A 144,179-nucleotide genomic window follows, 5' to 3' on the forward strand; every position below is an offset into this window, starting at 1 on the left:
AGAGCAGCGAAACTGTGAGGAGTTCTACACCAAAACGGTACGACGTAATTCAGATGGTCGATTGGAAGTACAATCGATATGGTTTGAGGGACCTGAGTTCCTAGGCCAAGATCATCAACATTGGCCAAAGGACAGTCGAGACAACAGTGACATTGATATGGAAACTGTCCAACTGGAGAAGAGAAAATCAGCCTTTGCCGTACACACGACTAGTAAGTAACTGCTTGAAGGAATCTACAAGATCAGTTCGCATCATCGCTGCCTACTAGTTATCGCTTGGATGTACAGATTTACTCAGCGCTGCCGTAAACTAACGCCATTCCAATCACCTTCGCCGACGCCAGCAGAACTGATGCGGGCGCTACATTGCATCGTCTGGAATATTCAAACTATTCACTTCGCTCAAGAGATGTCCTCGGTCCTGAAGGGCCATCCGATTCGCACTAACCTTAAAAATCTTAGTCTCTTCCTCCAGGTTACAGATGGCTTCCAAATGCTAAAGGTCGGAGGGCGCCTGGAGCTAGCAGACTACCCAGAAACCCAAAAGCATCCTGTGCTGCTCCCAGCTAAGGATCCATTTGTGTCACAGTTCGCTCGCCATCTTCATCTATAGAACTATCAGCCGGGCCACAGACGCTCGTCGCTTTAACTAGAAAACAGTTCTGGATAGTGAATGCAAGGGACTTGGCGCGACAAGTCGCTAGCTCATGTATACATTGTCGCCGCTTTCGACCAACTCTCGAAAGGCAGCTAATGGGCCAACTGCCTAAAGAGTGGATCACACCATCTAGACCATTTTCAAGATGCGGAATAGACTTTTGCGGACCAATCAACGTCTATTTGCGCATCCGGGGTAAGCCGCCTACCAAGGCCTACCTAGCCGTCTTCGTTTGCTTTGCCACGAAGGCGATACATGTCGAAGTGGTATCGGATCTCACGACGGATAGCTTCATTGCATCACTAAAGCGTTTTATTGCCCGACGCGGACTTCCCTCGGACATATTCTGTGACAACGCTACAAATTTCGCAGGAGCTAACAACAAGTTTGAATCGTTGAAGCAGTTTCTGTTTAAAGACGAAACAACAAGAACAATCCACTATTTCTGTCGCTCAGAGTTCATTAACTTCCACTTTATTCCACCCAGGGCTCCACACTTCGGGGGCATATGGGAAGCTGCAGTAAAAAGTGTCAAGGGACTACTCAATCGCACTCTTCGAGACACCAGGTTAACCTTCGAGGAGTTAGCCACTGCAGCTGCTGACGTCGAGGCGATCCTGAACTCTCGCCCGTTAACGCCGCTCTCATCAGACCCAAACGACCTGGCCGCTCTCACGCCTGGCCACTTCTAGTGGGTGACGCACTCCGAGCACTACCGGAACTTCCGCCAATCGACGACAACCTGGACAAGTTGGATCGATGGAAAAGTTTCAGCGCACTCAAACATCACATCTGGAGTCGCTGGAGCCACGAGTACATCAACGAGCTCCAAGTTCGCACAACCTGGACGAAGACTTCACCAAATTTGGCTGTCAACGACATGGTCATCGTTCACGAGGATAATCTTCCCACACAACGGTGGCTTCTTGGGCGCATAGTCAGCACGATCGCAGGAGCGGACAACATCGTGCGTGTAGCCGACGTGCCGTGCCAAGGGAATCATCCGCCGCCCTATACGGAAACTCGCCTTATTACCTGTCTCTTGAAAGTCAATCGCATACTTTCAAGGGGGCCGGTATGTTGGGTCAAAACCCAATTAGAATAATCTTGTATATTTGAATTCCGCGCTTTTTGAATGATGTTAACATAACAGCTGTTGCGCTAGGCTGCCAACTCGTACTAGCGAACGAGTGGCAGATAGGAATTAGAAAAAAGAGAGAATAGAACAAAAAACAGATGAAAAATTGAAGTTGAAGATATAGCCACGAGGAGTTTAAGTGAGGAGAAATAATCAAGAATTGTCATTAAAATTTAACTATTAAACTAGCACCATCCGACTTATCATTTATACTCAAGAAAAAGCTCTTGTTTTTACAGTAAGTCAGCGAGAAGCTGCTTTTAGTCTACTCTTTGCGCCAGGTGATCTGTGCTCCTGCCACTCCCTTCGAAGTCGTCGTTTTTCAAGCACAAGGAGTTCGGTATCTCGACTTGTCATGTTGAACTTTTTACTGCATCCGTGGGTATCTTGTGGAGTTGACGCTTTTTCTGCTGCAACTAGTGTTGATTCTAGGCTACCAGCAAACTGATCGATGTCTTGCTCGGTTTCCAATGAGCTAGAGAAGTCGGTATGTAAACAAACATATTTTTTGTACCTCTCCCAGTCGGTCCTGTTGCTAGTGAGTCTATACGGCCGCTCGATGTGTTGCAGTTGGTACAAAAGATTAAAGAGCACCGGGCAGTGATCAGATGAAAGTTCTGAAAGTGCCTCAGCTGTAATCATTGATTGGGATATCCTTTTGGTGATGGCAAAGTCAATCAAGTCTGGAAGCTTTTTAGGATCTGCTGGCCAGGATCTGCTGGTATGTAGGCGTACCCGGAGAAACATAATTAAGCTTGTTTTGCGGTTTAATAATTGCGTTGTATAGCTGTTTTCCTTTAGGGGTCGCTATCCGAGATCCCCAGTACATGTGCTTGGCATTCCAATCACCAGCTGCAACAAACCTTTCACCGAGCGAGTCGAAGAGTGTTGTGAATTTGTCCTCTGATATTGTGAAGCGGGGTGGGCAATAGACAGCAGCCAGAGTGAGAGCACCGTTATAGCATTGGAGGCTTATAGAGGTAGATTGTAGGCAGTCTTCTTGCCAATTACTAACAAAGTGGTGTTTGATTCGCGATCGTATTAGTATGCCAGTGCCTCCATGGGCCTCGCCATCCGGGTGATTCGTAAAGTAAAATTTGTATCCTGGTATTTGAAAATTGTACTTTTCAGTAAGGTGAGTCTCTGAGAGTAGCATAACATCTATGTTTCTGTCGGCTAAGAACTGAGCAAGTTCTAGCTTGTGCCGCGAAACGCCATTAGCGTTCCAGGTTGCTATTATTAGGGGAGTCATTATACTGTTTTAGAAGAAACGAGTCTTTCATGCTTTGCTGCATCGAAAGCATAATCGCTTCAACGCCAATTGGCTGCTGTTGCATGCTATCGTGGGTGTTTGTTTGATGAATGAGGGTGTCCGCTGCTTGTGTTTGGATCCCTGATTTTAGTGCACTTGCAAAGGAAATATTTGGCGCTGTTCGGTAGCTGGTAGACAGAGGGATGTTAGTTGTACTCGGTTCCATTGCTTTGTGAATTGCTGGTGTGGTACGATCACGAACTGAAGTCACTCGTTTGTTTAGGCGACACTTAAGTTCCTTGTAAACAATGCATCCTCGCCAGTTGGCAGTGTGGTTTTCGCCACAGTTGCTGCATAATTTAATTGAGCTGTCGTTCTTGTTCTTGGGACAGTTTGCGGTACTGTGAGCATCGCTGCAAACAACGCAGATAGATTTTAGGGTGCAGTACGCTTTGGTGTGGCCATATTATTGGCAGTTAGTGCACTGCACAGGCTGCTTGCGCTTGTGTGGCTCTTCGACGGTTATTCTCCGGTGCAGTAGAAACTGGAGTTTATAAATAGGATGTACTTCATTTTTGCTGATTTTTTGACTCGATGGCTTCAGTTCGACTTTGAAGAGTGGCTGCGGCTCTTTCTTCCTGTTAAGAATGTTGATCACCGTTTTTGCCTTAAAGTTTTTCTCCTTTAGAGCCTCGATAATTTCGGATGGGGTCACTGATGATTCAATTCCTTTAATGACAACCTGCAATCCTTTGGCACTTTTAAGCTGGTAGGTATAGTAACTCTTTCCAGCTTCATCCAGGTACTTGGTCTCTGATCGATGGCTAGACTCATCCGGAGTCTGCACTTTCGTTTCATGTATGTTTCCCTTGGTAAGAGGTATAACGTGGAACTTGTTTTCTCCGATGATCGTAGCTAGTTTGTTAACCAGTGCACTTGAGGTTTTCTCTCGGATAAATATTGGTGGCGGCTTAATCTTCTTCTGCTACTGTTCTTTGATTGGATGCACTTCGCCGTCATCCAGTAGTGCAAACCTATTTGAAGTTGAGTTTTCAACGTTGGTGCGATTTATTTTCGGCTGATAGCCAAACTGTTTGTGTTGTTGGCTTAGCTTTCACTTTATTTGAATGTAGCGATCCAGCCCTGTTTGAAACAGTTTTGTGTATTGTTTTGGTTCTTGTCCGCTTTTGTTTTCTAGAGTCGGAGAGAGTGCACTTGCTTTGGTTGTTGTTGATTCAGCAGAAATGTACACAGCTCTCGGTACTGAGCATAGTGTTGATGTTGTTGTTGTTGTTGCTATAGGTGCAGTTGCAGTAGATATCGAAGTTACTGTGCTGGTAGCTACAGAGCTTGACACCGTTTGCAATGAGGAGAGCGCGAGAGAGACGCTCTCAATGCGCTCGGGTTCACATCGTGCAGTCATAAGCATTGGTGAGAAAGACCGCGATCGTTTGCTTTCTGCAGGTGCTAGGTCATTGACCCGATGGATTGTTTGGCACGCGCGGGCGTCAGACACGACGGTGAAGTAAGCATTGTTTCGTTGGAGAGAGAGCCGGCGATCGTCTTGCTCTTTTTGCCGATGAGCGCGCAAATCGCGTTGGCTCATTTTGGAACTGTCGATTGGTTTGTTGTCTATTTAAATTAGCTTTTGTTTTAACTTAATGTTTCCACACACAACTAATATTATAGATTAGCAATTTAAAATTGCTAATAGCGTCTTTTCGCTGATATTTGTAATTTATTTTGTTTTATTTATTAACTTCACTTAAATAAATTGATTTTGTACAGAGCTCGATGAAAATACGTCTTACCCCGACGCGAGTCGATATTGCATATTCGGCAATTTTTTTTTATTTTTCTTTTACGCGCGAGTCCAACGGCCACACCTTCCGCCAACCGACAGAGGGGCGCTGCCGTGTATCGTTCTGCTCGAATCGCGGGAAGATAGACGCGATATAGAAGACAGTAAAGGACGAGGAACTATATATATCCAAGCATCGTTCTACGGTTAGCTAAGGAGGGTAAGTTAATTAACATTAGTCTACTAAAATATGGGAGCAATCTAAGGTTTTCATCCCAATTAAGGCGCCGTAAGGCAAGCAGTAAGAAGTTCTTTTGAACCTTTTGAAACTACGTATTGTGGACTCCAAACAATCTATACATACTCAGAAGATCGTTAATAAATAAGGTAAAACTGAGCGGACCTAGGTGGCTCCCTTGTGGGACACCGGATGTGACTTGGAGAATACAAGAAAGAGAATTTTTAAAGGGTTTGGGTTTAAGGGTTGGTGTAGGATTGAGTCCTCGCTCTTCTCAGCAAATTAAATATTATAAAATTTAGATTTCAAAATTTAGACTTCAAGATACGCCGACACCACAGTAAGAGCAAGAGCCAACCGGTTAAGGGTGCACAGACGAACGGAAACACTGCAACATAGACCTTGAAGCTGAGACGAGTCACCAGTCTCACTCCGAACTATACCCGAGTCTAAGATAGCGGTATGATTGCTGCACGATTTCTATACCGCGTATAGAGACTGCAAGTATTATATGAAATAAATCGACCAAATCCCGACGTCACATATCGTTTTTGTCACAGATTTGGAAATTGAGATGACGGTTTTTGCGATCCAGCTAGACTGGGGAGACCAGCCAGACCGGGAACATGTCATTTCCGTAAATGTTTTTAAGCCCTCAAAAGAATCTAGAACAACGAGAGTGGAAGAATGTACTAGACCGAGAGAAGAAACAGATAACATAACACGGTACACCAGGGTGATGCTAAAGCTCAAACATAAATTCGTGGACACAGGGGTAAGCGTACAAAATGACAACCGTTTCTGTGCAAAAACTTAAATTAACAGGTGCTACCGTGAATCGTATTGACAAATCGCACCACCAGCGGCAGCGAAACCATAGCAACGGGGGCCTTCATACAACACTAGTACACTAGGCAAAACCAAAGACTTGGAGTTCCTAATCATGCCCAGTCTGGCGCAGAAATTTTATTTTCAATCGATTTATGGGAAACGTTTGGCCTAAAATACCTCAAGAAAGGAGGACACGAATTTGTGGCTTTAGAAACTCAAACAACAATAAATTTAAGTGAAGACTTTGACATGGCTAACACCAATAAGCTCATCAGTTCACAACAGAACCAAATCTGAAACAGATGCAAGTGATCGCTACATTTCCAACGTGTCAGAAAAATGGGTTCGATAAAATTTGCCTTGAGCAGAATTTAAATGAGGTAAAAAAAGAAAATATACCGATAACGCAACATCATTATCCAATAGCACAAGCTATACATTTATTGGATTTGCTGAGCTTTTTCGCATGCTAGGTGTTGCCGTTATCAAAAATAGCAAGTTAGAAGTTGTTTACATCAGCAAAAGTAAGTTTTGCTATAGTCAGGCCAAATATCTGAAATACGTTGTAGGAGGAGGATGCATACGCTCAGACGATGTTGAAATTCAAGCTATAAGAGCTTTTTCCTCGGTCAAGGGAAAATATTTGCGAAGGTTTTTAGTCATGACTGGGTGGTACCGAAGACTTATTTAGTCTTACGCCTAGACATCAGTCGCTCTCCATGATGGTCTTAGGAAAGATCGTAAAAAGAAATTTAAATAATCGGAAAAAGAAGTTCAGACGTTTGAGACATTAGTGCTTACTACCCCAAAATTTAAGAGGCCGTTTTCCATTCAACGAGATTCATTGAGATTGAGATTCATTGTAGTGAGAGCAGTCTGACTGATCACGCTAGCTTGGAATGGCTTATGGGCCAGAAAGATCTGTCGCAGGCCAATGCCGCTAAAAGGGTAAAACGATCAGTGCTGCGAATTCTCCTAGCTACAATTGCAACTAATCAGCGAAGTTGTGATCCTTCACTACGCTGCAGAGACTGTAGCAAATATAACGCCCGATGCGTGCCCATAGACAGAAGAGAGAAAAATCGGTTAAACCTCAATTTAAGCAACTTATAATTTCTCGTTGATAACAACATAAAAACAAAATTGATTGATAATAAATAAGACTAAATTAAAAAAAAAAACTCGGAATCAAAATTTTTGTTATGTTTTTTTTTCTACTACCAGGCATATGCAGCGCTTTGAAATTGTTATAGCTAAGGATAAAATATGTATGTATGTTTCAGCAAAGTTTTTACCATCACCACCATCTATATAAACATCTATAGCTCGGCTAGCGCAAGGAATACACATCAGACTCGTCACTGCAGGACTGGATTTAAGTCACACGTAAATAAAAAATAAAACGATATTAGGTTATAAACACGGATGGGGTACGCATGATCTTTTGCAAAGTCAGTTCATTTCGTATCCGCATCGATGGCTTCTTACCTGCTACGTCGTCCTCTTTCAGACTTTGGAGGTTCACACACAAAGAGCCAAGAATCTGAAGCAGGGAGGGGTGCTCAAATAGCTCGTTGAGTCAGACTGGTAGCAACTAAGAAAATGCAGTTCAACAATAAACCAGTCTCAGATAACCCGTCCAACGGCCAATCGTGCACATAAAAATTCTACTCCAATAGTTGGCAAAGGTCATCAGTCAGGCATTGACTCCCAAAATAGGGCAAAATGTAATCCTAGTTGGGAACACTTTACCCATAGAACCGATTACGGGAGTTGACAAAAGAAAGCTCTAGATTTGCCCTGGAGAAAATCGTATCCAGCATCCCCTGATCCACAATAAATGTAGATGTTCTCCAGGCAATGTAATATCACTGATCATAATTAAATATTGGGGCAGTAAGGGGTGATGACTGACAAACGGTACGAATCCAATTATTTTACAGGCACTTTTCCTCGTTATGTCGGAGCCTTAGCAAGATCCCTCTGCCCATGTTCTTTTCCAGGACAAGGGCACTAATATGCCGACGTAACACAGCTTTAAAAATGTCTTGTGTCAAAACTCTGGAGATTCTAACAAAGGTATCGGCTTGTATTTCGTGGGCTGTTTTCTATGTTGTATACAAAAATGTAGCCACTGCACTATGCCGACGACCGTGTGATATATGGCTGGCGTATAATGTGATTACTTTAAACGTGTGTCCATTGATGAAAAACACAAGTACCACCATTGGACGGTGAGTGGACGGTGGTAGTTTGGTTATTGAAAGAAGTGTTATTTCGTAGACAGTATCTGTCCATTCAAAAGATTTACTAGAGAGAGCAGTAGTCACTGATATGTAGTTCTCTGGTACCAGCGTTGTTTGGAAACGCGAGAGCTCAGTGTGCTACAGTGTGTTGTGCCACTACATCCTTCTTGTTCAAAACATTATAAATGTATGTTAATTTAAACCGAAAGCTTTCAACAACACCTAATTCATGTGAATGCCATTTGTTTTCTTGGTTGCATCATAACAGCACTTAAGTATACAGATGATTATTATTGTTGGCTGAAGTTCTAGGATGGATTATTATTATTATAAATTGTTTTTGTTTTGTATGGAGTAAATATGAAGTCTTTTGTAAGTTAGTTTAAGGCGCAGACGGAAGCATATTAAATATTTCGCTCGCTCTTTGCGAATTCACCCAACCTTTGCAAAGCGTCGTTAAGCTAGGCTCTCAGTATGACCATGTGGAAATATAGGTTAATTCGAATATTGAAATTATTCTTCTTCTTCGCGGCCGAATAAATTTATTATTTTTGCCACCAAAGTTATCGGTTGTTTTAATAAACTAATTAAGAATTTCATTCATTCATTCTCTGACGAATGAGAGGTTTGCTTCGGCGTGGAAAGCGCTTCAAGATCGGTTCCAAAACAAACGACTTTTAGCCAACACCCAAGTCAAGCTGCAGGTCATTCTCTAAAAAAGCTGCAGTCCACGAGTCAGGGGTGTTCAATAGCGCTAGCTCACTCTCACATATCCACTGACAACTGGGATTGTCAGTTGGTTTTCCTCTGCTCGAGCAAACAGCCGAAGCTGACTCTCTTCTTTTGGGAACAGTCCTTAACGTCCCAATCCGAAATCCCAGGCTGGAAAGAAATGAACACCTTCCTAAGAGAAATGTATCGGACATTGGAGGCCATCGAAGATATGAAACCGACTTAGGCAGATGGATTCTAATCCTTCGTGACACAGATCAATACTAATCAGAATAAGTGTGACTTATGCTCCATAGAGAACCATCTGGTAACGCGCGTTCCGTCTACATCAAAAAGAAGCAGCTATGTCTAAATTGTTTCGCGAGAAGCCATAAGCTACGCGACTGCACGAGCACACACAGTTGTTTTACCTGTAAGGGGAGGCACAATACGTTGCAGAATCGCAGCCCCCCAAATTCCGAGAATGCGAGTTCCTCAACCTAATCGCCCCCTACACAGCAATCTCGTCCTTCGAGACCCTCAACAGAAATGCATCGGCAAGAACGGTGCAAACCTATTTTGCTTTCGGCACTTTAGCCGGGTTGCATGGCAATCATTGACGTGTGTCATTTAAGGACGAACTAACGAGCACGAGCTTTAATCGAATCGGAATCCGAGTCCCAACCATTCTGTCCCCGTGAAGTCCCTGAAGCTTTAATGATATCCTTCATGCTGGTCCAGTCCTACAATCCGATCTAACGATCCTGAAGTGGTGGTATTTTCAATAGGTCTTTAGTGCGGAAATTACAAATATGTATCGTCATATCTGGGCCGATTCAAAGCATACCCCCTTTCAAAGAATTCTATTCCGAAACAAGGAAGTAGATATCCGAGATTTGTAAACAGTTACCTTCGGGGTCAACTGCGCCCCGTTCCTTGCCCTTCAAGTACTGCAACATCTGGCAAAGGACGTCCAAGTGTCATTTCTAAAAGCCACCCGCATCATTAAGCAGCACATGTACGTAGACGACGTTCTGGCAGGGGCGAGTTCCGTGAACAAAGCCCAAAGCTCCATTCGAGAGTTGCAAGCAGCCCTAAGTTCTTCCGGGTTTCCGTTGAGAAAGTAGACATCAAACCACAAGGGCGAACTGAAAGAAGTCCCGGCCGAGCACCTCCTTCACAGTGAGTTCCTCGACGTCGATGCCGAAAGCCTGGCCAAGAGCTCGGTATTCGGTGGAGGGCAGAGTCCGAGGAATTCTATTTCGTCCCTCCTAAAATAGTTGTGACGATCTGTCAGTGCTCGGATGGCTCAAGGATGGCCAGGAGTCGTCTCAGATATTTATTTGATTCAGGTGGGGTTGCTGGAAGAGAATCCGACCCGGGTCCCAGAGGAGAGGACGAGAGAATGATACAATAAATGGGGGTTTATTCTTGAATAAAACGCTTCAGATGGGCTGCAATCCTCGTGTCGAGATCGGCGGCTGGTTGGCTCGAACGCGTCTGGTCTCGTCCCGAGGGTGGTACAGCTCTGCGATGGAAACGGGGGGTGCCGGACTCCCGAGATGGCCGCTAACTCGGTCGTCGAGTCACGTCGCCGTTAGTTTCCCCACTGCCTGTGCACGAGAGATAGTTGGAAGAGACCGCTCCGGTCTGCCAGTTAACAGTTTAGAGGCCGGTTAGGTCTGCCAACGGTGAGAACAGTTTTGAGACCGATTACGTCTGCTAATGGTGAGAATGGTTTAGAGGCCGATCAGGTCTGGTATTGATGAGAACAGTTTAGAGTCCGATTAGGTCTGTTAAGTATGAGAAGAGTTGTAGAGGCCGATCAGGTCTGCTAAGAATGAGAAGAGTTGTAGAGGCCGATTAGGACTGCTAAGTATGAGAAGAGTTGTAGAGGCCGATTAGGCCTGCTAAGGAAAGGAACAGTTTAGAGGCCGATGAGGTCTGCTAAGGATGAGGAGAGTTTAGAGGCCGATGAGGTCTGCTAAGGATGGGAACAGTTTAGAGGCCGATGAGGTCTGCTAAGGATGAGGAGAGTTTAGAGGCCGATGAGGTCTGCTAAGGATGGGAACAGTTTAGAGGCCGATAAGGTCTGCTATGTATGAGAAGAGCTTAGAGGCCGATGAGGTCTGCTACTGGTACAGGCGGATCGGTGAACCGAGCCGGAGAATGAGACGTAATATGCAAAGACTACTATGGTTAGTTAGTTACCACCTCCTTGCCAGCCTCCTGTGTGTCTGTCGATTCCTTACCGCTGATCCTGCTGCTGGTAGCTCCTCCTCCTGGAGGTCTTGTCGCCGATCGCCGGCCGAACTGAATGAATTCTAGCGGTTTGGCAGCGGATAGTATGCCCGCATATCCCACCTGATTTAATGCTGTATTAGTGTGGCCGATCTATGTCGGGCCAGTGTGACCCTTTGCGCGTGATCTTGGCGTGCGCGCGCATTGTGTTTGAATTCGAATGCGGGTTGTGCGTTTTACTTCATTTATTGATTCCATGCTTATATGTTTTAACTAAATATATTTACTTCATGTTTTTTTCTTTCAAATATAATATATGTTCTAACTAAATATGTTCACTTCATGGCGCGTTTCGGAGCGTCACACCCCCACCTTTAGGAAAAGGTGTGCTTCTTAATCCGGACGACGTTGGCCCGGGAGATGGTTACTCTCCATGTCTTTCCCTTTTTTTGATAAGGGACGAATATCAGGCACGACATTTCGTTTCCGTAACGCTTGTCCTCTACTCTTTGCCGGACCTCTTCGATGGCCTTCGCCGATAGCTGCGTCCCCGGCTGCACGTGCCAATTCCAATTTTCCTGTTCTGTCCCTATCTCTATGATGTAGCGATCCGGTGACGCCGTGATACGTTGGCGTGTTGGCGTGGGGTCGGTGCGATTGGAGCTGGCTGCTTTGGCTTTGTTGGGATCTGCGATCCCGACTGCCGTTGGGATGTGGCTGCCACCCGGTTGTCGTGGCGTGGTGTCGGCGTGATCGGAGCTGGCTGCGGTGGTTTCGTTGGAACCTGCGATTTTGGTTTCGACTGCGGCTGGGGTGTGACTGCCACCCGGTTGTCTAGCTGGGGCATCTTGGGACTCGTGGTTGTCCGCAGCGTGTGCGCCACTCGTAGTCTTCCGGTGGCCGGTCTCGCCGTTGTGGTCTGAGCGGATGGTCCCGGCGTGTCCCCATTTGGTTTTTGTTCACCCATTTTGGCCGGCGCTGTCTTCTTCCGGCCCCGCCTGGTATTGTTGTTGTCTCCACCAGCTGGGTTTTGCCCGAAGCGGCTTAAATTTTCCGGTGCGTTTCCCGAAACTTCCTTAAGCTTTCTTCGAATCGCTGCATCATGTCTGCGTGTGCGCTGTAAATGAATTTAATTGCGTCGTTATTCTTCTTGTTGTGTTGTGGGTGCAATGTTTTAGTGTTGTGTATTGTATTGAAGCTTTAGTGTTGTCTACTGCGTGTCGTAGTGTTGTAATGCGTTCTGGCTATCGATATATGGTTTCGTATCCCCGATATATGCCCGTTTCGTTTTCCGTGTTTTCGGATCTTTAGCCTGGATGATTACTGGTGATACAAATTTATCCACTTTCCATGGTCCATCGTATTTCAGTGCCAATTTCGCGTTGAATTTGTCCACTGCCTTCGACAAGAGATGAGTCTTGCACCAGATAAGATCCCCGAAGGCCGGTTTCCACTCTCTTTTCCGCAAGGCCGTTCTGGTTTTCCGCCCCGTGAACTGTACCCCGTTGTCCGAAATCAGAATCTTTGGTGCTCCAATCCTCGATATTATCCTTTCTGTTGTAAAACTTTGTATCTTTGGCAGCACAGGCACCCTTTTACGAATTTCTTGATGTCTCTCGCGAGCCGTGGCCAGAAGTATCAGTCTCTCACACTTTTCAACGTCTTAAAGGTTCCCAAGTGTCCTGCTTCCCCGTGTTATGGTTCTCCTCGAGCACCTGTTATACCTCGTTCTAATTCACGCACAGCTTCCAAGGCTGCTGGTCTCCTCGGTCCGCGTTTAGATTATATAGCCTCCCCTCTTCTATCCGGAACTCCTTGGTGTCCTGGTTATTGTCCACTTCCCTGAACTTTTGTTCCCACCAGCTCTTCGTCTCAATTGTCTTTAACTGGGGATTGGGGATCCTGGACAGCGCATCCGCTACTGCGTTCAACTTTCCTTTTCTGTACTGAATGGAATGGTTGCAGTCCGAGTGCCCATCGTGCCACTCTTCCTAAGGGACTTTCTATTAAGTTCAACCACTTTAGAGTCATGTGGTCTGTCACTACTATGAACCGATAGCCTTCCAAATACATCTTGTACTTGTTTATCCCCCAATATATCGCAAGACACTCCTTTTCTGTTGCGCTGTAGTTTCGTTCCACCGGGCTCAGCTTTCTGCTTGCGTAGGATATGACGTGTTCCCCGTCTGACCCGTCGTGTGTCAGGACGGCTCCTATTCCCAGGTCGCTGGCATCTGTCTGGGGTTTAATCTGACGTGAAAAGTCTGGACATGCCAGCACAGGTGCGCTCGTCAGACTCTGCTTCAGGATGGTGAAGGATGCTTGGTGTTCCGGATTCCACTCGAACTTTTGCCCTTTCCTAGTCAGGTTCTGAAGTGTCACGGCCTTTTCCGTAAAGTTGGGTATGAATCGTCTATACCACGACGCCATCCCCAGAAAGCTGTGCACCTCCTTTGTCGTAGTCGGAGTCGGTATATCCTAGATCGCCGATATCTTCTCTGGATCTGTTCTAAATCCACGGTCGCTTACCACGTGCCCAAGGTATTTAAGTTCCTTTTGGAAAAAGTGGCATTTATCCGGGTTGATCCGTAAGTTGGCCCGTTGCAACCTTTTGAACACTTCCTGCAGTTTTTCCAAGTGCTCTTTCTTACTCTGCCCGATCTCAACGATATCGTCCAAGTATGCGAACGCGAACGGTACCATTTCGGGTCCGATGATGGTATCCAGCGCTCTTTGGAATGTGGCCGGTGCTGTGGCTAGCCCAAATGTCATAATCTTCCACTGAAAGAGACCCCGTCCGGGTACCGTGAAGGCTGTGTATTGCCGACTGTCCTCTTCCATGGGAATCTGCCAATACCCTGACATCAGGTCGATCATGCTTATGAATTTCGCCTCTCTTAGCTGGTCCAGGATATAGTTCATACTGGGCACTGTATAGGCGTCCTTTTCCGTTATATCGTTCAACAACCGGTAGTCTATGCACATCCTCCACTCGTTGTTTTTCTTCCTCACCAGCACCGCCGGTGCACTATACGGACTTCGGGACGGTTTTATCAGCCGTAACGCTAGCAGCTCATCCTCGGGTAATACCGTTGTTTGATCGGTTGTTTGATCGGTTTCTCGTCTTTTAAGTATATCTTGTGTTTTGTAATGTTACTCACACCCTTCATCCCTTCGAATACTTGCCTGTGTGTTTCCAGAAACGCTTGTACTCCTCCATCCGTAGGTTCTTCCACTTCCTCGTCGGTCGGACTTCTCTTCGGGTCTCCCGGTGCCGTTATATCCAGCTCCAGTTCGCCACACCGTCACGCACTACCGGCTCCTGCCAGGGAGTCCATCCCGAGAAGTACCCCTCCTAATACGTGTGCCAGTACCATGAATGATATTTGGAAAGATCTCCCTCCGAAATTGATTCCGGCTGTAAACTTTCCCACCTCCTTCCCACCATTGGCCAGCGTTATCTCGGACCGTTCTCCGTTCCATTTGCCTTGTTTCCTCAGGTCTCTGTACCTGCCCATACTTATCGCACTCCGTGACGCTCCCGTGTCCACGACTCCCTTCGATATCTTGCTCCCTATCCGTATCTTGGCCACTATCTGGAATCCGTCGCAGCTCAACTGGGCTCCCGCTGCTGGCTCTTTTGTCGCCGCCTGAGCTGACAGCTTCACCCGCTCAGGCCTCCGGCGTTTCCCGGCCCCGCTCTGCAGCTCTCCGTTGTTCTGACCCCGTTTCTTCCGCAGACCCAGCAGAACAGCAGAACTTCTGACCACTGTATGCGCTCAAACTTATTCTGAGGCATTTTAAATTTTACAAAATGCCACTTTATTAAATTTTAGATTTTTAATTTATATTATAACCATTGTAAAAACATTTAGACTCTTAAACAAAAATTTTTTTTTGTTTTATTTTAATTGAAAGGTGTATTGCCTAAGAAATTGTGAAAGATATGTCTTCCGAAAGTGACTGACGCCAGCCATGTCTTTCCTTGACCGCAAACTTTAAACGACATTTTCTCGAAACCATGTGTCAAGTCTGGCAGCCACCAGCAGAACCTAAATATAGTCCAGTTTTGTCAACATTGGATAAAACATCTTTATCTTTACCTCATCTTTATCTATGCGGATCAGCTGCAGATCGCGCTCTCTTGTTACTTACTCAATATACTCACTCTCGTATTTGTACCCCATGCATGCGCATCGCTGCCAAATTTCTCGAAGAAAAAAAAAAAAAATCGTTTGAATTCGCTAGATAAAAATCGTCTTTAATTTTCAAAGAAGGCTTATAAAAATTCTTATTAAACAATATTAATATATATAAGCAATATTAGTGCAAATTATACAAAACTAATTAAAGCTTCAACTTTAATTCGCTGTTACTACAAAGTGTTTTGTGCATATGCAATAAATAGTGCAATCATACAAATCTGTTTAAAGCTTAAACTTCGTTGTTACTGCTTATTGATTTGTGCATAAACAATATTTGTCTACAATAATTTCACATTAAAGCCAAATAATGGAAGCTGCCGCTGACTCTTCTTTGTGCTCTTCCTCCCGCTTGAACCGAAGTTGTTCTTTTTGCCAAGGCTGCTCTTTGCTGACGGCATTTCTCTGTGCGATCACTCCAGCGTTCACTCCGGAATAGGGCACCCTCGCTGCCCCTCTTAAGCTTCCAAAATTCGGTGGAGGCTATACTAACTGGCCGGGCTTTTATTCTATGTTTACGATGTTTACAGATTTGCTAATGGGCGTTCAGTTTTTTAGGCGCATGTCACTGAGATTTTGGAGCTAAGGGCAGTGCATAGTGGTTACGTTTCAATGCCTCGTGAGCTGTCCGATAAATTCAACGCTCATATTCGTGCCCTTTATAAAATCGTCTTAATGGAACCAATCACTGGATGCATTATCGCCCAAGTTCTTGTCCAGATGCTGGATCTGGCGAGTCAAAGAAATGGGAATCCAGTCTTAAAAAATTCAGTTACTATTTAGGAATCAATGGCATCTGGAGCAGCGATGCAGGATGCTGGAAAACATTGAGCAACAAAGCATCTGATTTGCATCAACTGAGGACGTGAAATTCTATCTATCTCCAGCTGCTCTTCTTGCTCTTCTTGCACAGGATCTTGGTAAGGATGTTGCCCTCCTAGCCACTGCCACCGTATTAGTGAGTAATCGTTCAGGAATCTTCGTTTCTGGTGTGCTCTTCTCGACTCCGGATCTCAAGTGCACCTTGTAACATTTCGTCAGCTATATGGACAACTGGACAAGTCTTCGTTGGAGTCAGTGACCGAAATCCTGTCAGCTTACCGATGTGCTGAATCGATACAAACATCGGGCCACCCGAAACCTCTTGACAACAGAAAATAGCATCCGCTCCACTGCCACTTTTCTGTCGATCAGCACATTAGAGTAAGCACAATGTATCAACCCAAGTTGTAGAGTATGAGAGAGGAAATATAAAGATTCATTCAGATTTTGAACCTAAACTCCAGCAGACGTTTAATTTTGGAAACCACCACCAAGTCATTCTTTCAATACTCCACTCTCGAACCTACGTGGGAGTTAACTGGCGCAGTCGATAGTCGAAGGCCTAAGGACGGGTCAACTATTCGTGACGACCAAGGATATGCAGATTTTACTAATAATAGCGATGTAAGGAATAATAGTGAATAGAGTGCTGTGTGTAAAATGGAGTTGAAGATTATAAAAACCCGGAGGTTATTAATTAGAAATGCAAGCGCAAATCAAATAGAAAATTAAAGAAAAAACAAGAGAGAACGCTATAGTCGAGTTCCCCGACTATCTGATACCCGTTACTCAGCTAGTGGAAGGGAGAAGGAGAGTCTTAAACACAGTTTTTGGCGGTTTGTAGGCGTTATAGTGGGCGTGGCAGAAAGTTTTTTGGCAAATCGATAGAATTTTACAAGACTAATACAAAAATGAAAACATATCAAAACATTTTTCAAAAGTGTGGGAGTAGCAGCTTTGGGCGGTTTGTGGGCGTTAGAGTGGGCGTGGCAAAAAGTTTTTTGGCAAATCGATAGAAATTTACAAGACGAATACAAAAATTAAAAATTTTCAAAACATTTTTCAAAAGTGTGGGAGTGGCAGTCTTGGGCGGTTTGTGGGCGTTAGAGTGGGCGTGGCAACATGATTCGACAAACTTGCGCTGCGTCTATTTCCCTGGAGTCTGTATACTGAATCTCAACTTTCTAGCTTTTGTAGTTCCTTAGATCTGACGAGCCGCGGCCCGCCGATCGAGGAGTTGGAATTAGACCGCCGAGCTAAATGGATGCCCCCGTGGGACTCTACAATTTGTAAATACCAGTGGTCACGTGAACAGGAGTGGTACACCGACCGCCCCGACTGGACGATTACCGGAGGATCAGGACGAAGGACACCTGAGACTGGCGGCCATCATGTATAGGCTGGTCATCATCCCGGAGGAGTAAATTTGGGGTGAGCCGGGCCTCGGGCCGACTAGCCCCGCTCGGGAAATGTCCTCGCGTACCGCAGCCGTTTTCTCGGACGAGATTCTCTCTTCTAGCCCCGTTCGGGGAACGGCCCCGCGTACCGCAGCAGTTCTCCAGGGTGGGAAAACGCCCCAGCGGCGACCCTCATCTTATTACAAAGTTATGACACTAAAGAAGGCCTTGGTGAGTCTAACCAAGACCATTGAGAACACTTTACTGGTGAGGAGCGAAAAAATTAGATGGTATGAGAAGAAGCACCAGGAAAACAGCCATTTGGTCGCAGTACCTGTGGGGAGGAAACAATTCTCCTCCGTTTCCAATGCCGTTTGCCATACCAAACATGAATGGATGGTCGGACTTCGGAGTTGCATACCCAATTATGGGATGCAAGCTATCAAAGACCATATAGCAATTACCAAACTCCAGATGGAATCAGAACCAAATAAACCGGGATGACAGTGAAACGGTTATAATAGTAGCAATTATAACACAACTATAATAATGGATATGACAACAACAATGGCAGGGGACAGCTAGCGATTGAACCAACAAACGCAGAAGGCAGATGTCCAAGAATTCAAACAATTCGGGACCGTCCAGGCAGTCGTACAATTAAAACAATTTTAAGAGATCGTTTAATTCGAGCGGCACCGCGGATAGGAACGGCGGTAGTGCCTCCGTCAGCATCCAAGAATCCACAGGATATTTAAGAACGAGGAATAGTCATTCGACGTTGCCCTATTTGTTGATAAAGATTACGCCGGAAAGATCAATAAAATTAGTAATCAAATTTTATTAACCTTTCCATTTATTCGACCGCAGTTAGCACATTAGCAGTATATAAGTAAATTAAAAGAACCAATAGCTATTGCAACCATCCCACAGTCGCATGAGGTTGAGAGGGAAGCATTTTTACCAATGTTCCCAGAGTTAGGAGGAGTTGGTAAAATAAATATGTTTCTCTTTAAATTTAATTAGTTCTTCGAAGGGTTTATCGGAATAGATATGCTGCAGCAATTGAAGACGGTTATTGGCATACAGATAGTATGGTTTGAGGTATCAAATGTGAAACAAAAGATTAATTTTGAGGTCTATAGACCATCAGAATTGTATACAATAGAAGCAGAATCGAAAAGGGTTATATCTTTTCCGGTGCGATTGAAGGATGGGGACTTCTTAATAAACAGAACCATATTTAAAGAGGACATCGAGATTTCGGAAGGTATCTATAGGACAGTGTCAAGACAAAGCTTGATAGAGGTGACGAATTATGCGGAATAGGACCAGGAGTTATTTTTGGAGGAACCGATAAATGTTTTTGAATTTAGGATCGCAAAACATTTCGAACTAAAAACTATAGAAGAGGAAAGGAACGGAAATAGTAGCGTTCTGTTTGACAAGATCAAAACAGACCATTTGAGCAAGGAGGAGCTCGGAGAGCTTCACAGAATTTGTAGGAAGTACCCAGGAATATTTCACAAAGAAGGGGACAACTTGCCTGGACAGCATTAAATAAGGCCGATATTCCCATATATGCTAGACCTTATAGATATGCGTTTAAGGAAAGACAAGAAGTGAGAAGACAGTTGGAAAAGCTACTATACCAAAAGATAATTAGATATAGCCAGTCACCGTGGAGTGCTCCAGTCTGGCTGGTGCCTAAAAAAAAGGATGCGTGAAAGAAGGAAGGTGAAAGAAAATGGCGAATGGTAGTGGATTATAGAAAGTTGATTGAGAAGGTGATTAAGGATAGATCTTCAAAGAGGTATTGGATAGCCTAGGTAGAGCTAAGTACTTCTCGACGTTGGAAGTGGATATCATTAGGAACATTTAGGACATTCCGAAAACGGCCTTCTCCCCAGAGGGAGGTCATTTCGAGTACGTCCGAATGCCTTTCGGTTTGAACAATGCTCCTGCAACCTTTTATCTCCTGATGAATAAACTTTTTGGAGAGTTGTTAGGTATATGTTGTCGCATTTATATGGACGACATCATGGTGTTCTCAGCATCCTTGAAGGAGCACATTACGGACACAAATCTACGCCCACTCCATCTTTGCTGACGGCATTTCTCTGTGCGATCACTCCAGCGTTCACTCCGGAATAGGGCACCCTCGCTGCCCCCTCTTGAGCTTCCAAAATTCGCTGGAGGCTATACTAACTGGCCGGGCTTTTATTCTATGTTTACGATGTTTACAGATTTGCTAATGGGCGTTCAGTTTTTTAGGCGCATGTCACTGAGATTTTGGAGCTAAGGGCAGTGCATAGTGGTTACGTTTCAATGCCTCGTGAGCTGTCCGATAAATTCAACGCTCATATTCGTGCCCTTTATAAAATCGTCTTAATGGAACCAATCACTGGATGCATTATCGCCCAAGTTCTTGTCCAGATGCTGGATCTGGCGAGTCAAAGAAATGGGAATCCAGTCTTAAAAAATTCAGTTACTATTTAGACATCAATGGCATCTGGAGCAGCGATGCAGGATGCTGGAAAACATTGAGCAACAAAGCATCTGATTTGCATCAACTGAGGACGTGAAATTCTATCTATCTCCAGCTGCTCTTCTTGCTCTTCTTGCACAGGATCTTGGTAAGGATGTTGCCCTCCTAGCCACTGCCACCGTATTAGTGAGTAATCGTTCAGGAATCTTCGTTTCTGGTGTGCTCTTCTCGACTCCGGATCTCAAGTGCACCTTGTAACATTTCGTCAGCTATATGGACAACTGGACAAGTCTTCGTTGGAGTCAGTGACCGAAATCCTGTCAGCTTACCGATGTGCTGAATCGATACAAACATCGGGCCACCCGAAACCTCTTGACAACAGAAAATAGCATCCGCTCCACTGCCACTTTTCTGTCGATCAGCACATTAGAGTAAGCACAATGTATCAACCCAAGTTGTAGAGTATGAGAGAGGAAATATAAAGATTCATTCAGATTTTGAACCTAAACTCCAGCAGACGTTTAATTTTGGAAACCACCACCAAGTCATTCTTTCAATACTCCACTCTCGAACCTACGTGGGAGTTAACTGGCGCAGTCGATAGTCGAAGGCCTAAGGACGGGTCAACTAAATTCGTGACGACCAAGGATATGCAGATTTTACTAACAATAGCGATGTAAGGAATAATAGTGAATAGAATGCTGTGTGTAAAATGGAAATGAAGATAATAAAAACCCGGAGGTTATTAATTAGAAATGCAAGCGCAAATCAAATAGAAAACAAGAGAGAACGCTATAGTCGAGTTCCCCGACTATCTGATACCCGTTACTCAGCTAGTGGAAGGGAAAAGGAGAGTCTTAAACACAGTTTTTGGCGGTGGCGTTATAGTGGGCGTGGCAAAAAGTTTTTTGGCAAATCGATAGAATTGTACTAGACTAATACAAAAATGAAAACATATCAAAACATTTTTCAAAAGTGTGGGAGTAGCAGCTTTGGGCGGTTTGTGTGCGTTAGAGTGGGCGTGGCAAAAAGTTTTTTGGCAAATCGATAGAAATTTACAAGACGAATACAACAATGAAAAATTTTCAAAACATTTTTCAAAAGTGTGGGCGTAGCAGCTTTGGGCGGTTTGTGGGCGTTAGAGTGGGCGTGGCAAAAAGTTTTTTGACAAATCGATAGAAATTTACAAAACCAATACAAAAATGAAAAAATATAAAAAACATTTTTCAAACGTGTGGGCGTGGCAGTTTTGGATGGTTTGTGGGCGTTAGAGTGGGCGTGGCAACATGAATCGACAAACTTGCGCTGCGTCTATGTCTTGGGAGTCTATATGCTTAATCTCAACTTTCTAGCTTTTGTAGTTCCTGAGATCTCGACGTTCATACGGACAGACAGACGGACGGACAGACGGACGGACGGACAGACGGACGGACAGACGGACATGGCCAGATCGACTCGGCTACTGATCCTGATCAAGAATATATATACTTTATATAGTCGGAAACGCTTCCTTCTGCCTGTTACATACTTTTCAACGAATCTAGTATACCCTTTTACTCTACGAGTAACGGGTATAATTAAAGAAAAAAAAAGAGAGAACGCTATAGTCGAGTTCCCCGACTATCTGATACCCGTTACTCAGCTGGTGGATGTTGGAAGGGGAGTCTTAAACACTAACAGTTTTTGGCAATTTGTGGGCGTTAGAGTGGGCGTGGAAAAAAGTTTTTTTGCAAATCGATAGAATTTTACAAGACTAATACAAAAATGAAAAAACATCAAAACATTTTTTAAAAGTGTGGGCGTGGCAGCTTTGGGCGGTTTGTGGGCGTTAGAGTGGGCGTGGCAAAAAGTTTTTTGGCAAGTCGATAAAAATTTACAAGACCAATACAAAAATGAAAAAATATAAAAAACATTTTTCAAACGTGTGGGCGTGGCAGTTTTGGATGGTTTGTGGGCGTTAGAGTGGGCGTGGCAACATGAATCGACAAACTTGCGCTGCGTCTATGTCTTGGGAGTCTATATGCTTAATCTCAACTTTCTAGCTTTTGTAGTTCCTGAGATCTCGACGTTCATACGGACAGACAGACGGACGGACAGACGGACGGACGGACAGACGGACGGACAGACGGACATGGCCAGATCGACTCGGCTATTGATCCTGATCAAGAATATATATATATTTTATATGGTCGGAAACGCTTTCTTCTGCCTGTTACATACTTTTCAACGAATCCCTTTTACTCTACGAGTAACGGGTACAATAATAATAATATAAGGAAAGCTGGATTAAGTCAAGCTGAAATTATATAAAGTAAAATGCTAATTAATTAAGACAATAAACTATGGAAGCCAAATAGCTAACCTTCTTATGTAATAGCAGAAGAAGCAGCACTGTAACACACAGGGCAGCTGCCTAGCATGAGGACGAGTCTAGTTGAGCCGGGCCTCGGGCCGACTAGCCCCGCTCGGGAAATGTCCTCGCGTACCGCAGCCGCTTTCTCGGACGAGATTCTCTCTTCTAGCCCCGTTCGGGGAACGGCCCCGCGTACCGCAGCAGTTCTCCAGGGTGGGAAAACGCCCCAGCGGCGACCCTCATCTTATTACAAAGTTATGACACTTAAGAAGGCCTTGGTGAGTCTAACCAAGACCATTGAGAACAGTTTACTGGTGAGGAGCGAAAAAATTAGATGGTATGAGAAGAAGCATCAGGAAAACAGGCATTTGGTCGCAGTACCTGTGGGGAGTAAACAATTCTCCTCCGTTTCCAAAGCCGTTTGCCATACCAAACATGAATTGATGGTCGGACTTCGGAGTTGCATACCCAATTATGGGATGCAAGCTATCAAAGACCATATAGCAATAACCAAACTCCAGATGGAATCAGAACCAAATAAACCGGGATGACAGTGAAACGGTTATAATAGTAGCAATTATAACACAACTATAATAATGGATATGACAACAACAATGGCAGGGGACAGCTAGCGATTGAACCAACAAACGCAGAAGGCAGATGTCCAAGAATTCAAACAATTCGGGGCCGTCCAGGCAGTCGTACAATTAAAACAATTTTAAGAGATCGTTTAATTCGAGCGGCACCGCGGATAGGAACGGCGGTAGTGCCTCCGTCAGCATCCAAGAATCCACAGGATATTTAAGAACGAGTAATAGTCATTCGACGTTGCCCTATTTGTTGATAAAGATTACGCCGGAAGGATCAATAAAATTAGTAATCAAATTTTATTAACCTTTCCATTTATTCGACCGCAGTTAGCACATTAGCAGTATATAAGTAAATTAAAAGACCCAATAGCTATTGCAACCATCCCACAGTCGCATGAGGTTGAGAGGGAAGCATTTTTACCAATGTTCCCAGAGTTAGGAGGAGTTGGTAAAATAAATATGTTTCTCTTTAAATTTAATCAGTTCTTCGAAGGGTTTATCGGAATAGATATGCTGCAGCAATTGAAGACGGTTATTGGCATACAGATCGTATGGTTTGAGGTATCAAATGTGAAACAAAAGATTAATTTTGAGGTCTATAGATAATAATATTTTAGAGTCGGTTTGTGAAGAACTCACAGAAACCTAAAGACTCCATCACCGTCAATTATGCCACTACGAAGTCCCTCTAGCACCTGGTTTCGCAGTGATGAGGAAAGAGCCTCATTCTCATATACAAAATGTATTCCGACCAAATCTCGCTACCAACTCATAAATTTTCCCTCCTTTAATAGCAGCAAATATAGAACCTCAAGAACCCATTGAATTCCGACCATGTGAATTAGAAAAGGTTATCAAAGAGCAACTGATACCAAAAAAATCACCTGGCTTCGACTTAATAACTCCAAAAATGCTCAAAAATGCACTCCCAAAGTGTGCTATTCTGCACATCTGCTTGGTGTTCAACGCAATTGCCAAGCTTGGATACTTCCCGCAAAAATGGAAAAAGTCACGCGGGCATTTGACAGAGTGTGGCTGGAAAGACTATTGTTTAAAATAATCAAGATGTTGCCCCAAAACACACATAAGATACTGAAGTCGTACCTATACAACAGAGTGTTTGCATAAAATGAAATACAAGGACCTCATGTGATTGCCTAATCGAAGCTGAAGTGCCACAAGGCAGCGTCTGGGTCCAATCCTATACACCCTGTATACGGCGAATTTCCCCACAGACTACAATCTAACATCCTCCACGTTCTCTGATGATACGGCGATACTCAGTCACTCCAAATGCCCACAAAACCCACGGCACTCCAATCCCGACACTTAACATCTCTAGAACGATGGCTTGCCGACTGGAGAATTACAATAAATGTAAAAAATGAATTGTATACAATAGAAGCAGAATCGAAAAGAGTTATATCTTTTCCGGTGCGATTGAAGGATGGGGACTTCTTAATAAACAGAACCATATTAAAAGAGGACATCGAGATTTCGGAAGGTATCTATAATACAGTGTCAGGACAAAGCTTGATAGAGGTGACGAATTATGCGGAATAGGACCAGGAGTTATTTTTGGAGGAACCGATAAATGTTTTTGAATTTAGGATCACAAAACATTTCGAACTAAAAACTATAGAAGAGGAAAGGAACGGAAATAGTAGCGTTCTGTTTGACAAGATCAAAACAGAACATTTGAGCAAGGAGGAGCTCGGAGAGCTTCACAGAATTTGTAGGAAGTACCCAGGAATATTTCACAAAGAAGGGGACAACTTGCCTGGACAGCATTAAATAAGGACGATATTCCCATATATGCTAGACCTTATAGATATGCGTTTAAGGAAAGACAAGAGCTGAGAAGACAGTTGGAAAAGCTACTATACCAGAAGATAATTAGATATAGCCAGTCACCGTGGAGTGCTCCAGTCTGGCTGGTGCCTAAAAAAAAGGATGCGTTAAAGAAGGAAGGTGAAAGAAAATGGCGAATGGTAGTGGATTATAGGAAGTTGATTGAGAAGGTGATTAAGGATAGATCTTCAAAGAGGTATTGGATAGCCTAGGTAGAGCTAAGTACTTCTCGACGTTGGAAGTGGATATCATTAGGAACATTTAGGACATTCCGAAAACGGCCTTCTCCCCAGAGGGAGGTCATTGCGAGTACGTCCGAATGCCTTTCGGGTTGAACAATGCTCCCCTTTCATCTCCTGATGAATAAAATTTTTGGAGAGTTTTTAGGTATATGTTGTCGCATTTATATGGACGACATCATGGTGTTCTCAGCATCCTTGAAGGAGCACATTACGGACACAAATCTACGCCCACTCCATCTTTGCTGACGGCATTTCTCTGTGCGATGACTCCAGCGTTCACTCCGGAATAGGGCACCCTCGCTGCCCCCTCTTGAGCTTCCAAAATTCGCTGGAGGCTATACTAACTGGCCGGGCTTTTATTCTATGTTTACGATGTTTACAGATTTGCTAATGGGCGTTCAGTTTTTTAGGCGCATGTCACTGAGATTTTGGAGCTAAGGGCAGTGCATAGTGGTTACGTTTCAATGCCTCGTGAGCTGTCGGATAAATTCAACGCTCATATTCGTGCCCTTTATAAAATCGTCTTAATGGAACCAATCACTGGATGCATTATCGCCCAAGTTCTTGTCCAGATGCTGGATCTGGCGAGTCAAAGAAATGGGAATCCAGTCTTAAAAAATTCAGTTACTATTTAGGAATCAATGGCATCTGGAGCAGCGATGCAGGATGCTGGAAAACATTGAGCAAGAAAGCATCTGATTTGCATCAAGTGAGGACGTGAAATTCTATCTATCTCCAGCTGCTCTTCTTGCTCTTCTTGCACAGGATCTTGGTAAGGATGTTGCGCTCCTAGCCACTGCCACCGAATTAGTGAGTAATCGTTCAGGAATCTTCGTTTCTGGTGTGCTCTTCTCGACTCTGGATCTCAAGTGCACCTTGTAACATTTCGTCAGGTATATGGACAACTGGACAAGTCTTCGTTGGAGTCAGTGACCGAAATCCTGTCAGCTTACCGATGTGCTGAATCGCTCCACTTCCACTTTTCTGTCGATCAGCACATTAGAGTAAGCACAATGTATCAACCCAAGTTGTAGAGTATGAGAGAGGAAATATAAAGATTCATTCAGATTTTGAACCTAAACTCCAGCAGACGTTTAATTTTGGAAACCACCACCAAGTCATTCTTTCAATACTCCACTCTCGAACCTACGTGGAAGTTAACTGGCGCAGTCGATAGTCGAAGGCCTAAGGACGGGTCAACTAAATTCGTGACGACCAAGGATATGAAGATTTTACTAATAATAGCGATGTAAGGAATAATAGTGAATAGAGTGCTGTGTGTAAAATGGAGTTGAAGATTATAAAAACCCGGAGGTTATTAATTAGAAATGCAAGCGCAAATCAAATAGAAAATTAAAGAAAAAAAAGAGAGAACGCTATAGTAGAGTTCCCCGACTATCTGATACCCGTTACTCAGCTGGTGGAAGTGCGAAGGAGAGTCTTAAACACTGACAGTTTTTGGCAATTTGTGGGCGTTAGAGTGGGCGTGGAAAAAAGTTTTTTTGCAAATCGATAGAATTTTACAAGACTAATACAAAAATGAAAAAACATCGATAAAAATTTACAAGACCAATACAAAAATGAAAAAATATAAAAAACATTTTTCAAACGTGTGGGCGTGGCAGTTTTGGGTGGTTTGTGGGCGTTAGAGTGGGCGTGGCAACATGAATCGACAAACTTGCGCTGCGTCTATGTCTTGGGAGTCTATATGCTTAATCTCAACTTTCTAGCTTTTGTAGTTCCTGAGATCTCGACGTTCATACGGACAGACAGACGGACGGACAACGGACGGACAGACGGACGTACAGACGGACATGGCCAGATCGACTCGGCTATTGATCCTGATCAAGAATATATATACTTTATATGGTCGGAAACGCTTCCTTCTGCCTGTTACATACTTTTCAACGAATCCCTTTTACTCTACGAGTAACGGGTATAATAATAATAATATAAGGAAAGCTGGATCAAGTCAAGCTGAAATGATATAAAGTAAAATGCTAATTAATTAAGGCAATAAACTCTGGAAGCCAAATAGCTAACCTTTTTATATAATAGCAGAAGAAGCAGCACTGTAACACACAGGGCAGCTGCCTAGCATGAGGACGAGTCTAGTTGATTATAAGGATAGTGTGGTATATGTATTAGGCGGCGCACTGTAACGCACAGGGCTGATGCCTAGCGTAGGGATGGTTATACAGAGATATATTGGTTGGTAGGGTTAATTGGTAGGATTAAGGCTTAGGGCTAATTGGTAGGATAATTGTTATGATAATTAGAATAGTGTTTGGGATTTAGGGTAATATATAAGTTAGCATAATAAACTAGGAAAAGACCCAAAAAGGGCACATAAACAAAGCATCCCGCCCCACACACACACCCACCAGCAGCACCGCAACATCAGGCCCGCAACACCGGCGGCCAAGCTCCGCAACACGGGCTCAGCAACACCGCAACATCAGGCCCGCAACACCGGCGGCCAAGCCACGCAACACGGGCTCGGCAATACGCAACATAGGGTCGGCCAAAGGCGACAACACTTGTGCGGGCGAGCCGCGGGCCGCCGATCGAGGAGTTGGAATTAGACCGCCGAGCTAAATGGATGCCCCCGTGGGACTCTACAATTTGTAAATACCAGTGGTCACGTGAACAGGAGTGGTACACCGACCTCCCCGACTGGACGATTACCGGAGGATTAGGACGAAGGACACCTGAGACTGGCGGCCATCATGTATAGGCTGGTCATCATCCCGGAGGAGTAAATTTGGGGTGAGTAAATTTGGGGAAACTTGTGTGTGTGTGTGTAGAGAAATTAACAGCGACTAGTTCTAGGGATTAATATAGAAATAAAGAACTGTGAATATATGAGACCCCCCCTTCGAGCCTCGTTCGCAAGCGGCCCCTCGCATCGCAGCCGTTTTCCCGGATGAGACATTTCCCACTCTAGCCCCGCTCGGGAAATGGCCTCGCGTACCGCAGCCGTTTTCCCGGACGAGACTCTCACTTCTATCCCCGTTCGGGGAACGGCCCCGCGTACCGCAGCAGTTCTTCAGGGTGGGAAAACGCCCCAGCGGCGACCCTCATCTTCTTACAAAGTTATGACACTTAAGAAGGCCTTGGTGAGTCTAACCAAGACCATTGAGAACAGTTTACTGGTGAGGAGCGAAAAAATTAGATGGTATGAGAAGAAGCACCAGGAAAACAGGCATTTGGTCGCAGTACCTGTGGGGAGTAAACAATTCTCCTCCGTTTCCAATGCCGTTTGCCATACTAAACATGAATGGATGGTCGGACTTCGGAGTTGCATACCCAATTATGGGATGCAAGCTATCAAAGACCATATAGCAATTACCAAACTACAGATGGAATCAGAACCAAATAAACCGGGATGACAGTGAAACGGTTATAATAGTAGCAATTATAACACAACTATAATAACGGATATGACAACAACAATGGCAGGGGACAGCTAGCGATTGAACCAACAAACGCAGAAGGCAGATGTCCAAGAATTCAAACAATTCGGGACCGTCCAGGCAGTCGTACAATTAAAACAATTTTAAGAGATCGTTTAATTCGAGCGGCACCGCGGATAGGAACGGCGGTAGTGCCTCCGTCAGCATCCAAGAATCCACAGGATATTTAAGAACGAGGAATAGTCATTCGACGTTGCCCTATTTGTTGATAAAGATTACGCCGGAAAGATCAATAAAATTAGTAATCAAATTTTATTAACCTTTCCATTTATTCGACCGCAGTTAGCACAGCAGTATATAAGTAAATTAAAAGAACCAATAGCTATTGCAACCATCCCACAGTCGCATGAGGTTGAGAGGGAAGCATTTTTACCAATGTTCCCAGAGTTAGGAGGAGTTGGTAAAATAAACATGTTTCTCTTAAAATTTAATCAGTTCTTCGAAGGGTTTATCGGAATAGATATGCTGCAGCAATTGAAGACGGTTATTGGCATACAGATCGTATGGTTTGAGGTATCAAATGTGAAACAAAAGATTAATTTTGAGGTCTATAGACCATCAGAATTGTATACAATAGAAGCATAATCGAAAAGGGTTATATCTTTTCCGGTGCGATTGAAGGATGGGGACTTCTTAAAAAACAGAACCATATTTAAAGAGGACATCGAGATTTCGGAAGGTATCTATAGGACAGTGTCAGGACAAAGCTTGATAGAGGTGACGAATTATGCGAAATAGGACCAGGAGTTATTTTTGGAGGAACCGATAAATATTTTTGAATTTAGGATCACAAAACATTTCGAACTAAAAACTATAGAAGAGGAAAGGAACGGAAATAGTAGCGTTCTGTTTGACAAGATCAAAACAGAACATTTGAGCAAGGAGGAGCTCGGAGAGCTTCACAGAATTTGTAGGAAGTACCCAGGAATATTTCACAAAGAAGGGGACAACTTGCCTGGACAGCATTTAATAAGGACGATATTCCCATATATGCTAGACCTTATAGATATGCGTTTAAGGAAAGACAAGAGCTGAGAAGACAGTTGGAAAAGCTACTATACCAGAAGATAATTAGATATAGCCAGTCACCGTGGAGTGCTCCAGTCTGGCTGGTGCCTAAAAAAAAGGATGCGTTAAAGAAGGAAGGTGAAAGAAAATGGCGAATGGTAGTGGATTATAGGAAGTTGATTGAGAAGGTGATTAAGGATAGATCTTCAAAGAGGTATTGGATAGCCTAGGTAGAGCTAAGTACTTCTCGACGTTGGAAGTGGATATCATTAGGAACATTTAGGACATTCCGAAAACGGCCTTCTCCCCAGAGGGAGGTCATTTCGAGTACGTCCGAATGCCTTTCGGGTTGAACAATGCTCCCCTTTCATCTCCTGAGGAATAAAATTTTTGGAGAGTTTTTAGGTATATGTTGTCGCATTTATATGGACGACATCATGGTGTTCTCAGCATCCTTGAAGGAGCACATTACGGACACAAATCTACGCCCACTCCATCTTTGCTGACGGCATTTCTCTGTGCGATCACTGCAGAGTTCACTCCGGAATAGGGCACCCTCGCTGCCCCCTCTTGAGCTTCCAAAATTCGCTGGAGGCTATACTAACTGGCCGGGCTTTTATTCTATGTTTACGATGTTTACAGATTTGCTAATGGTTTTTTAGTTTTTTAGGCGCATGTCACTGAGATTTTGGAGCTAAGGGCAGTGCATAGTGGTTACGTTTCAATGCCTCGTGAGCTGTCGGATAAATTCAACGCTCATATTCGTGCCCTTTATAAAATCGTCTTAATGGAACCAATCACTGGATGCATTATCGCCCAAGTTCTTGTCCAGATGCTGGATCTGGCGAGTCAAAGAAATGGGAATCCAGTCTTAAAAAATTCAGTTACTATTTAGGAATCAATGGCATCTGGAGCAGCGATGCAGGATGCTGGAAAACATTGAGCAAGAAAGCATCTGATTTGCATCAAGTGAGGACGTGAAATTCTATCTATCTCCAGCTGCTCTTCTTGCTCTTCTTGCACAGGATCTTGGTAAGGATGTTGCGCTCCTAGCCACTGCCACCGAATTAGTGAGTAATCGTTCAGGAATCTTCGTTTCTGGTGTGCTCTTCTCGACTCTGGATCTCAAGTGCACCTTGTAACATTTCGTCAGGTATATGGACAACTGGACAAGTCTTCGTTGGAGTCAGTGACCGAAATCCTGTCAGCTTACCGATGTGCTGAATCGCTCCACTTCCACTTTTCTGTCGATCAGCACATTAGAGTAAGCACAATGTATCAACCCAAGTTGTAGAGTATGAGAGAGGAAATATAAAGATTCATTCAGATTTTGAACCTAAACTCCAGCAGACGTTTAATTTTGGAAACCACCACCAAGTCATTCTTTCAATACTCCACTCTCGAACCTACGTGGAAGTTAACTGGCGCAGTCGATAGTCGAAGGCCTAAGGACGGGTCAACTAAATTCGTGACGACCAAGGATATGAAGATTTTACTAATAATAGCGATGTAAGGAATAATAGTGAATAGAGTGCTGTGTGTAAAATGGAGTTGAAGATTATAAAAACCCGGAGGTTATTAATTAGAAATGCAAGCGCAAATCAAATAGAAAATTAAAGAAAAAAAAAGAGAGAACGCTATAGTAGAGTTCCCCGACTATCTGATACCCGTTACTCAGCTGGTGGAAGTGCGAAGGAGAGTCTTAAACACTGACAGTTTTTGGCAATTTGTGGGCGTTAGAGTGGGCGTGGAAAAAAGTTTTTTTGCAAATCGATAGAATTTTACAAGACTAATACAAAAATGAAAAAACATCGATAAAAATTTACAAGACCAATACAAAAATGAAAAAATATAAAAAACATTTTTCAAACGTGTGGGCGTGGCAGTTTTGGGTGGTTTGTGGGCGTTAGAGTGGGCGTGGCAACATGAATCGACAAACTTGCGCTGCGTCTATGTCTTGGGAGTCTATATGCTTAATCTCAACTTTCTAGCTTTTGTAGTTCCTGAGATCTCGACGTTCATACGGACAGACAGACGGACGGACAACGGACGGACAGACGGACGTACAGACGGACATGGCCAGATCGACTCGGCTATTGATCCTGATCAAGAATATATATACTTTATATGGTCGGAAACGCTTCCTTCTGCCTGTTACATACTTTTCAACGAATCCCTTTTACTCTACGAGTAACGGGTATAATAATAATAATATAAGGAAAGCTGGATCAAGTCAAGCTGAAATGATATAAAGTAAAATGCTAATTAATTAAGGCAATAAACTCTGGAAGCCAAATAGCGAACCTTTTTATATAATAGCAGAAGAAGCAGCACTGTAACACACAGGGCAGCTGCCTAGCATGAGGACGAGTCTAGTTGATTATAAGGATAGTGTGGTATATGTATTAGGCGGCGCACTGTAACGCACAGGGCTGATGCCTAGCGTAGGGATGGTTATACAGAGATATATTGGTTGGTAGGGTTAATTGGTAGGATTAAGGCTTAGGGCTAATTGGTAGGATAATTGTTATGATAATTAGAATAGTGTTTGGGATTTAGGGTAATATATAAGTTAGCATAATAAACTAGGAAAAGACCCAAAAAGGGCACATAAACAAAGCATCCCGCCCCACACACACACCCACCAGCAGCACCGCAACATCAGGCCCGCAACACCGGCGGCCAAGCTCCGCAACACGGGCTCAGCAACACCGCAACATCAGGCCCGCAACACCGGCGGCCAAGCCACGCAACACGGGCTCGGCAATACGCAACATAGGGTCGGCCAAAGGCGACAACACTTGTGCGGGCGAGCCGCGGGCCGCCGATCGAGGAGTTGGAATTAGACCGCCGAGCTAAATGGATGCCCCCGTGGGACTCTACAATTTGTAAATACCAGTGGTCACGTGAACAGGAGTGGTACACCGACCGCCCCGACTGGACGATTACCGGAGGATCAGGACGAAGGACACCTGAGACTGGCGGCCATCATGTATAGGCTGGTCATCATCCCGGAGGAGTAAATTTGGGGTGAGCCGGGCCTCGGGCCGACTAGACCCGCTCGGGAAATGTCCTCGCGTACCGCAGCCGTTTACTCGGACGAGATTCTCTCTTCTAGCCCCGTTCGGGGAACGGCCCCGCGTACCGCAGCAGTTCTCCAGGGTGGGAAAACGCCCCAGCGGCGACCCTCATCTTATTACAAAGTTATGACACTAAAGAAGGCCTTGGTGAGTCTAACCAAGACCATTGAGAACACTTTACTGGTGAGGAGCGAAAAAATTAGATGGTATGAGAAGAAGCACCAGGAAAACAGCCATTTGGTCGCAGTACCTGTGGGGAGGAAACAATTCTCCTCCGTTTCCAATGCCGTTTGCCATGGTCGGACTTCGGAGTTGCATACCCAATTATGGGATGCAAGCTATCAAAGACCATATAGCAATTACCAAACTCCAGATGGAATCAGAACCAAATAAACCGGGATGACAGTGAAACGGTTATAATAGTAGCAATTATAACACAACTATAATAATGGATATGACAACAACAATGGCAGGGGACAGCTAGCGATTGAACCAACAAACGCAGAAGGCAGATGTCCAAGAATTCAAACAATTCGGGACCGTCCAGGCAGTCGTACAATTAAAACAATTTTAAGAGATCGTTTAATTCGAGCGGCACCGCGGATAGGAACGGCGGTAGTGCCTCCGTCAGCATCCAAGAATCCACAGGATATTTAAGAACGAGGAATAGTCATTCGACGTTGCCCTATTTGTTGATAAAGATTACGCCGGAAGGATCAATAAAATTAGTAATCAAATTTTATTAACCTTTCCATTTATTCGACCGCAGTTAGCACATTAGCAGTATATAAGTAAATTAAAAGAACCAATAGCTATTGCAACCATCCCACAGTCGCATGAGGTTGAGAGGGAAGCATTTTTACCAATGTTCCCAGAGTTAGGAGGAGTTGGTAAAATAAATATGTTTCTCTTTAAATTTAATCAGTTCTTCGAAGGGCTTATCGAAATAGATATGCTGCAGCAATTGAAGACGGTTATTGGCATACAGATCGTATGGTTTGAGGTATCAAATGTGAAACAAAAGATTAATTTTGAGGTCTATAGACCATCAGAATTGTATACAATAGAAGCAGAATCGAAAAGGGTTATATCTTTTCCGGTGCGATTGAAGGATGGGGACTTCTTAATAAACAGAACCATATTTAAAGAGGACATCGAGATTTCGGAAGGTATCTATAGGACAGTGTCAAGACAAAGCTTGATAGAGGTGACGAATTATGCGGAATAGGACCAGGAGTTATTTTTGGAGGAACCGATAAATGTTTTTGAATTTAGGATCGCAAAACATTTCGAACTAAAAACTATAGAAGAGGAAAGGAACGGAAATAGTAGCGTTCTGTTTGACAAGATCAAAACAGACCATTTGAGCAAGGAGGAGCTCGGAGAGCTTCACAGAATTTGTAGGAAGTACCCAGGAATATTTCACAAAGAAGGGGACAACTTGCCTGGACAGCATTAAATAAGGCCGATATTCCCATATATGCTAGACCTTATAGATATGCGTTTAAGGAAAGACAAGAAGTGAGAAGACAGTTGGAAAAGCTACTATACCAAAAGATAATTAGATATAGCCAGTCACCGTGGAGTGCTCCAGTCTGGCTGGTGCCTAAAAAAAAGGATGCGTGAAAGAAGGAAGGTGAAAGAAAATGGCGAATGGTAGTGGATTATAGAAAGTTGATTGAGAAGGTGATTAAGGATAGATCTTCAAAGAGGTATTGGATAGCCTAGGTAGAGCTAAGTACTTCTCGACGTTGGAAGTGGATATCATTAGGAACATTTAGGACATTCCGAAAACGGCCTTCTCCCCAGAGGGAGGTCATTTCGAGTACGTCCGAATGCCTTTCGGTTTGAACAATGCTCCTGTAACCTTTTATCTCCTGATGAATAAACTTTTTGGAGAGTTGTTAGGTATATGTTGTCGCATTTATATGGACGACATCATGGTGTTCTCAGCATCCTTGAAGGAGCACATTACGGACATGTCTCTTGTCTAAGAGCTATAATGAACAACGCAGACATAATTGTGAGGAGTCTTAAAACTCCCCATAAATCCGGGTGCAGGAGATCGGCATATCAACAGCGAAGACGGCCGGAATGCGAGAAGAGTCAAGGTCGGTCAGGTCAAACGGTAAACAATGGACCTTGGAGTGAACTAACGGTACCGCGCTGTACCTTGGACTCGAATCGGCCAAGGGCACAAAGGCCGAACGGTAACGGTGCGGACTTTGGACAAGCACAAAGAGGACGCACCGTAAACTAACGGGACATGTGTTGGGCCTTGCACCCAAGTGAGCGAGGGCTATTAAAGAAACGGCACAGGCGCGAATAGCCCTACAGCCACACAGTTCGCGGAGTACACGGACATTCAATAAGAAAGTACGCGGAGTGCCACACGGGCAGACAGCCGATCCGGAACAGTGCGTGGAGAGCTACCCAGCTACGCGAACAAGTGAAAGTACAAGTGCGTCGAAGCGAGCATCCAAAGAGGATCTCCGCAAGGAAGGACCAGCGAAGGACAAGCAAACACCAGGACCTGGCGTGGTCAGAAAGGGACGGTGGATTCAGTGGACGCAAAGGTGGTTTGGGGAGAAGCTCTAGCTGATCTTACGGACGATACACCCTGCCCCATAACATCCTCAGCCACGGCCAAGCCCGCAGGTTAGTCCTTTGGCAAGGGCAACGAGTGCCTGGCGTACGCAAGAAGGGACGGTGTGTGACGTTCAGCCTTGCCTCGGGTAGTCAGGGCTGGCCAGGGTCGTCCAGGAATTTTCTTTGTTTCAGGACAATGGTGCTAGAGAGGAATCCCCGACCCGAGTCCCAGTGATAATGCGCAGAGTTAACCTTAACTAGGCTTAAATATAGACGCAGAGTTTATTCATTCCTTTTGCCCGGTTACAATAATTACATAGAACTGTACGGGGCTCCCTCGGCCTAGTTTCCGTCTTCCACAGCGAGGCTCTTCGTACCTCGCGACTTCGTCCGGGGACGCGGTCTTCCGTACGCGGCCGCTCCGAATTCCGTCGAGTACCCTGGAATCAACGTAAGCAGATGTTGTTGGACCCTGAAGTCGGCGTAGAGAATTATACGGGACCCTGAAGTCAGCGTAGAGAATTATACGGGACCCTGAAGTCAGCTTAGAGAATTATATGGGACCCTGAAGTCAGCGTAGAGAATTATATAGGACCCTGAAGTCAGCGTAGAGAATTATATGTAGGACCCTGAAGTCAGCGTTGAGAAGTATGTAGGACCCTGAAGTCAGCGTATAGATACGTAATTAGGACCCTGAAGTCAACGTATAGACATAAGCAGGACCCTGAAGTCAGCTAGGGTGGGGTATATACGTAGGGGTTGATCTTACTCTCCAATAGTTACCACTTGTTGATCCCGGTCCTGATCTTGCTGCTTTCCCGCTCGCTGGTGACGTCCACTTCGGTCGACTCCGACCACCGACTCCCCATTCTGAGGCCAGCCGCCCGCTTTATATAGCGCTTGGCTTAGTGTGCCCGTATGTCCGTATGTCCGAATTGCCCGACTTAGTGTGGCCGGGTTTCGGGGTTAGTGTGCCCCTCTAGTTATTTGGGCGCGCGTGCGCGCCTTCTTTGAATTTGAACTTCTTTATGATGATTATTTATTATGTTTTGGTTTTATCTATTATTATGTATTATATCTTATTTATTATTTATTATGTATTATTTATTATGAATTATTTATTATTTATTATTGTGCGCGCCCGCGTCACAGGTGGAGTCAGTAGTCGCAAAGGTGGTTCGGGGAGAAGCTGACCTTACGAGCGACGACCTTAGGAGCGACGACGCGCGTCCGAAGGCGAGGATCACAGGATTCTCTTTATCAAGTCACTGAATAAAGGTGGTTTAAATCTGAAACTCTGTCTTCTCTTTGGTCGGGCAATCACACACATCATAAATTTGGTGGGACGAACAAACAAACTCTCTGAGCTAGCCGTTGCAATTCGTAGCGAGCAGAAACTAAGAAACCGTGATTGTCCTGGCCAAAAGAACAGAGAGGAAGATGGGGAAATCTTGGCTATACAGCCTGAAAAAGGATGACTTCCCGGCGATAGCGAGCGCCCTAGGGATCAAGCTGGAGGGGTTGGTCGAGGATATGCGGAAGACGCTGACCGTTGAAGGCGTTGGAGAGAAAGTATGCAAGGAGACCGGCCGTGGAAGTCAAAGTCACCGGCGTGGAAGGCCTGATGAGGAGCCTCGATGTCAACAGCAAGATAGAGGCCAGCGGGATCAGACCCGAAAGGCTGGAAGTCGGGAGAGAAGGGCGGGAAAGCAGCCGCGAGAGGAGGGAGAGCCGGGAGTCCAGCCGCAAGAGTAGCCCCTCAATTCCATTGGAGTTCCTGGAGCAGATGGAAAGTGGTTCATCGCCAACAACAGATTTTTCCGCCCGTTCGAGTGCCGGCACCTAGATGCCCTGATGGCCCTGGCCGATGAGTTCGAAGAACTGGACATCCAAAGAGAACATGGACATCCAAAGAGGTTTGAGTCAGAGCAGACTCACAGGGCCCGCCACCAGAGGGATTTCCCAAGAGGGGAACAAAACGCGGTGTGCAGAAGGTGCCAAGAAGACTCCATGGGACCGTCGAGGCGCGAGGCGAGGGCCAGACCCTTTGCGGCGGGGGTTTGTGTTGAACCCAGCAGAAGCCTGCCATAGAACCAGGTAGCCAGGACCACTGGATGCGGGAGTGCCGGAACCGCCCGATCACCTTCTGCTGGACGTGCGGGAGAATCGGCCAGAGGACCGTAGAGTGCTGCCCGAGATCGGGAGACGCTACGCGACCCCAGCCTCAGAGGGGCAACCAGGGTTCGAAAGGTGCTGCCCCTCAAAATTAATGGGCCAGCTGAAGGCGGAAGAAAGGCAACTGTCCGCCACAGTGCTCATAGATGGAGTGGAAATTAAGGCCACGATGGACACCGAAGCCTCAGCGAGTTTTATTAGCGAAGAGTTGGCGGACAAGTTGCGGGCGGCGGGAGAGGTCGTATCCACAAGGAGAGAAGTGCGAATGGCTGATGGACGATATGAGGAGGTCACATCGCTGCTCGAAGGCGACATAGGACTGGGAGAGAGGACCGTCAGAATGCAACTTCTAATCCTCCATAACATCATCGACGCTCTAGTACTGGGTTGGGATTTCCTAACGAAAGTTGGAGCCAGGATAGAGTGCGCGGGACTAAGCGTAACAATACCGGTGGGACAGGCAGTTCGAAGCAGTCAACGCGAGAAGCTGTCATTGGCAATCGTGAAGGGGACGACAGACTTCGCGGAGGAGGATATTGACGGCTTCCTGAAGTCAGAGTTAGCAGAGTTGGGAAGAGTGCAAGGGACGTCAACGGTGGCGGTACACAGAATCACGATGAAGGAAGATCAACTGGTCAAACAGCGCTACAACCCAAGAACCCGAAGATGCAGGTGGAGATCAACGCCGAGTTGTTAGAGAAAGGGTGCATCGAGCCGTCTAGGAGCCCGTACAGCTCTCCCATAGTGATGGTGAAAAAGAAGACGTGGCAATGGCGGTTGTGCGTGGATTTCCGCCAAATAAACGCGAAGTCCGTGAAGGACGCCTACCCAATCCCAATGATTAACTACATCCTGGATCAATTAAGGGAGGCGAAGTACATAAGCAGCCTGGATTTGAAGGACGGGACGGGCAGATTCCGTTGGCAGCGGCAAGTCGGCAATATACGGCATTTACGGTGCCGAGAAAGGGCCTATTTCAGTGGAAAGTAATGCCATTCGGACTGCACTCCGCATCGGCAAAGTTCCAGCGGGCGTTGGACCAGGTGATAGGACCCGAGATGATGCCACACGCCTTTGCGTACCAGGATGACATAATTGTAATCGGACGGACACAACAAGAACACAAGCGCAACCTGAAAGAGGTTTTCCGGAGGCTAAGGGCGGCAAACCTGAAAGTTAACGCGGATAAGTGCAAGTTCTTCCGAAAGGATACTTGTGTCACCGCGTGACGGATCAAGGCATCGAAACGGATCCGGAGAAAGTAGCGACAATAGCACAGCTGAAGCCCCCGAGAAACGTGAAGGAGCTGCGAAAGTACCTAGGAGTGGCATCGTGGTACAGGCGTTTTGTACCTAATTTTGCGTCGCTAGTGCAACCGCTGAACGCGCTCCAACAATACGATTTTGAAAGGGCCAGCTGAACATCGTCGCTGACGCCCTGTCGAGACAGCCGCTGCAGGAAACAAACCGCAGGATAACGGCGAGGGAAGAAAGGACAGAAGACATGCGGAAAAAAATGAGGCAGGATCCCCAAAAGTACCCAGACTACCTAGAGGCGACCGCCAAGACGCAGTTCACAGGGGCCGATCAGAGGACATGGGGCGAGAATTGGCCGGAGCTACAGCTTGCGATAAACACGAGGGTTCGCGGAGACCACCGGATACTCGCCGGCATTTATAACGCAGGGAAGAGAACCGGAGGGTGTACACAGACGCCCGCAGAAAACGCGGAAAAACTGAAGGAGATCTTCGAACTGGTGCGGAGAAATATGGAAAAGGCAGCGCCACTACAATCTCCGAAGGAGGCCGTGGAAACCCAAAGTGGGGGAAACTGTATGGGCCAAAGAGCACCACCTGTCGAAAGCAGTCGAGGGCTTCGCGGCGAAACTGGCACCAAGGTTCGTCGGGCCGTTCAAAATTAATTCACGTCACCAGTAATTTGTGTATTGGAGCACGCGACAACCAAAAAAACAAAAACGGCTCATACTAGCGACCTAAAGCCGGGAAGCGCGGGCCCCGGCGGCCAGAGGACACCGAAAAACAATAATAAAACCCTTTAGTGAAGAAGGGGGAAGACGCAACCGCAACCGCCATTGCTGAAGCCACCGTTGCCGCCGACACCACTGCCGCCACCGACGCCGCAGCAACAGCCACAGCCGAAGCCGGAGCCACAACAACAAGGGTTGCCGCAGCCACAGACGTCGTTACCTCCGACGTCGCCGCCGACGCAGCCGCATACCCCACCACCGCCACCGCAGCCAGCACCGCCAACGCAACCGCATCCAACACCACCACGCGCACCGACACCGCAGCCAGCACCACCCATGCCGCCGCCAGCAGACGCTGCGCACGATCGGCATGGGCGGCCGCCGGTGGCACCAGCAGACCGGGTGGTCGAGGAGACAGAGACCCAGGCAGGCAGACGGCATAAGGACCGCTGGGCCAAACTGTTCATGCTGAACGGCCAGCGGTTCCGCCTAAAGGTGCGTCGCGGCGTTGAAATAAGGGTGTACGTACCCCAATAAAAGATGTAAATGAGGGAATCAGCGAGTTGATTGGGACAGGGGAGGGCGATGGGCACAACATTGCTCACTTAAAAAAAAAAAGGTGCGAAGACATCCGCAGCAGCCCGGAGCATGCAGGGGCATTCATCGTTGGATTCTCGCAGAAGGGCCTCCAGGGCGCTTGGGTCCAGGACCAGCAACCCCGGAGCATAAAGAGGCATTTCATCAAGTGTCTGGAGCTAGAAACGGAAGAGACGTTAAGTAAATATGGCGATTTATACGCAAAAAGCCGCAAACTTACCATTGACCTGCAACACCGAAATCCACGTGCGTAAGGAAAATCGGTATAAGGGCGCTACGATAATAGCGGTCGATCGATAGTAAGATCGATAGGGAACAAAAATACTGGATTTTATATTGATTTTCAACACGCTGTCACACTATTGAGAACAATCGGCACGACACCGAAATATCGATAGGAAAATGAAGTGGCAACGCCGGTCGCCAATATCGATAGCTCGATCGCGCAATCGGCGACGGGACAACATCGATGAGAATAGGAAGTGGCAACGCCGGTCGCCAACATCGATAACTCGATCGTGGTGAGTATCGGTGGAGTTGCCAGAGATGAAAAGCGAAGAGAAGGCGGGAAGTTTGAATACCGAGCTTGTGACCATAAGCAGACGGCAACAGATGCAGGAAGCTGGAGAAGGGCGCGAGGATCGAGATGCCGAGCCGAGACGTCGAACGACAGGGTCTACTATGCTAAGGCTGCCGGGCTGAGATCAAGGAGGCGCAGGTCGAAGAGAGTAGGAAGGATCGACATAGTTCGAGGATCAAGATGCCACGTCGAGATGCTGAAAGACAGGGTCAAATAGGCTGAGACGGAAAGGCTGCGATCAGGAAGGCGCAACGCTGTTCAAGATGCCAATTCAAGACTTTGAACGACGGGGTCTAAAAGGCTGCGACTGCCAGGCTGAGAACGAAGGGCGCGGGGTCGACGAGAGGAGAGCGTGCAAGCTGCCTATGCAGGAGATCGGCATAGCAACAGCGAAGACGGCCGGAATGCAGGAAGAGTCATGGTCGGTCAGGTCAAACGGTAAACAATGGACCTTGGACCCCGGCAAAGCGGAGAGACCGTGAACTAACGGTACCGCGCTGGACCTTGGACTCGAACCGGTCAAGGGCACAAAGGTCGAACGGTAACGGTGCGGACTTTGGACAAGCACATAGAGGACGCACCGTGAACTAACGGGACATGTGTCGGACCTTGTACCCGAGTGAGACGTGCGCAAAAAGGGAAATAACGGGATTCCCGCGGGATATAAATGAGACCCTGCGCAGGCGCAGCTCGGGACAGTCAATGAGAAGTGCGCGGAGAGCCATACAGCCACACAGTGCGCGGAGTACACAGACATTCAATAAGAATGTACGCGGAGTGCCACACGGGCAGACAGCCGATCCGGAACAGTGCGTGGAGAGCTACCCAGCAACGCGAACAAGTGAAAGTACAAGTGCGTCGAAGCGAGCATCCAAAGAGGAACTCCGCAAGGAAGGACCAGCGAAGGACAAGCAAACATCAGGACCTGGCGTGGTCAGATAGGGACGGTGGAGTCAGTGGACGCAAAGGTGGTTCGGGGAGAAGCTCTAGCTCTTACGGACGATACACCCTGCCCCATAACATCCTAAGCCCCGGCCAAGCCCGCAGGTTGGTCCTTTGGCAAGGGCAACGAGTGCCTGGCTTACGCAAGAAGGGACGGTGGAGTCAGTGGACGCAAAGGTGGTTCGGGGAGACGCTCTAGCTGATCTTACGGACGATACACCCTGCCCCATGACATCCTAAGTCCAGCCGAACCGGCACGGATACGCCGGGACCAGCGAAGAACGACGACGAAGGAGCGACGACGCGCATCCGAAGGCGAGGACCACAAGATTCGTTTTATCAAGCGACACTGAATAAAGGTGTTTTAAATCTGAACTTCTGTCTTCTCTTTGGTCGGGCAATCACACAAATCATAAATATGGTGGGACGAACAAACAAACTCTCTGAGCAAGCCTTGCAATTCGTGGCGAGCAGAAACTAAGAAATCAGTTCGTTACATAATATTCTCTATCAGGTTGCCGATATTAAAAAGGAATCATTTTCGTACTACTGATGGTAATATTCTTCGTGGCCTGTTTCCCAAAGAAGACAACCATTTTCACACCAGAGGCTACACCACGTGTCACCTTCACACTCACCATCGCTTCACCTGCTACGGTAGCCGCAACTATATCCCCGCTATGGTCATGGATCAGTCTGAGGGGGGAGGAGTTACCGCCTCAGCATTCAAACTCGACGGTCCCCCGCCAAATCCGCTTCGACAACCAGAAATCTAGAGGGCACCAAGAAATACTTAGATGCGACCCACTCGAACGCTGAGACATAGTATCAACAAACACCGAAACGCTGCATCGGCGACCACTTGAAACGCTGAGTTGTTGCAGAATGGTGCAAAAGATACATATGCTGTACTAAAATCAAATTTTTGATGACAACGGACCGTTGGATTGCATTCGACAGGTAATAGTTCAAAAGGGTTGAATCCAAAAAATGATTCAAATCGGTTCAGTATTTTAGAAGTTACACGTGTTCAAAGTTGAACCTTTTTTAGGTGGCAAAAAAAAGCAGGTATTTTTTGTAGATAATTCCGACTTTGCGGTTGATTTTTAGGTAAAATATGTAACCGGTTATGGTCTCCCATCAAATCTCGGTAAAAACAAGGTAGAATAAATGTATAATATTTTCAACTTTGATGGAGTATATACATCGATTCCCTACCATTCCCGGGGTTTGGAGTATGAGGTGTTGTTCTTGAATATGTTCTTTATTAGAATCAAAAGAGAACGGGTCCCACCACGTCCGACCCCGAATTTTCCAGGCAAAAGATACTTTCAACTCAGCGTAAAAAACGCGCGGCTTGGTGCAAATTCTGCTAAAAGCGCAGTCGCTACGAAATTGTATGGCGGGCATTGATTTTTTCCTGTATTGGCGACTTGTTTTTCAATACCTGACTTTGTAACGATTTTACGTGAATGTATAATGATTAACTATGATTATTTTTTGTATTATTTGTAAAAAAAAGTAAAAATATATGAAATAAAAAATATATAAATTTTATTCTTTAACATTTATTTATTTTTTGTTCTTAAAACATTAAATATGTACCATATTAGCATTTGCAGAGAAAACAATGATAATGAAATTGGATAAAAATGGAGAAAACTGCCTCCAAAAACATTAATTTTCGAGTATAAAATCTACTATTTATCACACCATATTGTATGAATCAAAAGGTACTAAAATTAACTTTCATTAAAAAATATGAAAATATCTCAACTGGTTCAAAAGTTATGATTTTTGTAACCCAAAAGTATCTAAGGCGTCACTATGTGTTGTATCGATTAGCACGTGAGATGCTGAATCAATACAAACATTGGGCCAACCGGAATCTCTTGACGACACAGAATCGCATCCGCTCCACTTCTGTCGATCAGCACATTAGAGTAAGCATAATGTATCAACCCAAGTTGTAGAGTATGAGAAAAGAAATATAAATATTTAGTCAGATTTTAAGCCTTTGGGAACCACCACCACTCAAACCTAAGTGGGAGTTAACTAGCGCGTTTCGTTAAAGACTTTGATCGCTTGCCAGCTGGGGATTATTCTTTTTGATTGCCAGGAGGGAGTCCTACCAGCAAGCTCTGCAAAGATTCTTATCTCTTGAGAGAAAACTAGAGCATCGTCCAGTTGCCAAGGCTCAATACAAGGCTTTCATTAAAAAGTACTTGCAGATGGGACGTATGTCAAAAGTTTTAACAGACGACTCCAATTCCTGTCTGTATTTTTGTCCTCATCATTTCATGAAAGAGGACATCGCCACCACAAAGCATCCCGTCGTTTTTGATAGATCGGCGTCAACTTCTTCAGGATACTCCTTAAACGATGATCTGATAGCTGGTCCAGTGATTGAGCCAAAACGATTCCAGATTCTTCTTCGTTTTCGCTCGCATCCAGTTGCAATTACAGGAGACATCTGTAAAATGTACCGGTGTGTCAGGGTATCGCCCGAAGATAGCTACTTCCAGTGCATTGTGTGGAGAGATTCTCCTCAAGATGCTCTGTGCGTGTTTAGGCTGGACATTGTTACGTATGGCACGAAGCCTTCTTCTTACCTACCTGTGGGGTCGATGCATCAGTTGTCTATTGATGAGAAGTGTGGGTGCTGAGATTCTTCGCCGTGACTTTAATGTTGAAGATTTGATATCTGGTGCCAGCTCCAAGGAAGAAGCCATCAACATTTTGCAGCAGACGGCTTTTATGGAAGGAGTTTCGGAAGATGAGTTTCCTTCTTAAAGTTTGGCGGTGGAAGCGACTTAACAACCGCTAGGCCTCGCCTGGAACGCGGAGTCTGATCAGCAGTTGTTTTCATTTTAACGCTTCAAGCAACTTGAAGCAATCTCTCGACTCTTATATCCTCTTGGTTTGGTTGGCCCAGTTATCACAAGGTCCTAGATTTTTCTTTAGGTGCTGTTCAAGAAAAAGTGGCTCTGGGACCAAAGCCTTCCTTTGGAACAAAACACAGAATGGCAAGATATATGCTGTAGTTCGGAATGCCTCATTCCCACGATTAACCCTTTCTTCAAGCTCTCAATTAAAGATTCATGGATTTTGCGATGGCAGCATTGAAGCTCCTTCAAGATTAAATGCTGCGTCTGGTTCAGCGTGCTCAGTTATGGAATGATATTAAATCCTTGCAAGGCAAAGGGGTGGTACGAGCAGCAGGTTTTCTGGACCCGATTGAAGGAAGAGTATTTAACCCTACTGCAGCGGTAAACGAAGTGACGCACTCCCAAGCCTGTGTTAGTTGTGGATGACGTGGTCCTCGATAAGGATGAATGTTTGCCGCCCTGAAGTGTCCTTTAGCCGTTGAGCTGCTACCTGGAAGAAATGCATGCGGTTGAAGGCCACGTTTCCAGCGGAGGGAGAATGTCGGGTCTTTCAGCAGCCAACAGCACCTAAACTTCTGTTCCGATGTTGTCAACAAAGAAGAAAACAATTAGTCCATGGGACCTCACCTTTATCTATGCGGAATAGCTGCAGATCGCGCTATCTTGTACTCTTGCCTGCATCATTGTCGTTGCGATATGCTGTTCGCTTTGTAATACACTCACTCTCGTTTTCGTACCCAAAAAATAATTAAATTTGTTTCTATTCGCTAAAATCATCTTTCATTTGCAAAAAAGGCTAATACAAATTCTTAATAGCTCAACACCATGTTTTTCACAATTGTGTAAGCTATAACAAAAAAAAACTACTGAACCGATCATCTAGCATTCATTTTAAGGAGCATAAAAATACATTTTTGAACCTCTTTGACAAAAATGACGAAATTTTTTTTGAAAAATGTTTTCGAATTTTGAAAGGATTTTAGATAGATGACAAAAAAACATTTTTGAGTACAAAAAAAAGGGCCCAGTGTAAGTGACACAATCTACGATGTCAACAACGGTATGGCTTACAAAATTCTTAAAAAATTTGTTAAATTACAATTTGTACTTTTGAAAAAAATGTTTTATTTATTACCTCAGGCATCACTCTATGGATATATGGATTTTAAAAGTACTGCCTTCATTTCCATACAAAGCAACTGCAAAAAAGACCTTTCTTGCAACCTCTAAAGGGAGTTCTCCCCTTAATATGATAATTTTTCTAATTCAGCACATTAATAGCATTATAATACATATATATAAATAGGTATGTATTTATACCCGTTACTCGTAGAGTAAAAGGGTATACTAGATTCGTTGAAAAGTATGTAACAGGCAGAAGGAAGCGTTTCCGACCATATAAAGTATATATATTCTTGATCAGGATCAATAGCCGAGTCGATCTGGCCATGTCCGTCTGTCCGTCCGTCTGTCCGTCCGTCTGTCCGTCCGTCTGTCCGTCCGTATGAACGTCGAGATCTCAGGAACTACTAAAGCTAGAAAGTTGAGATTAAGCATACAAGCTCCAGGGACATAGAAGCAACGCAAGTTTATCGATTCATGTTGCCACGCCCACTCTAACGCCCACAAACCGCCCAAAACTGCCACGCCCACACTTTTGAAAAATAATTTGAAATTTTTTCATTTTTGTATTAGTATTGTAATTTTCTATCTATTTACCAAAAAACTTTTTGCCACGCTCACTCTAACGCCCACAAACCGCCCAAAACTGCCACGCCCACACTTTTGAAAAATGTTTTGATATTTTTTCATTTGTATATTGGTCTTGTGAATTTCTATCGATTTGCCAAGAAACGTTCTGCCACGCCCACTATAACGCCTACAAACCGCCAAAAACTGTGTTTAAGACTCTCCTTTTCCTTTCCACTAGCTGAGTAACGGGTATCAGATAGTCGGGGAACTCGACTATAGCGTTCTCTCTTGTTTTATAGTACAATAATTGTAATCATAATATTCAGCTAGCGACGTGCAAAAAATATGCGTAGACAATGATTTTTAGTTGCTTATGTCCGCACGACGAGCCTTAAGATAGCACTTTTGCACTTTTTTTATAAATATTAATTGAAATTTGTATTATTTTTATAAAACATGAAACAATTTTTTTTGTTTTCACAAAAGTTTATGTATTAGGTTTCTATTAATAAAATAATATGTATTTGTACATAAAGTGTTTTAGTTATTTAGAATATTTATAAAGACAAATTACTAGCACACAATTATACAGCTTTGGGAGGGAAAACAAGGGCGCCAACTTGTTCCTTCTTTTGGTTTCTCTTACATACGCATAGAACAGTATATATGTAATTACATATTCTTAATAATAAACTTATAAGTACTCAAATTGCTCAAAACTCTAAAGGAATTCGTCTCTGAGATCAAAAATGTTTTCGGTTCGAAAAACGACTTCAAGCACATATACACACTTTATTGTTTATCGCAGTCGGAAGTTTAATTATTTGGGAACACGTCCATTTTTCCTGAACAAGCATTCCAGAATATTAATATTACTATACATTTCTTAACTTTACACACGATTGTTTCCAGACGCGAATTTTAGGAAAATTTCTATTGAATGCTGAATGTATTATTCCTACAAACGACGAAGTGTTCCCAAAGAATATAACAAATCAAGTCCCGACTTAATAAATAATTCATTTCTGTAGATATTTCCATATCAATAGCCGGGCTGTGTCCTGGTACCGGAAAAGCAAACATCTGTAATTATGCTGTTAATCAAGATAAAAGAAAATAAAATGGAAACAAAAATAAAACGCATATTTAAATTCAAATTAAAATTCAAACAAAAATCTGAAAGCCGTCGTTAAATTTCTAAGGCACCAGAAAACACTGACGATCTTGACGATTTAAAATTGAAAATGCAACTGAATAGACAACTGAATACTTGCACTGGGATAGATGTAAAAGTAGGGGTAATGGAGCTTCTACCATTTCGATTTATTGTGTTTGTTTCAATTTTTTTTTTTTAATTCCTTCTTATTCCTCTCGGGAACTTAGGAATTCTACGAGAGCCTGCGGCTTATCCCAGTGGTGCGGCTTGCCACCTAACGTCATAGGGGAGTGGCGTCTACGGTGATGTTGCTAGTCGTAGAAAAGCAAACAGTCTGGTAACGCGCGTCATGCCCTGCTGGATGTTGTTGCTGTTCGCATAACACAGGGTGCACTTGGTAACTATGTGGGGGACCCCGTTTTACTCCATATTGTGTGGAGAGGGGGGTGAGGCGGTTGGGCAACAGTAAGCTGCCGAAGTTTGTTGCATTAGGTATTATGGATGGAACAATACTTTCTAAAAGCTAGGAAAGTATCTTTTTGAAAGGAAGGTTTGTGTGGCCATGCTCTCGTCATGGGTGGGGCTTGAACCCACGACCTCGTGTTTACCAGGTAGTTGCGCTATCCACTACACTACGAGGCCCCACTGTTTCGATTTGGATTCTTGCTTAATTTTAATTGCGATTATTTGCAAAAAATAAATTTTATTGCTTACCGCAAGTTACCTTATATTTATTGCGGGTCAACATTTTTTAAAATTAAAATCAACCAAAACCAGCAAAAGCGGGGCTGACAAAGACATTCCAAACATAATTTATTGAGGTTAAACAACAGGTTCAGCAACATCTACAACTAGCAACATCAACGTAGACGCCACTCCCCGATGACGTTGATGGCAGCCTTACCACTGGCATAAGCCGCATCTGGCCAATCACCAGATCGGTCGAAAAACTTAAACCGATTACCGAAACAGAAACAAGAGAATTAAACATAAATGGCCCCCCAAATTCGATGACGACCATAGGCATATCAAAATGGACACGAATTGGTTAATGGAATGTTAGAACTATGAGAGAACTATCTAGATTAGCACAGTTCGAGGCGGAGATGGAGAGACTCCATATTGCAATAGCTGGAATCAGTGAGATGAGGTGGTCTGGCAATGGGGAAACAACATCAAATAGCAATCTAGTCCTACACAGTGGCAACGATGACGGCAGCAGATACGGGGTGGGGATATATGTGTCGAAGCGCATAAAAAAGAAACTGCACTCCTGGGAACCCATTTCTGATAGGCTCATGACAGCCAGATTCAGATGTAGAGCTAGACATATAGACATCATACAATGCTATGCCCCGACGGAAGACGCCAAAGATGACACCAAGGACGACTTCTACACTGCCCTCACAGCAACCCTCAGCAAGACGCGGCAAGGTGACATTAACATCCTCATGGGCGACTTTAATTCGAAAGTAGGCCTCAACAACACCGGACTAAGATCTGTCATGGACCAACATGGAACTGGGACTCGCAATGACAACGGAGAGAGATTAGTGGAACTCTGCCAGCTATTCCAACTGGTCATCGGCGGCACAATATTCCCACACAAAGATGTCCACAAATACTCCTGGACATCTCCTAGTGGTAATACGCGCAACCAGATCGACCACATTTGCATTGGCAGGAAATGGAGACACTCACTACTGGACGTTCGGAAAAGAAGGGGAGCATCTATAGACAGTGATCATGAGTTGGTCATTGGAGAACTTGAAATAAAGTTGAACCGCAACTACTCAAGGAACACTGATAACAGCCAACACCGTCGAGGGCCCCCCTGAACCTGCACCTCCTTAGCGACTCCACTCTGAGGACGAGAATGACGTCCACATTGCGGGAACAACTGATCCCCCTAGAAGACCACCCATGGGAGCGCACCTTCAGACAGCTAAGGACCGCAGCTGAGCAAATAATTGGGCTGCAACAACGTGGAAGAGCAGACTGGATGTCTGAAAGGACCTGGGACCTGATTAGAAGGAGGAACAATCTGATACCTCTGGCGGACCAGCTCACACAGAATCGTGATGAATATCGCGAACTGTGCAGAGCTGTGAAAAGAGCGGGCAGAAAGGACAAACGAGCGCTACTGGATAGACTTGCGACAGACGCAGAACGAGCAGCCGGCGGGAACAACATGTGCTCGTTATACCAGCAGATTGCACGGATTGCCGGAACAAACCACAGACGGAACAAGCCAGTCAGAGACCTAGAAGGCAACCTCTTGTCCAATGATGATGCACAAATCCGGAGATGGCGCCAACACTTCATGGGAATTAGCCACACCACATCACCAAACGTGGCTACGGAATATAGAAGCATTGCGCCACCAAGTGGGAATACCAGGATACCCTCTACACCCCCGCATGTAAGAGAGATTGTGAATGCAATAAAGAAGCTAAAGCGCAAAAGGGCAGCCGGCGAGGACAACATACCAGCCAAACTGCTTCAAGTTGACACTAAGATGATGGCTGATACGCTGCATCCACATTTCGCACGCATATGGGAAGGCGAGACTGTACCCGACTCCTGGAAAAGCGGAATCATCGTGAAGCTCCCCAAGAAAGGCGACCTTAGCGACTGAAACAAATGGAGAGGGATAACACTGCTCAACACTAGCTATAAAATCCTAGCTACCATGCTGAACGAACGCCTCCAGGAAAAAATCGAGCCAACAATCCGAGATGAGAAGGCAGGCTTCAGACCACACAGGAGTTGCGTAGATCAGGCAAACACATAGGCATAGGCATCAGGCATAATTACCGAGCAAGCTGTGTAATGGAGGCTCTCCATTTACCTCCTGTTCATCGACTTTAAGAAGGCGTTCGACTCAGTTGAAAGGGCAGCAATATGGCGGTCACTTGCAAGGAAAGGAGTACCTGCGAACCTCATCGCTATCATCAAATCGATGTATGACGATGCCATCTTGGCGGTACTGCACAACGGGAAAACAAATCAACCTTTCCACACGAACACCGGAATTCGGCAAGGATGCCCTCTATCACCTCTACTCTTCAACATCCTGGTCGACGAGTTAATGAGCAAAGTATGCTCGTCCAAGCGCGGAATTTCGTGGAGCCTCACCAGACACCTTGAGGACTTGGACTATGCAGACGACATCTGTATTATCTCTCACAGACTCGGCATACAGAGGAAAAGTGATAACCTCGTCAGGATACCCAGAAGCGTCGGACTCGAGATAAACGTAGCAAAAACAAAAGCTATGCGATTCAACCACTCCAACCAAGGAAACATCATCATAAATGGGATCCCAATCGAGTTCGTCAACAGTTTCCCATACCTTGGCACCATAATATCCAACAATGGTGGAGTGGATGATGATGTCTTGAGTCGCCTTGGCAAAGCCCGCTCAGCTTTTGGGAGACTATACCGCACTTGGAAAAACAGAGAAATAAGCCGGCGAACAAAGCTCCGGATCTACAATGCGTGTTCTATATAGCCAACACAGAGCTGTGGCGCGTTACGAGCGAGCCCCCGATACACACCCAAATAAGGAAGAAGAAATCGATGTGGATAGGGCACGCTCTCAGGAGAAACCCTAGTAGCATAGTATGGATGGCACTGGACTGGAACCCCTAAGGAAGCAGGAGGGTAGGAAAGCCAAGAGCAACATGGAGAAGAACCGCTCAGCAAGAACTTGCCCAAATAAACCTCACATGGGAAAATGCTAAACAGACAGCACAAAACAGAGTTAGATGGAAAGCTCTTGTAGAAGTCCTAAGTTCCCGAAAAGAATAAGAAGGAATTAAAAAAAAAAAAAAACAGATGCAAAGCTTGTGTGTGGAAGCACCACTAGCTTACAAAAAAAAAATGTAGTCCCAAGCATTCGATGTGAAGTCAAGCTTGACATAGTAAAGCCCATGCCAGATTTTTTGGGAGACTAAGATTACAATGTGTCGGGGCGACAGTCAGCCGTAGAGGCATATGAAATGTTCAACCCATATCAAGGCACACTACCAAGCCGTTTCTATTATACACAAGAGAGAACGCTATAGTCGAGTTCCCCGACTATCTGATACCCGTTACTCAGCTAGTGTAAGTGCGAAGGACAGTTTTTGGCGGTTTGTGGGCGTTAGAGTGGGCGTGGCCAAAAGTTTTTTGGCAAATCGATAGATATTTTCAAGACCAATACAAAAATTAAAAAATATTAAAACATTTTTCAAAAATGTGGGCGTGGCAGTTTTGGGCGGTTTGTGGGCGTTAGAGTGGGCGAAACAACCTGAATCGACAAACTTGCGCTGCGTCTATGTCCATGGAGTCTGTATACTTAATCTCAACTTTCTAGCTTTTGTAGTTCCTGAGATCTCGACGTTCATACGGACAGACAGACGGACGGACAGACGGACGGACAGACGGACATGGCCAGATCGACTCGGCTACTGATCCTGATCAAGAATATATATACTTTATATGGTCGGAAACGCTTCCTTCTGCCTGTTACATACTTTTCAACGAATCTAGTATACCCTTTTACTCTACGAGTAACGGGTATAAAAACAAGAGAGAACGCTATAGTCGAGTTCCCCGATATCTGATACCCGTTACTCAGCTAGTGGAAGTGTGAAAGAGAGTCTTCAACACTGACAGTTTTTGGCGGTTTGTGCGTTAGAGTGGGCGTGGCAAAAAGTTTTTTGACAAATCGATAGAAATTTACAAGTCTAATACAAAAATGAAAAAATATCATTACACTTTTCAAAAGTGTCTATGTCCCTGGAGTCTGTATGCTTAATCTCAACTTTGTAGCTTTTGTAGTTCCTGAAATCTCTGCGTTCATACGGACGGACAGACAGACGGACATGGCCAGATCGACTCGGCTGTTGATCCTGATCAAGAATATATATAGTGACATATCCATAAGTCCCTAAGACTTAAGCACATGCCTACACACTAATACACATACAACATGTACACCGAAACACACCCACACACCCTACCCTACTCTGGATGTACCCAGCAGATACCAGATACCTGATAATTCACCCACTGGTAGACTAAACATCCGTTGTCTAATTTAAACATTCCTAATACACATATATAAATAGGTATGTATTTTTATAGTACAATAATTGTAATCATAATATTCAGCTAGCGACGTGCAAAAAATATGCGTAGACAATGATTTTTAGTTGCTTATGTCCGCACGACGAGCCTTAAGATAGCACTTTTGCACTTTTTTTATAAATTTTAATTGAAATTTGTATTATTTTTATAAAACATGAAACCATTTTTTTTGTTTTCACAAAAGTTTATGTATTAGGTTTCTATTAATGAAATAATATGTATTTGTACATAAAGTGTTTTAGTTATTTAGAATATTTATAAAGACAAATTACTAGCACACAATTATACAACTTTGGGAGGGAAAACAAGGGCGCCACTTGTTCCTTCTTTTGGTTTCTCTTACATACGCATAGAACAGTATATATGTAATTACATATTCTTAATAATAAACTTATAAGTACTCAAATTGCTCAAAACTCTAAAGGAATTCGTCTCTGAGATCAAAAATGTTTTCGGTTCGAAAAACGACTTCAAGCACATATACACACTTTATTGTTTATCGCAGTCGGATGTTTAATTATTTGGGAACACGTCCATTTTTCCTGAACAAGCATTCCAGAATATTAATATTACTATACATTTCTTAACTTTACACACGATTGTTTCTGTATAAGTTCCAGACGCGATTTTTAGGAAAATTTCTTTTGAATGCTGAATGTATTATTCCTACAAACGACGAAGTGTTCCCAAAGAATATAACAAATCAAGTCCCGGCTTAATAAATATTTCATTTCTGTAGATATTTCCATATCAATAGCCGGGCTGTGTCCTGGTACCGGAAAAGCAAACATCTGTAATTATGCTGTTAATCAAGATAAAAGAAAATAAAATGGAAACAAAAATAAAACGCATATTTAAATTCAAATTAAAATTCAAACCAAAATCTGAAAGCCGTCGCTAAATTTCTAAGGCACCAGAAAACACTGACGATCTTGACGATTTAAAATTGAAAATGCAACTGAATAGTCAACTGAATACTTGCACTGGGATAGATGGATAAGTAGGGGTAATGGAGCTTCTACCATTTTGATTTATTGTGTTTGTTTCAATTTTTTTTTTAATTCCTTCTTATTCCTCTCGGGAACTTAGGACTTCTACGAGAGCCTGCGGCTTATCCCAGTGGTGCGGCTTGCCACCTAACGTCATAGGGGAGTGGCGTCTACGGTGATGTTGCTAGTCGTAGAAAAGCAAACAGTCTGGTAACGCGCGTCATGCCCTGCTGGATGTTGTTGCTGTTCGCATAACACAGGGTGCACTTGGTAACTATGTGGGGGACCCCGTTTTACTCCATATTGTGTGGAGAGGGGGGTGAGGCGGTTGGGCAACAGTAAGCTGCCGAAGTTTGTTGCATTAGGTATTATGGATGGAACAATACTTTCTAAAAGCTAGGAAAGTATCTTTTTGAAAGGAAGGTTTGTGTGGCCATGCTCTCGTCATGGGTGGGGCTTGAACCCACGACCTCGTGTTTACCAGGTAGTTGCGCTATCCACTACACTACGAGGCCCCACTGTTTCGATTTGGATTCTTGCTTAATTTTAATTGCGATTATTTGCAAAAAATAAATTTTATTGCTTACCGCAAGTTACCTTATATTTATTGCGGGTCAACATTTTTTAAAATTAAAATCAACCAAAACCAGCAAAAGCGGGGCTGACAAAGACATTCCAAACATAATTTATTGAGGTTAAACAACAGGTTCAGCAACATCTACAACTAGCAACATCAACGTAGACGCCACTCCCCGATGACGTTGATGGCAGCCTTACCACTGGCATAAGCCGCATCTGGCCAATCACCAGATCGGTCGAAAAACTTAAACCGATTACCGAAACAGAAACGAGAGAATTAAACATAAACGGCCCCCCAAATTCGATGACGACCATAGGCATATCAAAATGGACACGAATTGGTTAATGGAATGTTAGAACTATGAGAGAACTATCTAGATTAGCACAGTTCGAGGCGGAGATGGAGAGACTCCATATTGCAATAGCTGGAATCAGTGAGATGAGGTGGTCTGGCAATGGGGAACAACAACATCAAATAGCAATCTAGTCCTACACAGTGGCAACGATGACGGCAGCAGATACGGGGTGGGGATATATGTGTCGAAGCGCATAAAAAAGAAACTGCACTCCTGGGAACCCATTTCTGATAGGCTCATGACAGCCAGATTCAGATGTAGAGCTAGACATATAGACATCATACAATGCTATGCCCCGACGGAAGACGCCAAAGATGACACCAAGGACGACTTCTACACTGCCCTCACAGCAACCCTCAGCAAGACGCGGCAAGGTGACATTAACATCCTCATGGGCGACTTTAATTCGAAAGTAGGCCTCAACAACACCGGACTAAGATCTGTCATGGACCAACATGGAACTGGGACTCGCAATGACAACGGAGAGAGATTAGTGGAACTCTGCCAGCTATTCCAACTGGTCATCGGCGGCACAATATTCCCACACAAAGATGTCCACAAATACTCCTGGACATCTCCTAGTGGTAATACGCGCAACCAGATCGACCACATTTGCATTGGCAGGAAATGGAGACACTCACTACTGGACGTTCGGAAAAGAAGGGGAGCATCTATAGACAGTGATCATGAGTTGGTCATTGGAGAACTTGAAATAAAGTTGAACCGCAACTACTCAAGGAACACTGATAACAGCCAACACCGTCGAGGGCCCCCCTGAACCTGCACCTCCTTAGCGTCTCCACTCTGAGGACGAGAATGACGTCCACATTGCGGGAACAACTGATCCCCCTAGAAGACCACCCATGGGAGCGCACCTTCAGACAGCTAAGGACCGCAGCTGAGCAAATAATTGGGCTGCAACAACGTGGAAGAGCAGACTGGATGTCTGAAAGGACCAGGGACCTGATTAGAAGGAGGAACAATCTGATACCTCTGGCGGACCAGCTCACACAGAATCGTGATGAATATCGCGAACTGTGCAGAGCTGTGAAAAGAGCGGGCAGAAAGGACAAACGAGCGCTACTGGATAGACTTGCGACAGACGCAGAACGAGCAGCCGGCGGGAACAACATGTGCTCGTTATACCAGCAGATTGCACGGATTGCCGGAACAAACCACAGACGGAACAAGCCAGTCAGAGACCTAGAAGGCAACCTCTTGTCCAATGATGATGCACAAATCCGGAGATGGCGCCAACACTTCATGGGAATTAGCCACACCACATCACCAAACGTGGCTACGGAATATAGAAGCATTGCGCCACCAAGTGGGAATACCAGGATACCCTCTACACCCCCGCATGTAAGAGAGATTGTGAATGCAATAAAGAAGCTAAAGCGCAAAAGGGCAGCCGGCGAGGACAACATACCAGCCAAACTGCTTCAAGTTGACACTAAGATGATGGCTGATACGCTGCATCCACATTTCGCACGCATATGGGAAGGCGAGACTGTACCCGACTCCTGGAAAAGCGGAATCATCGTGAAGCTCCCCAAGAAAGGCGACCTTAGCGACTGAAACAAATGGAGAGGGATAACACTGCTCAACACTAGCTATAAAATCCTAGCTACCATGCTGAACGAACGCCTCCAGGAAAAAATCGAGCCAACAATCCGAGACGAGAAGGCAGGCTTCAGACCACACAGGAGTTGCGTAGATCAGGCAAACACATAGGCATCAGGCATAATTACCGAGCAAGCTGTGTAATGGAGAGCCCCGCTTTACCTCCTGTTCATCGACTTTAAGAAGGCGTTCGAAAGTTGAAAGGGCAGCAATATGGCGGTCACTTGCAAGGAAAGGAGTACCTGCGAACCTCATCGCTATCATCAAATCGATGTATAATATGACGATGCCATCTTGGCGGTACTGCACAACGGGAAAACAAATCAACCTTTCCACACGAACACCGGAATTCGGCAAGGATGCCCTCTATCACCTCTACTCTTCAACATCCTGGTCGACGAGTTAATGAGCAAAGTATGCTCGTCCAAGCGCGGAATTTCGTGGAGCCTCACCAGACACCTTGAGCACTTGGACTATGCAGACGACATCTGTATTATCTCTCACAGACTCGGCATACAGAGGAAAAGTGATAACCTCGTCAGGATACCCAGAAGCGTCGGACTCGAGATAAACGTAGCAAAAACAAAAGCTATGCGATTAAACCACTCCAACCAAGGAAACATCATCATAAATGGGATCCCAATCGAGTTCGTCAACAGTCCCATACCTTGGCACCATAATATCCAACAATGGTGGAGTGGATGATGATGTCTTGAGTCGCCTTGGCAAAGCCCGCTCAGCTTTTGGGAGACTATACCGCACTTGGAAAAACAGAGAAATAAGCCGGCGAACACAGCTCCGGATCTACAATGCGTGTTCTATACGGAAGTGAGACATGGCTCGCAACGAAGAAAGTAACGCAGAAACTGCAGGTTTTCAGCAACAAATGCCTGAGAATCATATGTGGGATATTCTGGCCAAACAGAATAGCCAACACAGAGCTGTGGCGCGTTACGAGCGAGCCCCCGATACACACCCAAATAAGGAAGAAGAAATCGATGTGGATAGGGCATGCTCTCAGGAGAAACCCTAGTAGCATAGTATGGATGGCACTGGACTGGAACCCCTAAGGAAGCAGAAGGGTAGGAAAGCCAAGAGCAACATGGAGAAGAACCGCTCAGCAAGAACTTGCCCAAATAAACCTCACATGGGAAAATGCTAAACAGACAGCACAAAACAGAGTTAGATGGAAGGCTCTTGTAGAAGTCCTAAGTTCCCGAAAAGAATAAGAAGGAATTAAAAAAAAAAAAAAAACAGATGCAAAGCTTGTGTGTGGAAGCACCACTAGCTTACAAAATAACTTCAAATAATACTAAAGGTCAGTTGCCCGTAAAAAGGCAACGCGAGAGTCAAAGTGGCCAAAGCAGAATGGATGTAAATTTTCATCAAACTGCCTCGAACACTCAAGTGATACAGGAGGACGTACCAGACCCCATGTGCGAATAGGTTATCATAACAAAATTTACGACACAGGCTCATCAATCAATGTCATAGGGTTAAATTTTAAAAATTTAGAAGAAAAAGTAGAAGATTTAACAGTGTATGCCATTAAAGGGGAAATAAAATTCAAGAAAAGCTTAATAATAAAGCCCACTTCACTATGTCCGTCTGTTCAGAAATTCTATATCCACAAATTTTCCGAAAATTATGATTTCCTTTTAGGTCGAAAGTATCTAGAGGATACGAAAGCTAAGATAGATTATGATAACGAGACGGTAACTTTAGGTTCAAGAACCTTTAAGATTGTGTATAGAGAAAAGGAGGGCGAGACCGCATCTAAATGCCTCGACCCACAGCAAAAGGATGATTCTGCTCCAGTGGAGAAAATCAATCCAAAAATGGAAAAGGTTAAGACCACACCTAAGTTCCTTAAACCAAAGCATCAACAACAGAAGAAGGAGACCGCATTACCAAAATGCCTCACTTCAAAAGTTGTTAGTGACACAGTGGACACTTATGTAACACATCTCGATCCCATGTCCTTTGACAACGATATAGTCAACTTCGCGATCAACAATGAGTTATGCGAATGTAACGAGTACAGACTCGAACATCTAAATGTAGAGGAAATTGAATGTTTAAAGAATGTTCTATACGAATATAGAGACATTCAGTACAAGCCGAAAATTTAGGTTGGTAGTTGATTACAGGAATCTAAACAAGATAACTGTTAATGACAAATTTCCCATTCCTCGAATGGATGAGATATTGGATAAATTGGGTAGTTGCCAATATTTTACCACCATTGATCTAGGTAAGGGTTTTCACCAAATCCATATGGACGAGAATTTAATTGCAAAAACTGCTTTTTCAACTAAGCATGGGCATTACGAATATACACGTAAGCCTTTTGGCCTAAAGAATGCTCCAGTTACTTTTCAGAGATGTATGAATCTTTTGGAAGATTTGATCTACAAAGATTGTTTAGTCTTTTTGGACGATAATATTGTTTACTCCACTTCATTGGAGGAACATATTTTCTCTCTAAAGAAAGTCTTTGAGAAACTGAGAGCCGCCAACTTAAAGTTGCAGCTAGACAAATGTGAATTCATGAAAAAAGAAGCTGAATTCCTGGGACATATTGTCACAACAAATGGCATTAAACCAAACCCCAACAAAACTAATGCAATCACAAATATTCCGTTACATAAGACACCTTAACAGATAAAATCATATTTGGGATTATGTGGGTTCTATCCACTCATTCCTAACTTTGCAAAAATAGTTAAGCCCATGACCCTCAAACTAAAGAAAGGTGCTGCAATAGATATCAAATGTAAAGACTACATCGAATCATTTGAAAGACTAAAAGTTTTGATAACTTCAGATCCGATATTAATCTACCCCGATTTTTCAAAGCCCTTTTCTCTAACAACTGACGCAAGTAATGTATATTGGTGCAGTGCTATCACAGAACCATAAGCCCGTTTGTTATGCCAGCAGAACGCTGAACGAACACGAAATCAACTATGCTACTATTGAAAAAGAATTGTTAGCTATAGTTTGGGCGACAAAATATTTCAAGTCATACTTATTCGGCAGGCCATTTGAAATAATGAGTGATTACAATCCATTGGTATGGCTCAATAATATCAAAGAGCCGAACATGAAATTACAAAGGTGGAAAATCAAACTTAACGAATTCGATTATAAAATAAAATATCTTCCAGGCAAAGAAAACTATGTCGCGGATGCTCTTTCCCGCACAAAGATAGATGAAGTCATGGTTGGCGAAGTCGCAAACAGCGCAGACGCAACTATACATAGTGCTAATGAAGATAATTTAATTTATATATCCATAACAGAGAGACCAATCAATTTTTTCTCCAGACAAATAGAAATTGAAAAAGGCGACAGTGACACAACAAGTGTAAGTCACTACTTTCAAAAACTAAAGATTAAAATAATTTATAAAGAAATGACACTTGAACTCGCCAAAACCTTCATTAAGGAATATCTGATCTTCCAGAGGGCATTTGCCGAAATCATAAGCCCTAACAATTTCACAAAACTACGAAGCTAATTGATATACTAACTTATGCGGAATTTAAGGATTTAATCCTAAAGAAACATAAGAAACTTTTACATCCAGGTATAGACAAAACCATCAATTGGTTTAAAGAAAAATACTATTACCCGGTTAGTCAAAAGCTAATTCAAAATATTATTAATGAATGTGAAATCTGTAATCTGGCAAAAACAGAACATCGAGACACAAAATTGACATTTGAAACACCAGAAATAGATAGATTTTTATTTCAAGGGTAACCAGATCTTCCTATCTTATATTGATATTTATTCAAAATTTGCCTCACTAGTTGAAGTAAAAAGTAGAGATTGGCTAGAAGCGAAAAGATCTTTTACTAAAATATTCAATGATATGGGAAAGCCACAGGAAATTAAAGCGGACAATGATTCAGCTTTTATGTGCATAGCTTTGCAAAACTGGTTAAATTCCAAAGCGATTAAATTTCTGTAACAACCAGCAAAAATGGTGTATCTGATATTGAAAGATTTCACAAGACCGTAAATGAAAAACTGAGAATCATCGGTAGTGAACATAATATGGAAGATAGGTTTATAAGGTTCGAAACAATCTTATACGTCTATAATCATAAAACTAAACATAATAGTACCAAACGATCTCCGGCAGACATTTTTCTATATGCAGGCAGGCCAGACTTTAATGTACAACAAAACAACATCGATAAGATCGAATATCTTAATAAGAATAGGCATGATTTTGAAGTTGATATAAAATATAGACAGGTGTTTACGCCAAAAGGGCGCAAACAGTTGAGCGGCAGTGTAAGCGGCCAATGCTTGTACTCAAAGCTCCTCCACGGCTCGCAAGCACCGCTGCTCGCGCTCTCCTTCTCTCCTCTCGCTCTCCTTCCTTCCCGCAAGGTATTCACCACTCCGCGGTCCCGCGGTATTTCCAATGTTAGTTTTAAGTTAGTCTTAATTTACATGTGCGATAATAAAGTGCAAAAATTGAAGTCGATCCCGGGCGTTTAACTTCTGGAGGATTTCGCAGCAGCAGCCGCAGCAACAACAACTAATACCGCCCACTCCAACTCATGGTCCTTCGAGTCCGCGACACATCCTGATCCTGCCAGCGCTCCTTGCGGAAAAATCAAGATAAGTACGGCTTTAAATCCTATTCCGTCCGTGGTCGCCATTTTCGTTTTTCGAACGGCGTTTATTCTTTCCGTCCATCCGTATCAAGTGAAAATATATAAGTACATGCGCCCAGCCACCGTGATTACTTCTTTTTTTTAAGTGCATAAACAAGCACTTTGCCAATACCGGCCCCCTAATTCGTCTCACGGTGATCCGCTGGTATCCAAGCGCATATACATATATATATATACATTTTTTTAAAACACTGTCCAAAATTCACTATTATCGTCCGCTGCTAAACTGGTGTTTATAGCCTCAATAAAATACAAACCACAAATTCAACTAAATTAAATCAAATATAGATATACATATATTCAGCAAAATTTTACATACACATAAAATTATACATACCCATACATATCCATTGACATACATATATTCCAATAAAATTTACATCTACATACATATATAAGAATCACTCCATAGATTTAACCAATTTAATACACAAATAAAATATATTACCAAAAATAATAAATAATATCGAACCCGAACTGAGAACAAATTTTATCTCTTGGCTCAAAATAAAACACAAATCTCGACATACAGAATAAAATAAAACCTGACTTTTTTCTTCCGAGATTACATTACATATATATGTTTCTCCATGCATAAATACATATTGCAAGTCCCCTATTAAACTCCAAATAATACATACATAGATACACACAGTCGCGACTTACATAGGCTTGCCAAGTGCAAGTTCTTTCGTCTCCTCTTTGTTCTTTATTGCCCTGACAAAAAACCGGCGCATAGCGACGAGAGAATACCCTAGAATCGAAACATAAAATAAAATAAATAAGTCAAACGACAAAATTTAAGAAAAAACTGACCCGATTATTTAATAATTATTTAAGCCAAATAATAATTTTTTACAAGCTATTTCTGGCTCCTATTTCTGGTTCCTAAATGAAAATAATTATTTATCAGTTCCACCCAAATTTATCAGCCTCCCAAATTGGCTTTTTGGCGTGCTTGTTGGTTTTTTTTTGGTGTTTATGTTTCGCATCCGTTTGTCGCGATTTTTCGTTGTGGTCCTAAATCCGGTAGCTATTTTTCTATAAATTATTAGCTATCATCCGAACTCTACTGGTAGCTATTTTTTAGCTATTTTTCCATAAATTCAAATTTATAGCTATTTTCTATATATTAGCTATATTTTTCGGGATTTCCAGTCGGTAGCGATTTTTTATAAATTATTAGCTATCATCCAAACTCTACTGGTAGCTATTTTTCCATAAATTTAAATTTATAGCTATTAGCTATTTTTTTCGGGATTTCCAATCGGTATCGATTTTTTATAAATCATTGGCTATTACCCAGACTCCATCTGGTAGCTATTCTTTAGCTATTTTTCCATAAATTCAAATTTATAGCTTTTTTCTATATATTAGCTATTTTTTTTTCGGGATTTCCAGTCGGTAGCGATTTTTTATAAATTATTGGCTATTACCCAGACTCCATCTGGTAGCTATTTTTTAGCTATTTTTCCGTAAATTCAAATTTATAGCTATTTTCTATATATTAGCTATTTTGTTTTTTTCGGTTTCCAGTCGGTAGCGATTTTTTATAAATCATTGGCTATTATCCAGACTCCAGCTGGTAGCTTTTTTAGCTATTTTTTCTAGAAATTGCAATTCATAGTTTTTTTTATAAATTTGAGCTATTGTTTCCAGATCCCAATTGCTACTTTCTCCCGAATTCCGACGGGATTCTTTGTCCATCCAGATTTGGGTGCTCTCTGTGTCTGGTTCTTTTTCGATTCCACATTTTTTGCGGCGGGCAGGCCTTCTTGACTTCCTTCTCCTAGGGCACAGCTGAGCATGCCCCTAGAGGGAGACAAGAAAAAGACACCCGCACCTGGAAAAGAACAAAAGTTCAACCCGCAATCTCCGCTATCCACTCGCGGTAAGCCAGCACCCAAGTCCGTTAGTCCCAGGGTCAAAACCGCGACTCCCACTCCGAAAGCAAAGGTTTTGCCATCGACTAGTTCGAAGACAACTCCTAGGATTGTCATATTCCGACCAGTGCCGCGAGCGTCTAGTGAGTCTTCTCTATCGAGAAAATCCGAGAGTCCCTCCGCTGTCGGGACTGATTTCCTCCGCGTCACACGCTCTACCACAAAGAAAATGGCATCCTCTGAGCAGCTAACGCCCGCAACCGCAGCGTTGCATAAATTCATCGCCGTCAGCGATCGCGTAAGCCTTTTCGAAGCGAAGATCAACACTCCTGATCAAGCCTCTCCGTCCCTACACACGTTACAAGTCCGTCTGCAACAGGTGCGAGCCTTATGGGACAAAGTGGAAAGAGAGTACGAAACATGCTCTGACCTAATGGCCCAAGAAGGATCCCTCGACACAGTGCCTATTCTCCAGGCCAAATATGACTACTGCTACTCAGTATACGAGTCATGTGCAGCACAAATTGGCGAAACAATCGACAGAGCAACGCCTCAAGTCGCGCAAGCACCCTCTCAGCCGCTAATTTCGTCCGGCTGCCGCTTACCTCCATGTGACACGGAAGTCTTCGATGGCGACTACCTCCGATGGCCCACTTTCCGGGACCTATTCACGGCAATTTACTTAAACAACCCCAGGCTGACTCCAGTCGAGAAGCTATTCCATCTCCTTACGAAAACAAGTGGCGAAGCAAAAGCCATCGTGGCGAAATCTCCTCTCACGAATGATGGTTTTGCTTCGGCGTGGGAGGCGCTTCGAGATCGGTTCCAAAACAAGCGACTTTTAGTCAACAGCCAGCTCAAGCTCCTTTTTAACTTGAGTTCAATTTCGCAAGAATCTGGTCATGCTCTAAAAGAGCTGCAATCCACGATTCAGGGGTGTTTAACAGCACTAGCGCATTCGCAGGTATCCACAGAAAACTGGGATTGTCTCTTGGTTTTCCTTTGCGCGAGCAAACTGCCCAAGCAGACCCTGTCCTTATGGGAACAGTCGCTAACTGCCAAATCCGAGATCCCAGCTTGGGAAGAAATGAATTCCTTCCTGAGCGAAAGGTATCGGACATTGGAAGCCATCGAAGATATGAAACCGACTCAGGCAGTTCCAAAAAGGCTTCAATCCTTCGAGACAAAGGTCAGCACCAAACAGAAAGGGTGTGACTTATGTTCTAAGGAGAACCATCCGGTAAGATTGTGCCCGCGTTTTCTTCAAATGTCTGTTGACTCGCGCTACGGCTATATAACAAAGAAGCAGCTATGTCTGAATTGTTTTGCCAGAGGTCACCAGCTACATGACTGCACAAGCACACACAGCTGCTTTACATGTAAGGGCACGCACCATACGCTGCTGCATCGCAGCCCCCCAAGTTCCTCAACCTCGCCCCCTACACAGCATCCTCCGAGACCCTCCAGCAGAAATGCATCGGCAAGCACCTCAGCGGTGCAAACTTTTTTCGCGTCCGGCACTTCAGCCGTCCTACTGAGCACAGCGATCATTGACGTGTGCCATTTGGGGACGAACTACCAAGCCCGAGCCTTAATCGACTCGGGATCCGAGGCGACGTTCATTTCAGAACGCCTGTTCAACCTCATCAAGTTGCCATTCCGCAACACCCAGACCCAAGTCTCCGGGTTAAATCATTCGGTCTCCGCGAAATCCTCGAAGCTGTGTCACTTCGGGATTCGCTCTCCTACGAAGCCAGGTCTACAGTTAGACACTGAAGCGTACGTCCTTCCGGAGCTCTCAGGCCCTCCTTTCCGATCCCTCGGAATTCTTTGAAGGACCTGCCCGCACTCCGCTGGGCAGATCCTACCTTTTTTGAGAGCTCTCAAATTGATGTACTGATCGGGGCTGACATTCTACCATCCATAATGATGGATGGCACCCGACAAAATATTTGCGGCTCGCTCCTGGGCCAAGAAACTATTTTCGGGTGGGTGCTAACGGGGCCGATTTCCAAGGGTAAGCCGAAACGGGTCGCATCCTTCACGACCCAGGTGCACCAAATAGGCGACCCTGATTCGCTCGACACGCTTCTCAGCAAGTTCTGGGAGGTGGAGGATCTACCAGTAAAGATGATAAAAGAGACGGACTCCTATTGTGAAAGGAACTTCCTCCAAACAACAACAAAAGACGCAAGCGGGAGGTACGTGGTGACGCTCCCGTTCCGGGACCCCGAGAATACCGGATCCGATTTAGGATATTCAAGGTCCATTGCGTTGGCTCAGTTTCTTAGAAACGAAAATCGTTTAAAAAGAGACATTCCCTTAAAAGAGCAATATGACAGCGTGATCCAGGAGTACCTGGATCTGGGTCATATGAAAGAAGTTCCGCCGACTCACAATTCTCCCTCGTATCATCTTCCTCATCACGCGGTAGTTAAGCCCGAAAGCACCACTACAAAGCTTCGCGTTGTATTCAACGCTTCAAGTCCGTCGGCAAATGGGACCAGCTTAAATGATATCCTTCATGCTGGTCCAGTCCTACAATCCGATCTAACGATCCAGGTCCTGAAATGGCGTTATTTTCAATACGTCTTCAGTGCAGACATTACGAAAATGTATCGTCAGATCTGGGTCGATCCAAAACATACCCCGTTTCAAAGAATTCTGTTCCGAAACAAGGAAGGAGATATCCGAGACTTTGAACTAAAAACAGTTACCTTCGGGGTCAACTGCGCCCCCTTCCTCGCCATTCGAGTCTTGCAACAGCTGGCAGAGGATATCCAAGTGGCATTTCCAAATGCCAGCCTCACATGTACGTCGACGACGTTCTGGCAGGGGCGAATTCCGTAAACGAAGCCCAAAGTTCGATTCGAGAGTTGCAAGCAGCCCTAAGTGCCTCCGGGTTTCCGCTAAGAAAGTGGACCTCGAACAACAAAAGCGTCCTTAAAGACGTCCCGGCCGAACACCTCCTTCATAGCGAGTTCCTCGACATCGATGCCGAAAGCACGGCCAAGACGCTCGGTATTCGGTGGAGGGCAAAGTCCGACGAATTCTATTTCGTTCCCCCCGAAATAGTTGTGGAACCCTCCTATACAAAGCGAGAAGTTTTGTCCCAAATCGCTAGGTTGTTCGATCCTGCCGGGTGGCTCGCGCCGTTCATAATCCGTTCAAAAATGTTCATGCAGGAGATTTGGTTGCAGAACTTAGGCTGGGACGATAAGCTTCCAACTGAAATGAGTCAGCGGTGGCAATCGTTTTTAGACGAGTATTCCGACCTCAACCAGATCCGCGTTCCGAGATGGATCTGGTACCAGCCTGAGGTAATCATAGAGCACCACGGTTTCTGTGACGCGTCTCAGAGAGCCTATGGAGCGGCTATATACATCCGCGTCGAGATGGGGCAAAAGATCCTGACTCGCCTGCGTACAGCCAAAACACGAGTGGCCCCGGTAAAAACCGTCTCCCTTCCTCGGCTAGAGCTCTGTGGTGCCGTGCTGTTAACCGAAATGGTGACAGCAATCCTTCCGCACATGCCCTCCGCCAGTTCAGATATCCGCTGCTAGACAGATTCCACAATCGTCTTAGCCTGGCTACGAAAGCCTGCGTGCAACTGGACCACATTTGTGGCCAACAGAGTTGCCAAGATCACGCAGGCGACGCCAGTCGACTGTTGGGCACACGTTCGCTCAGAACAAAACTCCGCCGATCTAGCCAGTCGAGGCGTATCCCTACATGAATTGGCAGAAAACCATCTCTGGTGGCACGGACCAGAGTGGCTGCAAGGGCCACGAGAGCTATGGCCAGCACAAAGCGACACTCTTCCAGTGACAGAGCTAGAGCAGCGCGCGATCAAAGTGCATTTTGTCAAGGCCCCGCCTATCGACTTTCTCGAACGTTTCTCCAAATTGGACAAGGCCCTGCGAGTTCTGGTCTATGTTCAACGCTTCCTTAAACGCTGCCGCAAAGGTTCGTTCTTGCCCAATTCACGCCCTACAAGTGAAGAGATCCGAGAGGCAGAACGAACTCTGACCTCCATTGCGCAGCGCAGAGCATATGGCCAAGAGCTTCAGCATTTGACCGAGAAAAGGCCTCTTCCAGTGTCAAGTCCTTTGGTGAATTTGTTCCCGTTCATTGACCAACACGGCCTTTTAAGGGCGTGCGGCCGTCTCACTGCCTCCAAAACCCTGCAATATGATGAACGTCATCCGATTATTCTCCCCTATGACTGTAGACTGTCGCGCCTCATCGTCCAATTTACTCACCAGATTACTCTTCATGGCGGTAGTCAATTGATCGTACGCCTGATCCGATCGAAGTATTGGATTCCTAAAATCAAGAATCTGGTGAAGGCTGTGGTCAATCCGTGTAAGATTTGCACGATTTACAAAAAGAGACTTCAAACACAGCTGATGGGCGATTTCCCGACAGATAGAGTCTCCTTCTCGAGGGCGTTCACTTACACGGGTATCGACTATGCCGGCCCTTTCGAAATAAAAAATTATACAGGGAGATCGTGTCTCATAACGAATGGATATGTTTGTGTGTTTGTGTGCTTTTCCACGAAGGCTATCCATTTGGAACCCACTTCCGATCTAACAACCGAGAAATTTCTAGCGGCCTTTGCTCGTTTCGAAGCGAGGCGCGGTTGTCCTCAGCGGGTCCATTCGGATAATGGTAAGACCTTTGTGTGGGCCGCAACTTTGATTTCCAGGGACTTTCTCCAAGCTATCATCCCACCAGGGGCTCCACATATGGGGGGTTTGTGGGAAGCAGGGGTGAAAAGCTTCAAAACCCTGTTCCTTAAATCGACGTCAGCCCGCAAATATACATTTGAGGAGCTGGCGACGATTCTCGCTAAGATCGAGGCTTGCCTCAACTCTAGACCCCTCTCCCCTATGTCCGAAGATCCCTCAGATTTGCTGGCCCTCACACAAGGCCATTTCCTTATTGGAGGGCCGTTGCTTTTCACGACGGAACCCGAGATAAAGGGCGAAGCCAAGTCGATAATAAATCGATGGCAACACCTCAAGGCACAACATCAGCAGTTTAGTGCACGGTGGAAAGAGGAGTATCTTAAAGAACTCCATAAACGAAACAAATGGCAATTTCCGACCAGGAACCTCCAAGCCGACGATATGGTAGTTGTCAAGGAGGACAATCTACCACCGAACGAATGGCGGCTCGGCAGAATCGTTTCTGCCTTTCCAGGAGCCGACGACCGCATTCGAGTCGTTGAGATCCGTACGTCTCGCGGCACCATAAAACGCCCTGTCCACAAAGTTATTCTTCTACCGATGGAGGACAAAGAGTCCTCCGTTCCTAGGGATTAGGGCACTTCCCCCATTCCGGGGCCCAAATAGTAGTCGGCTCATACTAAGCTTTTTCATTTCTTTTATTGGCAGACTTACTCACTTCCTCCAATAATGGCTCCTCGTCCTCGTGCCACCCAGTCGTTGGAGAGCAGACGTACTTGAGGTATTAAATCCTACCGCTGCCGCGTCTGCTCTGGAATCCATCCTCTTCGGAAGAGGTTCCACAAACTGAGCGCTGAAAAGCGCCTTCGGGCAGTACTTATTAATAAGTACAGCTCGAACTGCCTCGCCCATCAGCACTCAGGAGGAGACTGCCGCAGCCAAGAGGGATGCAAGAAGTGTGGAGGAGACCACCACACTCTACTCCACATGCACGAGGTCCTCCCCGCTCCGACCCCGGCAGCGCTACCAGCTCCGACGTGCAGAGAGCGCCATCCCGCTGCACCTCGTCCGGTCCGGATTTCCCGCACTCCGCCACCAGCCCCAGTCGCCAACAATCGCCCGCATCCGAAGGTCTCCGTCGCGTCTCCGGCGGTGGCAACGGGGCAGCAGAAGGCTGTCCCCATCCTGCCTACAGCCATCGTCGTGCTGGACACGGGCTCGAAGACCTTCGAGACCGGGGCCATGATCGACTCATGCATGCCTGTGAGCAGCATCGACCGGTCGTTGACGGCTGCGTTCCGGCTGCCCATCACCCGGCTGGGAGACGACGAGGTCTGCTCGGTGACACTCCGGTCCCGAACAAGCACCTTCCGACTCAACGTCGTCCTGAAGCTCGAACCCAGCCTAAGGATCCGGACACCCATCCGAGCTCTGACCGACGCCGCAAGGGCCAAGTTTGTCGGTGTTCGTCTCGCGGACGAGCGCTTCCACCGGCCGGCCTCCATCTCCCTCGTGTTGGGATCAGATGTATATGCCAATCTGATCCAACCGGGGTTCCTAAAAATTCGGATGGACCGTTTCTGGAGCGTGCACGGAATGAAGAGGCCGATCCTGCTGTCTAGCCGGCCAGGGATACTTTCGCCTACGCAAGGGGGGGGGGGGGGGGGAGAATGTTCACGCCAGAAGGGCGCAAACAGAAGCGGCAGTGTAAGCGGCCAATGCTCCTCCACGGCTCGCAAGCACCGCTGCTCGCGCTCTCCTTCTCTCCTCTCGCTCTCCTTCCTTCCCGCAAGGTATTCACCACTCCGCGGTCCCGCGGTATTTCCAATGTTAGTTTTAAGTTAGTCTTAATTTACAAGTGCGATAATAAAGTGCAAAAATTGAAGTCGATCCCGGGCGTTTAACTTCTGGAGGATTTCGCAGCAGCAGCCGCAGCAACAACAACTAATTCCGCCTACTCGTTAAGAGTAAAATCACCAATCCATTTAAAAAGGCATTTAAAAAGTATTGAACAAGTAGACAGTAAACATTTTAAGGAAACAAACCGCGGCAGGGAAATCGTTCTTGTAAATCAAAATTCAAGAAACAAAAAAAATTTATAAGAGCAAATACGATAATTCCAGACCAGCCAGAGAAGCGCAAAGTACGCAATATATTTCTTTTAATGCTTAGTTGCATGTTACCACTTATCACTATGGTCAAATGCAGCAACATCGAAGTAAACCCAATAAGTGCGAAGAATGAATATCTTATATTCCAAACCGGAACGATGGAAATTCCAACCAGCTACGAATACCACTATTTGAGTATAAACATAACAAAGACAATACTTATGTTCGAAAATCTAATAACTGAAGCAAGCGACTATCCCAATGTACCTCAGATACAATATTTAGTCGAAAAATTAGAACGGGGAAATAAATGGATTAAGAATTATTAACAGAAGCAAAAGAGGTCTTTTGAACGTAGTAGGGAAGGCATATAAATACTTATTTGGTACATTAGATGAAGCCGACATGATCTAAACATGGTTATCGACATAATCAACAGCGGTATAGACATAATTAATAGGCTCAAGGTGGAAAAAGAACAGCAGCAACAAATTGCGATACTGATATTCAACCTACAGCAGTTTACAGAATACATAGAAGACATCGAGTTAGGTATGCAATTAACCAGATTAGGAATCTTTAACCCAAAATTACTAAAACACAATTATTTGAAACACGTAAATTCGGAGAAAATGCTAAAGATAAAAACATCAACTTGGCTCAAGACAGACACGAACGAAATTTTGATTATATCCCACGTTCCTAGCGAGGTCACTAAAGTTCCGATATTTCAAATAGTTCCGTTCCCAGATGAACATAACTATATTCTAACCTAGCAGATATTCGATAAATTTTATATATTCGATAACCAAGTATTTCATAGATACAGATAAATTAATATTCGACAAATGTATTGTTGGACTTATTAAACAAGAGCAAACTCAATGCAAATACATTAAAACCCAAGGAAATTTCCAAATAAATTATATGGAACCAAATATACTTTTAACATGGAATATTCCTGAAACAGTTGTCAACCAAGATTGTACAAACAACAAAATATTAATATAAGAAAACAACATCATTAAAATTAAAAATTAAATAGAAGAATTCCCAATTTCTAATAATTTCTAATTTCTAATCTAGCAGATCTTACACAAACGATTTATATCACCAACAATGTTACACGTTTAGAACCAATAAATCACTTAGAAACAAGAGAAATGATAAAATTGCATGTAAAACACTACAGCTTTCTCCAAATTATATGCATTACAACTTTTGTCATCATAATAATTAGTTTGACTATATGCTAAAGCATATAAGTTTAAAAATATACCTAAGATAATTATTGTCAAATATTGTAAACAAAAAAGAAGAACATCCGCACATTGAAACTAAAGTCAAGGAAAATATTCAACCAGAAAACAATGTTATGATATATCCAAATTTAGCGACCTCAGGACAGGCCAAATTCAATGCTTGGGGGAGTGACATATCCATAAGTCCCTAGGCACATGCCTACACACTAATACACATACAACATGTACACCCAAACACACCCACACACCCCACACTACTCTGGATGTACTCAACAGATACCAGATACCTGATAAGTCACCCACTGGTAGACTAAACATCCGTTGTCTAATTTAAACATTCCTTGCTTAAGCCCTCGCATCATCGTTGCGTTCCCACGTTCAAAGCTCGGACTCGCAATCCCAAAATACAGAAGTATTACATTTCAATAAACAATTATAAGAATCTGAGAGCTTTTGTATCCAATAGCGAATGCACTTGAATCCAAGGGAAATGCAAAGACAATTAAAGTCAGCAACTCCAAAGCTTTCTCTCTTCATTTAATCAGAACCCTAAAGTCTAAAGTCCATATTAGAAAAGCTCGAAACCGAGGCTTGAACGTCAATCAAATCAGAGTAATTATCAGAGTTCAGTTTGAGGCTTAATTATAATCGGTCGGTGTTCTTCTCAAATAAAAATATTGTAATCATTCAGTAAAATAAAATTATATTTTTTTTTTTACATTGAGTATTGCGATTATTTAATTATATACTTTATATGGTCGGAAAAGCTTCATTCTGCCTGTTACATACTTTTCAACTAATCTAGTATACCCCTTTACTCTAGGAGTAACGGGTATAATAAGACCAGGGGATCGGCAAGTGGGCTCCTAGTTGCCCATAACACAGTCTTAAATTTTGATGCCATAATTGTTCGAATTGCACCTACGTAGATAGAACGTCTATGCGTGTCCGTCGGCAGGGACTAGAAACAATCAGGCAAGGAGAACTTAGTACTACGTACTTAGTACTACGACGACGTAGAAAAACGGTTAACACTAATAACAAAAAAGATTGTCATGACACACGAACCGGACAATGCTATTCTTTTCAATACTGATGTGCATGCGGGTCTCCGGAAACCCTTGAGAGCCATAGTCTTGCCAGCTCAGCCTAAGGATTTGCCCTCAGCTTTAGCTTTAGCTAGGGAATCCGAAGCAACCATAGAACGCACTGCCTTTGCTACCACATATGCAAAGGTTTAGAGGATAGGTCCCTCACCTGTAAGCAGCGAAGAAATCAAAGCCGCTTACAAGAGTCACAGGGAAAAAATAGCAGGGCCGAAGATGGCCAGGGAAAAAGCCCTCAGACTCATTGGGCAAGACATTATCTGGCAACAGGATAATGCTCCTTGACATAAAGCAAAAATAATTACAAAGTTTTTAGGGGACTTGGATGTAAAATTATTAGATTAGCCTTTCCAAAGTCTTGACCTGAATATCATTAAGAATGTTTGGGCTTACATAAAACCCAAAGTTAACATGAACGAGTGAGGAGACAGAAGTCAATGGACTTTGAAAGGAAGTTTTCAATGAAACGATTCATAACTTATTCAAATCCACTGACAGTTTTTGGCGATAGAGTAGGCGTGGCAAAAAGTTTTTTTGAAATGGATAGAAATTTACAAGTCTAAAACAAAAATGAAACAAGAGAGAACGCTATAGTCGAGTTCCCCGACTATCTGATACCCGTTACTCAGCTATTGGAAGTGCGAAGGAGAGTCTTCAACATTGACAGTTTTTGGCGGTTTGTGGGCGTTATAGTGGGCGTGGCAACAAGTTTTTATTGCAAATCGATAGAAATTTAAAAGACCAATACAAAAATGAAAAAATTTCAGAACATTTTTCAAAAGTGTGGGCGTGGCAACTTTGGGCGGTTCGTGGGCGTTATAGTGGGCGTGGCCAAAAGTTTTTAGGCAAATCGATAGAAATTAACAAGACTAATACAAAAATGAAAAAATATCAAAATATTGTATTAGTCTTGTAAATTTCTATCTATTTGCCAAACAACTTTTTGCCACGCCCACAAACCTCCCAAAGCTGCCACGCCGACACTTTTGAAAAATGTTTTCATATTTTTATACCCGTTACTCGTAGAGTAAAAAGGTATACTTGATTCGTTGAAAAGTATGTAACAGGCAGAAGGAAGCGTTTCCGACCATATAAAGTAATATATTCTTAATCAGGATCAATAGCTGAGTCGATCTGGCCATGTCAGTCTGTCCGTCCGTCTGTCCGTCCGTATGAACGTCGCGATCTCAGGAACTACAAAAGCTAGAAAATGAAGAACCGCCCAAAACTGGCACGCCTACACTTTTGAAAAATGTTTTAATATTTATTAATTTTTGTAGTAGTCTTATAAATTTCCATCGATTTGCCAAACAACTTTTTGGCACGCCCACAAACCGCCCAAAGCTGCCACGCCGACACTTTTGAAAAATGTTTTGATATTTTTTATTTTTGTATTGGTCTTGTAAATTTTGCTGAACACTTAAGAGGCAGCTTCCAGTCGTTCGACCTATGTGACCCGAAAGACCTAGATGTTCTTGGATTTAGCGTGTCCCATGGACTTACCAATACCTGATCGGTAATTTAACAAAAAATCAACAGTTCGAAAATATCGAAATCTTCAGGATACGCCCGCATAGACGCAGCTGCTATAAAGGACCTCCCACCGAATTGCATTGAAAATCTAAAGGTAATGATGAATCAAAGTCTTAGATTTGATCACTTTCCATTCCAGTGGAAATGTGCGGAGATCATTGTTATACCCAAACCCAGAAAGCTGGATGCTGAACTGTCGTCCAACATGCCAATCAGCCTTCTAACCATCCTGTCAAAAATTCTGGAGAAGCTATTCTTAATGAAACTAATGCCAATATTAGAGGAGAAAAATATCATTCCGGACTACCAGTTTTGCTTTTGAAGGTGTCATGGTGCTGTCCAGCAGTGTCAGAGATCTGTAGCAGGATTTTATATGTCTTTGAAAACAAAATGTATTGTGGTGCAGTTTTCCTATATGTTAGCCAAACCTTTGACAGACAGTGTCATCGAGGATTACTTTAAAAGCTTAAGCAATATCTTCCTACACCTTACTACTTGGACTTAAATTGATATCTCGATAATAGACGTTTCTATATATGATGCAACTAAGCAAAATCTCTTATACAGAAAGTGCAGCTGGGGTACCTCAGGGCGGTGTCTTGGAACCGATATTGTACTTCATGTACACTGCAGATATGACGATAGTTGCTTCAAAGAATAAGTAAACTTTCCAGCAAAAACAAGCTCCTTCTGACAGAGCAATAATTAAACCAGCGTGGAATTACGGCATTGAGCTGTTGGGTGCAGCTTCATACACAAACATCAAGAGGTTAGAAAGAGCCGAGAACGAACTAGTAAGGCAGATTAAAAATGCGCCTTTCTATGTGCGGAATACCACTTTCAAAAAAGATCTTAACTTGCCATCACTGGTAGAAGAAATTGCAAAATCAAGCATGGAACAGAGCTTTTTCGTATGGTTTTAGTTACAACCTCTTAAAAATTCAATAGCGTATTTCTGATTCAGGTTCGTTGCTAACACTGCGTTACACGGTTTCACGATATTGTCGAGGCTTTTATTAAAACTTATCACGATATTGACCGTCGCATGGGTGTCTAAAAGCGTAAGGTTTTTTTCCATATAGATTCAGTGGATTTAACACTATTACGACCGACTGCGCCAGTTACATTGACTGTCTTAATAGTCTAAGAACAACGTTGAAATTGAATCTTTGACAAATAAAAGAAGTCGCACAATGGCGCAAAAATACGATACTATACAAAAATAAAATTTTTTTTGTTCAACGGATCGTTGCATTGGATATTACATTCGACAGGTAGTAGTTCAAAAGGGTTGAATCCAAAAAATGAAATCAAATCGGTTCAGTATTTTAAAAAAGACACGTGTTAAAAGATGAACCATTTTTGGGTTGCAAAAGAAGAAGTTTTTTTTTGTAGATTTCGGACTTTGCGGTCGATCTTTAGGTAAAATATGTAACCGACCGGATTGGTTATGGTCTCTATGGAAAGGGTCATCAAATCTCGGTAAAACCAAGGTAGAATAAATGTATAATATTCTTTGAACGTGCAGGCATACCTGTTTTACCGAAGTACTAATTTTCACATATTTTTCAACTTTGATGGACTATACAAATCGATATCCTACCATTCCCTGGGTTTGGAGTATGAGGTGTTGTTCTTAAATATGTTCTTTATTAGAATGAAAAGAGATCGGGTCCCCCTACGTCCCATCTCGAATTTCCCAGGCAAAAGATACTTTGAACTCAGCGTAAAAAACGCGCAGCTTGTTTTTCAATCTCTGACTTTTGTAATGATTTTAAATGGATGTATAATGATTATTTATTGTAACGAACTGATTTGTTAGTTTCTGCTCGCTACGAATTGCAACGGCTTGCTCAGATTGTGTGATTGCCCGACCAAAGAGAAGACAGATGTTCCGATTTAAACCACCTTTATTCAGTAACGCTTTACAAAGAGAATCCTGTGATCCTCGCCTTCGGATGCGCGTCGTCGCTCCTTCTTCGTCCTTCTTAGCTGGTCCCGCGTCGCCCTCAGCGGCATATCCGTGCCGTCTCGACTTAGGATGTTATGGGGACAGGGAGTATCGTCCGTGAGCCAAGCTAGCGCTCCTCCCCGAACCATCTTTGCGACCTTGGCCGGTTCGAGTCGACGGTCCAGCGCGGTACCGTTAGTTCACGGTCTCTCCGCTTTGCCGGGGTCCTAGGTCCATTGTTTATAGTTTGACCTGACCGCCCTTGACTCTTCTCGCATTCCAGCCGTTTTCGCTGTTGCCATGCCGATCTCCTGCACCCGGATTTGTGGAGAGTTATAAGACTCCTCACATTATTCTTCAAAAATATTAAATTGAGTAAAATTGGGAGTTCAGACAGAGCAGGCAAAACTGCTTAGGGCAGGTTTTAGGATTTGTTTACAAGAATGGCTAAATGCCGTTGCTAAAGAATTGTTTGAAATTAATTAAGTGCTTTATTGTTTCGTAAAATAATAGAATACGTCGGTATATGTATGTTAGAAATTTTATGTTGATATTCACAAATTTTAAGAGTATATCGTAAAATTGAAATTTAAAAATACATTTAATTTAGTTTATTAAAAGTGTGGGCGTGGAAATTTTGGGCGGCTCGTGGGCATTAGTGGGCACGGAAACATTTTTTTGACCGATCGATCAAATGTTACTAGAATATAACATTTTTAAAAGTGTGGGTGCTGCTTCTATAGGGTGTTTTTTTTAGAGGTATAGAACTTTAAATTGCAATAAAACAACGATGGATTATTCGATTGACATGAATTTTATTGACATGAAAGATAATCTTGTGGCATTACATTTTAAATATGATTTCTGGCATATGACCGCCACGGCTGGCTCGGATGTAGTCCAATCTGGACGTCCAATTTGCAATGACTTTTTCCAATATTTGGCCGTATATCGGCAATAACACGGCGAATGTTGTCTTCCAAATGGTTTAGCGTTTGTGGCTTATCCGCATAGACCAATGACTTTACATAGCCCCACAAAAAGTAGTCTAGCGGTGTTAAATCACAAGATCTTGGAGGCTTATGAAAAATCGGGAACAACAGCAATCTCGTTTTGGGCCCATTCGACGAATCTACGCCTTGCTTGATGATCGTTTGGTTTCAATTCTTGCACGAGTTGGATTTTGTAAGCACGCATGACGAATTGCCAAACCAAACTGAGAATAAATCACTTGACAGCTGTTAAATCGGTCGCCATCTTGAACAGTAATGCCAACTTAAAGTTCTATACCTCTAAAAAAAACACCCGTTATTTCCTTGCATGTTTAATCTCTTTCTTGCTTTTCTAGTTTCTGAGATCGAGGCGGTCATACGGAAAAGGCCAGATCGACTTGGCGATTGCTTTTACCTGTTACATACTTTTCAAGGGGTCTAGTATACCCTTTTACTCTACAAGTAACGATTACTGGCAAATTTCTTCATTTATATCCTCAGTTGATTGACCCTTTGACGCAATGATGCCGTATCTATGTATTTCTCCGTTTACTCGCTGTTAGAAAATATTTTCCAGTAACTACTGTTCAATCCTCGAATCCCTCATCATGATTATCTCGACATTTGAAAATTATTGAGATCGAATTGTTTAAACGCTTCAGTAAAACAGGATTGCCAGTTCATTTCTAAAAAACAGTCCGGGGCAGTGTCAACGTCTTTTCTTATTAGTATTATTGTTAATACAATTGAAAACGTTTAAACTTGTCATAGTTGTAAAACCCTGCTCGTACTTGACGTCCTCCAAAAAAGCGCCCATTTAGGTCCACAACAGCTGCAAAGCAAAACATTAGCTAATTATTTACCAAACAAGGCATATATGTGGAACAACCTTTAATGGCACTTTCGATGCGCCTAAATTCCACGAATATTTTAACCGCATCTTCTGGCACAGTTCCGAACGATTCGTGAATAATGACGCTGTTCACTTCCCCGTACTTTGTGTTGCATTCGTCCTTTACCTCAGGTTCCAATTCTTCGTCTACGTCCCCGGGTCCTACCATGTTACGTAGAAGAACCACCTTGCTTGGTGATTTCATAATCTCCGTAATACTGGACCCGGTCTCGCCACTCTCAGTCGCCGTGCCTGCCACCTGGGGAGGAGGCATGGCCTTGTGACCGGGACTTGGTCCTACTTGAGAGCCATCCGCAGGAGACGACAATGCCAGAGGTGGCAGAAAAACATCTTTTTCGTGTATAATCCGTCCCCCACGCTTGGAGGTTTTCTCCACTTGAAGGGCTATGGCCATACCCTGCTCCGATTTTCCGAGGCCTTGACCATCCTTAAATCCATATTTAGCCATAATTTTGGCGGCTACCGAACTGGCAGAATATGGTATGGAATTAGTGACTTCGCAACCACTATCAATTGATATTTCTTGGAGGGACGGAGGTGGAGCAATTGTTGCACCTCCCTGTTTAGCTACAGAGCCCGCGGATGGCAAGTATATGTCATCATCGAGTTGTCGCTGGCCAAACCCGGTAAACTTCAGATTAGGGGCTAAGACTTCGTCTCTGTGAACTTCTCGACGACCAACGCGTCCACGTTTCCGATCTATTTCTTTCTCTTCGCTTCCACAAACGAAACCTCGGTTTTTGTCACTGCCATTAGTTTTCTCCTTGAGTTTTTCATATTCATTTGGCCATTGCGGGTCGTATTCATCAGTAGCGTCCCAGTCGCCCTTGTTTACGCTTTCCGGAATGGGCGGAAGGGCTTTGCCAGTTATTAAAGTCTTGTATACAACCGTAGTCATTGGAGCTGAACATGTAACTTCCGGCTCTGCGAGACGTTTGGCCCTTAGATTGACCACTGGCGTCATGAGCTGAATTCATAAAAATAATATTTATAAAAATAAGATTTACATCAGAATATGCTATTACTCACCGGTTTTTTGACAGCCATTTTTACTGCCAACTGGGTCTGCAACATTTTTATGCCCGAAGACCATCCATCAATCTGGCTTGATCGCGCCCTCGTATCAATGCCATCATACAGATCCATTTACTAAAATATCAACAAGGGTAGCTCTATAAATCGATGATTACCTAGCTTCAGCAAGGTTTTTTAATTTATTTTCAAATCCGGATAAATTTTATGACTATCAACAATTCCACCTAATATCGGAATTCCACAGAGCCATATGACAACAAGAAAAATATTTTGTCTTTTCAGGTAAGAACACTACCATACCGTAAAAACATCTACCATAGAAAAACTAAAAAAAAATTGATACACTGTTCACATAAGCAAATATGCAATTCTATAAATAAATTTAAAAATATTTTATTATAACAAAATTTTTGGTTGATACCTAAGTATATTTTATGGGTAAACGAATTGCTTTCAATTCCACTATTTTACCACATAAACTCAAGTTTTTCTCATCTGACCATAAATTTGCTTTTAAGATGCAGACACAGTAATGCGAGATTCCAATGTAATCGCTTTATATAATTAATATTGAAGAAAACGCAGAAGAAGAGGCGACACTGTTTAATAACTAGTCATTGTATTTTATCATTTTACCTTTGTTTATATAAATAAGGAACTTGAAAAAAGAAAATAAATTTTCTAAAATTAATTGCGTATTATGAACCATTTACTATATGCTATCCATTTACCTATGCGATACTAATAACAATGGAATATATATCAGAAGACAACTTTAAAGTAGTAGCGACTAAATGGGCACGATATTATCCTTAATAGGAACCTATGAAAGGTCTATATAAAAATAATAATTTTTCACAAATCGAAGTCACGAAAAATTTAAATCCAGTGTAAAAAAAAGACCCTTACACTTTGTGCAGCCGAAATAAATATCACCAGGGATAACCTGAAAGCCGATTTTTCTGCAGAGCTCTTCAGCGAGCTTATTAGTTCGATAATTGGATCGCCGATCAGCTCAGCAGTAAATTCATTTTTTCAGCAGCTGTGTATGGTATGGCTTAAGACCAATAATTTAAGTTTTAGAACGTCATATAACTAATAAAAGACAGAACAGCAATACCCATTTTACCCATTTTAAAATTTGGGCTCGAGGTGGTCGATTGTTTAGTGGAATCAGTCGTCGATTTGTCGCTGTTTTTTAGTAGCAATGAATTGGGGAACTGTGGTAAATATGTAAAGTTGATAAATACTGGCAGATTGCTTAAGCATTTACTTTTACTGCTTTCAAGATGGCACTAACAGCGAATGGAGTACTGCGGTAGACAATTTAATTATTTCGGTTTATTGCATAAAAATATTCTTATGTTATAATTATTATTAACTTTATTTTGGATTTTTTTCAAATTTCTATCGATATGCTGTAAATATTTTGACCAAGAAACGCTCTAAGCTTATTTTTCTTGCAAAATTCCATCGATATGCCAAAAACATGTTGTCATATTGATAATATTATTATTGTTAAGGTCGTTTACATAATCAAAGTAACAAATTGAAATTGCGTTGGCTCTTAGGCCTTAGGCTAAATTGGCGGGATCTAATTATTATCTCTCAATCTAAGTAATAATATCTTTTTATTTACAGGGTTCCCCTTTCTTTATATATAGGAGGCATATTGAAGAAGCCTTTTTGGATATGTTAGATAATATAGATATTATGTACGTTATCGGGGTTAGGGTTTTATAGACGTTTGTGTTAGTAAACATTTTTGTTATATATTTAATTATTACCCAAATAAAATTTGGTATACAATACTAAATATCGAAAATTTAATGATTGCTTACTGGCCCTTCGATTCGATACTTTTACTTTTTATAATATAGTGATTTTGTAAATATTTATGATATTTTTGTTCAAGGGGTTCTTAAACAATCTTATGTGTGATGCGTATATGGTACAAAATAGTATTAATAATCCAATACTCTGTAATTAGCTGCTGGACACCACATGATCCACTGTCATATTGTTTCCGCATAGTTGGCATGCTGACAATCCCGTCAGTATTTGATGATTTAAGGATTGCGTGTACGCGATGCGAAGGCGGAGAAATGTCTCGCAAGCTCTTCTGCCTGTGGATCAATTTTTGCAATTGGGGTTTAATGTTTGGTATCTGTGGTAACATCAAGGTATATCTGGATTCGGTTTGTTATTTTCTTTGGCAAAAAGGAGGGATGGCTAAGAATTTTCCTAATTTCCTGCAATTTCGCTGAAGTCAGTTGACGTAATGAAAATAGCGGAGAGCCTGTCTGTGGTATCATCAAGATATATCCGGACTCAGTTTTGTATATTATTGGCATTAAACGGTGTGGAGAGGATGAGTTAAGAATTTGCCTAACTTTCTGTACAGTGTATCCGCTGTGATTCCAGTTGCGTAGGACGGAAACAGTGGAGAGTCTATCTGGAGGTTTTCAATGTCGTGATATTAAAAAAATATTGTATCGATGAAATTTTTTTTATTAGAACAAAATGATGATAATATTTAAAATATCACAAAAAATATCGATATATGCCCTATGGCCAAGATATTGTTGAATTGTATGCTTTCCATACCAAAATTGGATTATTTTCCCATGCAGCTTGGAGCAAGCTTAAATATAATTTTAGCTTCTAGCTCTCCTTGTTTTCATCGTCCAAGTCACTTGCAACGGAGGTGTTGAACGAAGGGAAAATATTAATAAAATGTCAAAAAAATATCGCAATAACGATATGTGGGCAAAAAAAATATCACAATATAAATATATCATTTTCAGAATTTTGATATATTATCACACAACCGTAGACTTGCAGGGGATAGTCGATTTTGAATTTTATTAAAGAAATTTCAATGAGATTTTTAATGTGTATGCAAGATTGTGGAATCCCGGGGGCGGATTTCGGCAAAGAGTTTTATATTCGACCACACACTCTTTGGGGAGATTCATCAAGTAAATATTTCGAGGCAGTTACGATTAGTCGATAGCAAAATGCGTAATGTCATGACATGACATGAGATATGCTCATTGTTGGTTTCGACAAAAACTATTCTTTCTCAGATCGCGTTAAGTTGAGAGCGTAAAAATCTTAAAATTTTATGCATTTCCCTCTAAAAGTAAAAACATGAACATGTACACCAAACTAAAATTCTGCCAAAAATGAGACCTAAATAAAGAACTCCGGGAAAGTTTCATTAGGAATCGATAAAACCTTATCTTCTGGGCATAGGAAACGGACAATCATACATAACAAAGCATTTCCGAGTCCACCATCTTTGCCGATCCCGATTTCACTTGTAAGTCCATTCCGAGCAAACCCTATCCGTCCGCACGAAGGGTTATTCATAAGGGCGTCGACCACCGCAGTTGCTACCAACAGCCGTCACCATATACCTCAAGTCCTGGCACTGAAATTTATAGATCAATTAGATTTACTTTTCTTTGTTAATATAAACTGTGTCGCTACCACTAAATTGAGTCGCGAAACTTTAGTTGGTCAGACGGAAAAGGTTCAACGCATACTCACTGTTCACGCAAAATTCTGACCGGCAGTGTGAGCGGCTTGCGCACCAGCTTTCGCTCCGCACTTTTCTCGCTCTCCCTTTTTCCTACGGCGTTTATTCTTCCTTCCGATTCCTAAATTCAGTAAAAACTTATATATATATATACGAATTCAGACCGAGAGTTTATTAAAAAAAGAACACTGTTAGTTTTTTATTTCAATAAAGGATAATGGACTTCGAAGTTGATGTTGGCTTAGCTGGGCTATCGCAGTTGATAGCGTACTCAGTTCTGAAATAACTAATGGAGATGTTTGCGTTTATATTGGCAGATTGGGATAGTTTAAGAGAATAAAGTTATAAACGTGGAGAGAGGAGCTATCGAAAAATAGGAGTCATTGGAGAATCCTGATATATATAAAATATATAATAATATATATGTATCGTGGATAATAATATATATCAAATATATAATAATATATATATTGTTGGCGGAACTCATATTGTCGGTCATTGTTTATTGTTTGTTGTTTATTGTTGGCATGTGAAGTAGAAAAAATTTGAAGTCTAGTGTAAGTTAGTTTAGGGCAAAGGCGGGAGCATAATAAAGTTTTCTCTCGCTCTTTGCGAATTCGCCCCGTCTTCGCCAACCTCTGTTAAGCTAGGCCTAAGAACACATATGTTAAATAGAGATGAAGTCGAAAAATTGAATTCAACACGAGCGCACGCATTTTTTCGTTGTCGTAGTTCCGAAATTAAACCTAATTATTCTTGCCACCAAAATTCAATATTTTTAATAAACTAATTAAAATTTTCATGGCGCCCCCGGGTGGACAAGAATTAGTTTAAACAAATTAGTGACAATGACACATATAATATAATATATATATATAATAATATAAAAGTGCAAAAAAAAAAAAAAATTGTTCGTTGTTTTTTTTGAGTGCAATAAATAAATATATTGTTGCCCGCGACGCGCTATTGTGTTTAAACAATAAATATTTCTTAAACATATTCCGTGTCGGTCGCGAAATACCCTGCTTCCGGAATTGCCGCCACCACCGAGGGAACGTTTAAGGAAAGTGGCCGCTAAAATTAGCATTCGGAAATCACAGGTATTTGTGCAAAAAATTGGAAGCTAGAGTTATAGACAAATTTAATGTTTATTGTCTTGTGCTGCAATATTGCACCTCGCTTTCAGTTCTTGGCACATATGTACGTATCAATATAGTAGAGCTAGATTGCATGCAAATTATTCAATTTAGTGGTTGATAAAATAAATACACATACATATATTGAACCGCTTTTGGACGCAACATTTATTTATTATTTTGCACTGTATTTTGCACTTCCCCCTCTCGTTCGTTGAAACTCGCATTAATAGTTGGGAAGTTTATCCAAGCTTGCGCACTAATACACAGGCAGCCTTATATACTAGCAGCTGCAGCGGTGAACTTTTCGTTTTCGCTTCGCTTATGCACCGCTTCCTGCGTTTTTGTTGTTTGGCCCTTTTCCGTTGGCGCGCTTAGATTAGCGGACCGTCAAGAGACGCTCTACCCTGTATTCTGCGGGTTTACCCTTTTCGGCGTCATTTCGCACCCACTATTAATTGATACTGCGTGACTTGAATTTCAATTTAAATAATTTGTTTTCGTTGTTCTCATCAGAAAAATATTTAATATACAATTCGAACAATAAATTAATAATTTATGAAATTAAAAATAACCTATTTTTTTGGTTTAATAAATTTCTAATTATTGATTCGAAGGTTATTAAATTATATTGTCGGTCTGATTTGAGTTAATTTGTTTCGGCCATTTATTAATTTAATTCGGAAATAAAATTTAATTAATTTAATTTAATTAATTTAAATATTGAATTTAAAATGAGCCTAGAAACCAAAAATAAATCTGTTCTGGAAGAGCTGAAAAGCAAGCTCCAAAGTCGGGTCAGAACAATTCGCCGATTAAATGAGCGATTAGAAACGGGATCGAATCCGCTATTAGAGGAAGAATTGAAATGTCGACTAGAAAACTTAAAGGCTTCTATTAGTAAGGCAAATCAATTACAAGAACAGATAGAAGACATAGATTGTAGCGATGAATTTGGCGACGAGTTGGAAGAGCTTTGTATAGTGACCAAGGCAAAAATAATGTCCCTGTTGTCTGCCTTGAAGGTAGCAAGCGTCAGCGAAGCTCCGGGATCAGCTGCTGTAGCTCCAACTCGTGCGCGACTTCCGAATTTGGCATTGCCAAAATTCTGTGGAGATTATTCGGAGTTCAAAAATTTCATCAGCCTTTTCGAAACTTTGGTTCATAAAGACGCCAGCATTCCAGTTATCGAAAAATTTAACCATTTAACTTAATGTCTCTCTGGTGAAGCTTTAGGAACAGTTAAAGCTTACCGTCACCGAGAGCAATTACGAAAAGGCACTAGCCAGTTTAAAAAAGGTTTACGATAACGAATGCCTCATCTTTATGAATTATATATCAACATTGTTTAGCCTGCCAAAAATATCGCATCAGTCCGCTTCCTCCTTGAGAAACCTTATCGATACTGTTTCTTCGATTTATGGTTCTCTGTTATCGATAGGAGATGATACAAAAATTTCGAGTGCAATGTTGATATATTTGGTATTGAATAGAGTCGACCCAGTGACCAAACAAAAATGGGAGGAACAGCTCGATTATGAGACTTTGCCGCTTTGGGCCGATTTTGAAAAAATGTTAAATCGCCGATATCAGCATTTATCAGCTGAAGAATCGACAAAGCCGAAGCAAGATAAAATTGTGTCGAGCAAGCTACATAATCGTAGTTCATTCTCGTGTTCCTTCTCCAACAGCAAGCCTCAGCAAACTTGTAGCTATTGTAATGCAGCAGATCATTCTCTGTAATGCAAAGGTTCGAGTTTGTTAAGTCTGCCTCCTTATGTATCAATTGTCTGCGAAAAGGCCATACTGTTTCGAAATGCAAAGGCAAAAAGTGTCGAGCTTGTGACCGCTCACACCATATTCTGCTTCATAGATATACAGTGCCTGAGAACAGTTTAGCGTTGCCACCCCCGCCAGAGACCATATCTCCTACTTTTAACCAAGATCAGCCTTCCACGTCACATGTTATGCATGCCACGTCCTTGGACAGGGTGATTTTGGCTACGTCAATCGTAAGCGTCCGTACGAAAAACGGAGAATACGTTTTGGCCCGAGCTCTGCTGGACTCTGGGTCTCAAACGAATTTTATAACAGAAGAACTGGCGAACCGCTTACAGATTCGTAGAGAGGAGTCGTGTATCAACTTATTTGGTATTGGCGAGTCCATTTCTCAAGTCAAAAAAAATGTACACCCAGTGGTGAAGTCGCAAATAAATGGTAGTGAGTTCTCGTTCGATTTCTGGATCTTAAAGTCGATCTCCGGTTACCATCCTGATCAGTCGGTGAACGTCAGTGATTGGAAGATCTCGAAGAACCTACCATTAGCAGACCCATATTTCTACAAGTCACAAATAATTGATATGTTGATAGGAGCAGAATCATTTTTCGAATTACTAGCTGTTGGTCAAATTAGACAAGGTCATGACTATCCAACTCTACAAAAGACCCTATTTGGTTGGGTTGTTTCGGGCAGATACAAGTTTGCAGCCCCGAAACAAGTTGTGAATAGTTTCAGTTGTAGTGAAGAACCTTTAGTATTGATTGACAGCACACTACAGAAATTTTGGTCGCTGGAGGAAATGCCTAATCCAAAGAAAATTCTGTCGCCTGAGCACAAGTTATGTGAAGAGCATTATAGGAAGACTACTCAGGTATTGCCATCAGGTCGGTTTGAAGTTAGGCTGCCGTTTAAATCTGATCCAAATGGATTAGGCAACTCCTTCGGGGTTGCAAAACGGCGGTTTTTGTCGCTTGAGCGAAGGTTGTCTCGAGATCCTAACTTGAAGACCATGTACTTGAAATTCATGGAAGAATATCTCGCCCTAGGTCATATGTCGCCTACAGACAACAAAATCCTTTCCACTCCACCCCATCAATGCGTGTTAAGGCCCCAGAGTACGTCAACAAAGTTGCGCGTCGTGTTCGATGCGTCCTGCAAAACATCGTCTCAGGTGGCCTTAAACGACATCCTGATGGTGGGGCCGACAATTCAAGAAGAGTTGTACTCCACTCTACTCCGCTTCCGGCTGCACAGGTATGCCCTGACTGCCGATGTAAAAAAGATTTATCGCCAAGTAATGGTTAATGAAGCGGATAGGAAGTTTCAACTCATAGTGTGGAGGAGAGACCCCTCTGAATCCTTGAGATTATACAAGCTCAACACCGTCACATATGGTACTGGACCAGCCCCATTTCTGGCTAATCGGTGTTTAAAGAGGTTGAGTGAGTCTGCTAAATTTTCATTCCCTAGAGCTGCCGACGTGATTGGATCCGATTTTTTCGTCGATGACATGTTAACTGGTGCTGCATGCGTAGAGGAGCTAAAGACAATTAAGTCTGAAGTGTCTCAGGTTCTTCAAACAGCAGGTTTTGAATTGACAAAGTGGTTTTCAAACTCACCTGAGGTCACTGCATCTGAGAGCACAGTAAAATCGATACCTATCTCGGATTCAGAGTCAACTAAGGCGTTTGGAATATAGTGGTTGCCTAGCGAAGATGCCTTTAAGTTCAAAATTGACACTTCTGTCATGGGTCTCCGAGCGACAAAACGGAACATACTATCGGTGACATCGAAGCTGTTTGACCCCCTCGGCTTGTTAAGTCCCATTGTGATTAAAGGAAAGATCCTATTGCAGGAACTCTGTCTAAATAAGTTAGATTGGGATGAGTCAATTCCGATGCATTTGGAAACATCTTGGGATATGCTAAAAAGCACTATGTCTCAACTGGATGAGATATCGATTCCTCGGTTCATGCAAACCGACCCATTGTCACCGGTACAGCTACATGCCTTTGCCGACGCCTTCATGAGAGCTTATGCAGCTTGCGTCTATATTCGTAGCAAAACTGCCGAAGGTTTTAAATTATCGTTGTTGACTTCAAAGTCAAAAGTAGCGCCGCTCAAGACCAAAACGCTCCCAAGGCTTGAGTTATGTGCCGTTCACCTTCTCGCAGATCTCTGCCATAGAATCAAACCCTTATTAAAAGTCCCTTTCGAACGAATTGTATACTGGTCGGACTCTGAAGTTACTCTTCACTGGATTCGATCTCATCCATCTTCGTTGTCGACATTCGTTTCGAACAGGGTAGCGGAGATGTAAGAATGGTCAGGAGAAGCTACATGGCGGCATGTTCCCACAAAGCAGAACCCAGCAGATATCGTTTCGAGAGGTTGTGACGTCGACGAGATAGGGCAGTCGATCTGGTTCACTGGCCCACCATTTCTGAAGGACGAAGAAGAAAACTGGCCCATAAATGCGCATTTCGAGCCGGATGAGGAAGTCTTGCGTCAGGAAGCTAGGAAGACTGTGGTCAGGCTGACCGCTGCTGTGCCAACTTCCGATTTGCTGGATGTCATAGAGGGGTTTTCGTCACACCTCAAACTGCTTAGAGTGTTCGCTTATATGTTCCGCTTTATAAGAAAATGCAAAGACAAGAGTATAGTTTTCGAAGAAACTCTGTCACCGACTGAATATAATGAAGCGTTTCATAAGATTATCGAAATAGTACAAAAGCACGAGTATCAAGTAGAAATTGAAAAGGTTCGTAAAGGCTCCAAGGTCGGCCCAAGTCTTCAGCTATTGAACCCATTCATCCATGAGGATACAGGCACTTGGTGCAACTTTTCGTTGTTTCGAGTTGGGGGGCGACTAGCTAACGCTCCTATATCATAGTTTCCCTTGCTGTTGACGAAACGCTCGCAGTTTGTGCAGAGCTACGTCCGGCATTTGCACCATTCCAATTTTCATGTCGGCCCTCGAGCACTTGTGAGCATCCTACGACAGCGTATTTGGACCGTAAACGCTCAGGAACTCTGCAGTCAGACAGTTCGATCATGTGTGCGCTGCTTCAAATGCAAGCCTCGACTGATGACACAAATTATGGGAAATCTACCCGCAGATAGACTACGTGCTTTCCGCCCATTTGCGATATGTGGCGTTGATTTTTGTGGCCCTGTCTATACGACATTAAAAATTCGAGGAAGGCCCCTGTATATGTCCTCCGTTGCCTTATTTGTTTGTTTTGCGTCCAAGGCGGTTCACTTAGAGATTGTCTCAGATCTAATTCTGATACTTTTCTATTGGCTTTTCAAAGATTCATTGGTCGACGAGGATGTCCGCAGACGGTGCATTGCGACAACGCAAGGAACATTGTCGGAGCGAGTCGCCACTTCCTGGCTCTTCGCGATCGGATCGAGGAGCAGGCGGACGCAATTCGCGAGTTCGCATCAAAAAGCGGATGCGAATTTGCGTGCACACCCCCTCGGGCTCCGCACATGGGCGGACTATGGGAGGCAGGTGTGAAAACTGCAAAGCACCTACTCCTACGAGCGGTGGGCAGCGCACTTCTCAACGCCGAAGAGCTGGCAACAGTCCTCGTCGGGATCGAGGCCACGATGAACTCGCTGCCCCTCGGAGCGCTCAGCCAGGACCCAAGCGACGGAAAGGCTCTTACTCCCGGGCACCTGCTGACAGGCGGGCCGCTCATCGCAGCACCAGCACTCTGGACCCCGGACCAGGGTCCCCTGGTCCGGGGTCCGGAGTGCTGGTCTCAGTTGCTTGCGGCGATGGCGGCTTGTCTGTCAGTCAGGCAAACGTTCTGGCGGCGATGGTCCCGGGAATATGTCCTGGGCCTTCAGGTTCGGGGCAAGTGGCACGAGGAGAAGGCCAACGTCGAGGAGGGCCAACTCGTCGTCGTGGCAGAGGACAACCTGCTGCCTCAACAGTGGCTCCTGGGAAGGATCGTCGCGACGCACGCAGGAGAGGACGGCAAGGTCAGGGTCGTCGACCTTAGGAGCAGTGATGGAGCCATCTTCCGGAGGGCGATCCACAAGCTGGAGCCGCTGCCGATTTGTTGAAGCCGTGGAGGCGTTCAACACGTTGAACGGTGTTGGCTGAACTCATATTGTCGGTCATTGTTTATTGTTTGTTGTTTATTGTTGGCATGTGAAGTAGAAAAAATTTGAAGTCTAGTGTAAGTTAGTTTAGGGCGAAGGCGGGAGCATAATAAAGTTCTCTCTCGCTCTTTGCGAATTCGCCCCGTCTTCGCCAACCTCTGTTAAGCTAGGCCTAAGAACACTTATGTTAAATAGAGATGCAGTCGACAAATTGAGTTGAACACGAGCGCACGCATTTTTTCGTTGTCGTAGTTCCGAAATTAAACCTAATTATTCTTGCCACCAAAATTCAATATTTTTAATAAACTAATTAAAATTTTCATATATCGTGTATAATAATATATATAATATAAATTACATATATAATATATATAATGCATATAATTTATATTATATACAATAATTATATATATTATATTATAATATATATAATATATTAGCGATCGCATTAGCCTTTTCGCCGCCAAGATCAACACTCCTGATCAAGCTTCTCAGTCCCAACATACGTTGCAAGTCCGTGTGCCTCAAGTACGAGCCCTATTGGACAAAATGAAAAGAGAGTACGAAACATGCTCGGACCTTATTGCCCTAGAAGGATCTCTCAACACATTGCCTCTTCTCAAGGCGAAATATGACTACTGCTACTCAGTATACGAGTCGTGCGCAGCACAAATTGGAGAAACTTTTGACAGAGCAACGCCTCTAGTCGCGCAAGCACCCCCCCAGCCTTTAATTTCGTCGCGTTGCCGCTTGCCTCTTTGCGATACGGAAATCTTCGATGGCGACTGCCTCCGATTTTCCGGGCCCGGTCATAGGAGCTGTTTCATCTCCTTACAAAAACAAGCGGCGAGGTATGATACCATAGTATACAAATCTCCTCTTACGAGGAGATTCGGCGTGGGGCTTCAAGATCGCTTCCAAAACAAACGACTTTTAGTCAGCCAACTCAAACTCCTTTTCAACTTAAGTTCGATAGACCAAGAATCTGGGCATGCTCTTAAAAAGCTGCAGTCCACGATTCAGGGGTGTTTAACCGCGCTAACTCATTCTCACGTATCCACTGACAACTGGCATTGTCTGTTTTCCTCTGTGCGAGCCAACTGCCAAAGCTAACCCTCTGTTCCGTGACCTAACGTTAAAATCCGAAATCCCAGCTTGGGAAGAAATCAAAACCTTCCTTCATCGAGGATATGAAACCGACTCAGGCCGTCAAAAAAACTCCAATCATAGAGACAAAGACCATTACTACTCAGAAAGGGTGTGACTTATGCATCAAGGAGAAACATCCGGTATGTTTGTGCCCGCGCTTTCTCCAAATGTCAGTTGACGGCTACATGAAAAAGATGCAGCTATCTCCAAATTGTTTCGCGAAGGGCCATTAGCTGCGTGACTGCACGAGCACACGCAATTGTTTTATCTGTAAGGGGAGGCACCATACGTTGCATCCTTCACGACTCAGGTGCACTAGATCGGCGATCCAGATTCGCTCGACACGCTTTTCAGCAAGTTCTGGGAGGTGGAGGATCTACCAAGATGGTAAAAGAGTCTGATTCCTATTGCAAAGGGAACTTCATTCAAACTACCAAGAAAGACGCAAGCGGGAGGTACGTCTGACGCTCCTGTTCTGTGACCCCGAGAATTCCGGATCCAATTTGGAATATTCGAGGTCCATTGCGTTAGCTCAGTTTCTTAGAAACGAGAATCGATTAAAAAGAGACCTTCCCCTAAAAGAGCAATATGACAGCGTGATCCAAGAGTATCTGGATCTGGGTCATATTAAAGAAGTTCCGTCCACTCATATTTCTCCGACTTATTATTTTTCTCATCATGCGGTAGTTAAGCCCGATAGCACCACTACAAAGCCTCGCGTTGTATTTAACGCTTCAAGTCCGTCGGCAAATAAAACCATTTTAAATAATATCCCTTATGCTGGTCCAGTCCTACAAATCATTTAACCATGCAGATCCTGAAGTGCCGGTATTTTCAAAACATTTTCAGTGCGGACATTACAAAAATGTATCGTCAGATCTGAGTCGACTCAAAACAAAGAATTCAAAGAATTCTCTTCCCAAACAAGGAAGGAGATATCCAAGACTTCGAATTGAAAACATTTACCTTCGGGGGTAACCTGTACCCCGTTTTTCGCCCTTCGAATACTGCAACAGCTGGCAGAGGACGCCCAAGTGCCATTTCCAGAAGCCAGCCGCATCATTATGCAGTATATACAAAGCGAGTATAAGCAGTATATGTTAAGCTCGTATACAAAGCGAGAAGTTTTGTCCCAAATCCCAAATTTGGTTCAGGACGATAAGCTTCCCACCGAAATGAGGATTTCGACCTCAACCAGATTCGCGTTCCGAGATGGGTCTGGTATCACCATGAGGTAACCATAGAGCATCTCGGATCACGTGACGGGTCTCAGAAAGCATATGGAGCGGCTATTTACATACGCGTCGATGTGGGGCAGAGGATCTCGACTATTAACCGAAATGGTGACAGCAATCCTTTCGCATATGCCATCCGCCAGTTCAAATATACGCTACTGGACAAATTCCTCAATTGTTCTAGCCTGGTTGCGAAAGCCTGCTTGCAACTGGACCACGTTTGTGGCCAACACAGTAGCCAAGATCACGCAGGCGAAACCAGTCGACTGTTGGGCACAAGTTCGATCTGAACAAAACTCCGCCGATCTAGCCAGTCGAGGCGTATCCCTACATGAATTGGCAGGTAAGCATCTCTGGTGGCACGGACCAGAGTGGTTGCAAGGGCCACGAGAGCTGTGGTCAGCGCAAAGCGACCCTCATCCAGTGGCAGAGCTGGATCCACGCGCGGTCAATATGAATTTTTGTCAATCGGTTGAGAAGAGACAGTTACTAGAAATTCTGACATTCTGAACCGTCGAACTTTAGTCTCATGTATGCAGTTGAATAAAGCAGAACTTAAGACCTACGACGCCCCCGCTTCTTTCTTCTTCTTCGACCCCTGGGTGGTGTTTTTTCGACTTTTGCACTGCGCCGTGGGAATTCGCCAACAGCTTTCCACTTATCTTTGGAGGACGATCGGCCCCTACAAAAATTGTCCTTCAAGCCAGGATTCTTCCCGTCTGATAAGTACGAGCCTTCTTCAATTTTCTCACTGCCGGTCTTCAGCAGAGCTCCGAACATTCAATTTCGGTCACACTGCTCTGAGACTATTTTCCGTGTCAATTCCACATCCGTGAATTTTCCCGACACAACGGCAGGTGAGAAATTCAGTTTACCTCATCGACATTTTTCTTTTCAATCCGTCTTCGCTTCGCATTTATTCGCGCCGCCGTTCTTTTTTTCGAACATCAACGTGCAAACGGTCATATACATACATATGGTCACATCATACATATTTACATATGTTCATACATCATACATATTTACATATGTTCTTACATCATACATCTAATATATATAAATCTCGTGTCACAATGTTTGTCCTCAATGGACTCCTAAACCACTCAACCGATTACAATAAAATTCGCACACCATGTGCAGTTCGATCCAACTTGAGAGATAGGATAGTTTAAATCTCAAATTATAGTCACAATTATCTGTTAACTCCAAATGATTCTAAGTTAGAATTTCTAACAGATGTCGATACCTTTCGACTGGGTTGAGTAAGTAATCAATAGATGGCGCTGCTATTGAAATCAACGAACGTGTCATATAAGCTACATTTTTACAGCATAATTATCACGTATTGTTGACGCTATAAAATTAATTAAATTCAGGCACAAGAATATCAAGAACAGTGTAACGAACGTCTTCAAGAGAATATCATGAGAACATGAGCAGCAGGAGAACGAGATATAGCCACAGTAGGAGTACAGGAACAATAATTTCAATTTATACACGTAAGTAATATCACATAGTTTCATCAAAGTTAATTAATATATCAATGAGAAAATGGCACAAAGCTTCCCACACTTTTTCAATAATTGTACAAAAATTTTATATTATTTTTATTTAACCTCCATTGAAAATTATTTTGCACTTATTATTTCAATGTGCTATGATAACCTGTTTTTCAGTTCCTCTTTCTAATATTTAAACGATTAAATTATTATTTTCAGTCAAAAATGCCACCGAAAAGATCTAACCTCAACAACGCGAGCAGCAAAGGGTCACGACGCAAACGTGTTGAAAGAGCTCAGCAAATACCAGAACAAATCGAAACGAGAAATGCAGCTCAAAGAATCAGGACTGCAGAAAGTCGTGCACAAGAATCTCAAGAACGGCGTGACGAACGTCTGCAACAGAATATTACGAGAACAAGAGCGGCACGAGAACGAAACATAGCTACAGTACGAGTACTAGGTCGACAAAGGCAACGAATCAGCCGCTCATTAACACGTGCATCATTCGTTCGGCTTGCCTTTGAATATGCACCAGATATTAACTACTCAGCGCATTCAAAAATTGCTATCGGTGGAATGGATAAAGTATGTCAATATTGTCAGGCATTGAAATTTCGGAATGAAGCAGCCGGCATGTGCTGCGCATCAGGAAAAGTTGTACTGTCACCTCTACCCGCTCCGCCGGAGCCTTTATTATCCCTTCTTACTGGCAATTCAGATGATTCCAAATTATTTTTGCGTAAGATACGCAAATTTAATTCTTGCTTCCAAATGACGTCATTTGGGGCAACTACAATTTGCGATCTTGCATCCGATGGACGTAATTTTGAAACTACATTCAAAATTCAAGGCCAGGTGTACCATAAAATCGGATCCTTGATGCCAATGCCTGATAACAATCCGAAATTTCTTCAAATTTATTTTATGGGCGATCATGAAGAGCGCGTGACGACTCGGTGCCTGTATAATTTTATTGAACAAGCAGACGGAAGAGCAATTGTGATATTATTGGAAAATTTTTTAGAAGATCACAATCAACTAATTCAATTGATCAAAAGAGTTTCGCCACGACTGCAAAATGACAATTATCAAATCGTCATAAAAGCCGACAAAGTACCATAAGGTGAACATGCTGGTAGATTCAACGCTCCAACTGTTGATGAGGTTGCTGTTATCATGGTTGGTGATCCAGTTGACAAAAGATCTATAAAAATTACACGGCGAGACAACACTGTCAGTACGATTTCGGATCTACACCGTTCACAGTATCCATTGATATTTTGGCAAGGACAAGATGAATATCACCTTAATATCAAACAGTATGATCTAAATACCGGTAAATTTGATAATTATCTATTTATTTTCTTACTGTATGTATAGATTTTAATTTCGTATTGCTTTTTATTTTTTATTTTTTAGGTGATTACAGTTATAAAAAAGTTAGCTCAATGAACTACTACGCACACCGAATAATGGTTAGACAACATCAAGACAATTATATCCTTCGATATCGTCAGCTGTTCCATCAAAACATTGTTGATATGTATGCTAAGGTCGAAAGCGATCGCTTGCGATTCCTTCGATTCAACCAGGCAAAACTACGATCGAAAAAATATATTCACTTACGAGATGCTGTTGCTGGAAACATCGATGGAAATGTAAATCTCAATGACATCGGTAATGCTTTCATTTTACCTTCAAGCTACATCGGCAGTCCACGGAACATGCAGGAATACATACGGCCGACCGGATTTATTTATTACATTCACATGTAATCCAAATTGGGAAGAGATACAAACTTTACTATTGCCAGGACAACAAGCCATTCATCGCCATGATTTAACTGCACGTGTGTTTAAAAAAAATTTCATAATTTCAGCCAAAATTCCAGACCCATTAATTGATCAAGAATTATTTGATATTGTCACCAAACACATGATCCATGGGCCATGCGGTGCTTTCAACATGACGTCACCGTGCATGGAAAATGGAAAATGTAAAAAAAACTTCCCAAAGCCGCATACGAATGACACGATCACGGATATTGATGGTTATCCAATGTATCGCCGCAGAAGTACTGAGAATGGTGGCCACACATTTATAATGCGACTGCCGAACTTTCCAAATCAAGTTGAGTTTGATAATCAGTGGGTGGTACCATACTCACCACAAAAACTTACAAAGCTCATATCAATGTTGAGCTTTGCAGTTCTGTTAAATCAATTAAGTATATTTGTAAATATGTAAACAAAGCCAGTAATTTGGCCATATTTGAAGTACTAAACATAAATAAAAATGACGAAATAGCACGATACCAAATGGGCAGATACATTAGCAGCAATGAAGCTATTTGGCATATTCTCAGCTTTCTCGTCCACGAAAGAGATCCTGCTGTCCAACATCTGGCTATACATCTTGAAAACGGTCAACGTGTATACTTCACTGAAGAAAATGTTCTCCAAAGAGCGTTCGAAGCTCCGAAAACGACTCTAACTGAATTTTTTAAATTGTGTCAAAAACCTGATGTTTTTGGCCAATTTGCGAAGACATTGGTGTATGGTGATGTTCCACGTTATTTCACATGGAACAAATCCAGTAAAAAATGGGAGCCACGGAAACAAGGAAAACCACATCCTTCCATTACAGGCATATTCAAAGCTAAGACATTGGGGAGACTTTACACGGTACATCCAAAGCAACGTGAATGCTTCTATTTACGTTTGTTATTGGTGAATGTTCCCGGACCAACGACTTTTGAATTTTTGCGAACAGTTAATGGTCGAGTATTCAATACATACCAGGATGCATGTCGTGAACTGCAATTGCTAGAAGACGATAACCATTGGGACTTAACGCTTGCCGATGCTGCGTTGACATCAACACCGAATAACATTCGTCAGTTGTTTGCAATTATTTTGACGACATGTTATCCCTCGCAAGCACAAACTTTGTGGGAAAAATATAAAAATTGTATGACAGAAGACATCTTGCACCGAATGAGACAAACAAATCAATGCCAAAACATAGATTATACACCAGAGATGTACAATGAAGCATTGGTCTTTATCGAGGATTTATGTGTTCTTATTTCAAATTTACCGCTTAATCATTATGGTATGCCATCACCTAATCGTCCAGCCACCGACTTAGTCAATACCGATTTGCAACGAGAAAAGCAATATGACCATGGAAGTTTAGCAACAATTATCATGAACAGTGAACCATTACTGACAGCAGAACAAAAAATTATTCATGATCGGATTATGCTGGCTGTTGCTGCTGAACAAGACGGCTTTTTTTTCTTGGATGCACCCGGTGGAACCGGTAAGACATTTTTAATATCGTTGATTCTTGCCAAAATACGGTCGCAACAAAAAATCGCATTAGCAGTAGCATCGTCAGGCATTGCGGCTACTTTACTGGATGGTGGGCGAACAGCACATTCAACATTCAAGCTGCCATTGGACGTTCATAATAAACCAGATGCAATGTGTAACATCAAAAAGAATAGTGGAATAGCTGCAGTGTTGCGGAAGAGTTCTATAATAATTTGGGATGAGTGCACAATGGCACACAAATATTCACTTGAAGCATTAAACAGAACTATGCAAGATTCAAACAGCAATAATAAACTGTTCGGTGGTGCTATCTTACTTTTGTCTGGTGACTTCCGGCAGACCTTACCGGTTAAACCTCGCTTTACTTTCGCGGATGAGATTAATGCATGTTTGAAACAATCATTCTTATGGCGAAGTGTTGAAACACTTCGATTGACAATAAATATGCGAGTACAATTGCAAAATGATCAATCAGCACAAATATTTTCCGAACAACTACTAGATATTGGGAACGGTAAAATAGAACTGCAACCAAATACGCAATGCATTAAACTACCAGACAATTTTTGCACTGTTGTTCAGGATAAAAATGAATTGATTCAGAGTATTTTCCCGGATATACATAATAATTATTTGAATCATGAATGGCTCAGTCAACGGGCGATTTTGGCAGCCAAAAACGTTGATGTTGACGAAATTAACTTCCAGATACAACAGTTGTTAAAAGGCGATCTGATGTCTTTTAAATCAATCGATACTGTTGTTGATGAAAATGAAAGTGTTAATTTTCCGATCGAATTTTTAAATTCATTAGATATCCCTGGAATGCCACCACATAATCTTCGATTAAAGATTGGTTCCCCTATTATTCTCCGTAATTTGAATCCACCTCAATTATGTAACGGTACGCGTTTGGTCATCAAAAAGATCACCGGAAACATTCTTGAAGCAACCATTTTGGCTGGGAAGTTTAAAGGAAAAGTGGTCCTGCTGCCACGTATTTCGATGATACCATCAGATTCTATCATACCCTTCAAAAGGCTACAGTTTCCAATTCGTTTAGCTTTCGCAATGTCTATCAATAAATCTCAAGGTCAAACAATGTCCATTTGTGGTTTAGATTTGGAAAATCCATGTTTTTCTCATGGGCAACTATATGTTGCGTGTTCACGTGTTGGAAAACCATCGAATCTATTTGTTTAAGCTAAAGACAGGTTAACCAAAAACATTGTGCACCGATTGGTGTTAAATTAAATTGAAATTGAAAGTATTTATATTTTAAAAAATAGATATTAATGTTTAAAAGTTTAAGACTGTCTGCCTTGCCTACCTCATTCATGAGTTTGAGCGTCACATATTATTTGCTGTATTATACTGTAATATATACTTATTTGTTATAAAATTAAATGGAAATAATCAATCTGATAAATGTTTATTTTGTATTGATTTCTGCTTAATATCATTTTAATTAATTGTGTTCAACGTACTTCCCCTTCAAATCTTAATCCAGTGAATTTATATACCAACATCAAAATTTTCGTCTTTAATATAACAAAAACTTTAGCCACAGAAACGCGTGGCCGGGTCAGCTTGTAGTTACATATATATTCATCCCATACATCCTTGCACAGATGTACACATGTACACAATTATATGTCAGCGCAATTCGAACTCTGCGAATTCGCAAAGTGAAGTTGTGTGGTGAGAAATAAGGCATAATTAATATCGGCCAACTGGTGTGCACTATGTTCGCGACTTTCTTTGTTCGCCGGACCGTCCGCCGTGTTTGTGATATTTTTTTTCTCATCTTGGTGTGTGCTATTTTTTGCCACATAATTTTTCTGTCCTTTTATTTTTTCCACAACCCCGCCACCCGACAGAGGGGCGCTGCCGTGTATCGTACGGCTCGAATAGCGGGAAGATAGACGCAATATAGAATACAGCAAAGGACGAGGAAATATATATATACTAGTAAGATCAAAGAATTTGTTAAAAACGTTTGTATTGATCGCTTTAAGAACGGCAGAGAGTCAGAATTAGGGATAATAGGATAGAATCTATTATAGTCAGAACATAATAGTCTACAGGAATCATGAAACTCATAGTTAGATCTACATTGATTTAAAATTACGGGTACGCAATTTCTAGTAAATCTGTTTTGAACAGTGAAGTTTAGCAGACTAACCAAGTCGTGACTATTAACTTCACCACGAATAAGGTTAAAAATAAAGAGTGTTCCAAGCATCGTTCTCCGGTTAGCTAAGGAGGGTAGGTTAATTAACATTAGTCTATTAGAATAAGGAGGTAATATCAGGTTTGCATCCCGATTAAAGCGCCGTAAGGCAAAAAGTAAGAAGTTCTTTTGAACCGATTCAATGCGGTCCGAGTAAACTTCGTATTGTGGACAAGTAAGGATCATCAAATTCCTTTGACCGTTTATAAAACCAAGCACACCCCTGGCCTTATTGACAATAGACGAAATATCAATGCCGTCATACAGATCCATTTACTAAAATATCAACAAGGGTAGCTCTATAAATCGATGATTACGAGCTTCAGCAAGGTTTTTTAATTTATTTTCAAATCCGGATAAATTTTATGACTATCAACAATTCCACCTAATATCGGAATTCCACAGATCCATATGACAAGAAAAATATTTTGTCTTTTCAGGTAAGAACACTACCATACCGTAAAAACATCTACCATAGAAAAACTAAAAAAAAATTGATACACTGTTCACATAAGCAAATATGCAATTCTATAAATAACTTTAAAAATATTTTATTATAACAAAATTTTTGGTTGATACCTAAGTATATATGGTATGGGTAAACGAATTGCTTTCAATTCCACTATTTTACCACATAAACTCAAGTTTTTCTCATCTGACCATAAATTTGCTTTTAAGATGCAGACACAGTAATTAATATTGAAGAAAACGCAGAAGAAGAGGCGACACTGTTTAATAACTAGTCATTGTATTTTATCATTTTACCTTTGTTTATATAAATAAGGAACTTGAAAAAAGAAAATACATTTTCTAAAATTAATTGCGTATTATGAACCATTTACTATATGCTATCCATTTACCTATGCGATACTAATAACAATGGAATATATATCAGAAGACAACTTTAAAGTAGTAGCGACTAAATAGGCACGATATTATCCTTAATAGGAACCTATGAAAGGTCTATATAAAAATAATAATTTTTCAAATCGAAGTCACGAAAAATTTAAATCCAGTGTAAAAAAAAGACCCTTACACTTTGTGCAGCCGAAATAAATATCACCAGGGATAACCTGAAAGCCGATTTTTCTGCAGAGCTCTTCATCGAGCTTATTAGTTCGATAATTGGCTCCCCGATCAGCTCAGCAGTAAATTCATTTTTTCAGCAGCTGTGTATGGTATGGCTTAAGACCAATAATTTAAGTTTTAGAACGTCATATAACTAATAAAAGACAGAACAGCAATACCCATTTTACCCATTTTAAAATTTGGGCTCGAGGTGGTCGATTGTTTAGTCGAATCAGTCGTCGATTTGTCGCTGTTTTTTAGTAGCAATGAATTGGGGAACTGTGGTAAATATGTAAAGTTGATAAATACTGGCAGATTGCTTAAGCATTTACTTTTACTGCCTACAAGATGGCACTGACAGCGAATGGAGTACTGCGGTAGACAATTTAATTATTTCGGTTTATTGCATAAAAATATTCTTATGTTATAATTATTATTAATATTATTTTGGATTTTTTTCAAATTTCTATCGATATGCTGTAAATATTTTGACCAAGAAACGCTCTAAGCTTATTTTTCTTGCAAAATTCCATCGATATGCCAAAAACATGTTGTCATATTGATAATATTATTATTGTTAAGGTCGTTTACATAATCAAAGTAACAAATTGAAATTGCGTTGGCTCTTAGGCCTTAGGCTAAATTGGCTGGACTTAATTATTATCTCATAATCTAAGTAATAATATCTTTTTATTTACAGGGTTCCCCTTTCTTTATATATAGGAGGCATATTGAAGAAGCCTTTTTGGATATGTTAGATATTATAGATATTATGTACGTTCTCGGGGTTACGTTCTTTGTGTTAGTAAACATTTTTGTTATATATTTAATTATTACCCAAATAAAATTTGGTATACAATACTATATATCGAAAATTTAATGATTGCTTACTGGCCCTTCGATTCGATACTTTTACTTTTTATAACTAATATAGTGATTTTGTAAATATTTATGATATTTTTGTTCAAGGGGTTCTTAAACAATCTTATGTGTGATGCGTATATGGTACAAAATAGTATTAATAATCCAATACTCTGTAATTAGCTGCAGGTGTCCAGCACATGATCCACTGTCATATTGTTTCCGCATAGTTGGCATGCTGACAATCCCGTCAGTATTTGATGATTTGAGGATTGCGTGTGCGCGATGCGAAGGCGGAGAAATGTCTCGCAAGCTCTTCTGCCTGTGGGTCAATTTTTGCAATTGGGGTTTAATGTTTGGTATCTGTGGTAACATCAAGGTATATCTGGATTCGGTTTGGTATTTTCTTTGGCAAAAAGGAGGGATGGCTAAGAATTTTCCTAATTTCCTGCAATTTCGCTGAAGTCAGTTGACGTAATGAAAATAGCGGAGAGCCTGTCTGTGGTATCATCAAGATATATCCGGACTCAGTTTTGTATATTATTGGCATTAAACGGTGTGGAGAGGATGAGTTAAGAATTTGCCTAACTTTCTGTATAGTGTATCCGCTGTGATTCCAGTTGCGTAGGACGGAAACAGTGGAGAGTCTATCTGGAGGTTTTCAATGTCGTGATATTAAAAAAATATTGTATCGATGATATTTTTTTTATTAGAACAAAATGATGATAATATTTAAAATATCACAAAAAATATCGATATATGCCCTATGGCCAAGATATTGTTGAATTGTATGCTTTCCATACCAAAATTGGATTATTTTCCCATGCAGCTTGGAGCAAGCATAAATATAATTTTAGCTTCTAGCTCTCCTTGTTTTCATCGTCCAAGTCACTTGCAACGGAGGTGTTGAACGAAGGGAAAATATTAATAAAATGCCAAAAAAATATCGCAATAACGATATGTGGGCAAAAAAAATATCACGATATAAATATATCATTTTCAGAATTTTGATATATGTATTATCAACAATTCTACAATATAAAAAACGCTTTGTGTGGAGCCCTCATGATACAAGGCCAAGCTGTTGAACGTAACTGGCACTATGTCTAAACGAGAATATGCATTAATAATTCCGTTTTTATTTGAAAATGTCTTCCAAGTCTTAGGCAAGAAGGCGGTTAGACGTGGTATGTAACTTGTATATTCTTCTATGCGTGATTAAATACTCGATAGATCGGATTCTGCCAATGTATGTACATGCTACAAGAAATATGGGATATGTGTAAGGGGTTTGTTGTTTCTTTATATGCGATTTATCACACAACCGTAGACTTGCAGGGGATAGTCGATTTTGAATATTATTAAAGAAATTTCAATGAGATTTTTAATGTGTATGCAAGAGTGTGGAATCCCAGGGGGGATTTCGGCAAAGAGTTTTATATTCGACCACACACTCTTTGGGGAGATTCATCAAGTAAATATTTCGAGGCAGTTACGATTAGTCGATAGGAAAATGCGTAATGTCATGACATGACATGAGATATGCTCATTGTTGGTTTCGACAAAAACTATTCTTTCTCAGCTCGCGTTAAGTTGAGAGCGTAAAAATCTTAACATTTTATGCATTTCCCTCTAAAAGTAAAAACATGAACAATAAATTGTGTATGTGACGTATACGCAAATGACCTGTACACCAAACTAAAGTTCTGCCAAAAATGAGAACTCCGGGAAAATTTCATTAGGAATCGATAAAACCTTATCTTCTGGGCATAGGAAACGGACAATCATACATAACAAAGCATTTCCGAGTCCACCATCTTTGCCGAGGGCGATCCCGATTCCACTTGTAAGTCCATTCCGAGCAAACCCTATCCGTCCGCAAGAAGGGCTATTCATAAGGGCGTCGACCACCGCAGTTGCTACCAACAGCCGTCACCATATACCTCAAGTCCTGGCACTGAAATTTATAGATCAATTAGATTTACTTTTCTTTGTTAATATAAACTGTGTCGCTACCACTAAATTGAGTCGCGAAACTTTAGTTGGTCAGACGGAAAAGGTTCAACGCATACTCACCGTTCACGCAAAATTCTGACCGGCAGTGTGAGCGGCTTGCGCACCAGCTTTCGCTCCGCACTTTTCTCGCTCTCCCTTTTTCCGACGGCGTTTATTCTTCCTTTCGATTCCTAAATTCAGTAAAAACTTATCTTCTTAATATATATAAATCTCGTGTCACAATGTTTGTCCTCAATGGACTCCTAAACCACTCAACCGATTACAATAAAATTCGCACACCATGTGCAGTTCGATCCAACTTGAGAGATAGGATAGTATAAATTCTGGAAAAAGTCAAAAAAAAGCGGGAAAACCGTTTTTTAAATGCAGCGCCATTTCTAAAACATAGGATGTCATTCTTCTCTGCTCATTTTGTTTTATTTAATTCATGAGACAAACTTTATTTGGTTCATAAATAAATTGTAACAGCAGGCATTTGTTTTTGAGGTGGTAAGTTGAACTGTGTTAATTATGTGTATCGTGCATTTGAGGTTAAACTCACCACTTCCACCTTTTTCGACTTCATAATCATCATCCTCCTTCTTCTTCATCAATTAGAAGATACACGAGCCGAACGCAATAAAGCAAGAACACTAAAGCATCAACAATCACGCAGGTTTTCAGAAGAAGGGGGAGGAAGAAGACGAAGAAGGAAGAAGAAAGAGGAAGAAGAAGGAGGATGATTAAGAAGATGGAGGAGGAAGAAGGAGAAGAAGGATTAAGAAGATGGAGGAGGAAGAAGGAGGATGAAGAAGAAGAAGGAATAAGGAGCATGAAGAAGTCAGAAGAAGAAGGAGGAGGAAGAAGAAGAAGAATGACCCATAAAAAATCTCTGGAAGCATTAAACAGAACAATGCAAGATCTACGTCGCAATCAACAAATATTAGGTGGTGCAATAATATTTTTGTCAGGAGATTTCAGAAAAACATTGCCCGTCATTCCACGTGCAACGTTAGCGGATCAGGTCAATGCTTGCTTGAAGTATTATTTCCTGTGGCGATATGTCCAAAAATTGACATTGAAAATAAACATGCGTGTTCAATAGCACTATGATCAATCTGCAGAACGGTTTTCGAAGCAATTATTAGAAATCGGAAGTGCAAAGTTTCAAATACAAATGGCTTGATCACTTTGCCAAACAATTTTTGTACAATTCTACAATCTAAAGGGGAATTAATAAAAAGCGTTTTTCCAAATATAATTCAAAATCATAGAAATCCCGATTGGTTGACAGAACGAGCAATATTGTCACCAAAAAATGTACATGTCAATGAAATCAATTTTCACATTCAAGAAAAATTGCCAGGCGCACTGATATCATATAAATCTTTTGATAGCGCAATGAAAGAAGATGATGCAGTGAATTATCCAGTTGAATTTTTAAATTCCCTAAAACCGCCTGGTATGCCACCGCATTTTTTGAACTTAAAAATCGGCTCATCAATTATTTTACTACGGAATTTAAATGCACCAAAATTGTGCAATGGCACAAGACTGGTTGTAAAAAAATTGATGCCGAATTTAATTGAAGCTACGATATTGACTGGAAAAGCGAAAGGAGAAATGGTGCTCATACCGCGTATTCCGTTGATACCAACAGACATGCCGTTTGAATTTAAGCGACTGCAATTCCCAGTGCGTCTATCATTTGTCATGTCCATCAATAAGGCACAAGGACAAACGCTTCAAGTATGCGGGTTGAATTTGGAAGAGCCGTGTTTTTCTCATGGGCAGCTATACGTAGCCTGTTCAAGAGTTGGCATTCCAAACTCTTTATTTGTATTCGCTCCAAATGGACAAACGAAAAATATAGTTTATCCAAATGTTTTGGATTGAAAATAACAATTTTCAAATAAAATAAATTTCTTTCATATAACAAATTCTAGGAATTTTTCACTGAATTTTAAGACTGCATGCGGCGGCACAGGGCCAACTAGTATATGTATATACGAATTCAGACCGAGAGTTTATTAAAAAAGAACACTTTTGGTTTTTTATGTATTATTAAACGTTTTTAATATTTATTTCAATAAAGGAAGATCCAGAGCCTTTGGATTATCAGTATGGATCAGTATTGGGTAATGGACTTCGAAGTTGAAGTTGGCTTAGCTGGGCTATCGCAGTTGATAGCGTACTCAGTTCTGAAATAACTGATGGAGATGTTTGCGTTTATATAGGCAGATTGGGATAGTTTAAGAGAAAAAAGGTTTAAACGTCTATTCTCCCGTGGAGAGAGGAGCTCCCGAAAAATAGGAGTCATTGGATTATCCTTTTTTTTCGAACTTATTGCGTTATTTATTGGATCTTCTCTTATTATGAGACTAACAATAATTATTCAAATCTTATTATATAAATTAGTTTAAGTACAATATTAAATAGTTGTATTAGTTCGAGACGGCCCTTGGATTTCTTTGCTGGGCTGTAGAATCTTTGCGCTTTAGTCTGCTGTGACTACATACACGCGTGAGCGACTTCGCGAGAAGATTTTCGTGTGCGGCGAGCTTTGCTTGATGTTTACTCTTTCTCATCTGGATTTCCTCGTTGACGAGGTTTATGTTGAGGTCTCTATGGATGCTTTCGCTGCGTAGGTACCATGGTGCCCCAGTGATAGTTCGCAGAATCGCTGACTGAGCTCGCTGTATAATTTCAATGTTGGTTTTGGATTCACAGCCGTATGTCCAAATGGGTTTCAGCACGGTATTGTAGAGAAGTACTTTGTATTCCAGACTAAGCGGAGAGTTGCAATTAATAAGCCAGTGGAGATAGCCTGCTTTAAGCTTCATATGAGTCCTTTTAGATTCTATATGTCGCCGCCAGGTGAGGCGTCTATCTAGGTGAACCCCGAGATATGTTACTACGTCTGATTGTGGGTTGAGTGTATTGTTTAGGGTACATGGTGGGCAGGTTTGTCTATTCAGTGTGAATGTTATATGTCTGCTTTTGGTTTCGTTTATCTTAATGCGCCAGTACGCAAACCATCTTTCCACTGTTTTAAGATGACAGTCAAGTTTTTCTGTTGCCTTTGATGTGCATTTGGATCGGCTGAGTATTGCGGTATCGTCAGTAAACGTAGAGGTTGTGAGCTGATAGTTTGAATAGGAGACTGATTGGTCTGTAGGATAGTATCCAAGTATCCAATAGCGTTAAAGAGATTGCATTAGGTCAGAACCGCACACGGTGGGAGTTCTATGATCATTTTTGGTGTCACCAAGTCGTGTCCAGGTGATTTTTTGGGCTCAAGATTTTTTATTATAGATGCTATCTGACGTTGACTTAATGTTATTGGATTTATTGGTGGCTGGATTTTAATTGCTACAGGTAGGACAAATGAGTTGCTAGCAGTATTTGGTTGGAATACGCCTTGAAGGTGATCGGCGAATGCACTTGCTCTATCTTGTTCGCTGCGTATCCAGCTTCCTGAGGGGCCTAGACTGTTTCTGTTGGTGGCTGATTTTTCTCCATCGATTCGGTCAGGCGGTCAATATCCTCATGGGTAGACTCTCATGGAGTGAGATCATCATCGTTTCAATGCCAGTCGATATCGTTCGAGGTAGTTATTTCCTGTTCTTCCCGTGTAGTAGTTGACTTTTGTGTTATTGGATTCACGCTTTTAATTCCCGATCTTAAGGCAGTAGCGAAGGAAACGCTAGGATTGGTACGATGTGTAGGAAGGGGTGCCGTGTAAGAGTGGCCCGATTGTGGCGGAGTGTGACTGATGTGTGTGGCCTAAGCTCGTGTTGATTCTCCGTGTTTGTTAAGACGGTTCTTTAGTTCCTTATATACTACACAGCCACGCCAATTCGCTGTGTGACTTCCACCGCAGTTGCTGCACATTTTAACAGAGCTGTCTTCCTTGTTCTTATGATAGTTCGCTGTGCTGTGGGCTTCACTACAGACTACGCAGATAGAGTTCAGTGTACAGTAAGCCTTAGTGTGGTCATATTCTTGGCAGTTAGTGCACTGCACTGGGCGGTTGCGCTTGTGTGGCTTTTCTACTGTGATAAGCCGATGCAATAGGACCTGTAACTTGTAGATTGGGTGAACTTCATTTTTTTTAGTATCTGGCTCTCTGGCTCCAACTCGATTTTGAACATTGGTTGTGGTTCCTTATTTTTGTTAAGTATGTTTATGACCACTTTTGCATTAAAGTTATTTTCCTTGAGCGCTTCTACGATTTCAGTGGTCGAAACAGTTGCCTCAATCCCTTTGAGAACAACCTGTAGGCCCCTTGCGCTTTTTAGTTGGTATGTTTAAAAGTTTTTTCCTGCATCGTCCAGGAATTTGGTTAGGAGACGATGGCTAGCCTCGGTTTGAATTTGAACTTTTGTTTCATTAATGTTCCCTTTGCTTAGGGGTATTATGTAGAACGAGTTTTCTCCCATTAATGTCGCTATTTCGTTCACTAAGGCACTTGAGCTTTTTTCGCGAATGTATATTGCAGGAGGCTTAACCTTCTTAGGTTCCTCTTTGGATGACTTTGCCGTTTGTACACTTTTATCAGTAGAATTTGCCAGAAGCTCAAATCTGTTGGTGTTTGCTGGCGTTTTATTAGTGACATTGTCTCGTGTATTTTTTGCCTTATTTTCGGATTGTTGATTTTTATTATTTTGAGGGCTGAGTTTTCTTTTAATTGTTATGTAGCGATCCATTCCAGTCTGTATGGTCGACCCGGCGTTCTTGTTTATGTTTTGGTTTTCTGCTAGCACAGCGGAACCGTAAGGTTGCGTTTTTGTTTTGATCGCTGCCTCAGGGCGAGCAAGTACTTGCGTCGACGAAATTGAGCGAGCCGATGATACCGTTCCAGTTGTTGTTGTGATTGCAGTTGCAGTGGTTGTTGTTGTCACAGTACTAGTCACCGTAGGCAAGCGTAAAGAAATTTCGCATGTGTTTGGTGCTTGCGGGTTTTGTGACGAAGCTAGTAATGAGGGAGAGCAAGAACGCGCTCTTTCTTGAGTTGTTGGCAAAAGTAAATTCGTCGGGTTAGGGGTGATTGACCGCTCGCTGTCTGCAGAAGTCGCGGAGACGTATGAGAAGTACGCGTTGTTTCGTTGCAATGAGAGCCGGCGGTCGTCTTGATCGCGTTGACGCTGAGCGCGGACGTCGTTCGGACTCATAGTTGTTGTTTTTATTTGCTTTTTGCTTTTTTCGTTTTTGGTCTTTTGTTTGAAGATGTAAAAAAAAAACTAGTTTGTTTCAAACACAGAATATGTATTCGAGCGATGGTGCATCGCACAGAGCGTCTCTTTCGCTTTCGATTTATTTATTTGTTTTATATTAATCACCATTCACTTCACCCAAATTATCCGATACGGAGCTCGATTAAAAACACGTCTTCACACGTCAACGAGAATCCTGATATATATAAAATATATATAATATATATAAAATATATAATAATATATATAATATATGTAATATATATAATATATATAATATAATATATAATAATAATATAATATAATAATATATATTAAAGACGAAAATTTTGATGTTGGTATATAAATTCACTGGATTAAGATTTGAAGGGGAAGTACGTTGAACACAATTAATTAAAATGTTCTTACACTTGATATTAAGCAGAAATCAATACAAAATAAACATTTATCAGATTGATTATTTCCATTTAATTTTATAACAAATAAGTATATATTACAGTATAATACAGCAAATAATATGTGACGCTCAAACTCATGAATGAGGTAGGCAAGGCAGACAGTCTTAAACTTTTAAACATTAATATCTATTTTTTAAAATATAAATACTTTCAATTTCAATTTAATTTAACACCAATCGGTGCACAATGTTTTTGGTTAACCTGTCTTTAGCTAAAACAAATAGATTCGATGGTTTTCCAACACGTGAACACGCAACATATAGTTGCTCATGAGAAAAACATGGATTTTCCAAATCTAAACCACAAATGGACATTGTTTGACCTTGAGATTTATTGATAGACATGGCGAAAGCTAAACGAATTGGAAACTGTAGCCTTTTGAAGGGTATGGTAGAATCTGATGGTATCATCGAAATACGTGGCAGCAGGACCACTTTTCCTTTAAACTTCCCAGCCAAAATGGTTGCTTCAAGAATGTTTCCGGTGATCTTTTTGATGACCAAACGCATACCGTTGCATAATTGAGGTGGATTCAAATTACGGAGGAGAATAATAGGGGAACCAATCTTTAATCGAAGATTATGTGGTGGCATTCCAGGGATATCTAATGAATTTAAAAATTCGATCGGAAAATTAACACTTTCATTTTCATCAACAACAGTATCGATTGATTTAAAAGACATCTGATCGCCTGGTAACAACTGTTGTATCTGGAAGTTAATTTCGTCAACATCAACGTTTTTGGCTGCCAAAATCGCCCGTTGACTGAGCCATTCATGTTTCAAATAATTATTATGTATATCCGGGAAAATACTCTGAATCAATTCATTTTTATCCTGAACAACAGTGCAAAAATTGTCTGGTAGTTTAATGCATTGCGTATTTGGTTGCAGTTCTATTTTACCGTTCCCAATATCTAGTAGTTGTTCGGAAAATATTTGTGCTGATTGATCATTTTGCAATTGTACTCGCATATTTATTGTCAATCGAAGTGTTTCAACACTTCGCCATAAGAATGATTGTTTCAAACATGCATTAATCTCATCCGCGAAAGTAGAGCGAAGTCACCACACAAAAGTAAGATAGCACCACCGAACAGTTTATGATTGCTGTTTGAATCTTGCATAGTTCTGTTTAATGCTTCAAGTGAATATTTGTGTGCCATTGTGCACTCATCCCAAATTATTATAGAACTCTTCCGCAACACTGCAGCTATTCCACTATTCTTTTTGATGTTACACATTGCATCTGGTTTATTATTAACGTCCAATGGCATCTTGAATGTTGAATGTGCTGTTCGCCCACCATCCAGTAAAGTAGCCGCAATGCCTGACGATGCTACTGCTAATGCGATTTTTTGTTGCGACCGTATTTTGGCAAGAATCAACGATATTAAAAATGTCTTACCGGTTCCACCGGGTGCATCCAAGAAAAAAAAGCCGCCTTGTTCAGCAGCAACAGCCAGCATAATCCAATCATGAATAATTTTTTGTTCTGCTGTCAGTAATGGTTCACTGTTCATGATAATTGTTGCTAAACTTCCATGGTCATATTGCTTTTCTCGTTGCAAATCGGTATTGACTAAGTCGGTGGCTGGACGATTAGGTGATGGCATACCATAATGATTAAGCGGTAAATTTGAAATAAGAACACATAAATCCTCGATAAAGACCAATGCTTCATTGTACATCTCTGGTGTATAATCTATGTTTTGGCATTGATTTGTTTGTCTCATTCGGTGCAAGATGTCTTCTGTCATACAATTTTTATATTTTTCCCACAAAGTTTGTGCTTGCGAGGGATAACATGTCGTCAAAATAATTGCAAACAACTGACGAATGTTATTCGGTGTTGATGTCAACGCAGCATCGGCAAGCGTTAAGTCCCAATGGTTATCGTCTTCTAGCAATTGCAGTTCACGACATGCATCCTGGTATGTATTGAATACTCGACCATTAACTGTTCGCAAAAATTCAAAAGACGTTGGTCCGGGAACATTCACCAATAACAAACGTAAATAGAAGCATTCACGTTGCTTTGGATGTACCGTGTAAAGTCTCCCCAATGTCTTAGCTTTGAATATGCCTGTAATGGAAGGATGTGGTTTTCCTTGTTTCCGTGGCTCCCATTTTTTTCTGGATTTGTTCCATGTGAAATAACGTGGAACATCACCATACACCAATGTCTTCGCAAATTGGCCAAAAACATCAGGTTTTTGACACAATTTAAAAAATTCAGTTAGAGTCGTTTTCGGAGCTTCGAACGCTCTTTGGAGAACATTTTCTTCAGTGAAGTATACACGTTGACCGTTTTCAAGATGTATAGCCAGATGTTGGACAGCAGGATCTCTTTCGTGGACGAGAAAGCTGAGAATATGCCAAATAGCTTCATTGCTGCTAATGTATGGTACCACCCACTGATTATCAAACTCAACTTGATTTGGAAAGTTCGGCAGTCGCATTATAAATGTGTGGCCACCATTCTCAGTACTTCTGCGGCGATACATTGGATAACCATCAATATCCGTGATCGTGTCATTCGTATGCGGCTTTTGGAAGTTTTTTTTACATTTTCCATTTTCCATGCACGGTGACGTCATGTTGAAAGCACCGCATGGCCCATGGATCATGTGTTTGGTGACAATATCAAATAATTCTTGATCAATTAATGGGTCTGGAATTTCGGCTGAAATTATGAAATTTTTTTTAAGCACACGTGCAGTTAAATCATGGCGATGAATGGCTTGTTGTCCTGGCAATAGTAAAGTTTGTATCTCTTCCCAATTTGGATTACATGTGAATGTAATAAATAAATCCGGTCGGCCGTAATAACGTACGTAAGTCATCGCATCTTGTATGTATTCTTGCATGTTCCGTGGACTGCCGATGTAGCTTGAAGGTAAAATGAATGCATTACCGATGTCATTGAGATTTACATTTCCATCGATGTTTCCAGCAACAGCATCTCGTAAGTGAATATATTCTTCCGATCGTAGTTTTGCCTAGTTGAATCGAAGGAATCGCAAGCGTTCGCTTTCGACCTTAGCATACATATCAACAATGTATTGATGGAACAGCTGACGATATCGAAGGATATAATTGTCTTGATGTTGTCTAACCATTATTACTGTAATCACCTAAAAAATAAAAAATAAAATGCAATACGAAATTAAAATCTATACATACAGTAAGAAAATAAATAGATAATTGTCAAGTTTACCGGTATTTAGATCATACTGTTTGATATTAAGGTGATATTCATCTTGTCCTTGCCAAAATATCAATGGATACTGTAGTGCGTCATATGAACGGTGTAGATCCGAAATCGTACTGACAGTGTTGTCTCGCCGTGTAATTTTTATAGATCTTTTGTCAACTAGATCACCAACCATGATAACAGCAACCTCATCAACAGTTGGAGCGTTGAATCTACCAGCATGTTCACCTAATGGTACTTTGTCGGCTTTTATGACGATTTGATAATTGTCATTTTGCAGTCGTGGCGAAACTCTTTTGATCAATTGAATTAGTTGATTGTGATCTTCTAAAAAATTTTCCAATAATATCACAATTGCTCTTCCGTCTGCTTGTTCAATAAAATTATACAGGCACCGAGTCGTCACGCGCTCTTCATGATCGCCCATAAAATAAATTTGAAGAAATTTCGGATTGTTATCAGGCATTGGCATCAAGGATCCGATTTTATGGTACACCTGGCCTTGAATTTTGAATGTAGTTTCAAAATTACGTCCATCGGATGCACGATCGCAAATTTAATTGTCATTTGGAAGCAAGAATTAAATTTGCGTATCTTACGCAAAAATAATTTGGAATCATCTGAATTGCCAGTAAGAAGAGATAATAAAGGCTCCGGCGGAGCGGGTAGAGGTGACAGTACAACTTTTCCTGATGCGCAGCACATGCCGGCTGCTTCATTCCGAAATTTCAATGCCTGACAATATTGACATACTTTATCCATTCCACCGATAGCAATTTTTGAATGCGCTGAGTAGTTAATATCTGGTGCATATTCATAGGCAAGCCGAACGAATGATGCACGTGTGAATGAGCGGCTGATTCGTTGCCTTTGTCGACCTAGTACTCGTACTGTAGCTATGTTTCGTTCTCGTGCCGCTCTTGTTCTCGTAATATTCTGTTGCAGACGTTCGTCACGCCGTTCTTGAGATTCTTGTGCACGACTTTCTGCAGTCCTGATTCTTTGAGCTGCATTTCTTGTTTCGATTTGTTCTGGTATTTGTTGAGCTCTTTCAACACGTTTGCGTCGTGACCCTTTGCTAATATAATAATATATATATATATATTATATATAATATATTATATATAATATATATTATATTATATTTATATAATATATAATATATATAATATATATTATATATATTATATAATATAAATAATATATATAATATACAAGCTGACCCGGCCACGCGTTTCTGTGGCTAAAGTTTTTGTTATATTAAAGACGAAAATTTTGATGTTGGTATATAAATTCACTGGATTAAGATTTGAAGGGGAAGTACGTTGAACACAATTAATTAAAATGTTCTTACACTTGATATTAAGCAGAAATCAATACAAAATAAACATTTATCAGTTTGATTATTTCCATTTAATTTTATAACAAATAAGTATATATTACAGTATAATACAGCAAATAATATGTGACGCTCAAACTCATGAATGAGGTAGGCAAGGCAGACAGTCTTAAACTTTTAAACATTAATATCTATTTTTTAAAATATAAATACTTTCAATTTCAATTTAATTTAACACCAATCGGTGCACAATGTTTTTGGTTAACCTGTCTTTAGCTAAAACAAATAGATTCGATGGTTTTCCAACACGTGAACACGCAACATATAGTTGCTCATGAGAAAAACATGGATTTTCCAAATCTAAACCACAAATGGACATTGTTTGACCTTGAGATTTATTGATAGACATGGCGAAAGCTAAACGAATTGGAAACTGTAGCCTTTTGAAGGGTATGGTAGAATCTGATGGTATCATCGAAATACGTGGCAGCAGAACCACTTTTCCTTTAAACTTCCCAGCCAAAATGGTTGCTTCAAGAATGTTTCCGGTGATCTTTTTGATGACCAAACGCGTACCGTTGCATAATTGAGGTGGATTCAAATTACGGAGGAGAATAATAGGGGAACCAATCTTTAATCGAAGATTATGTGGTGGCATTCCAGGGATATCTAATGAATTTAAAAATTCGATCGGAAAATTAACACTTTCATTTTCATCAACAACAGTATCGATTGATTTAAAAGACATCTGATCGCCTGGTAACAACTGTTGTATCTGGAAGTTAATTTCGTCAACATCAACGTTTTTGGCTGCCAAAATCGCCCGTTGACTGAGCCATTCATGTTTCAAATAATTATTATGTATATCCGGGAAAATACTCTGAATCAATTCATTTTTATCCTGAACAACAGTGCAAAAATTGTCTGGTAGTTTAATGCATTGCGTATTTGGTTGCAGTTCTATTTTACCGTTCCCAATATCTAGTAGTTGTTCGGAAAATATTTGTGCTGATTGATCATTTTGCAATTGTACTCGCATATTTATTGTCAATCGAAGTGTTTCAACACTTCGCCATAAGAATGATTGTTTCAAACATGCATTAATCTCATCCGCGAAAGTAGAGCGAAGTCACCACACAAAAGTAAGATAGCACCACCGAACAGTTTATGATTGCTGTTTGAATCTTGCATAGTTCTGTTTAATGCTTCAAGTGAATATTTGTGTGCCATTGTGCACTCATCCCAAATTATTATAGAACTCTTCCGCAACACTGCAGCTATTCCACTATTCTTTTTGATGTTACACATTGCATCTGGTTTATTATTAACGTCCAATGGCATCTTGAATGTTGAATGTGCTGTTCGCCCACCATCCAGTAAAGTAGCCGCAATGCCTGACGATGCTACTGCTAATGCGATTTTTTGTTGCGACCGTATTTTGGCAAGAATCAACGATATTAAAAATGTCTTACCGGTTCCACCGGGTGCATCCAAGAAAAAAAAGCCGCCTTGTTCAGCAGCAACAGCCAACATAATCCAATCATGAATAATTTTTTGTTCTGCTGTCAGTAATGGTTCACTGTTCATGATAATGGTCATATTGCTTTTCTCGTTGCAAATCGGTATTGACTAAGTCGGTGGCTGGACGATTAGGTGTTGGCATACCATAATGATTAAGCGGTAAATTTGAAATAAGAACACATAAATCCTCGATAAAGACCAATGCTTCATTGTACATCTCTGGTGTATAATCTATGTTTTGGCATTGATTTGTTTGTCTCATTCGGTGCAAGATGTCTTCTGTCATACAATTTTTATATTTTTCCCACAAAGTTTGTGCTTGCGAGGGATAACATGTCGTCAAAATAATTGCAAACAACTGACGAATGTTATTCGGTGTTGATGTCAACGCAGCATCGGCAAGCGTTAAGTCCCAATGGTTATCGTCTTCTAGCAATTGCAGTTCACGACATGCATCCTGGTATGTATTGAATACTCGACCATTAACTGTTCGCAAAAATTCAAAAGACGTTGGTCCGGGAACATTCACCAATAACAAACGTAAATAGAAGCATTCACGTTGCTTTGGATGTACCGTGTAAAGTCTCCCCAATGTCTTAGCTTTGAATATGCCTGTAATGGAAGGATGTGGTTTTCCTTGTTTCCGTGGCTCCCATTTTTTTCTGGATTTGTTCCATGTGAAATAACGTGGAACATCACCATACACCAATGTCTTCGCAAATTGGCCAAAAACATCAGGTTTTTGACACAATGTAAAAAATTCAGTTAAGAGTCGTTTTCGGAGCTTCGAACGCTCTTTGGAGAACATTTTCTTCAGTGAAGTATACACGTTGACCGTTTTCAAGATGTATAGCCAGATGTTGGACAGCAGGATCTCTTTCGTGGACGAGAAAGCTGAGAATATGCCAAATAGCTTCATTGCTGCTAATGTATGGTACCACCCACTGATTATCAAACTCAACTTGATTTGGAAAGTTCGGCAGTCGCATTATAAATGTGTTACATTGGATACATTGGATAACCATCAATATCCGTGATCGTGTCATTCGTATGCGGCTTTGGGAAGTTTTTTTTACATTTTCCATTTTCCATGCACGGTGACGTCATGTTGAAAGCACCGCATGGCCCATGGATCATGTGTTTGGTGACAATATCAAATAATTCTTGATCAATTAATGGGTCTGGAATTTCGGCTGAAATTATGAAATTTTTTTTAAACACACGTGCAGTTAAATCATGGCGATGAATGGCTTGTTGTCCTGGCAATAGTAAAGTTTGTATCTCTTCCCAATTTGGATTACATGTGAATGTAATAAATAAATCCGGTCGGCCGTAATAACGTACGTAAGTCATCGCATCTTTTATGTATTCCTGCATGTTCCGTGGACTGCCGATGTAGCTTGAAGGTAAAATGAAAGCATTACCGATGTCATTGAGATTTACATTTCCATCGATGTTTCCAGCAACAGCATCTCGTAAGTGAATATATTCTTCCGATCGTAGTTTTGCCTAGTTGAATCGAAGGAATCGCAAGCGTTCGCTTTCGACCTTAGCATACATATCAACAATGTATTGATGGAACAGCTGACGATATCGAAGGATATAATTATCTTGATGTTGTCTAACCATTATTACTGTAATCACCTAAAAAATAAAAAATAAAATGCAATACGAAATTAAAATCTATACATACAGTAAGAAAATAAATAGATAATTGTCAAATTTACCGGTATTTAGATCATACTGTTTGATATTAAGGTGATATTCATCTTGTCCTTGCCAAAATATCAATGGATACTGTAGTGCGTCATATGAACGGTGTAGATCCGAAATCGTACTGACAGTGTTGTCTCGCCGTGTAATTTTTATAGATCTTTTGTCAACTAGATCACCAACCATGATAACAGCAACCTCATCAACAGTTGGAGCGTTGAATCTACCAGCATGTTCACCTAATGGTACTTTGTCGGCTTTTATGACGATTTGATAATTGTCATTTTGCAGTCGTGGCGAAACTCTTTTGATCAATTGAATTAGTTGATTGTGATCTTCTAAAAAATTTTCCAATAATATCACAATTGCTCTTCCGTCTGCTTGTTCAATAAAATTATACAGGCACCGAGTCGTCACGCGCTCTTCATGATCGCCCATAAAATAAATTTGAAGAAATTTCGGATTGTTATCAGGCATTGGCATCAAGGATCCGATTTTATGGTACACCTGGCCTTGAATTTTGAATGTAGTTTCAAAATTACGTCATTTGTCATTTGGAAGCAAGAATTAAATTTGCGTATCTTACGCAAAAATAATTTGGAATCATCTGAATTGCCAGTAAGAAGAGATAATAAAGGCTCCGGCGGAGCGGGTAGAGGTGACAGTACAACTTTTCCTGATGCGCAGCACATGCCGGCTGCTTCATTCCGAAATTTCAATGCCTGACAATATTGACATACTTTATCCATTCCACCGATAGCAATTTTTGAATGAGCTGAGTAGTTAATATCTGGTGCATATTCATAGGCAAGCCGAACGAATGATGCACGTGTTAATGAGCGGCTGATTCGTTGCCTTTGTCGACCTAGTACTCGTACTGTAGCTATGTTTCGTTCTCGTGCCGCTCTTGTTCTCGTAATATTCTGTTGCAGACGTTCGTCACGCCGTTCTTGAGATTCTTGTGCACGACTTTCTGCAGTCCTGATTCTTTGAGCTGCATTTCTTGTTTCGATTTGTTCTGGTATTTGCTGAGCTCTTTCAACACGTTTGCGTCGTGACCCTTTGCTGCTCGCGTTGTTGAGGCTAGATCTTTTCGGTGGCATTTTTGACTGAAAATAATAATTTAATCGTTTAAATATTAGAAAGAGGAACTGAAAAACAGGTTATCATAGCACATTGAAATAATAAGTGCAAAATAATTTTCAATGGAGGTTAAATAAAAATAATATAAAATTGTTGTACAATTTATTGTTCCTGTACTCCTACTGTGGCTATGTCTCGTTCTCCTGCTGCTCATGTTCTCATGATATTCTCTTGAAGACGTTCGTTACACTGTTCCTGATATTCTTGTGCCTGAATTTAATTCATTTTATAGCGTCAACAATACGTGATAATTATGCTGTTAAAATGTAGCTTATATGACACGTTCGTTGATTTCAATAGCAGCGCCATCTATTGATTACTTACTCAACCCAGTCGAAAGGTATCGACATCTGTTAGAAATTCTAACTTAGAATCATTTGGAGTTAACAGATAATTGTGACTATAATTTGAGATTTATACTATCCTATCTCTCAAGTTGGATCGAACTGCACATGGTGTGCGAATTTTATTGTAATCGGTTGAGTGGTTTAGGAGTCCATTGAGGACAAACATTGTGACACGAGATTTATATATATTATATTGTGACACGAGATTTATATATATTAGATATAATATAAATAATATAAATAATATGTATAATATATCATATATATATTAACAACTCCATTCTACACCCACAACACTTTCACATTAATGTCTAAGTACAAAGCCACACATACTATTGTAACAACTCACACGCACACATTAATGTCTAAGAACAAAATGTAATCAAAGATCGAGAGCCCTTCAATTAAGCTTAGCTGTCATTTACGCACAGCATCATATTCCAAAGTCTAGTTTCTGTGGCGAGCCAACGTCGTCCCCTAAACATTCGATCACTTGGCGAAGCCAACTGAAATAACAAATCGTAAACATTTGACGACTTGGCGAGACCAACTGAAATAACAAAAACTTCCGCCCACGCAATGGTCTCAGGATTCTCCAATTACTCCTATTTTTCGGGAGCTTCTCTCTCATATTTTTCGAGAGCTTCTCTCTTAATAAACAATTATAACTTAATTCTCTTAAACTTCACTCTTAAGCTATCCCAATCTGCCTATATTAACGCAAACATGTCCCCATAAGGCAGTTCAGTTCTGAGTACGCTATCAGCCCATTTCAACTTCGAAATCCATTGTCCAATTAAGTGATAATCCAAAGGCTCTAGTTCTTCCTCTATTGGAATAAATAAAACGTTTAATAAAATATCACAAACCATCCGTTTTATTTTTTTTTATTAAACTCTCGGACTGAATTCGTAAATGGCGCAGTCGGTAGGATACTGAAAAAAAGTCCTAGTAAACTCGTTATCCTTTGACAATCTAGTGAAAAGAGGAAACTTGTACGACCAAGTAACCTTTTCTGATTGTACCCGCGAATCGGACGCAACAAAGTGATTTCGGTTTGTTTAAAGTGACTAAAATCGGTATCCGCACAAGAACCTGTGTGATCGGAGTTAATTTAAAGACCTAATTTTGTGGACCGCTTCGTGAAGTGAGACCTCCACTAAGGTGTAATACAATTAAAAGGCGCACAGTGCAGTTCACTAAGACATTAGTCTCGACATACTGTAGCAGTCTGTGAACAAAAAACAGTAGCCCATCAAAATCAAAAGTGTGACCGCTAATATTGTATTAAACAACAAAAAATTAAAACAGTGCAGTTTACTTAAGGCATAAGTCTCGACATACTGTAGCAGTCTGTGAACAAGAACGGAAAATAACTTATAAATAAAACTAAAATGGCGTTACCAGCAGAAAATCTTTCTCAATTACTTCGGCAAATACGCCAAGTACCACCACTCACTGAAGATCCATCAAAACTCAGCTCGTTCATCAGACGAATGGAATACCTGTTGAACCTATACCCTGCAAACGACGCTCGACAGAAGGCGATCATATTTGGAGCCATCGAACTTTAAATCACTGGAGATGCAGAAAAAGTTTTCCTATTCGGAATGCATAATGATTGGTCAACTCTAAGGGACGCCTTAATTACAGAATTTAAGACCCAGACACAACTGGAGGAACTACTAGGAAGATTGTACCGCACACCTTTCAAAGGTAACTTACGTCTATTTTGCGAACAATTGGAAGATAAATCAAATGTAATTATAAATAAGTTATTATATTATAAAATGACAGAACTAATATTACAGTTTATACACAAGCAATGGCAACCACTATAAAGAATACAATTCAAAGATCACTCCCCGACAGACTGTTCATGACCCTAGCGAGGCATGACATTTCAACTATCCAAAAATTAAGACAAACCGCCCAACAAAAAGGTCTCTACGAAGACCCAGTCTCAAAAACATCCGATAGTCAGCCAAGATTTAACCCAAATTCACATAAACATACACACATTAACCAAACTAAAAACACCCATCCCAACCAACGATTCGTTCCCATTAACAAACCCTACACAGATCCAAAATACCAACTCAAGACCAGCTGAAATAAATCCAAGGTTAGCAAGACAGGTAGAATTCAAAATCATTTAAATTTTCAACAACAAAATACTAGTGCACCAAACCCTCCTACCAAAAGGCAGAGAGAAAACGCTAGTGCTCAATTCAGAATGGACGCAGGATGCGAAAATTTTCTTCAACCAGCCTCGGAATCAGAAAGCGATTCAGAGGAAGTGGAAACCCATTCCTAAAAATTAAAATGAATAATATCACTTTCAAATGCTTAGTAGACACTGGTTCGTCTATTAACATTATGAAACAAAATTTCTTTAATTTTCCAATAAAACCTTCAAAAGTAAATGTCCACACTATAAATGGCGTTATAACATTGAACCAAAGTGTTTCATTGCAGTCAAGCAAACTTTGTCCCACTAATCAAATATTTTATATTCACAATTTCTCAGAAAAGTATGATTTACTGTTAGGCAGAAACTATTTAGAGCCAACTAACACTCAAATTGATTATTCAACACAAACAGTCACTATAAATGGCTATACATTCAAAATGTGGTACGACCACATTAAAATAGATGAGTCCAAGGCTACCAATGAGTGCCCCAAGTCATCTAACCCAGAGGAAACCCCTCTACAATCCCCAAAAAAGGAGAAGACCCTCCTGAAAATTAAGCGGAAAGCCCACTTAAAACCAGATGAGTCAAAGAACACCAATGAGTGCCCCAGACCGTCTAATTCAGAAGGATCAAGATTACTTATGAGTATTCCAAGCCTTCTAAATCCGAGGAAAACCCTTTTATTACCCCTTACGTAGAAGAAGCCCTTCTAGTAACATCCTCTAACTACGCCTTAGACGACGAGTTAAGAGAATCCAACGTATTCAGATTAGAACATTTGAATACAGAAGAAAGGGAACAACTTTCCCGCGTTCTGCTTGAATATAATGACATTCAGTACAAAGAAGGTGAAAATTTGACTTTTCGTGCTTGTGATCAAACATTCTATTCATACAAAACACGAAGACTCGATCTATAAAAAACCATATAAGTACTTCCAAGCATTTGATCAAGAAGTCAACAAACAAATTAACGAAATGTTAGAACAAAAAATAATTAGGAAATCGAAACCCCCCTATTGTTCTCCAATTTGGATCGTCCCAAAGAAAAGCGATGCTTCTGGGAAACCAAAATTTCGATTAGTCATAGACTATCGTAGTCTCAACTAGATAATCATTGACGACAAATTCCCTATTCCTGTAATGGATGAAATATTAGACAAGCTGTCAATACTTCACAACCATTGATCTAACTAAAGGTTTCCATCAAATCCAAATGGACCAACAATCAATACCCAAAACAGCATTCTCAACAAAACATGGACATTATGAATATATTCGTATGCCTTTTGGTCTGAAAAATGCACCAGCAACATTTCAACGCTGCATGAACAATCTTTTAGAAGATTTAATTTATAAAGATTGTTTAGTTTACTTAGATGACATTATCATTTTTTCCACTTCATTGAAAAGAAAACCACGTCGTTGACGCTCTATCTAGAGTCCAAATACAAGAAAACTTCCTAGGAGAAGATGACCCAGTTTCCGTTCCCACAGCAGCTACTGTGCATAGTGCACCAAAAGACAACCAAAGTCACATCGCAATAACAGAAAGACCTCTTAACTATTATAACAGACAATTCGAGTTCATAAAAGACAATTTTGACGACGTCCAGATAATAAAATATTTCCATAAAATCAGAATGAAAATCTGTTATAAAGAAATGACTGATACCCTTGCCAAAGATCTAATTAAAGAATACCTCTGCACTAAAAAAAGTGTTATTTACTTCCCTAACGAAGTCGACTTTAAAATCTTTCAAAATGCGTATATTCAAATCATAGGGTCCGACAGTTTCACTAAAACTATGAAAACCAGTAATAAACTAATAGACATTCAAACATACGCCCAATTCAAGGAAATCATTCTCAAAACACACAAAGAACTATTACACCCTGTTATAGAGAAACTCACGCTTCAGTTCAAAGAACTCTATTATTACCCTTATGCGAAATATCATAAACGAATGTGAAATCTGTAACATCGCCAAACCGGAACATAGAAACACAAAATTAACTCTTGAAATAACTCCAGAATCTTTCAATCCCAGAGACAAGTATGTCATGGATTTTTATTTAATAAACAATAAACAATTCCTATCATGTATTGACATTTATTCTAAATACGCCTCCCTGATAGAAGTAAACAGTAGAGATTGGCTCGAAGCTAAAATAGCTATTTTACGCGTATTCAACGATATGGGTAAGCCCACAGAAATAAAAGCCGACAAAGACTCCGCTTTCATGTGCGCTGCACTTAAACTCTGGTTAGAATCAGAAGGAGTGACCCTCAATATAACAACAAGTAAAAATGAAATTTCTGACATTGAGCGATTTCATAAAACTGTTAATGAAAAATTAAGAATAATAACAAGCGAAAATGATCCCGAAAACCAATTCACGAAGTTGGAAAAAATTCTTTACGTATACAATCACAAAACAAAGCATAATACAACTGGTCGAACTCCAGCTGACATCTTCATTTTTGCAGGAACCCCTGCTTACGACACTCAACAAAATAAAGTAAACAAAATTGACAAACTCAATGAGAATAGACATGACTTCAGTATAGATACCAACTTTAGAGAATCCCCTCTAGTTAGATCAAAGACAACTAACCCATTCAAAAAGACAGGAAATTTAAGACAAATAGATGACAAACATTTCGAAGAAACTAATAGAGGTAGAAAGATAATACACTATAAATCCAAGTTTAAAAAGAAAAAGAAAATTAATAAGAGTAAATATTATAACGATAATTCCAGGCCTACTCCTGAGCATGATAATCATGTTATGCCTCCCATCGACAATTAACACACAATATCTAGAAGTAACCCCCATACAGGCCAAAAACGGTTACCTAATCTTTCAAACCGGATCAATAGACTTACCAATAAACCATGAATATCATTACTTATCCATTAACTTAACTAAAACCGAAAATACTTATGAAGAACTTATTAAACAAACTCAACCTTTTAATAACTTACCACAAGTTCAGTATCTAGTAGAAAAATTAAACAGAGAAATGAACGGTATAAGAATTGTAAAACGCAGTAAACGCGGTCTTGTTAACTTCATAGGAACAATTTACAAATACATTTTCGGTACTTTAGATCAAGATGATAAAGAAGAATTACAACAACAAATAGCCGACATCTCTAAAAATAATGTACAAATAAGCGAACTCATCCACGTAATAGAAATCATTAATCAAGGAATCGAACTGACTAATCATTTATATCATAATTTTGAAGGAGAACAAATGATAGCTTTAATAATTTTCAACTTACAACAATTCACTGAATATATTGAAGACATAGAGCTTGGATTGCAATTGACACGCTTAGGTATCTTAGTCCACGTCAATTCTGAATAACAACTTAATATCAAAACTTCAGCCTGGCTTAAATCTGATACAAACGAAATTCTGATAATATCCCACATTCCAAGAGACATAATCAAAACACCAGTTTTTGAAATAATCCCATACCCATGAAAAAAGTAACATACTAACCGAACCAATACATAAATAAATGTATAACTGGTATACTAAACCAGGTCCCAACACAAGTAGATACAGTAAAACACATTCTGATTTCGAAATAAAATATGTAGAGCCTAATATAGTTACAACTTGGAACCTTCCCAAGACTATCCTAAGCCAAAATTGTATCAATAGAGAAACTATAATAGAAGGCAATAACATGATAAAAGCATTTAATTGTTCTGTTCAACTAGAAGAAATATTAATTACCAACACAATGTTAGACTATACTCAAACTATCTATGTAAATAATAATGTAACAAAACTCGAACCACTCGAATACATTCAAACAAAAGAAATAATCGAACCACACAATCAGACAAATAATATTTTTCAAGTAATAACACTTACAACATTAATCATAATTGTTATAATTGCATTATTGTACACTATCTATAAATATAAGACTATACCCCAAAAATTAATTGTAAAATTCAAAAATCAAACTCTAAAATACGAAAATATTATAAGTTCTGAATCAAACAATATTGTACCCCCCAATACCACTGTATTGTACCCTAATCTTAATGCCTGAGGACAGGCTTTTTTCTTAAGGATGGGGAAGTAACATATCCATTCTACACCCACAACACTTTCACATTAATGTCTAAGTACAAAACCACGCATACTATTGTAACAACTCACACGCACACATTAATGTCTAAGAACAAAATGTAATCAAAGATCGAGAGCCCTTCAATTAAGCTTAGCTGTCATTTACGCACAGCATCATATTCCAAAGTCTAGACTCTGTGGCGAGCCAACGTCGTCCCCTAAACATTCGATCACTTGGCGAAGCCAACTGAAATCGTAAATATTTGACCACTTGCCGAGGCCAACTGAAATAACAAAAACTTCCGCCCACGCAATGGTCTCAGGATTCTCCAATTACTCCTATTTTTCGGGAGCTTCTCTCTCATATTTTTCGAGAGCTTCTCTCTTAATAAACAATTATAACTTAATTCTCTTAAACTTCACTCTTAAGCTATCCCAATCTGCCTATATTAACGCAAACATGTCCCCATAAGGCAGTTCAGTTCTGAGTACGCTATCAGCCCATTTCATTTTCGAAATCCATTGTCCAATTAAGTGATAATCCAAAGGCTCTAGTTCTTCCTCTATTGGAATAAATAAAACGTTTAATAAAATATCACAAACCATCCGTTTTATTTTTTTTTATTAAACTCTCGGACTGAATTCGTAAATGGCGCAGTCGGTAGGATACTGAAAAAAAGTCCTAGTAAACTCGTTATCCTTTGACAATCTAGTGAAAAGAGGAAACTTGTACGACCAAGTAACCTTTTCTGATTGTACCCGCGAATCGGACGCAACAAAGTGATTTCGGTTTGTTTAAAGTGACTAAAATCGGTATCCGCACAAGAACCTGTGTGATCGGAGTTAATTTAAAGACCTAATTTTGTGGACCGCTTCGTGAAGTGAGACCTCCACTAAGGTGTAATACAATTAAAAGGCGCACAGTGCAGTTCACTAAGACATTAGTCTCGACATACTGTAGCAGTCTGTGAACAAAAAACAGTAGCCCATCAAAATCAAAAGTGTGACCGCTAATATTGTATTAAACAACAAAAAATTAAAACAGTGCAGTTTACTTAAGGCATAAGTCTCGACATACTGTAGCAGTCTGTGAACAAGAACGGAAAATAACTTATAAATAAAACTAAAATGGCGTTACCAGCAGAAAATCTTTCTCAATTACTTCGGCAAATACGCCAAGTACCACCACTCACTGAAGATCCATCAAAACTCAGCTCGTTCATCAGACGAATGGAATACCTGTTGAACCTATACCCTGCAAACGACGCTCGACAGAAGGCGATCATATTTGGAGCCATCGAACTTTAAATCACTGGAGATGCAGAAAAAGTTTTCCTATTCGGAATGCATAATGATTGGTCAACTCTAAGGGACGCCTTAATTACAGAATTTAAGACCCAGACACAACTGGAGGAACTACTAGGAAGATTGTACCGCACACCTTTCAAAGGTAACTTACGTCTATTTTGCGAACAATTGGAAGATAAATCAAATGTAATTATAAATAAGTTATTATATTATAAAATGACAGAACTAATATTACAGTTTATACACAAGCAATGGCAACCACTATAAAGAATACAATTCAAAGATCACTCCCCGACAGACTGTTCATGACCCTAGCGAGGCATGACATTTCAACTATCCAAAAATTAAGACAAACCGCCCAACAAAAAGGTCTCTACGAAGACCCAGTCTCAAAAACATCCGATAGTCAGCCAAGATTTAACCCAAATTCACATAAACATACACACATTAACCAAACTAAAAACACCCATCCCAACCAACGATTCGTTCCCATTAACAAACCCTACACAGATCCAAAATACCAACTCAAGACCAGCTGAAATAAATCCAAGGTTAGCAAGGGAATTCACACAAAGGCTAAATACAGGTAGAATTCAAAATCATTTAAATTTTCAACAACAAAATACTAGTGCACCAAACCCTCCTACCAAAAGGCAGAGAGAAAACGCTAGTGCTCAATTCAGAATGGACACAGGATGCGAAAATTTTCTTCAACCAGCCTCGGAATCAGAAAGCGATTCAGAGGAAGTGGAAACCCATTCCTAAAAATTAAAATGAATAATATCACTTTCAAATGCTTAGTAGACACTGGTTCGTCTATTAACATTATGAAACAAAATTTCTTTAATTTTCCAATAAAACCTTCAAAAGTAAATGTCCACACTATAAATGGCGTTATAACATTGAACCAAAGTGTTTCATTGCAGTCAAGCAAACTTTGTCCCACTAATCAAATATTTTATATTCACAATTTCTCTGAAAAGTATGATTTACTGTTAGGCAGAAACTATTTAGAGCCAACTAACACTCAAATTGATTATTCAACACAAACAGTCACTATAAATGGCTATACATTCAAAATGTGGTACGACCACATTAAAATAGATGAGTCCAAGGCTACCAATGAGTGCCCCAAGTCATCTAACCCAGAGGAAACCCCTCTACAATCCCCAAAAAAGGAGAAGACCCTCCTGAAAATTAAGCGGAAAGCCCACTTAAAACCAGATGAGTCAAAGAACACCAATGAGTGCCCCAGACCGTCTAATTCAGAAGGATCAAGATTACTTATGAGTATTCCAAGCCTTCTAAATCCGAGGAAAACCCTTTTATTACCCCTTACGTAGAAGAAGCCCTTCTAGTAACATCCTCTAACTACGCCTTAGACGACGAGTTAAGAGAATCCAACGTATTCAGATTAGAACATTTGAATACAGAAGAAAGGGAACAACTTTCCCGCATTCTGCTTGAATATAATGACATTCAGTACAAAGAAGGTGAAAATTTGACTTTTCGTGCTTGTGATCAAACATTCTATTCATACAAAACACGAAGACTCGATCTATAAAAAACCATATAAGTACTTCCAAGCATTTGATCAAGAAGTCAACAAACAAATTAACGAAATGTTAGAACAAAAAATAATTAGGAAATCGAAATCCCCCTATTGTTCTCCAATTTGGATCGTCCCAAAGAAAAGCGATGCTTCTGGGAAACCAAAATTTCGATTAGTCATAGACTATCGTAGTCTCAACTAGATAATCATTGACGACAAATTCCCTATTCCTGTAATGGATGAAATATTAGACAAGCTGTCAATACTTCACAACCATTGATCTAACTAAAGGTTTCCATCAAATCCAAATGGACCAACAATCAATACCCAAAACAGCATTCTCAACAAAACATGGACATTATGAATATATTCGTATGCCTTTTGGTCTGAAAAATGCACCAGCAACATTTCAACGCTGCATGAACAATCTTTTAGAAGATTTAATTTATAAAGATTGTTTAGTTTACTTAGATGACATTATCATTTTTTCCACTTCATTGAAAAGAAAACCACGTCGTTGACGCTCTATCTAGAGTCCAAATACAAGAAAACTTCCTAGGAGAAGATGACCCAGTTTCCGTTCCCACAGCAGCTACTGTGCATAGTGCACCAAAAGACAACCAAAGTCACATCGCAATAACAGAAAGACCTCTTAACTATTATAACAGACAATTCGAGTTCATAAAAGACAATTTTGACGACGTCCAGATAATAAAATATTTCCATAAAATCAGAATGAAAATCTGTTATAAAGAAATGACTGATACCCTTGCCAAAGATCTAATTAAAGAATACCTCTGCACTAAAAAAAGTGTTATTTACTTCCCTAACGAAGTCGACTTTAAAATCTTTCAAAATGCGTATATTCAAATCATAGGGTCCGACAGTTTCACTAAAACTATGAAAACCAGTAATAAACTAATAGACATTCAAACATACGCCCAATTCAAGGAAATCATTCTCAAAACACACAAAGAACTATTACACCCTGTTATAGAGAAACTCACGCTTCAGTTCAAAGAACTCTATTATTACCCTTATGCGAAATATCATAAACGAATGTGAAATCTGTAACATCGCCAAACCGGAACATAGAAACACAAAATTAACTCTTGAAATAACTCCAGAATCTTTCAATCCCAGAGACAAGTATGTCATGGATTTGTCATGTATTGACATTTATTCTAAATACGCCTCCCTGATAGAAGTAAACAGTAGAGATTGGCTCGAAGCTAAAATAGCTATTTTACGCGTATTCAACGATATGGGTAAGCCCACAGAAATAAAAGCCGACAAAGACTCCGCTTTCATGTGCGCTGCACTTAAACTCTGGTTAGAATCAGAAGGAGTGACCCTCAATATAACAACAAGTAAAAATGGAATTTCTGACATTGAGCGATTTCATAAAACTGTTAATGAAAAATTAAGAATAATAACAAGCGAAAATGATCCCGAAAACCAATTCACGAAGTTGGAAAAAATTCTTTACGTATACAATCACAAAACAAAGCATAATACAACTGGTCGAACTCCAGCTGACATCTTCATTTTTGCAGGAACCCCTGCTTACGACACTCAACAAAATAAAGTAAACAAAATTGACAAACTCAATGAGAATAGACATGACTTCAGTATAGATACCAACTTTAGAGAATCCCCTCTAGTTAGATCAAAGACAACTAACCCATTCAAAAAGACAGGAAATTTAAGACAAATAGATGACAAACATTTCGAAGAAACTAATAGAGGTAGAAAGATAATACACTATAAATCCAAGTTTAAAAAGAAAAAGAAAATTAATAAGAGTAAATATTATAACGATAATTCCAGGCCTACTCCTGAGCATGATAATCATGTTATGCCTCCCATCGACAATTAACACACAATATCTAGAAGTAACCCCCATACAGGCCAAAAACGGTTACCTAATCTTTCAAACCGGATCAATAGACTTACCAATAAACCATGAATATCATTACTTATCCATTAACTTAACTAAAACCGAAAATACTTATGAAGAACTTATTAAACAAACTCAACCTTTTAATAACTTACCACAAGTTCAGTATCTAGTAGAAAAATTAAACAGAGAAATGAACGGTATAAGAATTGTAAAACGCAGTAAACGCGGTCTTGTTAACTTCATAGGAACAATTTACAAATACATTTTCGGTACTTTAGATCAAGATGATAAAGAAGAATTACAACAACAAATAGCCGACATCTCTAAAAATAATGTACAAATAAGCGAACTCATCCACGTAATAGAAATCATTAATCAAGGAATCGAACTGACTAATCATTTATATCATAATTTTGAAGGAGAACAAATGATAGCTTTAATAATTTTCAACTTACAACAATTCACTGAATATATTGAAGACATAAAGCTTGGATTGCAATTGACACGCTTAGGTATCTTAGTCCACGTCAATTCTGAATAACAACTTAATATCAAAACTTCAGCCTGGCTTAAATCTGATACAAACGAAATTCTGATAATATCCCACATTCCAAGAGACATAATCAAAACACCAGTTTTTGAAATAATCCCATACCCATGAAAAAAGTAACATACTAACCGAACCAATACATAAATAAATGTATAACTGGTATACTAAACCAGGTCCCAACACAAGTAGATACAGTAAAACACATTCTGATTTCGAAATAAAATATGTAGAGCCTAATATAGTTACAACTTGGAACCTTCCCAAGACTATCCTAAGCCAAAATTGTATCAATAGAGAAACTATAATAGAAGGCAATAACATGATAAAAGCATTTAATTGTTCTGTTCAACTAGAAGAAATATTAATTACCAACACAATGTTAGACTATACTCAAACTATCTATGTAAATAATAATGTAACAAAACTCGAACCACTCGAATACATTCAAACAAAAGAAATAATCGAACCACACAATCAGACAAATAATATTTTTCAAGTAATAACACTTACAACATTAATCATAATTGTTATAATTGCATTATTGTACACTATCTATAAATATAAGACTATACCCCAAAAATTAATTGTAAAATTCAAAAATCAAACTCTAAAATACGAAAATATTATAAGTTCTGAATCAAACAATATTGTACCCCCCAATACCCCTGTATTGTACCCTAATCTTAATGCCTGAGGACAGGCTTTTTTCTTAAGGATGGGGAAGTAACATATCCATTCTACACCCACAACACTTTCACATTAATGTCTAAGTACAAAACCACGCATACTATTGTAACAACTCACACGCACACATTAATGTCTAAGAACAAAATGTAATCAAAGATCGAGAGCCCTTCAATTAAGCTTAGCTGTCATTTACGCACAGCATCATATTCCAAAGTCTAGACTCTGTGGCGAGCCAACGTCGTCCCCTAAACATTCGATCACTTGGCGAAGCCAACTGAAATCGTAAATATTTGACCACTTGCCGAGGCCAACTGAAATAACAAAAACTTCCGCCCACGCAATGGTCTCAGGATTCTCCAATTACTCCTATTTTTCGGGAGCTTCTCTCTCATATTTTTCGAGAGCTTCTCTCTTAATAAACAATTATAACTTAATTCTCTTAAACTTCACTCTTAAGCTATCCCAATCTGCCTATATTAACGCAAACATGTCCCCATAAGGCAGTTCAGTTCTGAGTACGCTATCAGCCCATTTCAACTTCGAAATCCATTGTCCAATTAAGTGATAATCCAAAGGCTCTAGTTCTTCCTCTATTGGAATAAATAAAACGTTTAATAAAATATCACAAACCATCCGTTTTATTTTTTTTTATTAAACTCTCGGACTGAATTCGTAAATGGCGCAGTCGGTAGGATACTGAAAAAAAGTCCTAGTAAACTCGTTATCCTTTGACAATCTAGTGAAAAGAGGAAACTTGTACGACCAAGTAACCTTTTCTGATTGTACCCGCGAATCGGACGCAACAAAGTGATTTCGGTTTGTTTAAAGTGACTAAAATCGGTATCCGCACAAGAACCTGTGTGATCGGAGTTAATTTAAAGACATAATTTTGTGGACCGCTTCGTGAAGTGAGACCTCCACTAAGGTGTAATACAATTAAAAGGCGCACAGTGCAGTTCACTAAGACATTAGTCTCGACATACTGTAGCAGTCTGTGAACAAAAAACAGTAGCCCATCAAAATCAAAAGTGTGACCGCTAATATTGTATTAAACAACAAAAAATTAAAACAGTGCAGTTTACTTAAGGCATAAGTCTCGACATACTGTAGCAGTCTGTGAACAAGAACGGAAAATAACTTATAAATAAAACTAAAATGGCGTTACCAGCAGAAAATCTTTCTCAATTACTTCGGCAAATACGCCAAGTACCACCACTCACTGAAGATCCATCAAAACTCAGCTCGTTCATCAGACGAATGGAATACCTGTTGAACCTATACCCTGCAAACGACGCTCGACAGAAGGCGATCATATTTGGAGCCATCGAACTTTAAATCACTGGAGATGCAGAAAAAGTTTTCCTATTCGGAATGCATAATGATTGGTCAACTCTAAGGGACGCCTTAATTACAGAATTTAAGACCCAGACACAACTGGAGGAACTACTAGGAAGATTGTACCGCACACCTTTCAAAGGTAACTTACGTCTATTTTGCGAACAATTGGAAGATAAATCAAATGTAATTATAAATAAGTTATTATATTATAAAATGACAGAACTAATATTACAGTTTATACACAAGCAATGGCAACCACTATAAAGAATACAATTCAAAGATCACTCCCCGACAGACTGTTCATGACCCTAGCGAGGCATGACATTTCAACTATCCAAAAATTAAGACAAACCGCCCAACAAAAAGGTCTCTACGAAGACCCAGTCTCAAAAACATCCGATAGTCAGCCAAGATTTAACCCAAATTCACATAAACATACACACATTAACCAAACTAAAAACACCCATCCCAACCAACGATTCGTTCCCATTAACAAACCCTACACAGATCCAAAATACCAACTCAAGACCAGCTGAAATAAATCCAAGGTTAGCAAGGGAATTCACACAAAGGCTAAATACAGGTAGAATTCAAAATCATTTAAATTTTCAACAACAAAATACTAGTGCACCAAACCCTCCTACCAAAAGGCAGAGAGAAAACGCTAGTGCTCAATTCAGAATGGACACAGGATGCGAAAATTTTCTTCAACCAGCCTCGGAATCAGAAAGCGATTCAGAGGAAGTGGAAACCCATTCCTAAAAATTAAAATGAATAATATCACTTTCAAATGCTTAGTAGACACTGGTTCGTCTATTAACATTATGAAACAAAATTTCTTTAATTTTCCAATAAAACCTTCAAAAGTAAATGTCCACACTATAAATGGCGTTATAACATTGAACCAAAGTGTTTCATTGCAGTCAAGCAAACTTTGTCCCACTAATCAAATATTTTATATTCACAATTTCTCAGAAAAGTATGATTTACTGTTAGGCAGAAACTATTTAGAGCCAACTAACACTCAAATTGATTATTCAACACAAACAGTCACTATAAATGGCTATACATTCAAAATGTGGTACGACCACATTAAAATAGATGAGTCCAAGGCTACCAATGAGTGCCCCAAGTCATCTAACCCAGAGGAAACCCCTCTACAATCCCCAAAAAAGGAGAAGACCCTCCTGAAAATTAAGCGGAAAGCCCACTTAAAACCAGATGAGTCAAAGAACACCAATGAGTGCCCCAGACCGTCTAATTCAGAAGGATCAAGATTACTTATGAGTATTCCAAGCCTTCTAAATCCGAGGAAAACCCTTTTATTACCCCTTACGTAGAAGAAGCCCTTCTAGTAACATCCTCTAACTACGCCTTAGACGACGAGTTAAGAGAATCCAACGTATTCAGATTAGAACATTTGAATACAGAAGAAAGGGAACAACTTTCCCGCGTTCTGCTTGAATATAATGACATTCAGTACAAAGAAGGTGAAAATTTGACTTTTCGTGCTTGTGATCCAACATTCTATTCATACAAAACACGAAGACTCGATCTATAAAAAACCATATAAGTACTTCCAAGCATTTGATCAAGAAGTCAACAAACAAATTAACGAAATGTTAGAACAAAAAATAATTAGGAAATCGAAACCCCCCTATTGTTCTCCAATTTGGATCGTCCCAAAGAAAAGCGATGCTTCTGGGAAACCAAAATTTCGATTAGTCATAGACTATCGTAGTCTCAACTAGATAATCATTGACGACAAATTCCCTATTCCTGTAATGGATGAAATATTAGACAAGCTGTCAATACTTCACAACCATTGATCTAACTAAAGGTTTCCATCAAATCCAAATGGACCAACAATCAATACCCAAAACAGCATTCTCAACAAAACATGGACATTATGAATATATTCGTATGCCTTTTGGTCTGAAAAATGCACCAGCAACATTTCAACGCTGCATGAACAATCTTTTAGAAGATTTAATTTATAAAGATTGTTTAGTTTACTTAGATGACATTATCATTTTTTCCACTTCATTGAAAAGAAAACCACGTCGTTGACGCTCTATCTAGAGTCCAAATACAAGAAAACTTCCTAGGAGAAGATGACCCAGTTTCCGTTCCCACAGCAGCTACTGTGCATAGTGCACCAAAAGACAACCAAAGTCACATCGCAATAACAGAAAGACCTCTTAACTATTATAACAGACAATTCGAGTTCATAAAAGACAATTTTGACGACGTCCAGATAATAAAATATTTCCATAAAATCAGAATGAAAATCTGTTATAAAGAAATGACTGATACCCTTGCCAAAGATCTAATTAAAGAATACCTCTGCACTAAAAAAAGTGTTATTTACTTCCCTAACGAAGTCGACTTTAAAATCTTTCAAAATGCGTATATTCAAATCATAGGCCCCGACAGTTTCACTAAAACTATGAAAACCAGTAATAAACTAATAGACATTCAAACATACGCCCAATTCAAGGAAATCATTCTCAAAACACACCAAGAACTATTACACCCTGTTATAGAGAAACTCACGCTTCAGTTCAAAGAACTCTATTATTACCCTTATCCAAAATATCATAAACGAATGTGAAATCTGTAACATCGCCAAAACGGAACATAGAAACACAAAATGAACTCTTGAAATAACTCCAGAATCTTTCAATCCCAGAGTAATCCCAGGGTAAGCCCACAGAAATAAAAGCCGACAAAGACTCCGCTTTCATGTGCGCTGCACTTAAACTCTGGTTAGAATCAGAAGGAGTGACCCTCAATATAACAACAAGTAAAAATGGAATTTCTGACATTGAGCGATTTCATAAAACTGTTAATGAAAAATTAAGAATAATAACAAGCGAAAATGATCCCGAAAAAAATTCTTTACGTATACAATCACAAAACAAAGCATAATACAACTGGTCGAACTCCAGCTGACATCTTCATTTTTGCAGGAACCCCTGCTTACGACACTCAACAAAATAAAGTAAACAAAATTGACAAACTCAATGAGAATAGACATGACTTCAGTATAGATACCAACTTTAGAGAATCCCCTCTAGTTAGATCAAAGACAACTAACCCATTCAAAAAGACAGGAAATTTAAGACAAATAGATGACAAACATTTCGAAGAAACTAATAGAGGTAGAAAGATAATACACTATAAATCCAAGTTTAAAAAGAAAAAGAAAATTAATAAGAGTAAATATAATAACGATAATTCCAGGCCTACTCCTGAGCATGATAATCATGTTATGCCTCCCATCGACAATTAACACACAATATCTAGAAGTAACCCTCATACAGGCCAAAAACGGTTACCTAATCTTTCAAACCGGATCAATAGACTTACCAATAAACCATGAATATCATTACTTATCCATTAACTTAACTAAAACCGAAAATACTTATGAAGAACTTATTAAACAAACTCAACCTTTTAATAACTTACCACAAGTTCAGTATCTAGTAGAAAAATTAAACAGAGAAATGAACGGTATAAGAATTGTAAAACGCAGTAAACGCGGTCTTGTTAACTTCATAGGAACAATTTACAAATACATTTTCGGTACTTTAGATCAAGATGATAAAGAAGAATTACAACAACAAATAGCCGACATCTCTAAAAATAATGTACAAATAAGCGAACTCATCCACGTAATAGAAGTCATTAATCAAGGAATCGAACTGACTAATCATTTATATCATAATTTTGAAGGAGAACAAATGATAGCTTTAATAATTTTCAACTTACAACAATTCACTGAATATATTGAAGACATAGAGCTTGGATTGCAATTGACACGCTTAGGTATCTTTAACCCAAAACTTTTAAAACACGATACGTTAGTCCACGTCAATTCTGAATAACTACTTAATATCAAAACTTCAGCCTGGCTTAAATCTGATACAAACGAAATTCTGATAATATCCCACATTCCAAGAGACATAATCAAAACACCAGTTTTTGAAATAATCCCATACCCATGAAAAAAGTAACATACTAACCGAACCAATACATAAATAAATGTATAACTGGTATACTAAACCAGGTCCCAACACAAGTAGATACAGTAAAACACATTCTGATTTCGAAATAAAATATGTAGAGCCTAATATAGTTACAACTTGGAACCTTCCCAAGACTATCCTAAGCCAAAATTGTATCAATAGAGAAACTATAATAGAAGGCAATAACATGATAAAAGCATTTAATTGTTCTGTTCAACTAGAAGAAATATTAATTACCAACACAATGTTAGACTATACTCAAACTATCTATGTAAATAATAATGTAACAAAACTCGAACCACTCGAATACATTCAAACAAAAGAAATAATCGAACCACACAATCAGACAAATAATATTTTTCAAGTAATAACACTTACAACATTAATCATAATTGTTATAATTGCATTATTGTACACTATCTATAAATATAAGACTATACCCCAAAAATTAATTGTAAAATTCAAAAATCAAACTCTAAAATACGAAAATATTATAAGTTCTGAATCAAACAATATTGTACCCCCCAATACCCCTGTATTGTACCCTAATCTTAATGCCTGAGGACAGGCTTTTTTCTTAAGGATGGGGAAGTAACATATCCATTCTACACCCACAACACTTTCACATTAATGTCTAAGTACAAAACCACGCATACTATTGTAACAACTCACACGCACACATTAATGTCTAAGAACAAAATGTAATCAAAGATCGAGAGCCCTTCAATTAAGCTTAGCTGTCATTTACGCACAGCATCATATTCCAAAGTCTAGACTCTGTGGCGAGCCAACGTCGTCCCCTAAACATTCGATCACTTGGCGAAGCCAACTGAAATCGTAAATATTTGACCACTTGCCGAGGCCAACTGAAATAACAAAAACTTCCGCCCACGCAATGGTCTCAGGATTCTCCAATTACTCCTATTTTTCGGGAGCTTCTCTCTCATATTTTTCGAGAGCTTCTCTCTTAATAAACAATTATAACTTAATTCTCTTAAACTTCACTCTTAAGCTATCCCAATCTGCCTATATTAACGCAAACATGTCCCCATAAGGCAGTTCAGTTCTGAGTACGCTATCAGCCCATTTCAACTTCGAAATCCATTGTCCAATTAAGTGATAATCCAAAGGCTCTAGTTCTTCCTCTATTGGAATAAATAAAACGTTTAATAAAATATCACAAACCAACCGTGTTATTATACCCGTTACTCGTAGAGTAAAAGGGTATACTAGATTCGTTGAAAAGTATGTAACAGGCAGAAGGAAGCATTTCCGGCCATATAAAGTATATATATTCTTGATAAGGATCAGTAGCCGAGTCGATCTGGCCATGTCCGTCTGTCCGTCCGTCTGTCTGTCCGTATGAACGTCGAGATCTCAGGAACTACAAAAGCTAGAAAGTTGAGATTGAGTATACAGACTCCAGGGACATAGACGCAGCGCAAGTTTGTCGATTCAGGTTGCCACGCCCACTCTAATGCCCACAAACCGCCCAAAACTGCCACGCCCACATTTTTGAAAAATGTTTTAATATTTTTTCATTTTTGTATTGGTCTTGTAAATTTCTATCGATTTGCAAAAAAACTTTTTGCCACGTCCACTCTAACGCCCACAAACCGCCCAAAGCTGCCACGCCCACACTTTGGAAAAATGTTTTGATATTTTTGCATTTTTGTATTAGTCTTGTAAATTTCTATCTATTTGCCAAAAAAAACTTTTGGCCACGCCCACTCTAACGCCCACAAACCGCCAAAAACTGTCCTTCGCACTTACACTAGCTGAGTAACGGGTATCAGATAGTCGGGGAACTCGACTATATCGTTCTCTCTTGTTTTTTTTATTAAACTCTCGGACTGAATTCGTAAATATAATATATATATATATTAGATGCAGGTAAGCATCTCTGGCACGGACCAGAGTGGTTGTTAGGGCCACGAGAGCTGTGGCCAGCGCAAAGCGACCCTCATCCAGTGGCAGAGCTGGAGCCACGAGCGGTCAATATGAATTTTGTCAATCGGTTGAGAAGAGACAGTTACTAGAAATTCTGACATTCTGAACCGTCGAACTTTAGTCTCATGTATGCAGCTGAATAAAGCAGAACTTAAGACCTACGACGCCCCCGCTTCTTTCTTCTTCTTCGACCCCTGGGTGGTGTTTTTTCGACTTTTGCACTGCGCCGTGGGAATTCGCCAACAGCTTTCCACTTATCTTTGGAGGACGATCGGCCCCTACAAACATTGGTCCTTCAAGCCAGGATTCTTCCCGTCTGATAAGTACGAGCCTTCTTCAATTTTCTCACTGCCGGTCTTCAGCAGAGCTCCGAACATTCAATTTCGGTCACACTGCTCTAAGACTATTTTCCGTGTCAATTCCACATCCGTGAATTTTCCCGACACAACGGCAGGTGAGAAATTCAGTTTACCTCATCGACATTTTTCTTTTCAATCCGTCTTCGCTTCGCATTTATTCGCGACGCCGTTTTTTTTTTCGAACATCAACGAGCAAACGGTCATATACATACATATGTTCATATGTTCATACATCATACATATTTACATATGTTCATACAACATACATATTTACATATGTTCTTACATCATACATAGTTACATATATATTCATCCCATACATCCTTGCACAGATGTACACATGTACACAATTATATGTCGGCGCAATTCTAACTCTGCGAATTCGCAAAAAGAAGTTGTGTGGTGAGAAATAAGGAATAATTAAAATCGGCCAACTGGTGTGCATTGTGTTCGCGACTTTCTTTGTTCGGTCCGCCGTGTTTGCGATATTTATACCCGTTATTCATATAGTAAAAGGGTATACTAGATTCGTTGAAAAGTATGTAACAGGCAGAAGGAAGCGTTTCCGACCATATAAAGTATATATATTCTTGATCAGAATCAATAGTCGAGTCGATCTGGCCATGTCCGTCTGTCCGTCCGTCTGTCTGTCCGTCTGTCTGTCTGTCCGTCCGTATGAACGCTGAGATCTCAGGAACTACAAAAGCTTGAAAGTTTAGATTAGGCATACAGACTCCAGAGACATAGACGCAGCGCAAGTTTGTCGATTCATGTTGCCACGCCCACTCTAACGCCCACAAACCGCCCAAAACTGCCACGCCCACACTTTTGAAAAATGTTTTGATATTTTTTCATTTTTGTATTGGTCTTGTAAATTTCTATCGATTTGCAAAAAAGCGTTTTGCCACGCCCACTCTAACGCCCACAAACCGCCCAAAGCTGTCACGCCCACACTTTTAAAAAAATGTTTTGATATTTTTTCATTTTTGTATTAGTCTTGTAAATTTCTATCGATTTGCCAAAAAACTTTTATGCCACGCCCACTCTAACGCCCACAAACCGCCAAAAACTATCAGTGTTGAAGACCTCCTTCGCACTTTCACTAGCTGAGTAACGGGTATCAGATAGTCGGGGAACTCGACTATAGCGTTCTCTTTTGTTTTTTTCTCATCTTGGGGTGTGCTATTTTTTGCCACATAATTTTTCGGTCCTTTTATTTTTTCCACAACCCCGCCACCCGACAGAGGGGAGCTGCCGTCTATCGTACGGCCCGAATCGCGGGAAGATAGACGCAATATAGAATAAAGCAAAGGACGAGGGAATATATTTATACTAGTAAGATCTAAGAAATTGTTAAAAACGTTGGTATTGATCGCTTTAAGAACGGCAGAGAGTCAGAATTAGGGATAATAGGATAGAATCTATTATAGTCAGAACATAATAGTCTACAGGAATCATGAAACTCATAGTTAGATCTACATTGATTTCAAATTACGGGTACGCAATTTCTAGTAAATCTGTTTTGAACAGTGAAGTTTAGCAGACTAACCAAGTCGTGACTATTAACTTCACCACGAATAAGGTTAAAAATAAAGACTGTTCCAAGCATCGTTCTCCGGTTAGCTAAGGAGGGTAGGTTAATTAACATTAGTCTATTAGAATAAGGAGGTAATATCAGGTTTGCATCCCGATTAAGGCGCCGTAAGGCAAAAAGTAAGAAGTTCTTTTGAACCGATTCAATGCGGTCCGAGTAAACTTCGTATTGTGGACAAGTAAGGATCAACAAATTCCTTTGACCGTTTATAAAACCAAGCACACCCCTGGCCTTATTGACAATAGACGAAATATGGTCTGAAAATTTAAGTTTATGGTCCAGAAGAACACCAAGATCATCAACAAGTGTTATTCTGTCCAAAGTGCACCCACTTAGAGTGTAAGTCGCGTGCATAGAGTTGGCACGCAAAAGGTCATAACTTTAGACTTAGAGCCATTTAAGTTTAATACGTTATAACGGCACCAGGTTTGAAAGCTATCTAGATCGGATTGTAAGTCCAAATGGAGGGAAATGGTCTTATACTGCAGGCATAGTTTTACATCATAAGCGTACATAAGTACACGCGAATGCTTTATTATTAAGGGAAGGTCGTTAATAAATAAGGTAAAAAGGAGCGGACCTAGGTGGCTCCATTGTGGAACACCGGGTGTGACTCGGAGAACACAAGAAAGAGAATTTTTAAAGAGGATCCGTTGCGTCCTGCCATTCAGATAATTTAGAATCCAATTTAGGAGATCAACAGGGAAACCTAATAAATCAAGTTTGTTTATTAAAAGTGAATGATTAACAGAGTCGAATGCTTTACTAAAATTCGTATAGATGACATCTGTTTGAAGAAGTTTTTAAAGCCATTTATTACGAAGGAGGTTAGCTCCAGAAGGTTAGTTGTTGTTGATCTGTATTTCATGAACCCATGCTGACATGGAGATATAATTGACCTACAAAGGTTCTGCAAATGAGGAGTGATAACGTTTTTAAAAAGCATAGGGATCACAAAGGACTCCTTCCATATATGGGGAACTGTGAAGATTCCAGAAATAAGTTAACCCTCTAATGCCAATTTCCAAAATAATGGAAGAAATTTTTCTAAAGTAACTTGTGCCTTCTGAACTCAAATATGCTATTAAAAATAACGTAGAAGCTTTAGAGAAGTGAATGTGAATAGGTTTAAGAATAGGCGTTTAAGAATAAAAAAAAGTCGTTGTTGTTTTCAGATGACAAATTATTTGATTGTTTTTTATGATATTTTAAGAAACCGTTTTTAGTAGCTGTGCAGCATAAATGTAAGCTGCATTTGGTGCAAATGCATTGTGTCTGTGATGTTCTCGCACTTTGCTGCACTTGAAATTTCAAACTCGGCGTAACACATGTTCTGCGCAAATGCAAATAAAAAGTACCGTTAAATGCTTCTGAGAGCTTTCAAAGCTTCTATACATATTAAAGCATATATTATTAACTGCCATTAAAATGTTAAACACACAGCCAGGAATTCCGTCGGGACCTGGCGAATAGACAGGTTTAACTCGCTTAAGATTATTAAGCAGTGAGCTTCCGTTCAGAGTGGGACAGAATATTATATTCGACTTTGATAGCGCGTAAGAGTAAGGCTGTTCGGAATGAGGTAACGTAGAATATGTGGTTTGAAAAAACTTTGCAAATAGATCGGCTATTGCCTGAACCGATGTTACCTTAGTATTTTCAAAAAATAGCTAGGAAGGGAAACTGGTTGTTTTGCGCTTAGTGGAAAAAAAATTTTAAACTGGATCCTGTGCGAACTGGAACTCACAACGGTTTAAATAATTCTTATAACACTGAGCATTAAGCACGGTAAAGTTTACCCGAGCACTTACATATTTAGAAAATATAGACTAAGAACCGGTATTTTTAAATTTTCTATATAAAGGCTGGATTTAACATTTCTTAGATGTGTCAACTCTTTATTAAACCAAGGAGGTTTGTTAGGGATGGGCGGATAGTACATCGGAACACAAGAGTTAAAAAATGATTTGATTGCAGTATAAGAAATATAGGGTGTTTTTTTTAGAGGTATAGAACTTTAAATTGCAATAAAACAACGATGGATTATTCGATTGACATGAATTTTATTGACATGAAAGATAATCTTGTGGCATTACATTTTAAATATGATTTCTGGCATATGACCGCCACGGCTGGCTCGGATGTAGTCCAATCTGGACGTCCAATTTGCAATGACTTTTTCCAACATTTGGCCGTATATCGGCAATAACACGGCGAATGTTGTCTTCCAAATGGTTTAGCGTTTGTGGCTTATCCGCATAGACCAATGACTTTACATAGCCCCACAAAAAGTAGTCTAGCGGTGTTAAATCACAAGATCTTGGAGGCTTATGAAAAATCGGGAACAACAGCAATCTCGTTTTGGGCCCATTCGACGAATCTACGCCTTGCTTGATGATCGTTTGGTTTCAATTCTTGCACGAGTTGGATTTTGTAAGCACGCATGACGAATTGCCAAACCAAACTGAGAATAAATCACTTGACAGCTGTTAAATCGGTCGCCATCTTGAACAGTAATGCCAACTTAAAGTTCTATACCTCTAAAAAAACACCCGTTATTTATGGCATCGGCCATTATGTTGCAAGAATAAAGATCGGACTAATTAAAGTCAGATATAAAAGTTTGCCTTACGAAAACAAAGAATTCGTTTGGTTGACTTATATGACCTCTCTTTTATTACGGTGCCTGTGTTGATTGTCACCTCGAAAGTTGGATGGTATAGATCTTCTGGTTGACTAAGAGGTGCTACTCTAGTCAGAAACACACTTTCAGGACTTGTAACAAAGCATAGATCCAATAATCGACCAAGAGGATTTCGAATATAATTAACTTCCGACAACGATATATCGAGTAAGCCGTCAATAAAGTTATGCTGTGCTATAGGCAGAAGAATATTCGACTGTTCTTCTGTGGACCACTTAGTGCCTGGTATATTAAAGTCACCTAGAACAACCAGATTCGAAAGCGGACAATTAGCTATCAGAATATTATAATGTTCGCAAGGATCCCAAAGAAGGTTCAGTATTTTTAGAGTCAGAGCGTCTGCTCAGTTAGAGTTACTTTATTCGAATGTTTCTTTTGCGCTCAACTTGGGCTGAGCTGACCCGTATATATAGTACTTATTATTATATACATATAGTTCCATATACATATACATATGTATGCAGAAGGCATGCATATGTCATGTATGGTCTGACCACTTGAGCTGCAAAGTGCATGCTCAGCATTCCCACGCTCCGCGATCGGCTTATGTATAAGCGTTAGATCGTATTACTTGAGCGCGCTGGAATACTTGAGTAATTGTTGGTGGTCTTTTGGGTACTTGAACGTTATGTTTATTATGACAAAGTGTCACAATGTTTTGAAGCTAAGTTGTACCGATTATTTATTATTTATTTATTATAATAGATAGAGCAGTTTACAAAACTAAACTAACTTAAGTAATATAGCACTGGCTGCAGGTTTACAATTTTTATTTATTCATTTATTTTTTTAAATCTAATTAATGTTGTACATTTGTTTTTTTTTTTTTTTAATTTGGTGGTATAATTCTGTTTTTTTTAGGAAACGTATGATTTTTTGTATGTTTTCTGGGTTGGGCTTGCTAGGGGGTTAGTGTTGCTAAATATGGCTTGCTTGGTTTGTATAAGGGATGGACATGAGTTCATTATGTGGGTTATTGAAAGATCTCCTTGGCAAAAAGGGCAAACTTTTTAAGGATTTGGATTTAGGTAGTGTTGGTGGGTTATGTTTGTGTGTCCTAGTCGAAGTCGTATTATTTTTATTTGGTCGAGTCTGGTCCAGTTTTGGCGAGTTTGTTTAAGGTAATCGCAGGTGTGTGTGTTATTTATGTTAAGTGATTGGTACCATTGATTGCAGTTTATAATGTTTTCTTTTTGTTTTGTCGCAAGTTCAGCTTTAAGATGTCTTTTTATATCTGTGTTATTTATGTTTGGGGTGACAATCAGTGGCATATTGCTTGCTGATTTTGCAGCTTGATCGGCAAGTTTATTTCCTATTATTCCTGAATGGCCAGCAATCCACATTATTTTAATTTTAGGGGCATGTTGTGTTATTAGGGATCTGATTCGGTTTGTGTAAAAGCTGTTGTTATTCGGGTTTTTGATTGAGTCTATTGCTGATAGGGAGTCGGAACAGATAACAAATTTACCTCTTCGGGTTTTAATTAGTTCTATTGCTTCTAGTATGGCAATTGTTTCGGAGGTGAGGACGGATGAGTACGGAGGCAGTATGCCCTGTTTCAAGATGTTTGTGTCAGTTGTTATGGCGAATGTTATAATGCAGTTAATTTTTGAACCGTCGGTGAATATGAAACTTTATGGCTTTAGTTTTTTTTTGTGTGTTCGAATAATTATCTGTATGATTCTGGGGATGTTTCTTGTTTCTTGTGGCCTCTGAGTGATGTGTCTATTAGGTTGGGGAGGTCCCATGATGGCTTGTATTTATGGAGTTTTATTGGTTTGTAGGGTAGGTTAAGTTCTAGGCTGAGTTTGATTGTGTGGTCTATTATTGATAGTGTTTTCTTTTTAGATTTTTTGTGCTTAACAAATTTGTGAATTGGCGTTTAGCTTATGTTTAGCTTATTGTAGAGTTTGGGTAAGAGTCAATATATGTGTGTGTTCCATTTATATTTGTTGTTTATGGTTATACCTAGAATTCTTAGGGAAGTAACGGTAGGAATTTGGATGTTGTTGCAGCTTACCTTGCAAGTACAGTGATGTTTTTTACATATGTGGAGGTGTTGGCATTTTGATAGGGATAGCGATGCCCCTGAGTAGGAGCCCCAATTCTCTATATCATTTAATAGGTTGTCTAGGCTGATGTTTGTGTTTTTTTTGAAATTTATTATAAGGAAGAAGTCGTCGGCGTATGCGTTAAATTTTATTTTTTTGTATAGGGATATGATATTAGATAATTTATTAAATGCTATGAGAAAGAGTATTACGGATATGGGTGAAACTTGGGGGATTCCATTGGATAGGGGTAGTGGGCTTGATGTATGCGTACCGACACGGACAATTATTTTTTTGTTAATCATAAAGTTTTTTATATAGTTTATAATTTTTGGGCCTGTTTTCCATTCCTGCAGCTGGTGGATTATGGAGTGCACACCTACTCGATCGAAGGCTCTTGAAAAGTCAAGAGTGACGAGGGAGGTGTGCATTTTTGACTTCGTTACATAGAGTAGACAGTCCGAAGTCGATTTGCCTTTTTTAAATCCAAATTGGTTTTCGTTAAGTAGGTTGCTATGTGTCACCAACCACCAGAGTCTTTTAGCTATAATTTTATCTAGTGTTTTTGCTGATCAGCAGTTGAGAGAAATGGGTCGGTAAGACGTAGTTTTAGTTTTGTCGGTGTTACGCTTGAGGATTGGGATGATTAGGCTTGTTTTGTAGGCTTGTGGTATGTGGCTATTAAATATTTCATTAAATAGTTTTGTTATTCTGTGTTTTGTTGTGGGGGAGCTATTTTTTATCATTTGATATGAAATTCTATTGAGTCCTGGAGCTGATCATTTTAATGTTTGTAGCGCTGAGATGAGTTCGAGATATGTTATGTTTTTTTCAATAGTTTGTGCTATTGGAGA

The 144,179-nt window shown here is 41.0% G+C and overlaps 8 protein-coding genes across 12 annotated transcripts; 5 read left to right on the plus strand and 3 right to left on the minus strand.

Moving 5' to 3' along the window:
• Positions 1 to 38,904: 38,904 nt before the first annotated feature.
• LOC122756409 (protein TsetseEP-like) lies at positions 38,905 to 39,912 on the plus strand. The gene is made up of 2 exons (XM_044005798.1): positions 38,905 to 39,285; positions 39,490 to 39,912. Exons 1-2 carry the CDS (start codon positions 38,905 to 38,907, stop codon positions 39,910 to 39,912), a joined length of 804 nt encoding a protein of 267 aa, XP_043861733.1.
• A 9,053-nt stretch (positions 39,913 to 48,965) lies between these two features.
• LOC122756424 lies at positions 48,966 to 64,351 on the plus strand. The gene is made up of 3 exons (XM_044005826.1): positions 48,966 to 48,970; positions 53,487 to 53,488; positions 63,570 to 64,351. Exon 3 carries the CDS (start codon positions 63,581 to 63,583, stop codon positions 64,325 to 64,327), a length of 747 nt encoding a protein of 248 aa, XP_043861761.1. The 5' UTR covers positions 48,966 to 48,970; positions 53,487 to 53,488; positions 63,570 to 63,580; the 3' UTR covers positions 64,328 to 64,351.
• LOC120445649 lies at positions 54,961 to 67,866 on the plus strand. Its single transcript, XM_044005825.1, has 2 exons — positions 54,961 to 54,970; positions 66,810 to 67,866. Exon 2 carries the CDS (start codon positions 66,903 to 66,905, stop codon positions 67,821 to 67,823), a length of 921 nt encoding a protein of 306 aa, XP_043861760.1. The 5' UTR covers positions 54,961 to 54,970; positions 66,810 to 66,902; the 3' UTR covers positions 67,824 to 67,866.
• Positions 67,867 to 76,404: 8,538 nt separating this feature from the next.
• On the minus strand, positions 76,405 to 78,637 carry LOC120446026 (splicing factor 45). 3 transcript variants are annotated; one of them, XM_039626784.2, is made up of 4 exons: positions 78,512 to 78,637; positions 78,085 to 78,204; positions 77,032 to 78,022; positions 76,405 to 76,974 (listed from the first exon to the last, which is right to left on the minus strand). In XM_039626784.2, the coding sequence occupies exons 2-4, from the start codon at positions 78,199 to 78,201 to the stop codon at positions 76,880 to 76,882; spliced, it is 1,203 nt and encodes a 400-aa protein (XP_039482718.1). In that variant the 5' UTR covers positions 78,202 to 78,204; positions 78,512 to 78,637; the 3' UTR covers positions 76,405 to 76,879. The 3 variants fall into 3 exon arrangements, with proteins under 3 accessions (XP_039482718.1, XP_039482719.1, XP_039482720.1); XM_039626785.2 differs by lacking the exon at positions 78,512 to 78,637 and adding an exon at positions 78,391 to 78,473; XM_039626786.2 differs by lacking the exon at positions 78,512 to 78,637 and having other exon boundaries at positions 77,032 to 77,979; positions 78,085 to 78,148.
• A 9,408-nt stretch (positions 78,638 to 88,045) lies between these two features.
• On the plus strand, positions 88,046 to 88,627 carry LOC122756410. Its single transcript, XM_044005799.1, has one exon. The coding sequence runs from the start codon at positions 88,046 to 88,048 to the stop codon at positions 88,625 to 88,627; it is 582 nt and encodes a 193-aa protein (XP_043861734.1).
• Positions 88,628 to 92,128: 3,501 nt separating this feature from the next.
• LOC120446291 lies at positions 92,129 to 97,201 on the plus strand. 3 transcript variants are annotated; one of them, XM_039627184.1, is made up of 5 exons: positions 92,129 to 92,312; positions 92,381 to 92,549; positions 92,769 to 93,888; positions 93,972 to 94,711; positions 94,879 to 97,201. In XM_039627184.1, the coding sequence occupies exons 4-5, from the start codon at positions 94,221 to 94,223 to the stop codon at positions 97,091 to 97,093; spliced, it is 2,706 nt and encodes a 901-aa protein (XP_039483118.1). In that variant the 5' UTR covers positions 92,129 to 92,312; positions 92,381 to 92,549; positions 92,769 to 93,888; positions 93,972 to 94,220; the 3' UTR covers positions 97,094 to 97,201. The 3 variants fall into 3 exon arrangements, with proteins under 3 accessions (XP_039483118.1, XP_039483119.1, XP_039483120.1); XM_039627186.1 differs by lacking the exon at positions 92,129 to 92,312 and having other exon boundaries at positions 92,339 to 92,549; positions 94,879 to 96,570; positions 96,624 to 97,201; XM_039627185.1 differs by lacking the exon at positions 92,129 to 92,312 and having other exon boundaries at positions 92,332 to 92,549; positions 93,972 to 97,201.
• A 13,045-nt stretch (positions 97,202 to 110,246) lies between these two features.
• LOC120445781 lies at positions 110,247 to 111,971 on the minus strand. Its single transcript, XM_039626385.2, has 2 exons — positions 110,941 to 111,971; positions 110,247 to 110,857 (listed from the first exon to the last, which is right to left on the minus strand). Exons 1-2 carry the CDS (start codon positions 111,407 to 111,409, stop codon positions 110,835 to 110,837), a joined length of 492 nt encoding a protein of 163 aa, XP_039482319.1. The 5' UTR covers positions 111,410 to 111,971; the 3' UTR covers positions 110,247 to 110,834.
• Positions 111,972 to 112,398: 427 nt separating this feature from the next.
• Positions 112,399 to 116,995, minus strand: LOC120445780 (ATP-dependent DNA helicase pif1-like). The gene is given in 5 exon segments (XM_039626384.2): positions 112,399 to 113,401; positions 113,404 to 115,441; positions 115,525 to 116,619; positions 116,753 to 116,909; positions 116,978 to 116,995. Coding segments are annotated over 2 exon segments (1,371 nt in total). The 5' UTR covers positions 113,876 to 115,441; positions 115,525 to 116,619; positions 116,753 to 116,909; positions 116,978 to 116,995; the 3' UTR covers positions 112,399 to 112,502.
• Positions 116,996 to 144,179: the final 27,184 nt, after the last annotated feature.

This window comes from Drosophila santomea, chromosome 2R (assembly GCF_016746245.2).
Source record: "Drosophila santomea strain STO CAGO 1482 chromosome 2R, Prin_Dsan_1.1, whole genome shotgun sequence".
Lineage (NCBI taxonomy): Eukaryota > Metazoa > Arthropoda > Insecta > Diptera > Drosophilidae > Drosophila > Drosophila santomea.

What these genes read in the sequence shown, in the direction of transcription:
- LOC122756409 (XM_044005798.1), top strand. Translation starts at nt 38,905, where the DNA reads ATGAGGCAGGATCCCCAAAAGTACCCAGACTACCTAGAGGCGACCGCC. An exon ending in GCGGCGAAACTGGCACCAAG is followed by an intron (nt 39,286 to 39,489) that starts GTTCGTCGGGCC and finishes CCATTGCTGAAG; the next exon opens with CCACCGTTGCCGCCGACACC.
- LOC122756424 (XM_044005826.1), top strand. Translation starts at nt 63,581, where the DNA reads ATGAATTCCTTCCTGAGCGAAAGGTATCGGACATTGGAAGCCATCGAA.
- LOC120445649 (XM_044005825.1), top strand. Translation starts at nt 66,903, where the DNA reads ATGGGCGATTTCCCGACAGATAGAGTCTCCTTCTCGAGGGCGTTCACT.
- LOC120446026 (XM_039626784.2), bottom strand. Translation starts at nt 78,201, where the DNA reads ATGGATCTGTATGATGGCATTGATACGAGGGCGCGATCAAGCCAGATT. An exon ending in AAATGGCTGTCAAAAAACCG is followed by an intron (nt 78,023 to 78,084) that starts GTGAGTAATAGC and finishes TTATGAATTCAG; the next exon opens with CTCATGACGCCAGTGGTCAA. An exon ending in CATCGAAAGTGCCATTAAAG is followed by an intron (nt 76,975 to 77,031) that starts GTTGTTCCACAT and finishes TTTGCTTTGCAG; the next exon opens with CTGTTGTGGACCTAAATGGG.
- LOC122756410 (XM_044005799.1), top strand. Translation starts at nt 88,046, where the DNA reads ATGGGCGGACTATGGGAGGCAGGTGTGAAAACTGCAAAGCACCTACTC.
- LOC120446291 (XM_039627184.1), top strand. Translation starts at nt 94,221, where the DNA reads ATGACATCGGTAATGCTTTCATTTTACCTTCAAGCTACATCGGCAGTC. An exon ending in GATAATCAGTGGGTGGTACC is followed by an intron (nt 94,712 to 94,878) that starts ATACTCACCACA and finishes CCAAATGGGCAG; the next exon opens with ATACATTAGCAGCAATGAAG.
- LOC120445781 (XM_039626385.2), bottom strand. Translation starts at nt 111,409, where the DNA reads ATGCCAATGCCTGATAACAATCCGAAATTTCTTCAAATTTATTTTATG. An exon ending in ACAGTATGATCTAAATACCG is followed by an intron (nt 110,858 to 110,940) that starts GTAAACTTGACA and finishes TTTATTTTTTAG; the next exon opens with GTGATTACAGTAATAATGGT.